At 44.9% G+C, this 112,500-nt stretch overlaps 3 protein-coding genes across 3 annotated transcripts; 1 reads left to right on the top strand and 2 right to left on the bottom strand.

Moving 5' to 3' along the window:
* Positions 1-20,487: 20,487 nt before the first annotated feature.
* Positions 20,488-50,405, bottom strand: LOC311143038 (transmembrane protein 235-like; the record flags this gene model as incomplete). The annotated part of the gene is made up of 4 exons (XM_084178840.1): positions 20,488-20,720; positions 44,160-44,297; positions 46,205-46,285; positions 50,234-50,405. 4 exons carry the CDS (start codon positions 50,403-50,405, stop codon positions 20,488-20,490), a joined length of 624 nt encoding a protein of 207 aa, XP_084034966.1.
* Positions 50,406-55,763: 5,358 nt separating this feature from the next.
* On the bottom strand, positions 55,764-86,932 carry LOC311144213 (fascin-2-like; the record flags this gene model as incomplete). Its single annotated transcript, XM_084180220.1, has 5 exons — positions 55,764-55,966; positions 56,568-56,735; positions 59,959-60,080; positions 62,176-62,332; positions 86,089-86,932. 5 exons carry the CDS (start codon positions 86,930-86,932, stop codon positions 55,764-55,766), a joined length of 1,494 nt encoding a protein of 497 aa, XP_084036346.1.
* Positions 86,933-100,299: 13,367 nt separating this feature from the next.
* LOC311146540 (actin, non-muscle 6.2) lies at positions 100,300-103,594 on the top strand (the record flags this gene model as incomplete). The annotated part of the gene is made up of 5 exons (XM_084183057.1): positions 100,300-100,425; positions 101,555-101,794; positions 102,052-102,490; positions 103,060-103,241; positions 103,451-103,594. The coding sequence occupies 5 exons, from the start codon at positions 100,300-100,302 to the stop codon at positions 103,592-103,594; spliced, it is 1,131 nt and encodes a 376-aa protein (XP_084039183.1).
* Between the last annotated feature and the right edge of the window lie 8,906 nt (positions 103,595-112,500).

The following is a 112,500-nucleotide window of genomic DNA, read 5'->3' on the forward strand; positions in this document are numbered from 1 at the left end:
GTGCAGAGCCTCTGTTTACTGTAACACTTGGCCTGGCTCCGGGTATGAAGCCTCAGTGTAAAGTCTGCCCCACCCCACCATTTCAGCCCCTTTCTGCCTTTACCGGACAGGGGAGAGCTCAGCGCTGGCAGGAACAGCAACAATGACCTCATAGCTGGGCTGAAGGATGGATGGGTGGAGTAGTGATATCCCTCCCAGGATGCATTTCATTTCAAGCTCCTCATTCAAAACATCTTCTCTTCCTCTCTTCCTTGAAGTAATCACTGGTCTGACATGACATAGTTGGTGAATGCAATGCAATGGAAATCTTGCTGACACCAGGTTCATCATGTCAGATCAGCGATAACTTCAAGGAAGAGAGGAAAGAAAGAAACATTTGAAGAGTATTCCAACAGGACCAAAGAGTGACAGAGATGCTCCCTCCCCTCTGCCCTTAGATTGAGAGAGACAGAACGAGAGAGAGAAGAGAGAGACATGGAAAGAGACATGTAGCCAGCTGACTTCCCCTTGTCCCTTCCAACCTCTCTGTGAACAAAACAACAGACGGAGCAAAACAAAAAGCCATTTCAGAGCGACTCCAGAGTGCCTTGAAAGTTCAGAAGGGTCATTGAGACTACAAAGTCAAGTGACGGTAAATACTGGGAAATATAATACCACTTTGGAGTTTAACTGTAAGGACTTCTGGGATCTGGGCATTCATAAATCATCTCAGAGTGTGATCAGTTTTGCCTTTTAGATCATAATGAATAAGATGATATGGACAGGGGGGGACCTGACACTAGATCAGCCCAGCTACTTTGAGACGCTTTATTAATACAGACCCTGAACTTAAGATGAGGACAGAGGACACATCACACTACCACAACACCCTGTGTGATGATCCTAACTTGGCGTCAGGACATCAGCGCATTACACTCAAGTGTAATCACATAGTGGGTTCTGAAGGACATGCCCGACCGTGTGGCATCTGCTACATGGGGGTGACACGACAATTAACACATTCTTAGTCAAAGATAGCAGCAGCGGTTGGATTTGAATGTATCAAAAATTTTCCTGCAGACGTGCCCACACCAAACAGGGGCAGGCTAGCAGTAGCAGTAGTTCCTGGCCTGACTGCAACAACGGAGGGGGAAGCTAGCCAGGAGAGGGGTCAGAGACAGGGGCAGGGAGGGGGGTGAGGGAGATAATGTGACTGTCTATAATGTGGGCACACACTGCTACCAGGCTTTACTGGAAGCACCAAGCCAGCTGTGCCCTCTGGTTTCCCTTCCTTGACACATTCAATGGTATCCTGGTCCCTGATCTGTTCGTGTTGTCTTGACAATGTCAGGCAAAGACAATGACCATAGGAGTTGGCAAGAGAGCACAAACAGATCTGGGACCAGGCTAGGAGTTGGCAAGACAGCACAAACAGATCTGGGACCAGGTTCAGAGGAGGCTCATACAGTAAGGACGGGCAGGGACATGCGGATAGAACTGCCCTTTTATGGACCATCAGGAAGACAAAAGATGTGGTCACTCAGCTCAGACACAGCGGTCTCCTCTGGGATATATATAAAAAACATAACACTTCCTATGAATACCCTCTTCATAATGCATTACAAGCACATTTATTTGATGTATTATGAACAAGGTTTTTATAGGAAGTGTAACCAAAAGCTCAGATGGTATCCTTTGGAAGTTTAGAGATACATAAGATACATCAATTAATAAATCACAATCTTACTCAAATGTGGAGTTCACAGGCATTCACAGTAATGCTGCAGAGATTACACAATTAGGAGCAGTTTAAGAGAAGAAACTGTCTGCTTCCATTGGTTTTAAAAGGTTGATTAACTATGAATACCATTGTAATAACCTAAGTATATAACAGGGTCTATCTATATTCATAAACTGGGTGGTTCGAGCCCTGAATGCTGATTGGCTATACCACGGGTATGACAAAACATTTATTTTGACTGCTCTAATAACATTGGTAACCAGTTTGTAATAGCAATTAGCCACCTCAGGGGTTTGTGGTATATGACCGATATACCACGGCTAAGGGCTGTATCCAGGCAGTTCGTGTTGCGTCGTGCTTAAGAACAGCACTTAGCCGTGGTATACTGGCCATATACCACACCCCCTCGGGCCTTATTGCTTAATTAGAACATAGGTCAAATAATAAGGCCTTCTAATGCAAATATCTCTTACAAAATATTTATTGCATGCTGTAATTTCTGTCTCTGATCTTTATTCCATTCTCATTTAAAATAGAACTGTGAATAAGTATACTACTGTACACAGTCTGTGTGAATGGCCCAGATGATAGTTGATACATGACTTATTGGTGAATGCAGACAGCTGGTTGAGGCCAAAGGAGTGTGAACATAGGAATGAATAAACAGTGTTACCCTGACACCTAGTGGCAATAACATTGCATAGGGCAGAGACAATAAATAATCGTTTGTGAAATTTACATTGAATTTGGTTGACCAGGGTTTCATAAATTGAATTATTTCAACCATTATATCTAAGAAGAGACTATATTTTTCTGAGAAGAAATAGTAACAATCCTACACTACCGATACATGCGTTCAACAGTTACTTTTCTAAATGCCTCTGCTGCAGCCAGCAACTGTACATCGTTAGTGTGACAAACTCTCTCGCTGGCACCAAGTTCATCAGCCATCATCTAGCAATAACCCAAGAAAAAAATATATATATACACTTTGCAGGCTGTGGTGACAGCGAAACATATTAATTCCCCACATTGGTATAATTAACCCTTGACCTCTATTACTCTAGCCATGTGCCCCTCAGGCCAAACATATAGTGTAGGCTCTATAGGTGGGCCTAGAAAACCTGTCACACAGGAACACCTTTTTGTTCTTTTATTAAACAGTAATGAAACAGAGGAGAGATAGGTAAGTGGGAGAGACGGTCAGAAGGGAAGACAGGGATTGATCCCTGGTCTGCAGCGGGGAGCATATTGTTAGAGGAGAGACGGTCAGAAGGGAAGACAGGGATTGAACCCTGGTCTGCAGCGGGGAGCATATTGTTAGAGGAGAGACAGTTTAGAAGGGAAGACAGGGATTGAACCCTGGTCTGCAGTGGCGGGAGCATATTGTTAGAGCAGACCAAGGGCTCTGCACACACAGGAATACCATTGACCTTTCAATAAATAAGTGGATGGAAATTAAATATGTAGCGGCATCAAGTCCTGTTCTACAGCGCTTTCACAACGATGCCATGTTATTACTGCTCCAGTTCTGTATGGAGGCCTGAGGGTGAGAGCGCAAGAGGATTATAGGGGTTAGGGGATGGTTATAGGGGTTAGCTGAGGGTTATAGGGGTTAGGGGAGGGTTATAGGGGATAGGGGAGGGTTATAGGGGTTAGGGGAGTAAAATAACAACAATAGGGAGGCTATATATACAGGGGGGTACCGGTGCAGAGTCAATGTGCGGGGGTACCGGCTAGTTGAGGTAATATGTACATGTGGGTAGAGTTAAAGTGACTATGCATAAATAATTAACAGAGTAGCAGCAGCGTAAAAAGATGGGGTGGGGGTGCAAATAGTCCGGGTAGCCATGATTAGCTGTTCAGGAGTCTTATGGCTTGGGGGTAGAAGCTGTTGAGAAGCCTTTTGGACCTAGACTTGGCACTCCGGTACCGCTTGCTGTGCGGTAGCAGAGAGAACAGTCTATGACTAGGGTGGCTGGAGTCTTTGACAATTTTGAGGGCCTTCCTCTGACACCGCCTGGTATAGAGGTCCTGGATGGCAGGAAGCTTGGCCCCAGTGATGTACTGGGCCATACGCACTACCCTCTGGGGTTAAGGGAGGGTTATAGGGTTTAGGGGAGGGTTATAGGGGTTAGGGGAGGGTTATAGGGGTTAGGGGAGGAGGGTTATAGGGGTTAGGGGAGGGTTATAGGGGTTAGGGGAGGGTTATAGGGGTTAGGGGAGGGTTATAGGGTTTAGGGGAGGGTTATAGGGGTTAGGGGAGGGTTATAGGGGTTAGGGGAGGGTTATAGGGGTTAGGGGAGGGTTATAGGGTTTAGGGGAGGGTTATAGGGGTTAGGGGAGGGTTATAGGGGTTAGGGGAGGGTTATAGGGTTTAGGGGAGGGTTATAGGGGTTAGGGGAGGGTTATAGGGTTTATGGGAGGGTTATAGGGGTTAGGGGAGGGTTATAGGGGTTAGGGGAGGGTTATAGGGGTTAGGGGAGGGTTATAGGGTTTAGGGGAGGGTTATAGGGGTTAGGGGAGGGTTATAGGGTTTAGGGGAGGGTTATAGGGGTTAGGGGAGGGTTATAGGGTTTAGGGGAGGGTTATAGGGGTTAGGGTAGGGTTATAGGGGTTAGGGGAGGGTTATAGGGGTTAGGGGAGGGTTATAGGGGTTAGGGGAGGGTTATAGGGGTTAGGGGAGGGTTATAGGGTTTAGGGGAGGGTTATAGGGGTTAGGGAGGGTTATAGGGTTTAGGGGAGGGTTATAGGGGTTAGGGGAGGGTTATAGGGGTTAGGGGAGGGTTATAGGGTTTAGGGGAGGGTTATAGGGGTTAGGGGAGGGTTATAGGGTTTAGGGGAGGGTTATAGGGGTTAGGGGAGGGTTATAGGGTTTAGGGGAGGGTTATAGGGGTTAGGGGAGGGTTATAGGGGTTAGGGGAGGGTTATAGGGTTTAGGGGAGGGTTATAGGGGTTAGGGGAGGGTTATAGGGTTTAGGGGAGGGTTATAGGGGTTAGGGGAGGGTTATAGGGGTTAGGGGAGGGTTATAGGGGTTAGGGGAGGGTTATAGGGTTTAGGGGAGGGTTATAGGGGTTAGGGGAGGGTTATAGGGGTTAGGGGAGGGTTATAGGGGTTAGGGGAGGGTTATAGGGGTTAGGGGAGGGTTATAGGGGTTAGGGGAGGGTTATAGGGTTTAGGGGAGGGTTATGCTTGCCGTGCGGTAGCAGAGAGAACTGTCTATGACTAGGGTGGCTGGAGTCTTTGACAATTTTGAGGGCCTTCCTCTGACACCTGGTATAGAGGTCCTGGATGGCAGGAAGCTTGGCCCCAGTGATGTACTGGGCCGTACGCACTACCCTCTGTAGTGTCTTGCGGTCGGAGGCCGAGCAGTTGCCATACCAGGCGGTGATGCAACCAGTCAGGATGCTCTCGATGGTGATGTGGACACCAAGGAACTTGAAGCTCTCAACCTGTTCCACTACAGCCCGTCAATAAGAATGGGGGCGTGCTCAGTCCTCTTTTTTTTTCCTGTAGTCCACAATCATCTCCTTTGTCTTGGTCACGTTGAGGGAGAGGTTGTTATCCTGGCACCACAAGGCCAGGTCTCTGACCTCCTCCCTATAGGCTGTCTCATCGTTGTCGGTGATCAGGCCTACCACTGATGTGTCGTCGGTAAATGATGGTGTTGGAGTCGTGCCTGGCCATGCAGTCATGGGTGAACAGGGAGTACAGGAGGGGACTGAGCACGCACCCCTGAGGGGGCCCCCGTGTTGAGGATCAATGTGTTGTTACCTACCCTTACCACCTGGGGGCGGCCCGTCAGGAAGTCCAGGATCCAGTTGCAGAGGGAGGTGTTTAGTCCCAGGATCCTTAGCTTAGTGATGAGCTTTGAGGGAACTATGGTGCATTCTCACGTAGGTGTTCCTCTTGTCCAGGTTGGAAAGGGCAGTGTGGAGTGCAATAGAGATTGCATCATCTGTGGATCTGTTGGGGCGGTATGCAAATTGGAGTGGGTCTAGGGTTTCTGGGATAATGGTGTTGATGTGAGCCATGACCAGCCTTTCAAAGCACTTCATGGCTACAGACGTCAGTGCTACGGGTCGGTAGTCATTTAGGCAGGATATCTTAGTGTCCTTGGGCACGGGGACTATGGTGGTCTGCTTGAAACATGTTGGTATTACAGACTCAGTCAGGGACATGTTGAAAATGTCAGTGAAGACACTTGCCAGTTGGTCAGCACATGCTCGGAGTACACGTCCTGGTAATCCGTCTGGCCCTGCGGCCTTGTGAATGTTGACCTGATTAAAAGTCTTACTCACATTGGCTACGGAGAGCGTGATCACATAGTCATCCGGAACAGCTGGTACTTTCATGCATGCTCAGTGTCTTCTTCCTGGTTAGGGTTATCAATTTAGATTAAACAAGAAAATCCAACCAATCACCAATAAAGCCAACAAACTACTTCCGCTATGATGCAAATATTACATTTGAAAGCCGGATGATAAAACCAGTAATTCCACTGGTTTGACAGATACTCCAGTTATGTAGTCTGTTTATTTTAAAGGGCCACACTATTTCAAGCACATCTCATTGCACATCTGAAGCAAATTTCATCTTGCTGATGAACCGCAAGACAATTTCCGTGAATGGTTCGAGAGAGTGGTGTGTTTAATGCGGTGTATCTGAAGACTTACAGTAAGTTAGTGTGAGTCATTGAGCCTTTATCACAATTACTACAGCTTGTGACAAATATGGCGGAATGCAAATTAGCCTCCAATGGAAATGCCTCCAATCCTGTACAGAGTGTGAGTGTCAGGGAGGCAGAGCTTTAAAAAGGTTGTTTTGTACTCAATCAAAGCTGAACTGTGGTAAACCTAGAAATGATTATTTTTATAATGACAAGGTCTAGAGAACAAAAGGAGACAAAACTAACTCAGTTGAATAATTAATATTTTATGCAGGAAGAATTTTGCTTTTCAATTCATGTTTGCTGCAGTAAGAGTTTCACTGAATTCCAATACTACATGTACTGTACCCTTTCATACTTGTCAACCATAGGAGACTGATACTGTTACAACAAGGTTTACCGCCCTAGAGATGGACAAACATGAAAGAAAGAAAGAAAGAAAGAAAGAAAGAAAGAAAGAAAGAAAGAAAGAAAGAAAGAAAGAAAGAAAGAAAGAAAGAAAGAAAGAAAGAATAAAGTAAGAAAGAAAGAAAGAAAGAAAGAAAGAAAGAAAGAAAGAAAGAAAGAAAGAAAGAAAGAAAGAAAGAAAGAAAGAAAGAAAGAAAGGCACATTATTATGAACCTTGTAAGGCAATGTTGTTTCCCCACAGATAGTAGAATGGCAGATACCTAAGTCAAAACAGCAGCATTCTGTCAAAACCCTGTTGTAAGGGATCGGGGGTTGGCTGGGTCTAGACAGAGTCTGACACTTCCCCGATCTACAGAGAGGGGGAGTCATCAGACTCGATCTGGTTCACCTGAGTTCTGAGCACACCTGTCCGTAATTAGGGTAGGATATATAGGTGTGCTCAGAGGTTCAGTCGGTGCGAGGTATTGTTCCTTTGTGACTTGCTAAGCGTTTTGTTCCGAGAGAGAGAGAGAGTTTGTTGTTTTGATTACCCGTGTATCCGACCTGTGCCTTGTGTTTGACTCCCCGAATTGCTTAATCCTCTGCTTGTCTACCCCAGTGATTACCGTGCTCTGATCCTGTGCCTGTGCCCTCGACTACGACTAAGCCCGCTCCTTTGGTACCTCTGCCTGTCTATGCCTTGCCCGGTTTAGACCACAGCCCGCCCGACCACGATTAAGCTATACCCTTGTCTGTACTCTAATAAAGCATCGCTATTCTGCGATTGGATCTTACCACTCTGTCCGAGTATTCATTATAGAATACCTCGCCATTACCATGGATCCAGCGGAATTACAGAGGCGATGGGAGATACAGGAGAAACGGATGGATGAACTCCTACAGCTACTCCACGCTGGTGCGGCTGAAGGCACCACACCGAGCACGGTCAGTCCTCGTCATGCACCTCCGATTTCTCTACCTACAAGGTACGACGGGGAACCTGGCAAATGTCAGGGGTTTCTACTCCAGATGTCCCTGTATCTGTCATATAATCGTACTATGTTTTCCGATGACCGTAGCAGGGTGGATTTCATGATTTATCTGCTAACGGGAAGAGCACTGGATTGGGCTACTGCGCTTTGGGCAGCTGAGGTCCCCGAGCTGAATGCGGAAGTTCAGTTCAAGAGACTGTTTCAAGAGGTGTTCGACCACCCAGTATCTGGGCGTAGTGTGGGAGACCAACTGTGCGAACTTCAGCAGGGCCGTCGCACAGTAGCCGACTACGCTTTAGAGTTCCGTACTATAGCAGCCGGTAGCGGATGGAGCGAGACTGCTTTGCTCACAGTTTTCCGAAGAGGGCTGCGCAAGGACGTACAGACTGAGTTGGCTTGTCGAGGAGATATCACTGCGCTACATGAGTTTATCAAAATAGCCATTTCTATTGATAATCTTATAGTGCAACACAAGGCATCCACAGTTCGGGAGTCCTCGATCACTGGTCCTATGCAATCGACAGAGCGGAGGAGAGAATCTGAGGAGGAACCTATGCAACTGGGACGGTCACCTCTACAAGGGTCGGTGAGACAACAACGTCGGCAAGACGGACTATGCCTGTATTGTGGTCAGTCGGGTCATGTCGTTCGTCAATGTCCGGTACGACCTAACCATACCCCAGGATATCGCCTCGGAACTGCCAAACCGGTGAGTGAGACTCCCGTTTTGAACATTACATCTAGACAACTGTATGTACCTGTTACCTTATCTGTCGGAGAGAAAGTGCGCAGGTTGGAAGGACTTATTGATTCCGGAGCGGCGGCCAGCTTTCTGGATATGGGTCTTGCTGAGGAGTTGGGAGTTCAACTTATCCCAATTCAACCTCCCCTGCGAGTCAACGCGCTAGACGGTGAGCCCATGGGCACTGGGTTCATTACGCACCGTACCGGGGAGATCAAGTTACAAGTGGGCTCTCTGCACCATGAGAACATAATTCTGTTCGTCATCTCCGCTCCATGGGAGCCGCTAGTCCTCGGCCACCCCTGGCTCGTTACCCATGATCCGGTCATCTCCTGGAAATCTGGCGATATCACGGCTTGGAGTGAGGTATGTAGGGCTGAGTGCCTCATTTTACCTTGCAAAACGTCTACTGTGGAGGATGCGAAGGGTGCGGTGTCTACTGTTGTTCCTACAGAGTACCAGGATTACGCGCCGGTGTTCTCCAAGGAGAGGGCTACCGTGTTACCACCGCATCGGGCCTGGGATTGTGCAATTGATCTGCTATCCGGGGCTACACCTCCTCGCGGACGAATCTACCCTTTGTCACAGCCGGAACGGGAATCAATGAGCAAGTATATTGACGAGGCACTTCAGCAAGGGGCCATTCGCCCATCTACGTCTCCAGCGGCATCCAGTTTTTTCTTTGTTAAGAAAAAGGATGGCGGACTGCGTCCTTGTATAGACTATCGAGGTTTGAACGATATCACCATTAAAAATCGTTACCCCCTTCCTTTGATTCCAGCAGCCCTCGAGCAGGTGGGGCAGGCCTCCATCTACAGTAAACTGGACCTCAGGAGTGCGTACAATCTGGTGCGCATTAGAGAGGGGGATGAATGGAAGACCGCCTTCATCACCCATCGAGGACATTATGAATATTGTGTCATGCCCTATGGACTTACTAACGCGCCCTCGGTGTTCCAGGCGTTCATGAATGACATTTTTAGGGACTTGATTGATCGTTTCGTCATAGTGTACATTGATGACATCCTAATTTACTCTAACTCTCTGAGTGAACATGTGTCCCATGTACGACAGGTTCTGGACCGACTCCGCCAACACTCTCTGTTCGTGAAGGCCGAGAAGAGTGAGTTCCATGTCACGACGATTTCCTTCCTTGGGGCTATACTCACTCCCGACGGGGTAAGACTGGATGAATCCAAGGTACAAGCGGTACGAGACTGGCCTCAACCCCAGACGGTGAAAGAGCTTCAGAGATTCTTGGGGTTTGCCAATTACTATAGACGGTTCGTGCGTAATTTCAGCACCACCGCAGCTCCCCTGTCGGCGATGACCAGCCACAAGGGGCGTGGTCTGAAATGGACGGAGGGGGCAGTGCGGGCTTTTGAGACATTGAAACAACGATTTACCACCGTCCCCATTTTATGTCAGCCGGATCCTACCTTGCCGTTCATCGTGGAGGTGGACGCCTCGGAGGTTGGAGTTGGAGCCGTGCTATCCCAGCGCCAAGGTGAGCCTCCCAAATCACGACCCTGTGCTTTTTTTTCAAAGAAGCTGAATCCGGCCGAGCAGAACTACGACGTGGGAAATCGTGAATTACTGGCGGTGAAGTTAGCGCTGGAGGAGTGGAGACATTGGCTGGAGGGAGCAGCTCATCCGTTCCAAGTGCTCACGGACCACCGCAATCTGGAGTATCTTCACAGTGCTAAACGACTGAACTCCCGACAGGCAAGGTGGTCTTTGTTCTTCAACCGTTTTCAATTCACTGTCTCTTATATTCCCGGGTCCAAGAATTGTAAGGCGGACGCGCTTTCCCGACGGTTCGAGCGCGCGGACAGACCGGTTGAACCAGAACCTATCCTCCACATTAGTTGCCGTGCTGGTCCGGTGAGGTGGGCTATCGATGACACGATTCAGGAGAGCCTACAAGCGGAACCAGCCCCTCCAGAAACCCCGGTGTCGAAGGTGTTTGTACCAGCTCCGCTTCGACCTCAACTGATGGAATGGTGCCACACGTCGCTAGGATCTGGTCATCCCGGAATCACTCGAACTACCCGACTCATCAGTCGAAAATACTGGTGGGATTCCCTCACAGATGACGTCCGAGACTACGTATTATCCTGCCCAGTATGTGCTCAGTCCAAGGCGCCTCGAGCACTACCGGAGGGTAAGCTGATGCCATTGCCAACTCCTCAACGACCCTGGTCGCACATTGCGATGGACTTTGTTACCGACCTACCAGAATCAGAGGGCCATACGGTAATTGTCGTGGTCATCGATCGATTCTCAAAGATGTGTCGGTTAGTACCCATGACCCGTTTACCTAACGCCACTCAGATGGCGGAGACTATATTTAACCAGGTGTTCCGGCAGTTTGGTGTTCCAGAGGATATTGTTTCCGACCGGGGACCCCAGTTCGTATCCCGGGTTTGGAAGGCCTTCTGCGAACGCTTGGGCATCTCGGTGAGCCTCACCTCCGGATATCATCCCCAGGCCAATGGGCAGACAGAACGGCTCAACCAGGAAATTGGGAAGTATCTACGGCAACAATGTTCGAGGCAGCCGCAAGAGTGGAGCCGATTCCTGCCTTGGGTAGAGTATGCTCAGAACTCACTCATTCACACCTCCCTACGTCTAACGCCCTTTCAGTGTGTTCTAGGGTATCAACCACCCCTGTTCCCGTGGGATACCGCACCCGGGATGGTACCGGCGGTGGACGAGTGGTTCCGTCGGAGTGCGCAGGTCTGGGAGACGGCCCATCAACATCTCAGTCAAGCCTCACAGCAGCAAAAGACCTATGCCGACCGACGCCGGAGACCTACTCCCACTTATCAAACCGGGCAACGGGTGTGGCTGTCTACCCGAGACCTGCGGTTCCGACGGAGCTGCAAGAAGCTCCAACCCAGGTACATTGGTCCCTTCAAAGTACAGAGACGTATTAACCCTGTCACCTACCGTCTGTTACTCCCTCGACAATACAGGATAAACCCAACGTTCCACGTCTCCCTGTTGAAACCTGTCCATTATAGCCCGATGTATCCACCAATCGCTCAACAACCTACTACACCACCTTTGGAGGATGAACAGGACACCACCTATACAGTCCACGAGATACTGGAGTCAAGACGGAGACGAGGGGGCATCGAATATCTCGTGGACTGGGAGGGATATGGACCGGAGGAACGGTCCTGGGTTCCTGCTAAGGACATACTAGACCCCGCTCTCAAGGCCACTTTCCACGCTGAACACCCAGATCATCCCGGACCCCGACCCAGAGGAAGACCACCCGGTAGAGGTAGAAGGCCGTCAGGAGCCGGCCCTGGGGAGGGGGATACTGTAAGGGATCGGGGGTTGGCTGGGTCTAGACAGAGTCTGACACTTCCCCGATCTACAGAGAGGGGGAGTCATCAGACTCGATCTGGTTCACCTGAGTTCTGAGCACACCTGTCCGTAATTAGGGTAGGATATATAGGTGTGCTCAGAGGTTCAGTCGGTGCGAGGTATTGTTCCTTTGTGACTTGCTAAGCGTTTTGTTCCGAGAGAGAGAGAGAGTTTGTTGTTTTGATTACCCGTGTATCCGACCTGTGCCTTGTGTTTGACTCCCCGAATTGCTTAATCCTCTGCTTGTCTACCCCAGTGATTACCGTGCTCTGATCCTGTGCCTGTGCCCTCGACTACGACTAAGCCCGCTCCTTTGGTACCTCTGCCTGTCTATGCCTTGCCCGGTTTTGACCACAGCCCGCCCGACCACGATTAAGCTATACCCTTGTCTGTACTCTAATAAAGCATCGCTATTCTGCGATTGGATCTTACCACTCTGTCCGAGTATTCATTATACCTGTGAGTGCCGCCGCCGAAAGAGAGCGATGTCTCCCTGTCAGCCTTGGTATTATTATGCGGCGAGAGAGAGGGATGAAATATTACGCTGGCTCCATTAAAGTTGAATGTGATTTGGACTGCCCTAATCTATAGTTGCAAGGCTGCCAGAGCCCCATTGCCGAGCTCTGGTCATTAATTCACAGCCACCATTCTAGTCAACACCTGACACCTTAAAGCGGCAATCAGCAGTAGAAACAATAACAAAGCGGTATCCCCACCCCTGGTTCGGTAAAAAGCTGAGGGATGGGGCTGGAGAAATGTAACCACTCTCAAATTCATAGACAGCTATGGATACAAGGACTGACCATCCTTGATATAGTATGTGACAATCCAACTTTTTTTATATATATATACACAACCGGTCAAAAGTTTGGACACACCTACTCATTCAAGGGTTTTTCTTTATTTTGACTATTTTCTACATTGAAGAATAATAGTGAAGACATCAAAACTATAAAATAACACATATGGAATCACATAGTAAACAAAAAAGTGTTAAACAAATCAAAATAAATGTTATTTGAGATTCTTCAAATAGCCACCTTTTGCCTTGATGACAGCTTTGCACACTCTTGGCATTCTCTCAACCAACTTCATGAGGTAGTCACCTGGAATGCATTTCAATTAACAGGTGAGCCTTCTTAAAAGTTAAGTTGTGGAATTTCTTTCCTTCTTAATGCATTTGAGCCAATCAGTTGTGTTGTGACAAGGTAGGGTTGGCATACAGAAGATAGCCCTATTTGGTAAAAGACCAAGTCCATATTATGGCAAGAACAGCTCAAATAAGCAAAGAGAAACGACAGTCCATCATTACTTTAAGACATGAAGGTCAGTTAACACGGAAAATGTCAAGAACTTTTAAAGTTTCTTCAAGTCCAGTCACAAAAACCATAAAGCGCTATGATGAAACTGGCTCTCATGAGGACCGCCACAGGAATGGAAGACCCAGAGTTATCTCTGCTGCAGAGGATAAGTTCATTAGAGTTACCAGCCTCAGAAATTGCAGCCCAAATAAATACTTCACAGAGTTCAAGTAACAGACACATCTCAAAATCAACCGTTCAGAGAAGACTGTGTGAATCAGGCCATCATGGTCGAACTGCTGCAAAAAAACCACTACTAAAGGACAACAATAATAAGAAGAGACTTGCTTGGGCCAAGAAACACGAGCAATGGACATTAGACCTGTGGAAATGTGTCCTTTGGTCTGGAGTCCAAATTTGAGATTTTTGGTTCCAACCACTGTGTCTTTGTGAGACACGGTGTGGGTGAACGGATGATCCGCATGCGTATTTCCCACCGTAAATCATGGAGGAGGAGGTGTTATGGTGTGGGGGTGCTTTGCTGGTGACACTCCCTGTGATTTATTTAGAATTCAAGGCACACTTAACCAGCATGGCTACCACAGCATTCTGCAGCGATATGCCATCCCATGTGGTTTGTGCTTAGTGGGACTATCATTTGTTTTTCAACAGGACAATGACCCAACACACCGCCAGGCTGTGTAAGGGCTATTTTACCAAGAAGGAGAGTGATGGAGTGCTGCATCAGATGACCTTGCCTCCACAATCCCCCAACCTCAAACAAATTGAGATGGTTTGGAATGAGTCGGACCGCAGAGTAAAGGAAAAGCAGCCAACAAGTGCTCAGCATATGTGGGAACTCCTTCAAGACTGTTAGAAAAGCATTCCAGGTGAAGCTGGTTGAGAGAATGCCAAGAGTGTGCAAAGCTGTCATCAAGGCAAAGGGTGGCTATTTGAAGAATCTCAAAAATAAAGTATATATTGATTTGTTTTACTTTTTTTTTGGTTACTACATGATTCCATATGTGTTATTTCATAGTTTTGATGTCTTCACTATTATTCTACAATGTAGAAAATAGTCAAGATAAAGAAAACCCTTGAATGAGTAGGTGTTCTAAAACTTTTGACCAGTAGTGTATATATATATTTTTACAAACATTGGAATAAAACAAGCTCATGTTTTGGGTTCTGATGGGGTATGACAGTTGAATTAAGCTCATGAGGCATTTATAAGTTATATTATTCAAGAATCAATGGGTACATATTATTAATTTATATGTCCAAAAATGGATGTAGCAATTGCTGATTTCCCCTTTAACACTAAGAAGACCGCGGGTGCCTGCAGCCAAAGAGCTGAGTGGACATAGAATTGGAGTGCTTCATAAATGGGGTGATTCTGACTCGCTGTGCATGCGCAGTATGTCGCAAGTAACTGTGAATGTTCACACCAGTGCAGTGCAGGCCATTATTGCAGAATCTCTTATGAATTTTTTATGTCCCATGGAGCCCTATTATATCAATGACTTCACATTGGTTTTTCACAGCGATAGCTAGACTTATCCCGTCCTCTGCATATTGAATGGCTTGGAATCACACTTGTGTGTAGGCCATACCTTTGAGTTCAAGTCCTTGGCATCTTGTACCAATACCATTGCTGCAAACAAACAAACAGTGTCCTTCCACTTCCAGGGGGATCATAAGAGCTTAGTTCCTGTTGGAATTGCATGTGATGGCATGCGGTGGCGGTTACTGAAGCGATGCAGGTCCCTCCGGAAGCCCGATGCAGGTCCCTCCTGAAGCCCGATGCAGGTCCCTCCTGAAGCCCTACGAGTCATACACAGGTAGAGCTGATGATGATCACACACTGAGATGTGAAATAATCTGTCAAAGGCTGATCGGTCCAAACAATCCCATTCAGCGATATTACCAAACACAACCGCAGCCGTTCACCCCTGACAGTCCTGCAAAACCCGCTGCCTAGTGACTCACTTGTACCCTTTTCACACTACAGCGCGTGCCGACCCAACCCAAACCGTGCTGGGTCGGTTATTTTCTTTTCACATTGTGTCCTTTTCAGTGTAACCGGTGCTGTACTGCACCGCTGTAGTTCTGCATTGTGTGTGATTGATTAGGAGTATAGACATGGACTTCGGAGATCAGGTTGTTTTAATGAATCAGAATTCTCTCTGCATCCAAAAGAAAAGACAAAACATTTGTAGAGCACAAATATGTTCTGCCAATTGTCACCTCTTTCTACATCATAGACGCACAATACAAAGGACTGGGATCAGTCGAGGAGCTAGCCATCGTTCGTACATACAATACCTTAGCTAGCTGGTAACCACATGTTGAATTCAGAATCTTAATATCATCCTAAAAAGTACAATTACAATTGCATCTTAACAATACCATCCACTTATGAGTAAACTCTAAATATACAACATTATTCATGAACAAAAAACTGTGTGTATGACTTTGTGCTTAAAGGAATCTAACTTTTCTGAAGACAGAAAAAGCGTGCCTACCTCTCCTAGTACATCAAAATGATTTGAGCACCAGTACGCAGGGCAAAACGTAAGTACACACTCCCCTATTCCCCAGGATGCATGCATGCATAATAACAAATCAACATGCTATATTAATATATGAACCTGGTGAAATCACAAAGTACTTTAACAACTGTCACATCAGCACAGTTCCAGCAACTGTGGTGGATGTGTAACCAGACCGCTGAGCGTAGACAAGCCTGGTTTGGCTCAGCTTGGTTTGGCTCAGCATGGTTTGGCTCAGCTTGGTTTGGCTCAGCATGGTTTGGCTCAGCTTGGTTTGGCTCACTATTGTGAAAAAACCTAGGTTCCCTGTTTCTTTATCCATTTCCGGGGGACTTAGATGGTGCATATTCTTGATCTAGCCCAGCACTAACAGCCATCACTAACAGCACTAAGCACTAGCCCTTAATTAGTTCAATCTGATGTGTTAGTGCTCGATTAAACCAAAAATGTGCCCACCATAGGAGTGTCTCCATAGGAATTGCTGGAGAAACATTCCTTTACGTAAGCCACATCAGCTTTCACCAGCACAATGCACACATACTGTTATATTCTTGTAAGGCATTGTATATTGCAAAAAGCTTAATTTGCTCATTTAAGTGAGTGGAACTTGGAACGAATTGGGGTTATAAAAGCTGTGGTTGTGATGTTATAAGGTATTGTCTATTTGCATAATGCTTAATTTGCCCAGTAAGCAGAACCAAAGAAGGCTTAAAGCAGTTGGCTACAATTCAGTCGAAACTTACAGCGTCATTAGTCTGTCTGTCTTTGTGCCAGCCACCTTCCAAGGAAAATAACTTAGGCTTTTTATACTGTAGTAATTGTATATAATTTTGAACATAATTATATGGTCAGATGTATCAAACTTTAGAACCAGTTTGCACTTAATAGTATACAGTATCTGCATTTTATGCGCTATGCTAATCTGCACTGACTTCTCACATCATTGTAAAAGGTTACAAGATTATTCCAATGCAACACTGTGGGTATTATGTCAGTGCAGTTTACAGATGTAAAATGCCGGCTAAAAACTAAGGCCGGGATTCAAACAAACCGCAATGTGCAGACATCACAGTGCACTTTACAATATGCCGCGTTCACATGCTAGTCAGAACTAGGAAACTCGGAAATGTCTGACTTGCTTACTGGTTGAACGCGGCACGTCTATAACTATAACCAGTTAGCAAGTCAGACATTTCCGAGTTTCCTAGTTCCGACTAGCACGTGAACGCGACATAATTTACAATTGAATGGAGCCAATATCTCCACAAGAAACTGCCTTTATTAATAGTCAACTGAGGTGTGCTACCAGCTCTGTGATGTTTGTTTGAATCCCGGCCTTATATAAAAAAAAAAAAAAAAAAAGAATAATTAATTTTGCTGATAGCTTTGTTTGTTTGTTTAGCATTTCCCTCTGTAAATAGCAGGCGCAAACTTGGCAAAGACACAAACCCTATTAGAAAATTGCCCAATTGGCAGATTGTCTGTTCAAAGAAGAATAAGTTGATGCTACAATTAGGTTAACACATGGACACTGAGCAATATTGATACATGACTATTGACGGCATTTATACTGACATGACATTCCAGCAAACAACAACAGAAGCTGAGAGACACCAACATCTTATGTTAATGGTAAACCACTCAGCCAGGTAACATGCGTGCTAATACATTAACGAGGCTATGCCTCTGGGAGTGGTCTTGAGACAAAAAGGGGCCCCCTAAATGAACAGATATATTGTCTAGAAATAGGCTAGCAAAGGTCCCAGTATTGTTTTGTCTTGCCTACTACTTACTAAAACGACATACTGTGTACTACAATACAATACAACTTTATTGTCCATGTTGCAGCGAACAACGCCAATGTATCTCCTGCATATACATTCTCATGACTGCATATATGGTAGGCCTATGAGTCACACTGACTACATATATGGTAGGCCTATAGCTATGTTGGTTTACGAGTCACACTGACTACATAGCTATAGGTGTACCATGTGCTAAACGTTCGATGCAGCCGTACTCCACAACGTGTTTCACTTATCATGTCACTTTGAGTTTATAGTCTCATACATATTGCCATTCCACATGGTGATACGTGAGTAAGGTGTGATTAATTAGTATGAGAAACCGTTTTCAGCCCTAAGAGTCAAGACAATTTAATGTTAGCAAGGGTTGGAGCATCATAGAAACCCAGGCAAGATGACGCTGATGTCATTTTATATAAGTGAGTAGTTCACTTCGGTTCAACTTCAGTTCAACTGTGTGGAATTGGAGTTTGAGTTATGGATACTTTCTCACAGATCCAGAAGTGCGATTCACTGCACAGTGTATCACTCCAGCTCTCCTCTGGGCTAGAAGAATATGACCATTGTTCAGCACAGTCCTCCCTGCCGTGATAGTTATTAGACTGTCTGCTCCCCTTGTAACAATACAGAGAACCTCCAATGTCCAGTGGCATTTAATGATTAACGCTTTATTTAAGCGATAACACTCTTCTTCACTCCTGGACCTGGAACACACTGGAATAAATTAGCTAACATCGGTCTAGCGTTGTAAAAATCCAGTAACTTCACAACAATTCTCTGGTTTTCCAGAAATCCTACTTGGTGGATTCTGGATTTCCTGCTTATTGCCCCCTGATTCCGTCAATGTTCTAACCGGGACTTCTGGAAAACCGGGTAATCTTTGGAAAGTTACAATTAATTTGTGTATTATTTTAATCAGGTGGTGTAATGCTGGGCTGGGACAAAAGCCTGCACAAACAGCTGAACTCTAGAATATTCTAATCTCTTACGGTGTAGTCAGTGGTTTACCTCAGTCAGTCAGACCAATCTAGAATTCATGCCAGTGTAATGCATGGATAAATACCTGATAACAGCTGAGGAAAATCATGAACATAATTCACTGACTTTCTCCTCAGCCCACTCACATATGATACTTTAGCTCTCTCTCTGAAATGGTTTTGCTCCGACTGTCGTTTTTGAACCGACTCCCCTATTGTTTCTCTCTCTCTCTCTCTCTCTCTCTCTCTCTCTCTCTCTCTCTCTCTCTCTCTCTCTCTCTCTCTCTCTCTCTCTCTCTCTCTCTCTCTCTCTCTCTCTCTCTCTCTCTCTCTCTCTCTCTCTCTCTCTCTCTCTCTCTCTCTCTCTCTCTGTACCTCTCGGCTGTACCTCTCGGCTGTACCTCTCAGCTGTACCTCTCAGCTGTACCTCTCAGCTGTTTATGATCACCAGGTCTGCGTCTCTCCTCAGACAGTCCTGTCTGCTCTCATCCCAGGATTTAATCTCAATAGAGATTAAGTATAAACTGGATTCCAAATTCCTCCATCCCTGTTGAGAAGGTTGTTCTGTTGACGAGAACAGAGGAACAAACTGAAAAACACCCACACACTCAAATGTTCAAATGGACACACCTTTTATGACAGTTAAGTAATTTCTCAGGGTTTATAACTCACCTAGCACAGAGAGCTTGTCTGAAGATTATCTCTCTCAACCTACATCTGCTCTCTCTCTTTAGGAAGGTTTTTGTTTCTGGTACATACAGTAGCTGATCTCTCTCTGCAGATATGTTGGATTTATCAACTTTTTTCTTGTCCTTTTTTACTACTGCTATGCAGTTGACCTTTGGCACTATTTGCAGGTGGAAACCCAGGGGAACTTGTGAGTGAGGGCAGCTACTTTATGTGGGACTGAAATAGCCCACTGAAAAAAACACATCTTTCAGACTAATGATCATCATTCTACATTGTGAGGGTGAGGAGTTTAGTATGTTAAGGCAATTTAGAATGTGGTGCAGCATACACAAGAAAACAATTTCATTTGTTAGCCCTCATAGTCAGTATGATTTAATGTTACTGAAGCAAGGTTTGAAAGGAGTTGTAACATAACACAAACACACACAAGACTACCATGATGCAAGCATAAGGCAGGCATCTGTCTACCAGACAATTATTACGTTAAAGCATTTAGAAATTTGGTTAATTTCCTTTTTTTCCCAATTAAATTCTACAACGTCTACTATCATTACGATACACAACTACAGAGACAAGTGCACTGAGAAACCAAAACCAAATTTCCCTACAATAATGTCCTAGTGATTAACTTAGTGTCTTTCTTCATCTCACAACAACTCATTGATTAGCAAAGAGCCACAACATTAATAAATTAGTAGATTGTGACAATGTATGTAATGTGTTGAAAGTAGCTTCTGGGCTGTGAACCCTGAGGAAACCAGAGGAAATAGAGGTGCTAAGTAATCGAAGCCTTATTAACTGCTGTTGCCCTCCAGCCATTGAGGATGCGAAAGCATTTTTCCTTTGTAGCATTCGAATCTAGTGACTGGCTATGTAATATTGCCAGAAAGAGTGTGTTTTTGTGTGTCCGTGTGTATGATTGGAGCCTTGCAAATCCCTTTCAATTAGCAAAATAGACCTGCTGCCCCCAATAATGAGTCCATGTGTCCAGAGAGGGTTGCATTGTGGAGCCAAGTTCGTGTGTCTCTGAGACTGTCCTAATATGGACCAGTAGCTCAGAGGAGAAACCTAGAACATGCAACATCCAAGTCAGTCCTTTGGAGTTGCAATGCACTGGGAAGTTTGATCAGTGGTCACAGTCAGGGGTCGTGTTCATTAGGGCACGCAACAGAAAACATTTAAAAACGTTTGGCAACAGAGAATGAAAATGAGTGATTCTGATTGGACCCTTCCAGTAGTCCCTTCCAGTTTCAGTCCGTTCTCTTTCCCTTTTCAGGCCATGGCGATAATGATGACTCCATGGTCGTGTCCCATGAGGTGGGCCATACGAGCAGCCAGCATCAGCAGCAGGCCCGCGGTCACCTCCAGGCTGAAGGAGAGACAGGCCATACCCAACGACCAGCCATAGGACACATGGATGCTGGCCAGAATCTCAGGTTCCAACAGCTCCCGAGCCTGTTGGCAGTAGCTGACGTAGACGCTCAACCCGGAGAGGGTGAAGAGACCTGGAGGGATACAGACAGAGAGTCATTCAATCCAAGGCACGTTATAGAGCAGCACACTAGACAGCTGACAACGCACTTTTTAAAGTTAATTAAAGTTTTTGCCATTATCCGCAGTATTTACCATGAATGCGATCTTCGCCAACAGCTGTCTAGTGCGTTTCTCTAGAACATGCATGCATTTGATTGAATCCAAGTTACTCAAATACAGTGAGTGATTAAGTATTTCCTTCAGTGTTCTAATTATACATTGACTCTTGGGGGTGCCCGACGTCGATATCTATTTATAATTTATAATTATTATGTTGGACGCATAAAAAAGCATTGGAGAAGATCTGAGGTCCCTCCCCTCGGACCATCTCTTCCAATAGGTTTCAAGAGGTGAGGAGAGAGGATGTGGGGAAAGACGTTTGAGATCCACTCAAGGTATTAGAAAGCACAGCTGTCATGCAACTAAATGTACACGGTTATCTAGTGGGTCTTGACCTCAGAGATGTAATTATCAGTATGCTGACCTTCTGGTCAGTGCATTCAACTAAGGTTGGTAAGAAAACCACATACCACAGTCATAGTTATTGTGACGGACGTCACTGTGCTTGCTTAGCTGAACCACTTCCTCCCTAACCAGCTCACACCAAGACTAGAACACTGGGCCACTGCCTCACAAACACACCTGACCGCTCTCCTTCACGTGATAGCCAGCTACGCTAGCGAATAGCTATGAATTCTGCAGCATGGCTGGAGGCATTTCAAGCTGGGGAGTGAGGTTACAAATCCCCATCTGTTACTACAGTATAAAACCTTTTATAACTATGAGGGCAAAAACAAATTATTCACGACATGAGACCATCTCTCGACCGCTGAGCTAATATCTCAGACATCTCAACACTAAATTCCACAGTATACCCGTTGTCTAGTTGTTTTCCCATAAACAAAAGACAAACAGGCAATGTGACAAGCGCAGGCTTTGTTCGTTGTTCCTCTCGTTTAACCATGGAGACCACCGAGGTCAAGATTACCATCATAGAGATAGCTTCTTCAAGCTTGTTGCCCATGGAAACCCACTACCTCTATCCAAGGAACTCAACCTATTTACCTAATCAGCTTTCAACTATACCCTGTGAGTGATAATACATAATTTATGCATTTAATTACAGTATAATGATCTGATGGAAATGATGTAATCCCAGCTATATGGGCTCTTCTGTGTCCCAAATGGCACCCTATTCCCTATATAACGCAGTACTTTTGACCAGAACCAATAGAGCTCTGGTCAAAAGTAGTGTACTATGTAGGGAATAGGGTGCCATTTGGGATATAGTTTTGGGACACAGTCTGTTTACATCCTCATCATGTTCTTTATCTTTAGATCTTTGAGCTGTAAATGACAACTAGTCCATTGTAAATGCAATACATGAAACAACTCATCCATTGTAAATGCAATACATGAAACAACTAGTCCATTGTAAATGCAATACATGAAACAACTAGTCCATTGTAAATGCAATACATGAAACAACTAGTCCATTGTAAATGCAATACATGAAACAACTAGTTCATTGTAAATGCAATACATGAAACAACTAGTCCATTGTAAATGCAATACATGAAACAACTAGTCCATTGTAAATGCAATACATGAAACAACTAGTCCATTGTAAATGCAATACATGAAACAACTAGTCCATTGTAAATGCAATACATGAAACAACTAGTCCGTTGTAAATGCAATACATGAAACAACTAGTCCATTGTAAATGCAATACATGAAACAACTAGTCCATTGTAAATGCAATACATGAAACAACTAGTCCATTGTAAATGCAATACATGAAACAACTAGTCCATTGTTGTGATGCCTTTAGAACACAGACAAAACATTTTTATTGCATAGTATGTGAAATTAATTCACAAACAGCAATACTGATCGATCATTATTATTTTTTTTATTTTTTTATTGAAATTTATTTATTTATTTTTCTTTATTATTTTAATATCAATTTTTTTTGGGATATATTTTATTTTATTTTAAATTTTGTTAAAAAAAATTATGTAACTCTGTGTTGTTGTTTTTATCGCACTGCTTTGCTTTATCTTGGCCAGGTCGCAGTTGTAAATGAGAACTTGTTCTCAACTGGCTTACCTGGTTAAATAAAGGTGAAATAAACAAATAAAAAATAAAGATCTTTGAACTGTGTGGCATTTACACACGGACAAAGAACAGACATTCAAGGGGTACAAAAAGCTATGATGATTGTCCATTTATAAACATCTGTGCCCCTTATTAGAATAGCCTGGCTTTTTAAATACCCATCTAAATTCCAGACTCGATCTGATTTCACACTCAGCTCATAGCCCTAATTACCAAACCTATGAGCTGAATAATCAAGCAGAGGGAGGTGTTTTCTGAAAATGTCCAACTTTACAACAGATCCTACTCTGAACACGCCACAAGGTGTTAAAGGGGAAATCCGTGTTTGGTACATCCATTATTTTGACTTTTTTCTTTTTCAAAACAATTTTTATTGGGGGGGTTTCACAGTTATAGTGCAAACAGTAGTTTAATTATAATGCACATACAAAATAAATCCAAATATAACATGGGAACATGTTTAAAAAAGAGGTAGGATTTTTGTTTTAATGTATAGACATTGATTCTTGAAGAACTTATACAAGCCTCATATAGCTCTCTTATAGCTCTATGTTCACTCTATCTATTTGTATATAATGTATGTAATAATAATAATAATATGCCATTTAGCAGACGCTTTTATCCAAAGCGACTTACAGTCATGCGTGCATACATTTTTTGTGTATGGGTGGTCCCGGGGATCGAACCCACTACCTTGGCGTTACAAGCGCCGTGCTCTACCAGCTGAGCTACAGAGGACCACAAAACTGTCTGTCTCTAAATGTTATCAATAGCAGCACCATATCACCAAATAAAATTATGAGTGTGTGTAGTTAAATGTGCCTGGCGAATTAAGGTGATTCTGATTCTGAGCTTAGTTCAACTGTCTTACCCCATCAGAACCCAAAATATAAGCTTGTTTTACTCCATTGTTTGTAAACAAAGTAAATGTAAACAAACACTATATAGCCTCAAAACATGGTTCAAACTATAATTGTTATGTCATGGATGGTCAGTCTTTGCATCCATAGCGCTCTCTATGAATTTGAGAGTGGTTACATTTCTCCAGCCCCATCCCTGAGCCGTTTACCAAAACAAGTGACGGGGTAAACACTTTGTTGATTTTCGAATCCTGAGATCCCCTTTAAATACAAGGGGTGGAGACTATACCTAATTTGTAAATATGATGATCATTAATCAATTCAAGCGGCGCCTTTGAGAGTGAATTAGGGCCAATTACACTTACGTTCGGGTGACAAGGTAGCGGTAGACTTGCGTTTGTTACAAACGTGGCCCTTGGAAGAGAGTTACACATTTTAATGTACAACTACCTCTGTACAAAACTAAAAGATGTTACAACATGAAACTTATTGAAGCGTACTTAGTTTTTGAAGCCTCCTTAGATTTAGACATGACACTTCTTAAGATTCTAAACTCTTCAGATTCGGAAAAACATTGGTTCAAAAGACAAACAGGCAATATGACAAGCGCAGGCTTACATCTGCCACGCTGATACTCAACACGGGGGCCCCTCAGGGGTGGGTGCTCAGTCCCCTCCTGTACTCCCTGTTCACCCATGACTGCATGGCCAGGCACGACTCCAACACCATCATTAAGTTTGCCGACGACACAACAGTGTAGGCCTGATCACCGACAATGATGAGACCAGAGGTCAGAGACCTGACTGTGTGGTGCCAGGATAACAACCTCTCCCTCAACGTGATCGAGACAAAGGAGATGATTGTGGACTACAGGAAAAAGAAGAGAACCGAGCACGCCCCCATTCTCATCGACGGGGCTGTAGTGGAACAGGTTGAGAGCTTCAAGTTCCTTGGTGTCCACATCACCAACAAACTATCATGGTCCAAACACACCAAGACAATCGTGAAGAGGGCGTGACAAAGCCTATTCCCCCTCAGGAGACTGAAAAGATTTGGCATGGGTCCTCAGATCCTCAAAAAGTTATACAGCTGCACCATCGAGCGCATCCTGACTGGTTGCATCACCGCCTGGTATGGCAACTGCTCGGCCTCCGACCACAAGGCACTACAGAGGGTAGTGCGTATGGCCCAGTACATCACTGGGGCCAAGCTTCCTGCCATCCAGGACCTCTATACCAGGCGGTGTCAGAGGAATGCCCTAAAAATTGTCAAAGACTCCAGTACCAGAGCGCCAAGTCTAGGTCCAAAAGAATTCTTAACAGCTTCTACCCACAAGCCATAAGACTCCTGAACAGCTAATCAAATGGCTACCCGGACTATTTGCATTGTTGGTACACTCTGTTTATTTTCTATGCATAGTCACTTTAACTCTACCTACATGTACTGTTGAAGTCGGAAGTTTATATACACTTAGGTTGGAGTCATTAAAACTTGTTTTTCAACCACTACACACATTTCTTGTTAACAAACTATAGATTTGGCAAGTCAGATAGGACATCTACTTTGTGTATGACACAAGTAATTATTCCAACAATTGTTTACGGACAGATTATTTAACTTATAATTCACTGTTTCACAATTCCAGTGGGTCAGAAGTTTACATACAGTAAGTTGACTGTGCCTTTAAACAGCTTGGAAAATTCAAGAAAATGATGTCATGGCTTTAGAAGCTTCTGATAGGCTAATTGACATCATTTGAGTCAATTGGAGGTGTACCTGTGGATGTATTTCAAGGCCTACCTTCAAACTCAGTGCCTCTTTGCTTGACATCATGGGAAAATCAAAAGAAATCAGCCAAGAAAAAATATGTAGACCTCCACAAGTCTGGTTCATCGTTGGGAGCAATTTCCAAACGCCTGAAGGTACCACGTTCATCTATACAAACAATAGTACACAAGTATAAACACCATGGGACCACGCAGCCATCATACCGCTCAGGAAGGAGACGTGTTCTGTCTCCTAGAGATGAACGTACTTTGGTGCGAAAAGTGCAAATCAATCCCAGAACAACAGCAAAGGACCTTGTGAAGATGCTGGAGGAAACAGGTACAAAAGTATCTATATCCACAGTAAAACTAGTCCTATATCGACATAACCTGTAAGGCCGCTCAGCAAGGAAGAAGCCACTGCTCCAAAACCGCCATAAAAAAGCCAGACTACGGTTTGCAACTGCACATGGGGACAAAGATTGTACTTTTTGGAGAAATGTCCTCTTGTCTGATGAAAGAAAAATAGAACTGTTTGGCCATAATGACCATCGTTATGTTTGGAGGAAAAGGGGGGTGCTTGCAAGCCGAACAACACCATCCCAACCGTGAAGCACAGCGGTGGCAGCATCATGCTGTGGGGGTGCTTTGCTGCAGGAGGGACTTGTGCACTTCACAAAATAGATGGCATCATGAGGAAGGAAAATTATGTGGATATATTGAAGCAACATCTCAAGACATTAGTCAGGAAGTTAAAGCTTGGTCACAAATGGGTCTTCCAAATGGACAATGACCCCAACATACTCCCAAAGTTGTGGCAAAATGGCTTAAGGACAACAAAGTCACCAAGGAACTTGAAGCTCTCAACCTGTTCCACTACAGCCCCGTCGATGAGAATGGGGGCGTGCTCAGTCCTCTTTTTTTCCTGTAGTCCACAATAATCTCCTTTGTCTTGATCACGTTGAGGGAGAGGTTGTTATCCTGGTACCACAGGGCCAGGTCTCTGACCTCCTCCCTATAGGCTGTCTCATCGCTGTCGGTGATCAGGCCTACCACTGTTGTGTCGTCGGCAAACTTAATGATGGTGTTGGAGTCGTGCCTGGCCATGCAGTCATGGGTGAACAGGGAGTACAGGAGGGGACTGAGCACGCACCCCTGAGGGGCCCCTGTGTTGAGGATCAGCGTGGCAGATGTGTTGTTACCTACCCTTACCACCTGGGGGCGGCCCGTCAGGAAGTCCAGGATCCAGTTGCAGAGGCAGGTGTTTAGAGTGGGTCTAGGGTTTCTGGGATAATGGTGTTGATGTGAGCCATGACCAGCCTTTCAAAGCACTTCATGGCTACAGACGTGAGTGCTACGGGTCGGTAGACATTTAGGCAGGTTATCTTAGTGTCCTTGGGCACAGGGACTATGGTGGTCTGCTTGAAACGGAAAGCGTGATCACATAGTCATCCGGAACAGCTGGTGCTCTCATGCATGCTTCAGTGTTGCTTGCCTCGAAGCGAGCATAGAAGTGATTTAGCTCGTCTGGTAGGCTTGTGTCACTGGGCAGCTCGCAGCTGTGCTTCCCTTTGTAGTCTGTAATCGTTTTCAAGCCCTGCCACATCCGACGAGCGTCAGAGCCGGTGTAGTACGATTCAATCTTAGTCCTGTATAGACTCTTTGCCTGTTTGATGGTTTGTCGGAGGGCATAGCGGGATTTCTTATAAGCGTCCGGGTTAGAGTCCCGCTCCTTGAAAGCGGCAGCTCTAGCCTTTAGCTCAGTGCGGATGTTGCCTGTAATCCATGGCTTCTGGTTGGGGTATGTACGTACGGTCACTGTGGGGACGACGTCATCGATGCACTTATTGATGAAGCCAGTGACTGATGTGGCGTTCTCCTCAATGCTATCTGAAGAATCCCAGAACATATTCCAGTCTGTGCTAGCAAAATTGTCCTGTAGCTTAGCATCTGCATCCTGTTCATCCTCTGTTTTAATATACACAGTAGCTTCTATTGTGGATATCAGAATGGAGACAGTTTGTTTTGGGGTCCAGATCTGACTATAGAACAGATCTAGCTCTAGAACTGACTCTAGAACAGATATGGCTCTAGATCAGTTCTAATGTCCAGTGTCCTCTGTTCTAACATCCACACTAGCTTCCCACTGAGCCAGATTGATTTAGGGTCCGTTGGGAGACTGGCATAATGAGAATTTGAGTAAAGTCAGATGTGAGCACAGGAGTGGGCTCAGGAGGAGTTGGTAGGGCTATTACCACGGTAAACAGGACGGAGATAACTACAGTACGTGGTGCTCATACTGAACAGCCTCTCCCTCTGGAGAACGGGAGGTTGTTGTGTTGGACACCAGGGCCACAAGCAGGAAAACAGATGCTGATTGATGTACACTGAAAAACAAATCCACATGTATACAGTGAGGGAAAAAAGTATTTGATCCCCTGCTGATTTTATACGTTTGCCCACTGACAAAGAAATGATCAGGCTATAATTTTAATGGCAGGTTTATTTGAACAGTGAGAGATAGAATAACAACAAAAAAATCCAGAAAAACGCATGTAAAAAATGTTATAAATTGATTTGCATTTTAATGAGGGAAATAAGTATTTGAACCCTCTACAAAACATGACTTAGTACTTGGTGGCAAAACCCTTGTTAGCAATAACAGAGGTCAGACGTTTCTTGTAGTTGGCCACCAGGTTTCCACACATCTCAGGAGGGATTTTGTCCCACTCCTCTTTGCAGATCTTCTCCAAGTCATTAAGGTTTCGAGCCTGACGTTTGGCAACTCGAACCTTCAGCTCCCTCCACAGATTTTCTATGTGATTAAGGTGTAGAGACTGGCTAGGCCACTCCAGGACCTTAATGTGCTTCTTCTTGAGCCACTCCTTTGTTGCCTTGTCCGTGTGTTTTGGGTCATTGTCATGCTGGAATGCCCATCCACGACCCATTTTCATTGCCCTGGCTGAGGGAAGGAGGTTCTCACCCAAGATTTGACGGTACATGGTCCCGTCCATCATCCCTTTGATGCAGTGAAGTTGTCCTGTCCCCTTAGCAGAAAAACACTCCCAAAGCATAAGGTTTCCACCTCCATGTTTGACGGTGGGGATGGTGTTCTTGGGGTCATAGGCAGCATTCCTCCTCCTCCAAACACGGCGAGTTGAGTTGATGCCAAAGAGCTCGATTTTGGTCTCATCTGACCACAACACTTTCCCCCAGTTCTCCTCTGAATCATTCAGATGTTCATTGGCAAACTTTAGACGGGCCTGTATATGTGCTTTCTTGAGCAGGGGGACCTTGCAGGCACTGCAGGATTTCAGTCCATCACGGCGTAGTGTGTTACCAATTGTTTTCTTGGTGACTATGGTCCCAGCTGCCTTGAGATCATTGACAAGATCCTCCCATGTAGTTCTGGGCTGATTCCTCACCGTTCTCATGATCATTGCAACTCCACGAGGTGAGATCTTGCATGGAGCCCCAGGCCGAGGGAGATTGACAGTTATTTTGTGTTTCTTCCATTTGCGAATAATCGCACCAACTTTCTCACCAATCTGCTTCTACAGGTAACAAACTGAGATTAGGAGCACTCCCTTTAAGAGTGTGCTCCTAATCTCGTTACCTGTATAAAAGACACCTGTCCACAGAAGCAATCAATCAATCAGATTACAAACTCTCCACCATGGCCAAGACCAAAGAGCTCTCCAATGATGTCAGGGACAAGATTGTAGACCTACACAAGGCTGGAATGGGCTACAAGACCATCGCCAAGCAGCTTGGTGCCTTCTATACAGGTAACAAGCTGAGATTAGGAGCACTCCCTTTAAGAGTGTGCTCCTAATCTCAGCTCGTTACCTGTATAAAATACACCTGGGAGCCAGAAATCTTTCTGATTGAGAGGGGGTCAAATACTTATTTCCCTCATTAAAATGCAAATCAATTTATAACATTTTTGACATGCGTTTTCTGGATTTATTTGTTGTTATTCTTTCTCTCACTGTTCAAATAAACCTACCATTAAAATTATAGACTGATCATTTCTTTGTCAGCGGGCAAACGTATAAAATCAGCAGGGGATCAAATACTTTTTTCCCTCACTGTATCCACATCGGCAATCAGTTTTCCCTGCAGGTAGACTCCTGCATGGCCAATAACAATGTAACATGCCTGCAAATGAAGACTAATGTGTAAAATAAAGTGCCTTTGTAGATTCTATTTCAGCTGTGGAATGTTGTTGCTGGTTTCAAAGAGGATTATAAGGAGAGCGGTGTACTATGACTGAACAGCCTCTGTGTTTTATACACTGTCACGTTCATTGTATAAAGGATCGAACCAAGGTGCAGCGTGGTATGCGTACATAGTCGTTTATTTTAATAAACACCGACAAAATAACAAAAATCCAACAGAACGTGAAGTTCAAGAGGCTAAACATCAAACAAGCCAAACAGAAACAAGATCCCACAACTAAGGTAGGCAACATGGCTGCCTAAGTATGATCCCCAATCAGAGACAACGACCGACAGCTGCCTCTGATTGGGAACCACACCCAGCCAACATAGAAATATATAAACTAGATTTCACACCCTGACCAACTCAACTAGAGATCTCAATGTCAGGGCGTGACAGCACCACCCCAAAGGTGCGGACCCCGGCCGCAAAACCCTGACTCATTAGGGGAGGGTCCGGGTGGGCATCTAGCCTCGGTGGCGGCTCCGGCTCCGACTTCGGACGTGACGTAGGCAGTAAACTCCTCTCCCATCCTGCCTCTCCTTTGCATGCCCGGTCCGGTCTGGACCCCGGCGATGCTCCCCCTCTCAGTCCTCCCACAATGCACCAAGCCCTGTCTGGACCCTGGTGTGGGAGCCCTCGACAATGGAGAGGGGCTGACGTCTGGTCCCGGCCCAGCAGTCCTCCCGCGATGCACCAAGTCTTGTCTGGACCCTAGTGTGGGAGCCCTCGACCCTGGAGAGGGGCTGACGTCTGGTCCCGGCCCAGCAGTCCTCCCGTGATGCACCAAGTCCTGTCTGGACCCTGGTGTGGGAGACCCCGACCCTGGAGAGGGGTTGACGTCTGGCTCCGGCTCGGACCCCGGTGGAGCGGATGGCTCTGGCATGGGGGAAGAGTAGACGACCGGACCCGGACTGGGCACCGGTGAAGCGGACTTCCCCGGCTCTGGTAGGGAGCAGATAACCAGAGCTGGACTAGGCACCGGTGGAGCGGACTGCTCTGGCACTGGAGTGAAGCAGCTGACCGGAGCTGGACTTGGCACCAGTGGAGCGGACTTCTCTGTCACTGGAGTGGTGCAGATAACCGTAGCTGGACTAGGCACCGGTGGAGCGGACTGCTCTGGCACTGGAGTGAAGCAGCTGACCGGAGCTGGACTAGGCACCGGTGGAGCGGACTGCTCTGGCACTGGAGCGGAGCAGCTGACCGGAGCTGGACTAGGCTCCGGTGGAGCAGACTGGTCTGGCACAGAAGTGGAGCAGCTGACCGGAGCTGGAGACTCTGGACTGCAGACCGTCGCTGGAGGCTCTGGACTGCAGACCGTCGTCCGGGCCATGGACCATCACTGGAGGCTTCGTGCCATGGATCATCACTGGAGGCTTCGTGCCATAGATCATCACTGGAGGCTTCATGCCATAGATCATCACTGGAGGCTTCGTGCCATGGATCATCACTGGAGGCTTCGGCCCATGGATCATCACTGGAGGCTTCGTGCCATGGATCATCACTGGAGGCTTTGTGCCAGTGCAAGGCGCTGGCACAGGACGCACTGGGCTGTGGACACGCACCACTGGTTTGGTGCGAGGAGCAAGCACGGGCCATACCAGGCTGGGGACACGCACCACTGGTTTGGTGCGAGGCGCAGGTACGGGCCGTACCGGACTGGAGCCACGCACCACAACTAAGGTAGGCAACATGGCTGCCTAAGTATGATCCCCAATCAGAGACAACAACCGACAGCTGCCTTTGATTGGGAACCACACCCGGCCAACATAAAAATATATAAACTAGATTTCACACCCTGACCAACTCAACTAGAGATCTCAATGTCAGGGCGTGACATACACTCAAAAAAAGTAGGGGTTCAACAAGGGTTCTTCTAAGATCCTAAAAGTTCTTCGAAGAACCTTAGGGTTCTTGGCACGGAAAATTGCCCCCAATTTAAGGTAAGGTTTGTCCCTTATATGATCTAAATTGATATTGTTTTATTATGATACCATCTATCTTTTCATATTTGTGCAAATCTTTCTAAAACAGAAAATGGACACAATTCAATGGATATTAATCATCAGAGGTAAGAATTTGTAGGCTATAAGAATATGTTGAAGGCAAGCTGTATTGGGTGCAGATGACTGAACTGCTCACTTTTGTGTCTGTGTCTGCAGATATACAGACGAGGAGGCATACAAAGGTATGTCAATTAGTATTGTTATGTTATGCAGATCACATGTACCATCCTCCTCCCTTACTTCTTCAATGAAAATTTCATCGGCCTCTACATTATGGACAAGGCATGTGTATGAAACCATTATCAAAACAATGTTTTTCATTCAAATTTACCACAACAACCAATGTATGAATACTGTCGTGTGCATGTTTTGTTAAACATCTGTATAATTACTCTTTTTGTGTTTCACAGACTTTACCCTCCCTACAAAAAAGTATTTAGTCAGCCACCAATTGTGCAAGTTCTCCCACTTAAAAAGATTAGAGAGGCCTGTAATTTTCATCATAGGTACACGTCAACTATGACAGACAAAATGAGAAAAAAAAATCCAGAAAATCACATTGTAGGATTTTTAATGAATTTATTTGCAAATTATGGTGGAAAATAAGTATTTGGTCAATAACAAAAGTTTCTCAATACTTTGTTATATACCCTTTGTTGGCAATGACACAGGTCAAACGTTTTCTGTAAGTCTTCACAAGGTTTTCACACACTGTTGCTGGTATTTTGGCCCATTCCTCCATGCAGATCTCATCTAGAGCAGTGATGTTTTGGGGCTGTCGCTGGGCAACACGGACTTTCAACTCCCTCCAAAGATTTTCTATGGGGTTGAGATCTGGAGACTGGCTAGGCCACTCCAGGACCTTGAAATGCTTCTTACGAAGCCACTCCTTCGTTGCCCGGGCGGTGTGTTTGGGATCATTGTCATGCTGAAAGACCTAGCCACGTTTCATCTTCAATGCCCTTGCTGATGGAAGGAGGTTTTCACTCAAAATCTCACGATACATGGCCCCATTCATTCTTTCCTTTACACAGATCAGTCGTCCTGGTCCCTTTGCAGAAAAACAGCCCCAAAGCATGATGTTTCCACCCCCATGCTTCACAGTAGGTATGGTGTTCTTTGGATGCAACTCAGCATTCTTTGTCCTCCAAACACGACGAGTTGAGTTTTTACCAAAAAGTTATATTTTGGTTTCATCTGACCATATGACATTCTCCCAATCCTCTTCTGGATCATCCAAATGCACTCTAGCAAACTTCAGACGGGCCTGGACATGTACTGGCTTAAGCAGGGGGACACGTCTGGCACTGCAGGATTTGAGTCCCTGGCGGTGTAGTGTGTTACTGATGGTAGGCTTGGTTACTTTGGTCCCAGCTCTCTGCAGGTCATTCACTAGGTCCCCCCGTGTGGTTCTGGGATTTTTGCTCACTGTTCTTGTGATCATTTTGACCCCACGGGGTGAGATCTTGCGTGGAGCCCCAGATCGAGGGAGATTATCAGTGGTCTTGTATGTCTTCCATTTCCTAATAATTGCTCCCACAGTTGATTTCTTCAAACCAAGCTGCTTACCTATTGCAGATTCAGTCTTCCCAGCCTGGTGCAGGTCTACAATTTTGTTTCTGGTGTCCTTTGACAGCTCTTTGGTCTTGGCCATAGTGGAGTTTGGAGTGTGACTGTTTGAGGTTGTGGACAGGTGTCTTTTGTACTGATAACATGTTCAAACAGGCGCCATTAATACAGGTAACGAGTGGAGGACAGAGGAGCCTCTTAAAGAATAAGTTACAGGTCTGTGAGAGCCAGAAATCTTGCTTGTTTGTAGGTGACCAAATACTTATTTTCCACCATAATTTGCAAATAAATTCAGTAAAAATCCTACAATGTGATTTTCTGGATTTTGTTTTCTCAATTTGTCTGTCATAGTTGACGTGTACCTATGATGAAAATTACAGGCCTCTCTCATCTTTTTAAGTGGGAGAACTTGCACAATTGGTGGCTGACTAAATACTTTTTTTCCCCACTGTAACAGGAAACCTGTTCGATCACCATGCACTGCAAAATCATTCTGGCTATGGATACGGAGAAAATCAACACATTAACATCAACACGCCAGAAGATATACTGATTGGACTTGGGGCTCTGCTGGGAGTTTACCTCATATTTTGATTTTGTAATTCTGCTTTGCCACTAAAATCCTAATAAACACTGACAACTAAAATATTGTGTTATTGTTATTATTGTTAAGCGTATTATTACTAATAATAGGGGACGGGGGAGTAGTTCAAAAATTAACCCCAAAAGATTTATTCAAAAGGTTCTTTGACGGTCCAATAAAAGGGGTTCTCTGAAGAACCCTTTTAAAGGGTTCTTCGAATAACTTATGGGGGTTCCTCCACAGTTTCAATTTGAAGAACCCCTAAAGGATACTCCAGGAACCTTTTCTTTTTATAGTGTAGTCTTGTAATACAGTACCTACTTCAAATCAAAATTGGGACATATTTACCATACTTAAAATGTATGCAAGCATGACTGTTAGTCGCTTTGGATAAAATCGTCTGCTAAATGGCATACAGTGGCTTGCGAAAAATATTGACCCCCCTTGGCATTTTTCCTATTTTGTTGCCTTACAACCTGGAATTGAAATGGATTTTTGGAGGGTTTGTATAATTTGATTTACACAACATGTCAACCACTTTGAAGATGCAAAATATTTTTTATCGTGAAACAAACAAGAAATAAGACAAAAAACAGAAAACTTGAGCGTGCATAACTATTCACCAGCCCAAAGTCAATACTTTGTGGAGCCACCTTTTGCAGCAATTACAGCTGCAAGTCTCTTGGGTATGTCTCTATAAGCTTGGCACATCTAGCCACTGGGATTTTTGCCCATTCTTCAAGGCAAAACTGCTCCAGCTCCTTCAAGTTGGATGGATTACGCTGGTGAACAGCAATCTTTAAGTCATACCACAGATTCTCAATTGGATTGAGGTCTGGGCTTTGACTAGGCCATTCCAAGACATTTAAATGTTTCCCCTTAAACTACTCAAATGTTGCTTTAGCAGTATGCTTAGGGTCATTGTCCTGCTGGAAGGTGAACCTCCGTCCCAGTCTGAAATCTCTGGAAGACTGAAACAGGTTTCCTTCAAGAATTTCCCTGTATTTAGCGCCATCCATCATTCCTTCAGTTCTAACCAGTTTCCCAGTCCCAGCCGATGAAAAACATCCCCACAGTATGATGCTGCCACCACCATGCTTCACTGTGGGGATGGTGTTCTCAGGGTGATGAGAGGTGTTGGGTTTGCGCCAGACATAGCGTTTTCCTTGATGGCCAAAAAGCTCAATTTTAGTCTCATCTGACCAGAGTACCTTCTTCCATATGTTTGGGGAGTCTCCCACATGCCTTTTGGCGAACACCAAACGTGTTTGCTTATTTTCTTCTTTAAGCAATGGCTTTTTTCTGGCCACTCTTCCGTAAAGCCCAGCTCTGTGGAGTGTACAGCTTAAAGTGGTCCTATGGATAGATACTATAATCTCCGCTGTGGAGCTTTGCAGCTCCTTCAGGGTTATCTTTGGTCTCTTTGGTGGGCGGCCCTCTTTTGGCAGGTTTGTTGTGGTGCCATATTCTTTAAATTTTTTAATAATGGATTTAATGGTGCTCCGTGGGATGTTCAAAGTTTCTGATATTTTTTATAACCCAACCCTTATCTGTACTTCTCCACAACTTTGTCCCTGACCTGTTTGGAGAGCTCCTTGGTCTTCATGGTGCCGCTTGCTTGGCGGTGCCCCTTGCAGACTCTGGGGCCTTTCAGAACAGGTGTATATATACTGAGATCATGTGACAGATCATGTGACACTTAGATTGCACACAGGTGGACTTAAAAAAAAAAAGGTGGACTTTATTTAATTAATTATGTGACTTCTGAAGGTAATTGGTTGCACCAGATCTTATTTAGGGGCTTCATAGAAAAGGGGGTGAATACATATGCACGCACCACTTTTCCGTTATGAATTCTTTAGAATTTTTTTTAACAAGATATTTTTTTCATTCCACTTCACCAATTTGGACTATTTTGTGTATGTCCATTACATGAAATCCAAATAAAAATCCATTTAAATTACAGGTTGTAATGCAACAAAATAGGAAAAATGTCAAGGGGGATAAATACTTTTGCAAGGCACTGTATTGTTATATTACTATATTATATTATTATATTATATTACGACCCTGCCTTTCTCTAGCTTGTCATTACTTCCCACTAGTACTTGATGAACCACTCTAAAGCCAAATGTAGGAATTTTCCTCAAGCTAAATTAAACCTACTTAGTCTATTTCCTTTGCATGGATTCCATTCATTCACATTCTCCACATGGACAGCCTTAAAATAGTCCCAGTGCAGGTGTTACGGATGTCACATTCATAGCGAGTACCACTTCCCCCTGATTCGTTCCAACGGTTTGAGCCACCCAAAAGGTCCCAAATGGATGGCTCTGTCACGCCCTGGCTCTGGGGACGCTTGTATGTTGAGCCAGGGTGTGAGTGTTCTTTATGTTGTTCTAGTTTTGTGTTTCTAGGGTATAGTTCTTGTATTGTGTTTCTATGTTGGCCAGAGTGGTTCTCAATCAGAGGCAACGAGTGTCAGCTGTTGCTGGTTGTCTCTGATTGGGAACCATATTTAAACAGTCTGTTTTTCCAGTGTTTGTGGGATCTTGTTCCTGTTGTAGGTTTGTGTTTTGCACCTTTGGACGTCACGTATCGTTTTTGTTATTTTGTTCGTGTATCAATAATAAAAGCATGTTCGCAAATAACGCTGCGCATTGGTCCTCTGTATACGACGATCGTGACAGAAGATCCCACCAAAACTGGACCAAGCAGCGTGTCCAGGAGCCATCGCCAGGGGAATCGCTAGCGGATCTCCGTGGCAACCTCGACTGGGTCAAGCCTAGTGAAGAGCAGAGAGGGTGGACTTGGGAGCAGTGGAGGAAGAGTCTCGACTGGGTCAAGCCAAGTGAAGAGCAGAGAGGTTGGACTTTGGAGCAGTGGAGGAAGAGTCTGGCGAGAGATAGGGAGGCTTGGTCCACGGGGAGGAGAGACACCCAGAATTTTTTTAGGGGGGGGGCTCACGCCGTGGACGACGGGGCAGCAGGAGGCCGCGATAGAGCGGTCCAATGGGTTGGCAGAGGAGGCCGCCAGGTTAAGGGGGCCACTGGTCACAAAGGGGAAGGAAAGTGTAGAGGCACGGCGAGAGGTACTGGGGTGTGTTACCAGTCCGGTCCGGCCCGTTCCTGATCCCCGCGTAGGGCCAGTGGCGTGTGTCCCCAGTACGGTCTGGCCTGTTCCTGTCCCTTGCACCGAGCCTGTGGTGCGCGTCGCCAGCCCAGTCCGGCCTGTTCCTGCTCCCCGCACCAAGCCTATGGTGCGCGTCGCCAGCCCGGCCCGGCCTGTTCCTGCTCCCCGCACCAAGCCTATAGTGCGCGTCGCCAGCCCGGCCCGGCCTGTTCCTGCTCCCCGCACCAAGCCTATGGTGCGCGTCGCCAGCCCGGCCCGGCCTGTTCCTGCTCCCCGCACCAAGCCTATGGTGCGCGTCGCCGGCCCGGCCTGTTCCTGCTCCCCGCACCAAGCCTATGGTGCGCGTCGCCAGCCCGGCCCGGCCTGTTCCTGCTCCCCGCACCAAGCCTATGGTGCGCGTCGCCAGCCCGGCCCGGCCTGTTCCTGCTCAACGCACCAAGCCTATGGTGCGCGTTGCCAGCCCGGCCCGGCCTGTTCCTGCTCCCCGCACCAAGCCTATGGTGTGCGTCGCCAGCCCGGTCCGGCCTGTTCCTGCACCCCGCACCAAGCCTATGGTGCGCGTCGCCAGCCCGGCCCGGCCTGTTCCTGCTCCCCGCACCAAGTCAGTGGTGCGCGTCGCCAGCCCGGCCCGGTCCATTCCTGCTCTCCGCACCAAGTCAGTGGTGCGCTTCGTCAGCCCGGTCTGGCCCGCTCCTGCTCCCCGCACCAAGCCTATGGTGCACGTCGCCAGCCCGGCTCGGCCTGTTCCTGCTCCCCACACCAAGCCAGTGGTGTGCGTCGTCAGTCCGGCACAGCCCGTGCCTGTTCCACCGGTGCCTGGTCCGGTACCGGTCAGCTGCTCCACGCCGGAGCTAGAGCAATCCGCTCCACCAGTGTTCAGTCCAGCTCCGGCCAGCAGGGCCAGACCGGACCAGGGGTACTGTGGGGGGTTAGAGAGGGAGTGGGGATCATGCCCAGAGCCGGATCCGCCGCCAAGGCGGAGTGCCCACCCGGTCCCTCCCCTGTGGTGTTCTGTTGGCGCGGTCGGAGTCCGCGCCTTTGGGGGGAGGGTACTGTCACGCCCTGGCTCTGGGGACGCTTGTATGTTGAGCCAGGGTGTGAGTGTTCTTTATGTTGTTCTAGTTTTGTGTTTCTAGGGTATAGTTCTTGTATTGTGTTTCTATGTTGGCCAGAGTGGTTCTCAATCAGAGGCAACGAGTGTCAGCTGTTGCTGGTTGTCTCTGATTGGGAACCATATTTAAACAGTCTGTTTTTCCACAGTGTTTGTGGGATCTTGTTCCTGTTGTAGGTTTGTGTTTTGCACCTTTGGACGTCACGTATCGTTTTTGTTATTTTGTTCGTGTATCAATAATAAAAGCATGTTCGCAAATAACGCTGCGCCTTGGTCCTCTGTATACGACGATCGTGACAGGCTCCATCCACAACATTTCAAACTCTCTTACTCAGGCAGTGCCATTAGCTACTATGGTGGTGATTATGCAGGGTTCCTTTTATCTCATCCCCAGTAATATTTAACCAGCATCTTACCTTGATCTAATGGTAGCCTGGGAGAGTTTTTCAAAGGTGTCCTATTAGCTGCCGCACTATTAGCTACCCTGTAATAATGTTCAGGTGTGACCCAAGAGTTACCTAGATACAAAGATTTGTATTACATTTTACAAACCTGTAATTGGAATGGGTGCTGTAGAGGAAATTATCATCTAAATATAAGGAGGATGATTACAACAGTTATTGCTATCACAGAATAAACACATTCGTTTTTAGTTCACATGCTTCATCCACAAATATGATTTTCCACTTGAACCAGGATTAAATTATATTCCTTTAGGTTTGTGGCCATCAGCTAATCTTGTCAATTATGTGATGGATTTTTTGTTTACTGGTTTACTATCACCTGGCTGCTTTCCAGCTGAACTCATGACAAGCTAGCCTAAAGCAATCATTATGGAACCTGCCGGACAAGGATCTGATTGAATAGAGCCCTAAGTCAAGCTATACCTTCTACCAGGTAGAAGTCATAAACATCCAGCCCCTACATGGCATCTATATTAGGACATTGTCAGTTGTCAGACCAAACTCCCTCAGTTGTCAGACCAAACTCCCTCAGTTGTTAGACCAAACTCCCTCAGTTGTTAGAGTAGAGTAGTACTTTATTGATCCCTACTTGGGAAATTGTTTTATCAGTCAGCATCATCAATAGATTTCAAGGACAAGACACATAACAATGACAAACATGATAAAAAAACACACCTTAAGACAGATATGAAGGCACATGGACCTTAATAGCCATAAAATATGGAATCCAATTCAAGGAGTTAGGAAATGCTGTTGTTTATCCTCCTCTGGGGAAACAAGCAACAACCACATTTATAGTAAGAAGACATTGTAAATTAGTTCATCATTAAAAAGCCTCATGGCTGTGGGTAAGAAGGACCGTCTAAACCTCTCTGTGGAGCTTCTGGGCAGGATGAACCTGAAGCTGCTCCTGTGCTGCATTACCCTGCTGTAGAGTGGGTGTGTGGCATTGTCCATGATCATGTGTCTTAGCTTGCAGACTTTTTATGAACCTGCTAGACCAAACTATCTCAGTGGTCCGAATATGGATGCTGTAGATCGAATAAGCCCTTCTAATTTAGCTTATTGATATCATTGAATTAAACAGGATTTAAAAAACATGCCTTGGCAAGGTATGGTGTCATGCATTGGATTTTGGATTGACAACAGTCAGCATCGTTATATATGTGACACCAATGTAGGCCTATCTAATATTGTATTCTAGGTTCAAATCAATTGGTGTCGTACACAGTCTAGCAGATGTTATAGCGGTTGCAATGAAATGCTTGTGTTACGAGCTCCTAACAGAGCAGCAAAAACGTCTAACAATTACACAAATAATAATAACAAACTGGAAACAAGAAATCAGGTATGTCAGGACTAATCCAGTTAACAACCCAAATAACACTGTATCAGTAATATATATGTAATCTATACGTATCTACACCGGATGGATTTACACAAGATATCCTAAGAATGATATGTACAGCAGTAGATATATTACAGTGAGCTACAGTATGTCAAGAATCCAGTATATAAATAAACAGTGTAGCAGTACATGGGACAGCAGCCTTGGCAGTGTGTGTCTGTGAGTGTGTGTGTATGTGCGTGTGTTTGTGAGTATTGGCGTATGCGTGTGAGTGAGTGTATATGTGAGTACAGGAGTCTGTGTGTCTATGAGGTGTGTGTGTGTGGGTGTGTGTGTGTGTGTGTGTGTGTGTGTGAGAGAGAGAGCGAGAGCTTGTGTGTTTGTTTTGTGTGAGTGAGTCTATCTTTGTCTCAAGTACAAGGTGTGCACATCCAGTACAAAGACAGAACAGATGGATCTCTGTAATGTCTACAATATTGGACGAGTAGGAGAAAAATACTGGAAAAGATAGTGCTTTTTGTTTTCATCACAACATTCATTTCAACCAGCCTGCTGCCTGAAGACCAGAGAGAAAAACAAGTAGCACTCTGAAGGCCTAGTTCAAACAGGCTCAGACTAAGTAATACCACAGGTAAATAACTGTGTGGAAAACAGCCCAGCAGTACTCTGAAGGCCTAGTTCAAACAGGCCCAGACAGTATGATTCCATCCGTATAAAACCATAACATCCAGCCCCATATGCATTGTTTTATGGCATCCATATTAGGGCATTGTCAGACCAAACTCCCTCAATTGTCTGAGAAAACTCCCTCAGTTGTCCAATTATGGATGCAGAATAGAACATAAGCCCTAATGTAGCTTTTATTTATTTTTTCTAATTTAGCTGGTTGATATCATTGAAGCAATGATACCACAGGGAAACAAATATCGAAAAAGAGAGTGCTTTCTGTTTTCATGAAACCAGACATAAAAACAAGGCTGCTTATCAAATGTGTGGAAAACAGCCAAGTAGACTCTGATATGCTGGTTCAATCAGGCCAAAACAGCCAAGTAGACTCTGATATCCTGGTTCAATCAGGCCAAAACATCCAAGTAGACTCTGATATCCTGCTTCAATCAGACCAAAACATCCAAGTAGACTCTGATATCCTGGTTAAATCAGGCCAAAACATCCAAGTAGACTCTGATATCATGGTTCAATCAGGCCAAAACATCCAAGTAGACTCTGATATCCTGCTTCAATCAGACCAAAACATCCAAGTAGACTCTGATATCCTGGTTCAATCAGGCCAAAACAGCCAAGTAGACTCTGATATCCTGGTTCAATCAGGCCAAAACATCCAAGTAGACTCTGATATCCTGGTTCAATCAGGCCAAAACATCCAAGTAGACTCTGATATCCTGGTTCTATCAGGCCAAGCCAGTCTGATTCCTTGCCATTACCACTGGGTAGTTTTCCCCCACTACCGTGATGAGCAATCACTCCAACCTCTGATCAATGCTCCATCAAATATTGAAATGGTGCTGTTTAGCACTCCTCCTGATCAGAACCAAGACAATGTAGCTATATACCAGCAAGGATATCAGCTGTGTAACACAATAAGATTTGATCAGAATGTGGATTCAGAAAGAGCATGATCTGTTGCAGTGTTTGTGGGAGGAAAGGCGTGTTTTGTTCAATAAGATACATCTGTTCTTGACAGCTGCCACAGTTGGCTCTATGTGAGTGTTTCTCATAAAAAGTTGACAATTGCAAATTAACTCTCATCTTCATAGAAGTCTAGAAGTCTAGGCTGCTCTCTCTCTCTCTCTCTCTCTCTCTCTCTCTCTCTCTCTCTCTCTCTCTCTCTCTCTCTCTCTCTCACTCTCTCTCTCTCTTTCTCTCTGTACATTTGTAAATATATATATATATATATATATATTATATATATACAGTATAAACATATTGTTTTAATAATTAGCATAATGTTGATCTTAATTATCTTAACCCGCAATGATGTTTAAAGACTGCAAAGCTGGCAGTCAGTTGGTTGGTTGTGTTGAGTTTGAAATGCCAGGGTCTGAGGTTGAAGAGAAGTCAAAAAGCCAAGACAGTGTAGATGGCAGAGGCTTGTAGTAGGACTGTACCATCCTACTCTGTACTACTGATGAGTGGTGGGCTTTCTGGCGCCAACAGCTGCCGGGGAATCACCCAAGTAGGTAGAACTTATAGTGGAGGAGTAGCTACAAAGTCAAGTGGTTACACTATAAGTAAGTTACATGTAATGTAAAAAAACTACTACTATAATAATGTAGAAATACATAATGCTATGTTTATGTGCATTCTTGGCTGAAGATTAATCAAACCTGCATTGGGAGTAGCAGGATAATTAACATGGCTCCTTCTTTCCTTAACAAAAAATGGTAATGAAGTAAAAACTAAATAATATAATAGCCTACTTATAATGGTTAATATACAGTATGTGTGCCTCACAGAAAGTGATATATTCATGTTTTTATTTTATTTCACTGTGGGGGTGATTTGAAATGTGTGTGTATTTTGCTTCTTCATCACAGCACTTCACTCAGTCTCAGCTGGTTCTCATATCTTCTTCTGTTTGGAGGTGCTGAGTGCTGTCATCAGAAGCTATTCACAAGGAAAGCTTTTTACTTGTCAAGTTGGCAACACATAAGGTGTTCCTATCTCCATTAGGTAGACCTAGAGCAGTTATTATTTATGGGTCAAAATGTAAGGGTTAGACATTACGAGACATGATGCTCTCATTATGCCATATTTATTCTGCTGCTGCAAGAAAAGAAAAAAAAACAGATGAATGAAATATGTCTTCTTTGTGTGAGACTGCAAACAGACATGAACACATGCTACCCCAGCGAAGGTATGTATCTTTCCAGCAGGGCTGTTATTGACGACTTGTCAATCTAATTGGAAACATGTCTGGTCTTTTTAATTCCGCTAGAGCAAGGCTGTTCAACTCTGGTCCTGGAGGGCCAAAACACCCCTGGTTTTTATCCTCTCCTTCTAATCAGGGACTGATTCAGACCTGGGACACCAGGTGAGTACAATTAATAACTACCAGGTAGAAACAAACAACAGAAGTGTTTTGGCCCTCCAGGACCGGAGTTGAACAGCCCTGTCCTAGAGGCTGGAAGCAGCACAGTGTCTTGCTGCAGTGCCCCTGGGGCAAGGTAGGGGTTCAGTTCCTTGCTGTATCGTCCCTGGGGCAGGGTACGGGTTCAGTATCTTGCTGCAGTGCCCCTGGGGCAGGTTAGGGGTTCAGTGTCTTGCTGCAGTGCCCCTGGGGCAGGTTAGGGGTTCAGTGTCTTGCTGCAGCACCCCTGGGGTGCTGGTTCTGTGCCAAGGTGCATTGAAGTTCTTCTGGGAGCTTGTGGTGGCCCGACACCCTATTAAGACACTTCATGTTGGTGTTTGTGATAAAACTTAAAGAGCCACTGAACACACCGATTGGCACATATTGCTCATTAGAAAAATGAGATTTCAGTTTCCTGACCGATTTCACATTTGGTTAATTATGTTTGTCCCTCATGACAAACTGTAGACGTGGAAGCCTATTTCACTTCCTCAAAGTCACAAGAATGAATCTAAGATAACTCAAGAAATCTGTAATAAATGTTGACGTTTTGGCCGAGGATGTTTTAGTTGCACAATTGTACATCTAACTAAGGTGTTTGGTGCATTATTTCTCAAGTAAACGCAGTGTGACGCACAGATGTTACAAACTCTGTTGTAGACGAAACTGACTTTATGACCAAAATTATTTTATTTACACTTTGTAGTCAATTTTGACACTAGAATAACTGTTTCTGACTCATATTGATGCCTCAAAAGGATTCGTTGCTTTTTAAAAGCAGTCGCTCTTTAATCCACAGTCGTTTTTTGTTTTCTTTCAAAAGGTTCACCTTTGATCGAGTCTGCCTTGAGTGCCAGGTTGGCAAAGTTGGCACTTTTGGGACTATTCTATTGTTTCCATTGTGCTGGGAAAGCTCAACCAAACACAAATACTATTTTAACCCAGCTCTGAAAACCAGGGTTGTGTTCATTAAGGCACGCAACAGATTTTTTTAAAAATCGTAATAAAAAAACTAAAAAGAGTGTTTCTCATTGGACAAGTCCAGGTAGTACCTCCCTATCTCAGTCCGTTCTCTTCCGTTTAGTGCCTAATGAACACGACCCAGGCCTGAACACCAGTGGATGCTCCAGAAAGTAACTTACTGCAGAAGAGGAAGTAGGATGCAGAGCCGGCCAGCAGGCTGGGATTCCTGGCCAGAGAGCTGACCAGACCACAGATCCCTCCCAACACGACCAGCAACAGACTGAGAGGCAGCAGGATGACTATCACCTTGTGGGAGTCTGCAGGAAGACCCAGAATGCAAAGCATGCAGGGTTACTGTGATCTGGAAAAATACATATCACTGTACATTGTCCTCTCACCAACACATGTCCACACAGTGTGTGTCTGTTTGTGTGTGTGAACAGTTGATGTTGAGATGTGTCTGTTACTTGAACTCTGTGAAGCATTTATTTGGGCTGCAATTTCTGAGGCTGGTAATGAACGTATCCTCTGCAGCAGAGGTAACTCTGGGTCTTCCATTCTTGTGGCAGTCCTCATAAGAGCCAGTTTCATCATAGCGCTTGATGATTTTTGCGAAACTTTCAAAGTTCTTGACATATTCATGTCTTAAAGTAATGATGTACTGTCATTTCTGGCTACTTTGAAGAATCTCAAATATAAAACATATTTTGATTTGTTTAACACTTTTTTTGTTACTACATGATTCCATATGTGTTATTTCATAGTTTTGATGTCTTCACTATTATTCTACAATGTAGAAAATAGTAAAAAATAAAGAAAAACCCTGGAATGTGTAGGTGTGTCCAAACTTTTGACTGGTACTGTATATACACACTCACACACACACACACACATATCTGACAGCCTTCTCACCTTTCTGCACTCACACACTCACACACACACACGTTTGACAATGATATAAATATATCCAAAATATCCATTAAAAAAGAAAAACTTTGTTTCTCAGCTTGGTCTGTTTCACCACCATCTTCCTGAAATGCTACTTGTCCTTAAGTCAAGTGTCCACTACAGGCAGATAAAAGCTCAACTACATGTTTTGTAATGAACCTTTTCATTGTATGGGGTCTATATTGTACTGTCCAAGTGGAGTCCAAAGATGCTGATTCACTTTGTAAACAGTGAGCCCATCGTACAGACTCAACAACCTGTAATGTTGTGAGTGGGTGTGACAGAGCTTGAACTAACTACAGTCTGTGTCCATTTGGGATGGGATTCGTTTTACTGGGGAGGTCGGGTAATGTAATTATGTGCACGAGCACAAAACACCACATCTGTAATTGTAGTCCCGTAAGAATCTGCCATGTCAGTAATTTTTACATGGCAGGAGAGTAACAATTCCAGCCAGAATAACCTACAGTTTTTTGGCGAACTCCAAGGTCCTCTGATAATACTAGTCCCGTGCGAATTGACATCCCTGTTATTTTAGAGAAATTAGTTTGACAGGTGTTGCTCGCGGTTTGAGCAAGAAAACAACAACTGATTCGATAAATTGAACTAAGTGCTGCGCATAAACTATATATGAATGGCCTACATGTATCACCTTTCACAGTGAATGCATTTGTTTATACGTTGTGTGCGTATTAATTGAATATTGCCAAATGCATCAGTAAAAATATTGCACCTAATTAATGCAATCATTGCTGTTAATAGATTGCAAAGCAGCATACAACTAAATTACCTAAACGTTTGGAAATGATAAGTTAACTTTCTCATCCATAGGCTTAAAATGCATCTCAAGTGCAATTGCACTGTTTAGCTCACATCTGAAGGCTGAGGGGCATTTAGGATGTACTGCTAAAATATTCTAATGATTATGATCACACTTCCTCAATACAAATATTATGACGACACTATACCAAAGATGGTTTGTTATGGTTTAGAAACTTGGAAACCAAGCTCGAGTTATCAGTGTGGCCCTATCACCTGGACATCTTCACGCTTAGAATTAAAACCTCCAGCCTTCCGTCATAAATGTCAATTTATTGAGAAAAAAAAAGTATGAATAAAAACTAATCCAGTCCGAATCGTCCTCTGGAATAACGGACATTCTGGAGTAATAATCACATAACCAACGTTCTCTAGTAATACTAGTCCAGTGCGAATAGGGCTAAAGTCTTCCAAGAAGCAGCCGTCGGAGGCTACATAGCAGAGGCCACATACTCACTGATAAGGTGCTTCTCTATCTCAGTTTTGTTGGAGGTATCCACAAAGAAGGACTGGATTGGCCAAGAGGTGGCATTTTTCCCTGTAAAGAAGAGCAAACACAAGATATGCGTTGACCTTTCAGACCGGTAGACTATACCTAAAATGTCATGCATGCATGACTGTAAGTCGCTTTGGATAAAAGCTTCTGCTAAATGGCAGGTATTGCATATTATATTAGACCTCTCCAGTGGCGGCTCCTGAAAAAATTCTCAGGAGGGGCAATTTTTCTGATGATTTAGGTGACCTACACACATTTAAAAAAAAGATATGTCCAGCAACAACATGAAGACAGGGGCAGCATATAAGTCAATACCAGAAGCATTTATTGACTGATCTCAAAAGTGTTGGCTTACCAGGGTTGGTGGAGCCCTCAGTTTCATCTTTGCCTCGCAAAGCTAACTCAAACACTCCGCAAAACTTCACACACTGGATTAGCCGGCTGAGGATGTGGCGGTTCTTGCTAATGTCGTAGTAAATATATTTGTTATAGTGAATATGGAATATGATATGTTGAGTAAAATGTTGTGCTAAGATCTATTTAGGTCAGGAGCTGGTTATAAGTTCTGTTCCTATCCAATAACAATGGACAAAAGGGTCCTATCTTGTCAGCCTTGTCAGCAGGTGGCCAAGGACAACACCCACGCCATAGGCCTCTCAGTTCTTCCAACTCACGAGTTCTTGCTCTGAGGACACACACACACACAAACACACACACACACACACATCATCACTGTTAAACACACACACACACACACACACATCATCACTGTTAAACACACACACACACACACACAAAAATCCCCTCTCTTAGGCTGAACATTTGAAGACAGAGAACCCGACTCAGAGCCAATGCAACAGTGACAGTAGCCTGGAGGTGACCTCGCCCAACTCATCAGGACCAATCAGAAGATCAGAACTACTAGATTGAACCTACTTCATTTATTGCATAAAATGTCTGCACACAATGTTTCGGGGCTCTCTTCAGATAATAATAATAATAATAATAATATGCCATTTAGCAGACGCTTTTATCCAAAGCGACTTACAGTCATGCGTGCATACATTTTTGTGTATGGGTGGTCCCGGGGATCGAACCCACTACCTTGGCGTTACAAGCACCATGCTCTACCAGCTGAGCTACAGAAAGTGGATACTCATGGATGCGCATTGCAATTGTAAAATGTCAACACAATTGGAGACACCACGTCATTTTTGGAGACATGTTATTGACAGTAAACTATTGTAGATGCGACTGCTAACTAAATAAAACATTTTAGCTGGCTAGCTAATCATCTTAGCTAAATGTGGGGCAAACAATTCAGTTATTTACCGTTAATTTGAGGGATTGGGGTGAAAGAAATCGAGTTACATAGTGATACTTTACGATATACTGTATTGACAATATCGCAATATTTTAGCGCTAGTTGGCTGTACCTGCACCAAAACACCATTATTGTTCCTTCATAGCTTGTTCTCAATCTTTTCACATTGGGAGCCAATTAGTTTTCAGCACTTTTATTTCCATGACTGATCAAAACTCGTTCTCATGGCTTTCTGATCCCTCTGCAACAGACATATGGTGCGCAATAAAATCACAGTATCGAATCGCAATACGTATAGAATCATGAGACTCGCAATGCTGATGCATATATCTTATCGTGAGGTTCCTGGCAATTCCCAGGCCAAGTTCATTTGCCACAACAAATCTCTTCGCTAGCAAACGCGATGTCTTCTCCAAAACGACAATGTGTCTCCAGCAATGTTTACTTTTTTGACGTTCTATGGCATCTCCACTTTCCAAGCATATATGACCACATGTAATATTTTGGTAAGTGATGCAAATAGTGAACTATGTAGGGCCAGGATGTAAAATATATGTAGCTGCAGCAATTTCTCTTATCTGATATGGTAAGTAATGGGGCTTAATTTATAGCTCCCTAAGAGTTTGACGAACGGGTCCGTGAACGCGATTCCAGATATATTTACCTCTGAATAAACTGCCTTTATTACACCATATCCACATCCAGTAAACTTGTGATTATCAACACTAACCTCATCGTTGTGGCGGCGGACAGCTAGCCTGTATCCCTCGTCATCCAGTTGAGTGGCAATGTCTTTTTTCGTTCGTACCAATTTTTGGAAAATCCTCGGGTGTAGGACTTTCCGCCTTTAGTAGAAACCTGTTGAATTATTAAATTTGGTCTGGGAGGTCCTAATTGTTTCGTTGCCAATTTATCTTAATTTGTTCGCCGACAAAAAGGAACTTCTTTCAAAGACACAATCGAGTTGGACTGAAGCCTAGCCATTTTGATAGTAGTAGTGAATTGATTGAGGCTGCTACCTGGTCTTTTCTTAGTTACGTTCATTCGTGGTTACGTTATGTATGACGAAAGCGCGTAAGTGCAAGCCCACAGACACCCATAGAGAATGTATTGAAAGCTTTGAAATGTGAAAAAAATAGATTTTACATGACAGGCTATGAGAGACTTCTGGGCGATTTTCAACCTGACTGAAATCGCCCAAAAAACGGGCGGGGCCATTTGAAGCACGACTTTAGCCTGATTTGACATTTAGTGGCTGTCAGATCAGACGTGAACACTGATAACTGCTGTTGCCGTGATATAATTTTTTATAAATTTATAAAAAAAAAAATAAAATAAAAAAAATTAATTTTTTTTTTATAATTGATTAGAAAAAAAATCCCTTCCTTTTCCCGTTTGGCAGTGCGTCGCCCATATCGCCCTATTGAACAAGCCGTCCCTGGACCTCTCAGACTGGTAGACATGCAAGACAATGTTAAAATACCAGTCAAAAGGTAGGCTTATGACACATACCTATGGCTGTGTAAGGCCTATCTAGTTGCTAATGTCCGGTTACTAAGTGTGTGCCTAACATCGATAGCTGCTTCACTGCTGAGCTCTCAGACAAAAATCTTTACAGGGCATGAATCAACAAATCTATAGCAATGATTGATACTGTTGACACACTGTGTACTGCAGTAGTGTGCTGTAGCACTTGACTTGATACACTATCAGACACTGCAGGTGCCCCCTGCGTAATATGTCACTCCCCTATGGCTCCGTCCCAAACGGCACCTTATTTCCTATGTAGTGCACTACTTTTGACCAGAGATCTATGCAAATAGCGTGTGATTTGGGACACAACTTACTGTCTGCAACAGGAAATATGCTCTATGTTGACAGAGATGCTGTTTAAAAAACAAGGGGAAAGAAACAAGTGTGCTATGTTGATGTGGGAAAAAAATGCTTCTAAAGTGCATCTGTTTATTGTAATGTGTTGTGCATGCAAATTAGTCTCGGTGGGTGAGATTAGCTGATTTACAACAGAGATGCCTATAGACCAGGATTCGGTCCATTCTGAAAGGGGCAGCAATTTGAAGGTAAAACTAAAATCAGTTTTTGTAGTTTAATTTAAATAAATGTAATCTAAAATAAAGTAAGGAAAGCTAAATTAAATTTGGAATGAGAGAGAAAAAACCTACATTAACAAATATTTCCCATGGGGCAAAAACTGGTTGAATCAACGTTGTTTCAACATCATTTCAACCAAAAAAATGAAATGTGATGAGGTTGAATCAACATGGAAAAGTGATTGGATTTGCAAAATGTCATCAAGTTATGGGAATTTCGTATTTTCTTTCACCCAACTTTTAACCTAAATGACATTTTTGGTTGATGTCACGTTGAATTCACGTTAGTTGACAACTCAACCAAATATACATTAAAACTAGACGTTGAACTGACGTCTGTGCCCAGTGGGTCGTAGTAGCAGGCTGACATGGGTGGTGCAACAGGTTTAAATTAGGCATATGTATTCCAAGTTATTAGACAAGCTACCAGAAATCACAGCGCAATGTATCGTGAACCGCTATATCAAAGTGTGCGCGCACTAGGCTACGGCATTTGATTTGGGGTACGTAAAAAAAAAACATGAATGTGGTATACGATTGTTAATTAGGTGGACATACCTTCACGGATCCTCCAGAGACCGGAATGCGAACTCAGGTCCTCCAAGTCCGACAGGTTCGCTCTGTTCACATCGATGATGTACCAATAGTCGCTCCCAATTGCCACTGCAAGAAAGCTGAAGCTGAGTAAACCTGAAAAGCCAGCAGTGATAACAACCATTCCGTACTTCATTGTTGTCTAAACTTCGTTAAAAACAAATCCGTGAGCAATTCAAATTAACTTCATGGTCACAAAGAAATCCGTATCACACAACGGTCTGGACCCGCACCCGAGATGGAGAAATGCGCAAAGCTCTCCAACATGGTCTTTATTCTACTCCCGGCAGTCTCGTGCTGACTTGTCAAATTATCCTCGGCCACATCTGGTCAGGAGGGTTCTGTTTTGATCATTTCAAATATAATGGAACGAATAATAAAAGAGAACTGCGCTTTGAAATAGTAAATAACGGGAGAGACGGAGTAGCCGACCAATGCATTATTAGCTACTACTGAGAGGGTCCGTTGCTTATGTAACCCACTCCTCATTCCTGGGTTAGTACAGCAATGCTAGGCTCGTAGGAGCAGTGAGAGTAAACATTAGGCCCTATAAATAAAATGAGCAGGACACCAAGAATACATTTAATAGAAAATAGCCGGATTTAGTAGCAATATGAAGATAAAACACAATAGAGAAATACTTTACTTTTAGTAACTTTTCTAGCTTTAAACTCGAAATGAAAACTTTCTGTCTGATGCTGATGAGGACTCAAAAGGCACTCTATTTTCTCTCTGTCTCGAGCTGGTTGAACAGAAGGTTCTCATCTGAGAGCTGTCAATCAGAGGGCGGAACTGTCAATGGGAAAACCAATAGAATAAAGGAGTGTGCAGTGTTGATAAAACTATTGGCTCAAATGAAATATACTAAACTATTAGCTTAGTACTCAATTTAAGCAATGGGTTACACCTAGCCGAGAGGGTACTTGTAGCATTGGCTATGACGCTGCTGCCCAGTCCTACTCAATTCTCTTATAACGTGTTTGATGCGCAGTAGCACTGCTAATATGCTAATATATGTTGTATTTCATTAGCGAGCCTATTTTGGAACAGCTGATCCAGTACACGAAACACTTAATGGATGACGACCTACATTTCGGAACTTTTAATAATATTGTGACAATTTCTGAAAATGGCCAGTCAATGGCCAGTCAAGAAATCAGTCAGGATACCTGGAATGGAGGAATTTTGTAATAGTAGTAGGCTAATTCTATAGCAAGCTGGGTCCACAATTATTGAATTGGATTACATTGTATTCAGCACCCTCTCATGTCCTCATGTCCCCAATTGACATGGAGTGATCCCTGGGTTCCATGAGGCTCTTGCAAAAGCCTATGCTCTAGATTGGGGAGCTAACAACACATTTCTTAGTCAGGCTACCACCCAGATTTGGGGTTTTAGGCTGGGTTTCTCTATAAGCACTTTGTGACATCTGCTGATGTAAAAAGGGCTTTATAAATACATTTGATTGATAGATACTAAAATACTACATAAAGAATAAGAAGGTCAATAGGATGTTTCTCTCACCATTTTTAATTAACTTGCAGCATCAAAATGTGTTACACTTAATGTTCAGAGAAGCGTGGTCAAAACCCTAATCTGCAGAAACATTCTGTTTAATGGAGATTGTAGAGATCAGGGCCATGATCACAAAATAATTACATGGTGTGTGACTCTCAAAGAAAAAAATCAACCAAACAGCCATACAAGTTTTGTTTTAAATAACTAAATAAGAGTAGCAAGTCTGGTAACAATTTAAATAAAGCCTGCAGATATAATGCTTTATAACATGTTATAAACATGAATGAGCGTTATAACAAGGCTTATAATTATGTTTTGGAAGGTATTCAGTCAGCATTTATTATGAGATGATTGTAAGGGGATCATATGTGCCTATGGCAAGACTTACAATGTTTTATACCCACAGGCTTTAAAGTCAAGTGTTACTGCAAGTCCCTGTTGATTTCAATCGGTCAACAGATAATGGATGAAGCAACTTCAACAGCTCCTGCAGTGTAGATGTAGAAGTACAGCCTTGTTTGATGAACAAGTACACGCTTAGAAAAAAGGGTTCCAAAAGGGTTCTTCAGCTGTCCCAATAGGATAACCCTTTTTCGTTCCAGGTAGAACCTCCTTTGGTTCCAGGTAAAACTATTTTGGGTTCCATGTAGATCCCTCTGTGTAAAGGAATCTACGTGGAACAAAAGGGTTCTACCTGGAACCAAAAAGGGTTCTTCAAAGGGTTCTCCTATGGCAGGGGAATTCAAACCTTAACCAACGAGGTCCGAAGCCTGCTGGTTTTCTGTTCTACCTGGTAATTAATTGCACCCACCTGGTGTCCCAGGTGTAAATCAGTCCCTGATTAGAGGGCAACAATGAAAAAACGCAGTGGAACTGGCTTCACGTCGAGGTCCAGAGTTGAGTATGTGTGTCCTATGGGAACAGCCGAAGAACCATTTTAGGTTCTAGATAGCACCTTTTTCTCTAAGAGTGTACAGCCAATTCAAACTACATTAACAATCAACTGGTGCAGAGCCATGTCAAGTGATAACACTCGACACAAAATGAACTGGGGTTCAATCCCCATCTACCTTTTCTACTGTGCCTTCCATCCTCATCTAGATCCCCCTGTAAATCAAATCTGTCTAAGAAGAAAGAAGTAAGCCTTCTCTGAACCAGAATGGCCCATAGAGCAGCAGCCTATTACCTGTTTCTGTAGGTTGATGCAGCTGGATGTACAACCCTCTGGACAGGATGCTCGTCTGTCACAGGGCCTTACCCACAATCCATCTCCTTAATGCTGAGTATCAAATCGAACCCCCAACCTTCCAATCTTAGGACGGACACTAACCACAAAGTCTCTGAGTTGTTAGATCTGTCTAAAGTGTTTGGGGTGAGTTGATTGCAGGACAGAGGCTCAAGGAGAGGGTATGGCTAAAACAGAGAGAGGTGGGATAAAACTAGAGGGCATCCATAGAGATGGATAGAGGGCACACTTGCCACAAAGCCTGTTTAGCATGGCCAGCGCCACTGTTTAGCATGGCCAGCGCCACTGAAGGTTTTAACAATCTTTAAGTAGTCAAATGGGTGGGACTTCCTATGGGTTAAGGGAGATCACAGAATTCACACAGAATTCCATCCAGGTCAGCAAACCTTGGCTTTATTCCTGTTTAGACTATACACACTGCAGTAGAGCAGGTGGTGGTATGCACCTTTTCACTTTGTTTACGTACCGCCGATAAACTCGTAGAAGAAGAAATTGACCACTTTAAAAGGGAGATAACCCTAAATGGCACTGTCCATGCTGTCACCGATGCGAAAACAGCAAACGGGGGTGGGCCCTCTTTCCAACTCAATGGGTGCACCATGGAAGATTTTTTAAAGCCCCATGGTAGGGCATCAGAGCAGCACTTGATAGTGTTGTGTGTGTTTGAGTTTCACAACCTTGCAGTCAGACTGGACAGAATCACTGATCTAAATAACATCCTAAATAACTACAATTCTGTGCTTCGCCATTGGCCAAACGGATTCCCTGAAACCGTGGGTTTTATCGTCTTGTGACTGCAGACTTGTAGACTGACATGATAAAGTACAACCCATACAGTCCCCCACACAGAGTCAGAAAGGGTTAGAACAGAGGTATTCAACTCTTACCCTACAAGGTCCGGAGCCTGCTGGTTTTCTGTTCTACCTGATAATTAATTGCACACACCTGGTGTCCCAGGTCTAAATCTGTCCCTGATTAGAGGCGAACAATGAAAGAAATGAAGTGGAGCTGGCTTCGAGGTCCAGAGTTGAGTTTGAAGGGATTAGAACATTTCAAATCACCCTTGTAGTATGCACCCCTCTCAAACTGTTTTGGTCTCTTGCTTTTCCCTCATGTTGATATCTTACAACTTTCTAGTACTGTGATACTAGTGAATGGTCCCACATAGTGGACAACTGATGTTTTCCTGTCTTTGTTATAATTAATTCAAATGTGCTATATAATCTGTAGCAGGACCAGACATTGGCCCTGTTCGACTACTCTTTAAATACATCCTCCAAGTAATCACTGATCTGACATGCAAGGTTGCTTACATCAGTCATGTCAAATCAGTGATTACTTCAAGGAAGGGAAGAAGGATCGTATTGCATCGTGAGTCCTGTGTAGCTCAGTTGGTAGAGCATGGCGCTTGCAACGACAGGGTTGTGGGTTCGATTCCCACGGGGGAGCCAGTATGAGAAAAATAAATAAAATAAATGTATGCACTCACTAACTGTAAGTCGCTCTGGATAAATGACTAAAATGTAAAAAAAATTAAATTAAAACAGGGCCATTCGGGCTACTCTGGGCTACACACACAGGGCCATTTGGGCTACTCTGGGCTACACACACAGGGCCATTCGGGCTACTCTGGGCTACACACACAGGGCCATTCGGGCTACTCTGGGCTACACACACAGGGCCATTTGGGCTACTCTGGGCTACACACACAGGGCCATTTGGGCTACTCTGGGCTACACACACAGAGCCATTTGGGCTACACACACAGGGCCATTTGGGCTACTCTGGGCTACACACACAGGGCCATTTGGGCTACTCTGGGCTACACACACAGAGCCATGTGGGCTACACACACAGGGCCATTTGGGCTACTCTGGGCTACACACACAGGGCCATTTGGGCTACTCTGGGCTACACACACAGAGCCATGTGGGCTACACACACAGGGCCATTTGGGCTACTCTGGGCTACACACACAGGGCCATTTGGGCTACTCTGGGCTACACACACAGAGCCATTTGGGCTACACAGCTGATTTCTTGTCCTCTTTGGAAGCAGTGAGTATGTTCGGGAGCAGTGTTGGGCAATCATTGTACTGATAACACTGTTGTTGAAGACAACAGTAAACATCACAACAAGAAATATTAACGTGAAAAGCTGCCTTTATTCAGGCATCCAGATAATAATTTAAGTACCGGTATACAGCATGTAATGCCTTTTTGTATAGGCTGTGTGAGTGACCAAAATTAGCAGATTTGATTAAGTATTCTCTGTTGTTGATGTTGGCAATGTCACTTGAAAAAAACAACAACATTTAGATAACATATGCTTTTTTTGGAAAACAAATAAAATAAAATAAAATAAACACAAATAAATAACTTTCTACACATTTTCACTTTTTACCAATACAAAACAAAAAAGTGGGAGTGGCCTCCCCTATGCAGCTAACGTAGAAAGGAGAGTAGTGAAAATGTTCCACAGTCAGTCTGTGTACTGTATCTTTGTTGGTTGAGCTGTGAACCCAGGTGGGAACCAGGTCCCCCCTCTCTCCTTCACTCTCCATACTGCCCCTCTCTCCTTCACTCTCCATACTGCCCCTCTCTCCTTCACTCTCCATACTGCCCCTCTCTCCTTCACTGTCCATACTGCCCCTCTCTCCTTCCCCCTCCATACTGCCCCTCTCTCTTTCTCCCTCCACGTACTTCAGGGGTCATCGGAGGTCGCGCCAGGTTAGTACTCCCATAGACAGGAGGGGTCCACGGTTGCAGAGTCACCCTTCAGCGCGCCGCTGTCCCCACGCAGGTACTTGCCGTTCTTGCCCTTGATTCCCACTCGCCCGTGCTCCAGGAACTCCAGGAAGAAGTCCTCAGGCTTGTCTCCGTCTGAGCACACCAGGCCGCTGCTGGAGACGTACCAGAACTTTCCACCCACGCCTGAGTGGAGATGGACAACGTTATTGTTAGTTAGAGATGAAGAGTCACATACTTAATTTGGTGTACGTTGCAGTAATACTGATAGGACTATGACACCTTTTTCTCTAAGACAGCAGGACACAATAATACTGATAGGACTATGACACCTTTTACTCTAAGACAGCAGGACACAATAATACTGATAGGACTATGACACCTTTTAATCTAAGACAGCAGGACACAATAATACTGATAGGACTATGACACCTTTTACTCTAAAACAGCAGGACACAATAATACTGATAGGACTATGACACCTTTTAATCTAAGACAGCAGGACACAATAATACTGATAGGACTATGACACCTTTTAATCTAAGACAGCAGGACACAATAATACTGATAGGACTATGACACCTTTTAATCTAAGACAGCAGGACACAATAATACTGATAGGACTATGACACCTTTTACTCTAAGACAGCAGGACACATGCAGATAGAACATTTACACATACGTGGGACATGAAAACATACACACACATGCAAACATGCGTACATGCATCCATGCAAGCACACACACACATCCACCCTCCACCCGCACACACACGGCACACACTGACTTTGTATGTGGTAGGCGCCATCGCTGAAGAGCAGTGAGAAGATGTCATAGACAGATCGGTTGGCATCCAGCGTGTTGGAGCTCTTGTGATGACACACAAAACCGTTCTCCCCTCGCAGGATCAACATGGGCCGATTAATGAGCTTCATCAGGAAGAGCTCATCATCACCTGCAACACAACAACAGGAAGATAGAATAACAATAATGACAATAATAACAATAATAATAACAATAATGACAATAATAACAATAATAATAACAATAATGACAATAATAACAATAATGACAATAATAATAACAATAATGACAATAATAATAACAATAATAATAACAATAATGACAATAATAACAATAATAATAACAATAATAATAATTTGGTGGGTGCTTATATCTGTCCTATTTCCCACATCTACAAGTGTGTATTAATACGCATGTGTGAATTGGAACCCTCTGGGCACAGACGTTCAACATCTATTTTTGATTTACATTTGGTTGACTAATGTGAATTCAACGTGAAATCAACAAAAAATGTCACCATGACATTGAATTTAAGTTGGGTGAAAAAATGACAAACTTCCTTTAGGTTGATGACTTTTTGCAAATCCAATCATTTTTCCACGCTGATTCAACGTCCTCACCTTGAATATGTTTGTTGAAATGACATGGAAACAATGTTGATTCAATCAGTTTTTGCCCAGTGGGAAATGTTTTTTTTGCATATCCCAACTCCCCCTGAGAGTGGGGTCACAGCCAGGTTAGGCTTTAATAACATGTTCTTTGAAAAGGACTGGCCATAGGGTGGTAGAGCCATAGGGCAGTAGGGACGTAGGGTGGTAGAGCCATAAGGCAGTAGGGCCATAGGGTGGCAGGGCGGTAGGGCCATAGGGACGTAGGGACGTAGGGCAGTAGGGCGGTAGGGCGGTAGGGTCATAGGGATGTAGGGCGGTAGGGCGGTAGGGCGGTAGGGTGGTAGGGCGGTAGGGACGTAGAGCCGTAGGGACGTAGGGCCGTAGGGACGTAGGGCCGTAGGGACGTAGGGACGTAGGGCCATAGGGACGTAGGGACGTAGGGACGTAGGGACGTAGGGCGGTAGGGCCGTAGGGCCGTAGGGCGGTAGGGCGGTAGGGCCGTAGGGCCGTAGAGACGTAGGGACATAGGGCCATAGGGTGGTAGGCGGTAGGGCCGTAGGGACGTAGGGATGTAGGGCAGTAGGGCCATAGGGCCGTAGGGCCGTAGGGCGGTAGGGCCGTAGGGCGGTAGGGCCATAGGGACGTAGGGACGTAGGGCCATAGGGTGGTAGGGCCATAGGGACGTAGGGACGTAGGGCCATAGGGTGGTAGGGCCATAGGGATGTAGGGATGTAGGGACGTAGGGCCATAGGGTGGTAGAGCCATAGGACGTAAGGACATAGGGACGTAGGGCCATAGGGCGGTAGGGCGGTAGGGCCATAGGGACGTATAGCGGTAGGGCCATAGGGACGTAGGGACGTAGGGCCATAGGGTGGTAGGACCATAGGGATGTAGGGTCCTCTGTAGCTCAATTGGTAGAGCATGGCGCTTGTAACACCAGGGTAGTGGGTTCGATCCCCGGGACCACCCATACGTAAAAATGTATGCACACATGACTGTAAGTCGCTTTGGATAAAAGCGTCTGCTAAATGGCATATTATTATTTTATTATTACGTAGGGCCATAGGGATGTAGGGACGTAGGGATGTAGGGACGTAGGGACATAGGGTGGTAGAGCCATAGGACGTAAGGACATAGGGACGTAGGGCGGTAGGGCGGTAGGGCGGTAGGGACGTAGGGACGTAGGGCGGTAGGGCCATAGGGATGTAGGGATGTAGGGACGTAGGGACGTAGGGACGTAGGGATGTAGGGCCGTAGGGCGGTAGGGCCGTAGGGCGGTAGGGCGGTAGGGCGGTAGGGCCATAGGGACGTAGGGACGTAGGGTTGTAGGTTGGTAGGGCGGTAGGGCGGTAGGGCAGTAGGGCGGTAGGGCGGTAGGGCCGTAGGGACGTAGAGACGTAGGGACGTAGGGACGTAGGGCCATAGGGTGGTAGGCGGTAGGGCCGTAGGGACGTAGGGATGTAGGGCAGTAGGGCCATAGGGCGGTAGGGCCGTAGGGCGGTAGGGCCATAGGGACGTAGGGCGGTAGGGCCGTAGGGCGGTAGGGCCATAGGGACGTAGGGACGTAGGGCCATAGGGTGGTAGGGCCATAGGGATGTAGGGATGTAGGGACGTAGGGCCATAGGGTGGTAGAGCCATAGGACGTAAGGACATAGGGACGTAGGGCCATAGGGCGGTAGGGCGGTAGGGCCATAGGGACGTATAGCGGTAGGGCCATAGGGACGTAGGGACGTAGGGACGTAGGGCCATAGGGTGGTAGGGCCATAAGGACGTAGGGACGTAGGGCCGTAGGGTGGTAGGGTGGTAGAGACGTAGGGCAGTAGGGTCGTAGGGCAGTAGGGACGTAGGGCAGTAGGGCCGTAGGGACGTAGGGCAGTAGGGCAGTAGGGACGTAGGGCAGTAGGGACATAGGGCAGTAGGGCAGTAGGGATGTAGGGCAGTAGGGACGTAGGGCAGTAGGGCAGTAGGGCAGTAGGGTCGTAGGGCAGTAGGGCAGTAGGGATGTAGGGCAGTAGGGATGTAGGGCAGTAGGGCAGTAGGGACGTAGGGCAGTAGGGACATAGGGCAGTAGGGCAGTAGGGACGTAGGGCAGTAGGGCAGTAGGGCAGTAGGGTGTAGGGCAGTAGGGCAGTAGGGCAGTAGGGCCGTAGGGCAGTAGGGACGTAGGGCAGTAGGGAAGTAGGGACATAGGGCAGTAGGGCAGTAGGGACGTAGGGCAGTATGGCAGTAGGGCAGTAGGGCATTAGGGACGTAGGGCAGTAGGGCAGCAGGGCAGCAGGGCAGTAGGGCAGTAGGGACGTAGGGCAGTAGGGACGTAGGGCAGTAGGGACGTAGGGCAGTATGGACATAGGGCAGTAAGGACATAGGGCAGTTTGGACAAATGCCAGAAGGGCCACTGGATTTTAGCCCAGTGGATCTGTCAGAATTCTATTTTTAAGCTAGTAATGGGGCCCGAGAGGAAAAATGGGCCAGTGTGGGAACATTGAGGGGAGAGAAATGGGCCAGTGTGGGAAATGCCCGGGCCGATTTCTGGTCCCAGTTCATCCCTGTCCTTTGATCACCACTGATCTTCTATTCTTCCTCTTTTTCATCCTCTGATCAGGTGCCAATTCTCTTTACACATGACATGTGCTCATTCATCCCTCAGTTGTGGTGAGCACATTCCACGTGACACGTTGTAGCGGTACTGTTAGAGAGGGTAAAGATAACGTGATCTCTATGCTAAATGAATCACATCAGAGATTTGGATCTCGAAGCACTTACCTACGGAATCGCTGACGGCCGAAAGCTGCCCGTTCTTTTTGGTGCACACGTACTTCCCATTGCTTGCCTTCAGTGCTACACTGCGGCCGAGCCATTCAATATGAAACATTGTGTTGGCCTCCCTGTGGTTGTCCGGATGGGGGAGGAAAGAAAACAATGAAAATATAGCTTATTTTTAAAAAGTTGAATTTCTTGGAAGGTTGTTTAAAAAATATCTAGTTTTATTGTTTAAACCAAAGTGTTTCGATGAATGCCCTCATAAGCGACATTATGTAAAACTGCTCATTTACAGTTGAAGTCGGAAGTTTACATACACCTTAGCCAAATACATTTAAAGTCCGTTTTTCACAATTCCTGACATTTAATCCTAGTAAAAGTTCCCTGTCTTAGGTCAGTTAGGATCACCACTTTATTTTAAGAATGTGAAATGTCAGAATAATAGTAGAGAGAATTATTTATTTCAGCTTTTATATCTTTCATCACATTCCCAGTGGGTCATAAGTTTACATACACTTAATTAGTATTTTGTAGCATTGCCTTTCAATTGTTTAACTTGGGTCAAACGTTTCGGATTGCAGTCCACAAGCTTCCCACAATAAGTTGGGTGAATTTTGGCCCATTCCTCCTGACAGAGCTGGTGTAACTGAGTCAGGTTTGTAGGCCTCCTTGCTCACAAACACTTTTTCAGTTCTGCCCACAAATGTTCTATAGGATTGAGGTCAGGGCTTTGTGATGGCCTCTCCAATACCTTGACTTTGTTGTCCTTAAGCCATTTTGCCACAACTTTGGAAGTATGCTTGGGGTCATTGTCCATTTGGAAGACCCATTTGCGACCAAGCTTTAACTTCCTGACTGATGTCTTGAGATGTTGCTTCAATATATTCACATAATTTTCCTTCCTCATGATGCCATCTATTTTGTGAAGTGCACAAGTCCCTCCTGCAGCAAAGCACCCCCACAGCATGATGCTGCCACCTCTGTGCTTCACGGTTGGGATGGTGTTCTTCGGCTTGCAAGCCACCCCATTTTTCCTCCAAACATAACGATGGTCATTATGGCCTAACAGTTCTATTTTTGTTTCATCAGACCAGAGGACATTTCTCCAAAAAGTACGATCTTTGTCCCCATGTGCAGTTGCAAACCATAGTCTGCCTTTTTTATGGCGGTTTTGGAGCAGTGGCTTGCTGAGTTGCCTTTCAGGTTATGTCGATATAGGACTCGTTTTACTGTGGATATAGATACTTTTGTACCTGTTTCCTCCAGCATCTTCACAAGGTCCTTAGCTGTTGTTCTGGGATTGATTTGCACTTTTCGCACCAAAGTATGTTCATCTCTAGGAGACAGAATGCATCTCCTTCCTGAGCGGGATGACGGCTGCGTGGTCCCATGGTGTTTATACTTGCTTACTATTGTTTGTACAGATGAACGTGGTACCTTCAGGCGTTTGGAAATTGCTCCAAAGGATGAACCAGACTTGTGGAGGTCTACAATTTTTTTTCTGAGGTCTTGGCTGATTTCTTTAGATTTTCCCATGATGTCAAGCAAATAGGCACTGAGTTTGAAGGTAGGCCTTGAAATACATCCACAGGTACACCTCCAATTGACTCAAATGATGTCAATTAGCCTATCAGAAGCTTCTAAAGACATGACATCATTTTCTGGAATTTTCCAAGCTGTTAAAAGGCACAGTCAACTTAATGTATGTAAACTTCTGACCCACTGGAATTGTGATACAGTGAATTATAAGTGAAATAATCTGTCTGTAAACAATTGTTGGAAAAATGACTTGTGTCATGCACAAAGTAGATGTCCTAACCGACTTGCCAAAACTATAGTTTGTTAACAAGAAATGTGTGGAGTGATTGAAAAACGAGTTTTAATGACTCCAACTTAAGTGTAACTTAATTCAACTGTATATCCTCAGGTCGTAGATCTGTTTTAGTAGAGGGGTTTCCCTATCCATTCTTCAGGCACCCTAAACTGTGGCACATACTTGTTCTATTCCAGAACAATCACACTATGATTAAATTCATGTGGTTATTATTTGACGAGTTGAATCATGTGTGCTAGTTCTGGTAACACAACATCTGAATGTCCAACAGATAATGTTAGCATGTTAGCAAGAATGTCAAAAATAATGAATTGGGAAACCGTCTGTAGCCAACTCTGTGGTGTGCATTCTCATGACAAACTAGTGAGTGTAAAATAGATACATACACCTCCGTGGCTGTGGACTGGATCCCTCCGTGGGAGACCAGTGTCCAGTAGTTACCACCGTTGGTCCTAAACATGCACTTCTTGCTCTCCTTATCAATCTCCATCTGGAAGGTCTCCATGTCTGTCTCCACATCCTGGTTGGCTGAGATGCTCACACCTATAATGATACAACACAACAAACTTTATTGATCCGTTATACAGAGACAACAACAAAACTCTATTGATCTGTTATACAGAGACAACAACAACATTTTATTGATCCATTATACAGAGACAACAACAAAACTGTATTTATCCATTATACAGAGACAACAACAAAACTTTATTTATCCTTTATACAGAGACAACAACAAAACTTGATCGATCCATTATACAGAGACAACAACAAAGCTTTATTGATCCATTGACAGTTGAGATAATAATGACATGGCTCGGAGTCGAAGGGCGTTACAATGACGATGATTACAAGGTCTTATCACGAGCCATTTACACTCAAAGGTGATTTGCAGGAGAACCATGGACACAGCAGTGATGTGACAGCTCATTACAGAACTGTCTGTCTCTCGTCTCTTCTCCTCTAGTGTTACTGTTATGTGGGCAGCTTGTCTCTCCCTTTTCTGTTTCCCTTCCTCCTTGTTTTGTCCCCTCTTTGTCTGTTGTATCTGTATGTGTGTTTGTCCCCTTTATGTGGGTGTGTCTGGAGTGGATCAGGGGGCGTGCTCAGGATCTGCCTCTCCTGTGCAGCTGCGGGTTGTTTCCAGTGATTCCTGCCTACGCAGCTGCATCCTATTCTCTCATCAACCTGCACTACTAATTCCTGGGCATGGCTCTCCACCGGCGCCAGATCGTTGTTCTTACTAGAGCGGTAACTTGGCTCACCAGTAAAGTTATATTATCTTAGTCTTCAGCCTGGCTTTTTACTCTCCTTAACCTGTCGTTTGTTTTGTCTTCAGTTCAGACATACCTCCCTGCCTGCCTGCCTGCCTGCCTCAACCTCTCCTTCCTCCGGAGCCGACTAGCCCACTCTGTTCCTTTTCTTCAGTTGTTTTTTGGACTAAGACAAATTGAACTTTTATTAAAAGAATTTTTGTTTCCTCCACTCCCTTAGTCGTGTTTGTTTCTCTGAGTGCTGGGTTGAACCATAGCGTAACAGTTACACAGCTCAGGGACTCACAGCACAAAACCTGGTCAGGCCGACAGTGATATTCTTATATCCCTGGCCTTGTCTGAATGGGCTGTGTGGCGTGGACAGTGGTGTAAAGTACTTAAGTAAAAATACTTTCAAGTACTACTTAAGTAGTTTTTTGGGGTATCTGTACTTTACTTTACTATTTATATTCTTGAGACCTTTTACTTTTACTTCACTACATTCCTAAAGAAAATATGATACTTTCTACTCCATACATTTTCCCTGACAACCCAAAGTACTCATTACAATTTGAATACTTAGCAGGACTGGAAAATTGTGAAATTCAAGCACTTATCAAGATAACACGTGGTCATCCCTACTGCCTTGGTCTGGCGGACTCACTAAACACAAATGCATCTTTTGTAAATCATGTCTGAGTGTTGGAGTGTGTCCCTGGCTATCCGTACATTTTAAAAACAAGAAAATGGTGCCATCTCCTTTGCTTAATATAACTAATTTGAAATGATTTATACTTTTACTTCTACTTTTGATACTTAAGTATATTTTAGCAATTACATGTACTTTTGATACTTAAGTATATTTAAAAACAAATACTTTTAGACTTTTACTCAAGTACTATTTTACTGGGTGACTTTCACTTTTACTTGAGTAATTTTCTATTAAGGTATCTATACTTTCACTCAAGTATGACAATTGGGTACTTTTCCCACCACTGGCCATGGATGTGTGGTTAAGGTTAGGTACGCTGGATCATTTACATTCACATTTACATCATTTAGCAGACGCTCTTATCCAGAGCGATTTACAAATTGGTGCATTCAACTTATGATAGCAAGTGGGACAACCACTTTTTTTCTTCTTTTTTTTTTATGGGGGGGGGTGGGGGAGGGCGGGGTAGAAGGATTGCTTTATACTATTCCAGGTATTCCTTAAAAAGGTAGGGTTTCAAGTGTCTCCGGAAGGTGGTCAGTGACTCCGCTGTCCTGGCGTCGTGGGGGAGCTTGTTCCACCATTGGGGTGCCAGAGCAGCAAATAGCTTTGACTGGGCTGAGCGGAAACTGTGCTTCTGTAGAGGTAGGGGAGCTAGCAGGCCAGAGGTGGATTAACGTAGTGCCCTCGTTTGGGTGTAGGGTCTCATCAGAGCCTGAAGGTAAGGAGGTGCCGTTCCCCTCACAGCTCCGTAGGCAAGCACCATGGTCTTGTAGTAGATGCGAGCCTCAACTGGAAGCCAGTGGAGTGTGCGGAGGAGCGGGGTGACATGAGAGAACTTGGGAAGGTCGAACACCAGACGGGCTGCGGCGTTCTGGATAAGTTGTAGGGGTTTAATGGCACAGGCAGGGAGCCCAGCCAACAGCGAGTTGCAGTAATCCAGACGGGAGATGACAAGTGCCTGGATTAGGACCTGTGCAGCTTTCTGTGTAAGGTAGGGTCGTACTCTGCGAAAGTTGTAGAGCATGAACCTGCAGGATCGGGTCACCGCTTTGATGTTAGCAGAGAACGACAGGGTGATGTCCAGGGTCACGCCAAGGCTCTTTGCACTCTGGGAGGAGGACACAATGGAGTTGTCAACCGTGATGGCGAGATCATGGAGCGGGCAGTCCTTCCCAGGGAGGAAGAGCAGCTCAGTCTTGCCGAGGTTCAGCTTGAGGTGGTGATCGGACATCCACACTAATATGTCTGCCAGACATGTAGAGATGCGATTCGCCACCTGGTTATCAGAAGGGGGAAAGGAGAAAATTAATTGTGTGTCGTCTGCGTAGCAATGATAGGAGAGACCATGTGAGGATGTGACAGAGCCAAGTGACTTGGTGTATAGAGAGAATAGGAAAGGGCCTAGAACTGAGCCCTGGGGGACACCAGTGGTGAGAGCACGTGGTGCGGAGACAGATTCTCGCCACGCCACCTGGTAGGAGCGACCTGTCAGGTAGGACGCAATCCAAGAGTGAGCAGCGCCGGAGATGCCCAACTCGGATAGGGTGGAGAGGAGGATCTGATGGTTCACAGTATCAAAGGCAACGGATAGGTCTAGAAGGATAAGAGCAGAGGAGAGAGAGTTAGCTTTAGCAGTGCGGAGAGCCTCCGTGACACAGAGAAGAGCAGTCTCAGTTGAATGACCAGTCTTGAAACCTGACTGGTTTGGATCAAGAAGGTCATTCTGAGAGAGATAGCAGGAGAGTTGGCTAGAGACGGCACGCTCAAGAGTTTTGGAGAGAAAAGAAAGAAGGGATACTGGTCTGTAGTTGTTGACATTGGAGGGATCGAGTGTAGGTTTTTTGAGGAGGGGTGCAACTCTTGCTCTCTTGAAGACGGAAGGGACATGGCCAGCGGTCAAGGATGAGTTGATGAGCGAGGTGAGGTAAGGGAGAAGGTCTCCGGAAATGGTCTGGAGAAGAGAGGAGGGGATAAGGTCAAGCGGGCAGGTTGTTGGGTGCCCGGCCATCACAAGTCGCAAGATTTCATCTGGAGAGAGAGGGGAGAAAGAAGTCAAAGCATAGGGTAGGGCAGTGTGAGCAGGACCAGCGGTGTCATTTGACTTAATAAATGAGGATCGGATGTCGTCAACCTTCTTTTCAAAATGGTTGACGAAGTCATCCACAGAGAGGGAGGAGGGAGGGGGAGGAGGAGGAGGATTCAGCAGGGAGGAGAAGGTGGCAAAGAGCTTCCTAGGGTTAGAGGCAGAGGCTTGACATTTAGAGTGGTAGAAAGTGGCTTTAGCAGCGGAAACAGAGGAAGAGAATGTAGAGAGGAGGGAGTGAAAAGATGACAGGTCCGCAGGGAGTTTTCCTCAATTTCCGCTCGGCTGCCCGGAGCCCTCTTCTGTGAGCTCGCAATGAGTCGTCAAGCCACGGAGCAGGAGGGGAGGACCGAGCCGGCCGGGAGGATAGGGGACATAGAGAGTCAAAAGATGCAGAAAGGGAGGAGAGGAGGGTTGAGGAGGCAGAATCAGGAGATCGGAGGGAGAAGGATTTAGCAAAGGAGAGATGATAGGATGGAAGAGGAGAGAGTAGCGGGAGAGAGAGAGCGAAGGTTGCGTCGGCACATTACCATCTGAGTAGGGGCAGAGTGAGTAGTGTTGGAGGAGAGCGAGAGAGAAAAGGATACAAAGTAGTGGTCGGAGACTTGGAGGGGAGTTGCAGTGAGATTAGTAGAAGAACAGCATCTAGTAAAGATGAGGTCAAGCGTTGTGAGTAGGGGGGGACGGTGAGAGGTTGAGGTCAAAAGAGGAAAGGAGTGGAAAGAAGGAGGCAGAGAGAAATGAGTCAAAGGCAGACGTAGGGAGGTTAAAGTCACCCAGAACTGTGAGGGGTGAGCCATCCTCAGGAAAGGAACTTATCAAGGTGTCAAGCTTATTGATGAACTCTCCAAGGGAACCTGGAGGGCGATAAATGACAAGGATGTTAAGCTTGAATGGGCTAGTGACTGTGACAGCATGGAATTCAAATGAGGAGATAGACAGATGGGTCAGGGGAAAAAGAGAGAATGTCCACTTTGGAGAGATGAGGATTCCTGTGCCACCGCCGCGCTGACCAGATGCTCTCGGGGTATGCGAGAGCACATGGTTAGACGAGGAAAGAGCAGTAGGAGTAGCAGTGTTTTCTGTGTTAATCCATGTTTCCGTCAGCGCCAAGAAGTCGAAGGACTGGAGGGTAGCATAGGCTGAGATGAACTCTGCCTTGTTGGCCGCAGAATGGCAGTTCCAGAGGCTCCCAGAGACCTGGAACTCCACGTGGGTCGTGCGCGCAGGGACCACCAGATTAGAGTGGCAACAGCCACGTGGTGTGAAGCGTTTGTATGGCCTGTGCAGAGAGGAGAGAACAGGGATAGACAGACACATAGTTGACAGGCTACAGAGAAAGGCTACAATAATAATATCTTGTAGGCTGTAGGCTGAAGCTTTAGACATCATATTCATTTGGCATGCTGAGTTCTTCCTCGTAGAGCTTCTCGACCTAGATAGGATATAAAGGATATTTGGTTGGTGCGTATAACCAATAAACAGTTCAGCACAAAACTGGGTAGGTTCACACACAAAGTAAACAGATTTATGTTCCTTTTCATTTTGTGATTTTAAGGTATTTTTTATCTCTGTATCATCCAACCCCAAATATGAGCTCCTTCCAAGCATCCACATTTCCTCCCTTGATACAAGCCCACATCTTTTTATCACTTCCACTCATAAATGCACTCTGCTCCTTTTTAGTGCAGGACTGTCAGGACAGAACATTGCCAATGTCTCATGTTAAACAGTATAATAGTCCTGGTCTTCTCGGTGTGTAAATCTGCACGTATACCCTCATGTTGTGAGCAGGGGGGATATTATGCAAACACCGCTACTGCAGGACTGTGAGTTCATAAAGCACACATTGTACCTAAATTATGAGGACATAAACACATTGCACCAACAATCTGAATGTGCTATATTACTGGGGCATTACCGCTGCAACCTTGTCTCAGAACAAAATGTATTATATTTGGACAAAATCTGTGCCGCTCCATTTAGTGGGGAGAACAAGTATTTGATACACTGCCAATTTTGCAGGTTTTCCTACTTACAAAGCATGTAGAGGTCTGTAATTTTTATCATAGGTACACTTCAACTGTGAGAGATGGAATTCTTACTGGTTGGTAGGTGATCAAATACTTATGACATGCAATCAAATGCAAATTAATTACTTAAAAATCATACAATGTGATTTTCTGGATTTTTGTTTTAGATTCCGTCTCTCACAGTTGAAGTGTACCTATGATAAAAATTACAGACCTCTACATGCTTTGTAAGTAGGAAAACCTGCAAAATCGGCAGTGTATCAAATACTTCTTCTCCCCACTGTATATGTTACTTTACGTTAAGTTACATTACATTGGCCTACCAATGTAATAGCGGTCATACAATATAATGTATAATACAAATTGTATGACGTATAGTATCCTACGTCTTGATCGCACCAGTTTGCTTTGACCCGTTTAGTATGATATATTACCTTCAACTGCTGTAGTATCATATGCTACGTTAAGTTAGGGGTTAAGGTTAGGGTTAGGAGTTGGGTTATAGTGTGAAGGTTAGGGTTATATAACATGCTAAGTACTTACAAAGTAGCTTAAAAGTAGTAAGTAGTTGCAAAGTTCCTAATTAGCTAAAATGCTAAAATTGTCTGTGATGAGATTCAAACATGCAACCTTTGGGTTGCTAGATGTTCGCGTTATACGCCCACCCATCCACCCCAACCAATCACCCTCCTTTAGTTTTTGCATTAAGTAACCTACTGTCATACCAAACGTAACATATCATACTAATATGAGTGTCCCGGATTTACATAGGCCAATGTAATGTAACCTAACGTAAAGCAACATACAGTGAGGGAAAAAAGTATTTGATCCCCTGCTGATTTTGTACGTTTGCCCACTGACAAAGACATGATCAGTCTATAATTTTAATGGTTGGTTTATTTGAACAGTGAGAGACAGAATAACAACAAAATAATCCAGAAAAACGCATGTCAAAAATGTTATAAATTGATTTGCATTTTAATGAGGGAAATTAGCATTTGACCCCTCTGCAAAACATGACTTAGTACTTGGTGGCAAAACCCTTTTTGGCAATCACAGAGGTCAGACGTTTCTTGTAGTTGGCCACCAGGTTTGCACACATCTCAGGAGGGATTTTGTTCCACTCCTCTTTGCAGATCTTCTCCAAGTCATTAAGGTTTCGAAGCTGACGTTTGGCAACTCGAACCTTCAGCTCCCTCCACAGATTTTCTATGTGATTAAGGTGTGGAGACTGGCTAGGCCACTCCAGGACCTTAATGTGCTTCTTCTTGAGCCACTCCTTTGTGTTTTGGGTCATTGTCATGCTGGAATGCCCATCCACGACCCATTTTCAATGCCCTGGCTGAGGGAAGGAGGTTCTCACCCAAGATTTGACGGTACATGGCCCCGTCCATCATCCCTTTGATGCGGTGAAGTTGTCCTGTTCCCTTAGCAGAAAAACACCCCCAAAGCATAATGTTTCCACCTCCATGTTTGACGTGGGGATGGTGTTCTTGGGGTCATAGGCAGCATTCCTCCTCCTCCAAACACGACGAGTTGAGTTGATGCCAAAGAGCATGATTTTGGTCTCATCTGACCACAACACTTTCACCCAGTTCTCCTCTGAATCATTCAGATGTTCATTGGCAAACTTCAGACGGACATGTATATGTGCTTTCTTGAGCAGGGGGACCTCGCGGGCGCTGCAGGATTTCAGTCCTTCACGGCGTAGTGTGTTACCAATTGTTTTCTTGGTGACTATGGTCCCAGCTGCCTTGAGATCATTGACAAGATCCTCCCGTGTAGTTCTGGGCTGATTCCTCACCATTCTCATGATCATTGCAACTCCACGAGGTGAGATCTTGCATGGAGCCCCAGGCCGAGGGAGATTGACAGTTATTTTTTGTTTCTTCCATTTGCGAATAATCGCACCAACTGTTGTCACCTTCTCACCAAGCTGCTTGGCGATGGTCTTGTAGCCCATTCCAGCCTTGTGTAGGTCTACAATCTTGTCCCTGACATCCTTGGAGAGCTCTTTGGTCTTGGCCATGGTGGAGAGTTTGGAATCTGATTGATTGATTGCTTCTGTGGACAGGTGTCTTTTATACAGGTAACAAGCTGAGATTAGGAGCACTCCCTTTAAGAGTGTGCTCCTAATCTCAGCTCGTTACCTGTATAAAAGACACCTGGGAGCCAGAAATCTTTCTGATTGAGAGGGGGTCAAATACTTATTTCCCTCATTAAAATGCAAATCAATTTATAACATTTTTGACATGCGTTTTTCTGGATTTTTTTATTTATTATTCTGTCTCTCACTGTTCAAATAAACCTACCATTTAAAATGATAGACTGATCATTTCTTTGTCAGTGGGCAAACGTACAAAATCAGCAGGGGATCAAATACTTTTTTCCCTCACTGTATCATACTAAATGGAGTGGCACAGATTTTTGTCAAATAGAGGGCATTCAGAAAGTATTCAGACCCCTTGACTTCTTCCAGATTTTGTTACGTTACAGCCTTATTCCAACATTTATTACATTGTGTTTTTCTCTCATCAATCTATACACAATACCCCATAATGACAAAGCAAAAACAGGTTTTTAGAATTTTTGCAAATCTATAAAAAATAAACAACTTAAATATCACATTTACATACAGTACCAGTCAGATGTTTGGACACACCTACTCTTTCCAGGGTTTTTATTTATTTTTACTATTTTCTACATTGTAGAATAATAGTGAAGACATCAAAACTATGTATTAACACGTACTGAATCACGTAGTAACCAAATTTTAGATTTTAGATTCTTCAAATAGCCACCCTTTGCCTTGATGACAGCTTTGAACACTCTTGGCATTCTCTCAACCAGCTTCATGAGGTAGTCACCTGGAATGCATTTCAATTAACAAGTGTGCCTTCTTAAAAGTTAATTTGTTGAATTTCTTTCCTTCTTAATGCGTTAGAGACAATCAGTTGTGTTGTGACAAGGTAAGGGGGGGTATACAGAAGTTTCCCTATTTGGTAAAAGAACAAGTCCATATTATGGCAAGAACAGCTCAAATAAGCAAAGAGAAACGGCAGTCCATCATTACTTTAAGACATGAAGGCCAGTCAATATGGAACATTTCAAGAACTTTGAAAGTTTCTTCAAGTGCAGTCGTAAAAACCATCAAGCGCTATCATGAAACTGGCTCTCATGAGGACAGCCACAGGAATGGAAGACCCAGAGTTACCTCTGCTGCAGAGGATAAGTTCATTAGAGTTAACAGCCTCAGAAATTGTAGCCCAAATAAATGCTTCACAGGGTTCTAGTAATAGACACATCCCAACTGTTCAGAGGGGATTGTGTGAATCAGGCCTTCATGGTCGAATTGCTGCAAAGATAAAACTACTAAAGGACACCAATAAGAAGAAGAGACCTGCTTGGGCCAAGAAACACGAGCAATGGACATTAGACCGGTGGAAATTTGTCCTTTGGTCTGGAGTCCAAATTGAAGATTTTTGGTTCCAACTAATGTGTCTTTGTGAGACGTGGTGTGGGTGAACGGATGATCTCCACATGTGTATTTCCCACCGTAAAGCATGGAGGAGGAGGTGTTATGGTGTGGGGGTGCTTAGCTGGTGACACTGTCTGTGATTTATTTAGAATTCAAGGCACACTTAACCAGCGTGGCTACCACAGCATTCTACAGCGATACGCCATCCCATGTGGTTTGTGTTTAGTGGGACTATCATTTGTTTTTCAACAGGACAATGACCCAATACACCTCCAGGCTACGTAAGGGCTATTTTACCAAGAAGGAGAGTGATGGATTGCTGCATCAGATGACCTGGCCTCCACAATCCCCCTACCTCAACCCAATTGAGATGGTTTGGGATGAGTCGGACCGCAGAGTTAAGGAAAAGCAGCCAACAAGTGCTCAGCATATGTGGGAACTCCTTCAAGACTGTTGGAAAAGCATTCCAGGTGAAGCTGGTTGAGAGAATGCCAAGAGTGTTCAAAGCTGTCATCAAGGCAAAGGGTGGCTATTTGAAGAATCTCAAATCTCAAATATACTTTGATATGTTTAACACTTTTTTGTTAACTACATGATTCCATATGTGTTATTTCACAGTTTTGATGTCTTCACTATTATTCTACAATGTAACAAAATAGTAAAAAGAAAGAAAAACCCTTGAATGAGTAGGTGTGTCCAAACCTTTGACTGGTAGTGTAAGTATTCAGACCCTTTTTTGAAGCACCTTTGGCAGTGATTACAGCCTCAAGTCTTCTTGGGTATGACGCTACAAGCTTGGAACACTTGTATTTGGGGAGTTTCTCCCATTCCTTTCTGCAGATTATCTCAAGCTCTGTCAGGTTGGATGGGGAGCGTCGATGCACAGCTATTTTCAGGTCTCTCCAGAGATGTTCGAATGGGTTCAAGTCCGGGCTCCGGCTGGGCCACTCAAGGACATTCAGAGACTTGTCCCGAAGCCACTCTTGCGTTGTCTTGGCTGTGTGCTTAGGTCGTTGTCCTGTTGGAAGGTGAACCTTCACCCCAGTCTGACATCCTGAGCGCTCTGGAGCAGGTTTTCATCAAGAATCTCTCTCTACCTTGCTCCATTAATCTTTCCCTCGACCCTGACTAGTCTCCCAGTCCCTGCTGCTGAAAAACATCCCCACAGCATGATGCTGCCACCACCATGCTTCACTGTAGGGAATGTGCAAGGTTTCCTCCAGATGTAACGCTTGGTATTCAGGCCAAAGAGCTCAATCTTGGTTTCATCAGACCAGAGAATCTTGTTTCTCATGGTCTGAGTCCTTTAGGTGCCTCCAAGGGGGCTGTCATGTGCCTTTTACTGAGGAGTGGCTTCCGTCTGGCCACTCTACCATAAAGGCCTGATTGGTGGAGTGCTGCAGAAATGATTGTCCTTCTGGAAGGTTCTCCCATCTCCACAGAGGAACTCTGGAGCTCTGTCAGAGTGACCATTGGTTTCTTGGTCACCTCCCTGACCAAGGCCCTTCTCCCCCGATTGTTCAGTTTGGCCAGGTGGCCATCTCTAGGAAGAGTCTTGGTGGTTCCAAACTTCTTCCATTTAAGAATGATTGAGGCCACTGTGTTCTTTGGGACCTTCAATGCTGCAGACATTTTTTGGTACCCTTCCCCAGATCTGTGCCTCGACACAATCCTGTCTCGGAGCTCTACGGACAATTCCTTCGTCCTCATGGCTTGGTTTTTGCTCTGACATGCACTGTCAACAGTGGGACCTTATATAGACAGGTGTGTGCCTTTCCAAATCATGTCCAATCAAATGAATTTACCACAGGTGGACTCCAATCAAGTTGTAGAAACATCTCAAGGATGATCAATGGAAACAGGATGCACCTGAGCTCAATTTTGAGTCTCATAGCAAAGGGTCTGAATAATTATGTAAATAATGTATTTCTGAAATTTGCTAAAATTTCTAAAAAACTGTTTTCACTTGCCATTATGGGGTATTTATTTTTTTAAATATTGTTAATTTTTTTATTTCACCTTTATTTAACCAGGTAAGCCAGTTGAGAACAAGTTCTCATTTACAACTGCGACCTGGCCAAGATAAAGCAAAGCAGTGCAATAAAAAATGAGGATTTTTATTTATTTAATCCATTTCAGAATAAGGTTTTAACGTAACAAAATGTTGAAAAAGTCAAGGGGTCTGAATACTTTCCGAATGCACTGTATAATACGTTTTGCTCTGAGACCAGGATGGGCCACTATGGAGTTCAGCCATATAGTGTGTTATTGGTTTTGGGTTCAGCTGTATAGTGTGTTATTGGTTTTGGGTTCAGCTGTATAGTGTGTTATTTGTTTTGGGTTCAGCTGTATAGTGTGTTATTGGCTTTGGGTTCAGCTGTATAGTGTGTTATTGGTTTTGGTGCATGAAAAGGGGCAGGAGTTTTTCCTGACTACGTGACCTGACCAGGAAAACTCTGGGTCCTAGGTATAGCCTAAAACTCTGGGCCATAGGTATAGCCTAAAACTCTGGGTCCTAGGTATAGCCTAAAACTCTGGGTCCTAGGTACAGCCTAAAACTCTGGGTCCTAGGTATAGCCTAAAACTCTGGGTCCTAGGTATAGCCTAAAACTCTGGGTCCTAGGTATAGCCTAAAACTCTGGGTCCTAGGTATAGCCTAAAACTCTGGGTCCTAGGTATAGCCTAAAACTCTGGGTCCTAGGTATAGCCTAAAACTCTGGGTCCTAGGTATAGCCTAAAACTCTGGGTCCTAGGTATAGCCTAAAACTCTGGGTCCTAGGTATAGCCTAAAACTCTGGGTCCTAGGTATAGCCTAAAACTCTGGGTCCTAGGTATAGTCTAAAACTCTGGGCCATGGGTATAGCCTAAAACTCTGGGTCCTAGGTATAGCCTAAAACTCTGGGTCCTAGGTATAGCCTAAAACTCTGGATCCTAGGTATAGCCTAAAACTAAGACCAGGAGTTATCTTCTAATCAGGTAATGTGGACAGGAAAAACGCCTGGCCTCTAAACACAGCATGCATGTCCCACTGATTTGGGATCTCCCTGAGGTTTGAAAGTCATGCAAACCAAAGAGGAAGTCCCCGGAGGTGAGAGGACCAGGGTGGTGTTCATTAAAACTGACTGAACCATTGCATTGCATGCTCGAATGAACACGACCCTGGGAGAGGTGGTGTGAGAGTCGACCTTGACACCGCCCCGCCCTAATGAACACGACCCTGGGTGAGGTGGTGTAAGAGTCGACCTTCGCACCGCCTTGCCCCGAGGTATCCCGCTGCTCGGATGAGCCTGTCATTTGCATGTTCTGTCTTATCCTGCCAGTTTATCTCGCACAGCAGATTACACGTGTCCCGAGGAGATCCCAAGTTGTGACACTTACATTGTGATAAAAAATGATTAAATAAATACGTCTGGTAGTCTTGTGACAGACGAACCAGCGCACATGTGGGATTAGGTTCTGGGTGCCAAGATGACATGTTGGGTAACATATGTAGGCCTAAGTACAGTGCCTTCAGAAAGTATTCACACCCTCAATTTATTCCACATTTTGCTATGTTACAGCCTGAATTCGAAATGGATTAAACATTTTCTCACCCATCTACACACAATACCCCATAATGACTAAGTGAAAACATGTTTTTAGACATTTTTGCAAGTTTATTGAAAATGAAATACAGAAATATCTAATTTACGTAAGTATTCACACCCCTGAGTCAATTATTTGTAGAAGCATCTTTGGCAGCGATTACAGCTGTGAGGCTTTCTGGGTAAGTCTCTAAGTGCTTTCCACACCTGGATTGTGCAACATTTGCCCATTAATCTTTTCTAAATTCTTCAACCTCTGTCAAATTGGTTGTTGATCATTGCTAGACAACCATTTTCAGGTCTTGCCATAGATTTTTAAGTAGATTTATGTCAAAACTGTAACTCGGCCACTCAGGAACATTCACTGTCTACTTGGTAAGCAACTCCAGTGTAGATTTGGCCTTGTGTTTTATGGTATTGTCCTGCTGAAAGGTGAATTCATCTCCCAGTGTGTGGTTGAAAGCAGACTAAACCAGCTTTTCCTCTAGGATTTTGCCTGTGCTTAGCTCCATTCTGTTTGTTTTTATCCTGAAAAACTCCCCAGTCCTTAATGATTACAATCATACCCATAACATGATGCAGCCACCACCATGCTTGAAAATAGGAGAGTGATACTCTGTAATGTGTTGTATTGGATTTGCCCCAAATACAACACTTTTGTATTCAGGACAAAAAGTTAATTGCTTTGCCATATTTGTTGGGCAGTATTACTTTAGTGCCTTGTTGCAAACAGGATGCATGTTTTGGAATGTTTTTATTCTGTACAGGCTTCCTTCTTTTTTACTCTGTCAATAAGGTTAACTAATGTGGAGTAACTACAATGTTGATGATCCATCATCAGTTTTCTCCTATCACAGCCATTAAACTCTGTAACTGTTTTAACGTCACCATTGGCCTCATTGTGAAATTCCTGAGCGGTTCCCTTCCTCTCTGGCAGAAGTACAGATCAGGGTTGGGTTATAAAAAATATCCGAAACTTTGAACATCCCACGGAACACCATAAAAAAATTCTTAAAAAATGGAAAGAATATGGCACCACAACAAACCTGCCAAGAGAGGGCCGCACACCAAAACTCACGGACCAGGCAAGGACTTTAAGCCGTACACTCCACAGAGCTGGGCTTTACGGAAGAGTGGCCAGAAAAAAGCCATTGCTTAAAGAAAAAAATAAGCAAACACATTTGGTGTTCGCCAAAAGGCATGTCGGAGACTCCCCAAACATATGGAAGAAGGTACTCTGGTCAGATGAGACTAAAATTGAGCTTTTTGGCCATCAAGGAAAATGCTATGTCTGGTGCAACCTCTAATCACCCCGATAACACCATCCCCACAGTGAAGCATGGTGGTGGCAGCATCATGCTGTGGGGATGTTTTTAATCAGCAGGGACTGGGAAACTGGTCAGAATTGAAGCAATGATGGATGGCGCTAAATACAGGGAAATTCTTGAGGGAATTTCAGAGATTTGAGACTGGGACGCAGGTTCACCTTCCAGCAGGACAATGACCCTAAGCATACTGCTAAAGCAACACTTGAGTGGTTTAAGGGGAAACATTGAAATGTCTTGGAATGGCCTAGTCAAATCCCAGACCTCAATCCAAGTGAGAATCTGTGGTATGACTTAAAGATTGCTGTACACCAGCGGAACCCATCCAACTTGAAGGAGCTGGAGCAGTTTTGCCTTGAAGAATGGGCAAAAATCCCAGTGGCTAGATGTGCCAAGCTTATGGAGACATACCCAAGAGACTTGCAGCTGTAATTGCTGCAAAAGGTGGCTCCACAAAGTTTTGACTTTGGGCGGGTGAATAGTTATGCACGCTCAAGTTCTGTTTTCTTGTCTTATTTCTTGTTTGTTTCACCAAAAAAAATATTTTGCATCTTCAAAGTGGTAGGCATGTTGTGTAAATCAAATGATACAAACAATCCATTTTAATTCCAGGTTGTAAGGCAACAAAATAGGAAAAATGCCAAGGGGGGTGAATACTTTCGCAAGCCACTGTATATTATCCGTCTGGCAGCAACATTATGTACAAAGTAAGTTACAAACAATGCGAAAAAACACAAAATAACACAGTTGGTTAGGAGCCAGTAAAACGGCAGCCATCCCCTCCGGCGCCATTGAGTGGCCAGATGGAAGGCGAGGCAGTCAGTTGAGAAACTAAGGCTATTTAGTCTGCTAATAAGAATGCAGTGATTGACAGAGTCAAAAGCCTTGGCCAGGTCGATGAAGACGGCTGCACAGTACTGTCTTTTATCAATCGCGGTTATTATATTGTTTAGGACCTTGAGCGTGGCTGAGGTGCACCCATGACCAGCTCGGAAACCAGACTGCATAGCGGAGAAGGTACGGTGGGATTCGAAGTGGTCGGTGGCCTTCAAATACTTTCGAAAGGCAGGGTAGGATGGATAAAGGTCTGTAACAGTTTGGATCTAGAGTGTCACCCCCTTTGAAGAGGGGGATGACCGCGGCAGCTTTCCAATCTCTGGGGAAATCAGACAATACGAAAGAGAGGTTGAACAGGCTAGTAATAGGGGTTGCGACAATTCAGATTGTCTAGCCCAGCTGATTTGTAGGGGTCCAGATTTTGCAGCTCATTCAGGACATCAGCTATCTGAATTTGGGTGAAGGAGAAGCGGGGGGGGCATGGGCAAGTTGCAGCGGAGGGTGCAGAGCTGGTGGCCGGGATAGGGGTAGCCAGGTGGAAAGCATGGCCAGCCGTAGCAAAATGCTTATTGAAATTCTCGATTATCGTAGATTTATCGGTGGTGACAGTGTTTCCTAGCCTCAGTGCAGTGGGTAGTTGGGAGGAAGTGCTTTTATTCTCCATGGACTTTACAGTGTCCCAAAACATTTTGGAGTTAGTGCTACAGGATGCAAATTTCTGTTTGAAAAAGCTAGCCTTTGCTTTCCTAACTGATTGTGTATATTGGTTCCTGACTTACCTGAAAAGTTGCATATCGCGGGGGCTGTTCGATGCTAATGCAGTACGCCACAGGATGTTTTTGTGCTGGTCAAGGGCAGTCAAGTCTGGGGTGAACCAGGGGCTATATCTGTTCTTAGTTCTGCATTTTTTGAATGGGGCATGCTTATTTAAGATGGAGAGGAAAGCACTTTTGAAGAACATCCAGGCATCCTCTACTGACGGAATGAGGTCAATATCCATCCAGGATACCCGGGCCAGGTCAATTAGAAAGGCCTGCTCGCTAAAGTGTTTTAGGGAGCGTTTGACAGTGATGAGGGGTGGTCGTTTGACCACAGACCCATTACGGACGCAGGCAATGAGGCAGTGATCGCTGAGATCCTGGTTGAAGACAGCGGAGGTGTATTTAGCGGGTCAATTAGTCAGGATGATATCTATGAGGGTGCCCATGTTTACGGATTTAGGGTTGTAACTGGTAGGTTTCTTGATAATTTGTGTGAGATTGAGGGCATCTAGTTTGGATTGTAGGACGGCCGGGGTGTTAAGCATATCCCAGTTTAGGTCACCAAGCAGTACGAACTCTGAGGATAGATAGGGGGCAAGCAATTCACATATGGTGTCCAGGGCACAACTGGGGGCTGAGGGGGGTCTGTAGCAAGCGGCAACAGTGAGAGACTTATTTCTGGAAAGGTGGATTTTTAGAAGTAGAAGCTCAAACTGTTTGGGCACAGACCTGGATAGTATGATAGAGCTCTGCAGGCTATCTCTACAGTAGATTTCAACTCCGCCCCCTTTGGCAGTTCTATCTAGACAGAAAATGTTGTAGTTCGGGGTGGAAATGTCTGAATTTTTGGTGGCCTTCCTAAGCCAGGATTCAGACACTGCTAGAACATCAGGGTTGGCAGAGAATAACTCAAACTTGGGGAGGAGGCATCTGATGTTAACATGCAAGAAACCAAGGTTTTTACGGTTACAGAAGTCAACAAATGATAGCGCCTGGGGAGTAGGAGTGATACTGGGGACTACAGGGCATCGGTTAACCTCTACATCACCAGATGAACAGAGGAGGAATAGAATAAGTATATGGCTAAAGGCTTTAAGAACTGGTTTTCTAGTGCGTTGGGTACAGAGAATAAATGGGGCAGATTTCCGTGCGTTGTAGAATAGATTCAGGGCATTATGTACAGACATGGATATGGAAGCATATGAGTACAGTGGAGGTGCACCTAAGCATTGGGTAACGATGAAAGAGATAGCATCACTGGAGGTACCGATTGATCCGGTCTCTACGTGTAATAGGTAACCCTTGGCTAGCACTCCACAACCCCACCTTGTCATGGCCGCAGAGGGTTCTCACAGGGTGGTCGCGAGAGTGTCAGGGTAGGTGTCTAGGTGTTTCCGTTGGTGTAACCACGGTGGAAAGTCCAGACAGTACCTCCACCGTGCGCATTCCCCCTGAATACCTCGATCTGGCGCAAGCGTTCTCTAAAACGCAGGCGACTAAGTTACCACCTCATAGGGCGGGGGATTGCGCGATAAACCTCCGGGTAGACGCTGTACCTCCCAGGAGTCATATATACCCTGTCACAGGCTGAAACGGTGGCTATGGAGACATATGTCACCGAGTCCCTGCGCCAGGGGTTTATACGTCCCTCCACTTCCCCCGCCTCCTCAAGTTTCTTCTTTGTGAAGAAGGACAGAGGTCTGCACCCGTGCATTGATTATCGACCACTGAACAGGGAGACGATAAGATTTAGTTATCCTCTCCCCCTCATTCCTTCAGTGATTGAATCAATGCATGGGGTGCGCTTCAACACCAAATTAGATCTCAGGAGTGCATACAACCTGGTACGTATCCAAGAAGGAGATGAGTGGAAGACAGCATTCAGCACAACCACGGGGCATTATGAATACCTGGTGATGCCCTATGGTTTGATGAATGCTCCCTCAGTTTTCCAGTCCTTTGTGAACGAGGTGTTTCGGGACATGCTTGGTCGCGGTGTAGTGGTCTACATCGATGTCATCCTGGTGTATTCCGCTACGCGCGCCGAGCATGTGTCCCTGGTTCGCAAGGGGCTGGCCCGACTGTTGGAAAATTACCTTTATGCTAAGGCCGAGAAGTGTATGTTTTTCCAGCAGTCCGTCTCCTTCCTTGGATACCGCATTTCCACCTCAGGTGTGGGGATGGAGGGAGATCGCATTTCAGCCGTGCGTAATTGGTCAACTCCAACCACGGTTAAGGAGGTGCTGCGCTTCCTTGGCTTTGCCAACTACTATCTGAGGTTTATCCGGGGCTTTGGCAAGGTCGCAGCTCCCATTACCTCCCTGTTGAAGGGTGGGCTGTCCCGGCTCCGCTGGTCTGCTGAGGCTGACCTGGCCTTCAGAAAACTGCGGCGCTGTCACCTCAGCCCCAGTACTGGCCCACCCCGATTCATCACTACCGTTCGTAGTGGAGGTGGATGCTTCCGAGGTTGGGATAGGAGCTGTCCTGTCTCAACGCTCGGGTACGCCACACAGCGTTGGTGATCGGGAGTTGTTGGCTGTTGTCCGAGCCTTGACCGTGTGGAGGCATTGGCTTGAGGGGGTGAAACACCCTTTCCTCGTCTGGACGGACCACCGTAACCTGGATTACATCCGGGCAGCGAGGAGGCTGAATCCTCGCCAGGCCAGGTGGGCCCAATTCTTCACCGGGTTTGATTTCACTCTATCATACATCCCGGGTACGAAGAACGTGAAGGCAGACGCACTGTCCTGGCTGTATGACACAAAGGAGAGGCCCAGCGACAACACCCCTATACTGCCGGCCTCCTGCATTGTGGCGCCGGTAGTATGGGCGATGGACGCGGATATAGAGCAGGCATTACACACGGATCCCTCTCCACCTCAGATGGGCTACAGTACGTGCCTGCTCTTATCCGTGATCGTCTGATCTACTGGGCACACATGTCACCCTCCTCTGGTCACCCAGGTATTGGCCGTACAGTGCGCTGCCTGACCGGAAAATACTGGTGGCCTACCTTGGCTAAGGACATGAGGGTGTATGTCTCCTCCTGCTCAGTGTGCACCCAGAGTAAGGCACCTAGGCACCTCCCAGCTGGTAAGTTACAACCTTTACCAGTTCCACGACGACCATGGTCTCACCTAAGTGTTGATTTTCTAACTGATCTTCCCCTCTCCCAAGGTAACACCACCATCCTGGTCGTTTTTCTAAAGCCTGCCGCCTCCTTCCTCTGCCCGGTCTCCCCACAGCTCTGCAAACTGCAGAGGCCCTGTTTACACACGTCTTCCGGCACTACGGGGTGCCAGAGGATATAGTGTATGACCGAGGTCCCCAGTTCACGTCCAAGGTCTGGAAGGCATTCATGGAACGTCTGGGGGTCTCGGTCAGCCTGACCTCTGGGTTCCACCCCGAGAGTAATGTGCAGGTGGAACGGGTAAATCAGGACGTGGGTAGGTTCCTGCGGTCCTACTGCCAGGACCGGCCGAGGGAGTGGTCGGTGTTCTTGCCATGGGGAGAATATGCCCAGAACTCTCTCCGCCACTCCTCCACTCCTCCACTGACCTAACGCCTTTCCAGTGTGTTCTAGGTTAACAACCGGTTCTGGCACCGTGGCACCAGAGCCAGACCGAGGGTCCTGCGGTGGATGACTGGTTTCGGCGCACGAAGGAGACATGGGATGCTTCCCACGTTCACCTCCAACACGCCGTGCGTCGTCAGAAGGCCAGCGCTGACCGCCATCGCCGTGAGGCCCCTGTCTTTGTACCGGGGGATCGGGTCTGGCTCTCGACCCGGAATCTGCCCCTCCGCCTGCCCTGCTGGAAGCTGAGCCCGTGGTTTGTGGGGCCGTTCAAAGTCCTGAGGAGAGTCAATGAGGTCACTTATAGGTTATTACTTCCCCCTGATTACCGTATTAACCCCTCGTTTCATGTGTCTCTCCTCAGGCCGGTGGTAGCTGGTCCGCTCCAGGAGTCTGAGGTGCGGTAGGTCCCTCCACCTACTCTGGACATCGAGGGGGCCCCGGCGTACTCTGTCCGTTCCATCCTGGATTCAAGGCGTCGGGTGGGGGGCCTTCAGTACCTCGTGGAGTGGGAGGGGTACGGTCCGGAGGAACAGTGCTGGGTCCCGGTGAGGGATATCCTCGATCCCTCCATGTTACAGGATTTCCACTGTCGCCATCCGGCTCGCCCTGCTCCGCGTCCTCCTGGCCGTCCCCGAGGCCGGGGTTGGCGCGCTGCTGGAGCCGAGCGTCGGGGGGGGTGGGGGGGGGGGGCTGCCTCCCCTCCGAGGCTGCCTCCCCTCCTTGTTCGGGCAGGTTTCGGCGTTTGGCGACACCGGCTTACTAGCTACTGCCGATCCATTTATCATCACTCCATTTGTCTTGTCTTCAATCACACACACCTGGCCCTTATCCCTCATTAGTAATTGTATAAGTGTTCCCTCTGCTTCCTTGTCTGTGTGGGTGATTGTTTATTGTGGAGGTTAGTGAAGCTCGGTGGAGCTCGTGTATTTTGTATCGACGGGAGTATTTCCCGTGTGCCTTGTATTTTCCAGTGCGCCTGTTTTGTGCCCTGGAGTGTGTTTGACGCATTTCTGCGTAAACCTGTATTTTGCGGATTAAAGCCTGTTATTCTGTGATTTACCCTCCTGCGCCTGACTCCTTCAACACCACCTCATCACAACGGTGAAGAATGGTGCTGGCAGCATCATGCTGTGGGGATGTTTTTCAGTGGCAGGGACCGGAAGACTAGTCAGGATCGAGAGAAAGATGAACGAAGCAAAGTACAGAGAGATCCTTGATGAAAACCTGCTCCAGAGGACCTCAGACTGGGGTGAAGATTCACCTTCCAACAGGACAACGACCCTAAGCACACAGCCAAGACAACGCAGGAGTGGCTTCGGGACAAGTCTCTGAATGTCCTTGAGTGGCCCAACCAGAGCCCGGACTTGAACCCGATCGAACATCTCTGGAGAGACCTGAAAATAGCTGTGCAGCGACGCTCCCCATCCAACCTGACTGAGCTTGAGAGGATCTGCAGAGAAGAATGGGAGAAACTCACCAAATACAGGTGTGCCAAGCTTGTAGCGTCATACCCAAGAAGAATCGAGGCTGTAATCGCTGCCAAAGGTGCTTCAACAAAGTAATGAGTAAAGGGTCTGAATACTTACGTAAATGTGATATCAGTTTTTTATTTTTTATACATTTGCAAATATTTATAATAATCAGTTTTTGCTTTGTCATTATGGGGTATTGTGTGTAGATTGATGAGGGGGAAAAACGATTTAATCAATTTTTGAATAAGGCTGTTACGTAACATTATGTGGAAAAAGACAAGGGGTATGAATGCTTTCAGAATGTACTGTATATAGCAGATTGTGTCTGCTGGAGTTCAAATTAGATACCACAGAAATATCCCTCAACCTTTCTCTTAAGCCTGTTACCACCCTAATCCCATACACACACCCCTCCACCCATCCTGTTCATTCGCGTGCTGTAATTCCCTCGGTGGTGCAATGCAAATCTGCACCACAGGGCCCACTAAGCAGCTTTGTGGTGCCTGCCTCATTCCTAAAACAAATGTTGAGGGAAAGGAGACACCAGCGGTGTATTTATTAGTGCACACTGTAGCAAAACGAAAATGAGAGTTTCTTAGTGGACAAGTTCAGGTTAGTCCCTCACAGTCTCGTCCAGTTTGCTTCCGTCTGTTTCCTAGTGAATACACACCAGGCAGAAACACTCCGCTTCAGAGGGACCAAGCACGACATTATGGGTTGGTTTGCCATGTTGGAATTTTGAAAAGCCCCTTGTTAAAAACTTTTACCAAAGGAAGAGTAGAATGAACTGGGGATAATATTGAGTGATAATATTTTGCGATCAAATATACTATTTCATGCCCTCATTATTTTCATGAAACACTGGTCAATATTTGAGCCAGTAGCCTACATACATTATTTTTTATATCTATTCCATATTTGTTTTGTAGATCTGTAAAATCATCCTGAACTCGTACAATTTTAAATCAAATTGACCTCTGTTGCATTTTGACCAAATCGTAAGAACATAGCATACCAGGGGAGGAAGGGGAGAACGCATCTCCCTAGTAAATTTGGGAGAAATGTAAATGAATAAAACATATTTAAAAATCCTCTTTGTATGTGTAGGTTATGACATTGTGATTGTAGCTGTGGTACCCTAACTGTATGACACCTTACAGGTCTTTGTTTGGAACTTCATCCAAACATGTGACCAGAAACAGCCAAAGCCCCTTCACTCTATTTCTAACCTGTCCTCCATGTCTGCTGGCCTGTCTCTAGGTATGTCACTGTCAGCAGAGACGATCTCTCCACCTTCAGAGGAAAGCCTCTGCCGAGAGCTAATGATGGGTGTCGGGTAACTGATCCGTCTGACCATTTCTTATATTTTAACTGCTCTATCACTGCCTGTCCAGACTAATAGATGACTTCCTCTTCCTGCCACAATCAAAGAACCTCACCCCCCATTACAATTACAACCACTCACTCTCCTCACTCTCACTCCACAGATAAAGCGTCAGGTAGTTTCAGATTGACAATAGAATGGCTGCGATCCTGAAATGCCCATTGATGGTAATTAGGTGACAGCACCAGCGGGACCCCTCTGCCTCCCTGGAGTCATCGGCCTGCGCTCTCCCTAATCTCTTCTATGGGACACAGTGGAAATGACAAAGCCCATTACCATGACGACCCGGATGACACGCGTAATGGTGCTCAATGGCTGACTGACCATATGCACCGTGCAGAGCGAAGAGACAGGGGAGACAAGCATGGCTGCCCTTCAGTTGTACCGTACGTGACAAGTGTCGCATGCCTTCACGCTGTTCTTTCGGAAAATTTCCAGGAGAGAGTTTCGGATAATCTTTTTGGATCCCCTAATTGATGACTATATTTCTGATTCTCGTTGAGTAGAGAACCTTCCCCTATGTGGGCTAACATTCCCAGTGGGCTGCTACACTGGATGCTGACTGTATTTTGAGATATGACTCAATGCTCACTCAATTGAGTGAATGGTTTCTGAAATTGACATAAATATGACATAACTGAGCCTACCTGTGATTATAATTCAATATACTGCCTGCTGTTGACAGGTAAACACACAGGCTACACTAAGGGAGAAGAGCAGTGGAGGTTGCTGAGGGGAGGACGGCTCATAATAATGGCTGGAATGGAGTTAATGGAATGGTATCAAACGTGGTTTCCGTGTGGTTGATACCATTCCATTGACTCTATTCCAGCCATTACTATGAGCCGTCCTCTCCTCAGCCGCCTCCACTGGAGTAGAGCAGCACACAAGACCATGTCATCATCCTGCCGTGCCAAGACACATTCCTAGTAACATTTGTTGAATGGCAAAGTTTTCTGATTCTAATTGTTGAGATGCTAAGGAGTGTAACTAAAGACAATGTGAGCTTCAGCACTGAGCTTCAGCACTGCGCTAACTAATGGTGATTCTATTTGATCGCCATTTGCTTGTCTGTGATAGAACCAACCAACCTCTTAAGGGAAATTATGCAAACATGAACATTTTCCTACTTTGAATTTCTTGACGTCTACTATAACGCATGAAGTGTGGATTTGCAGGTCAATTACACTGGAGGTTGGTCGTGCTGAGCACAGTCCAGCAATAAATCAATTTGTACTCTACTCTTCTCAGAATAGTGTATTTAATGTAATGCCAGGTTTTTAGCAATTAAAAGTGTCGACCCAAAAAAATGAAATCCTTTCAAAAGCAATTCTAAAGCTCCCTGAGAATGTGAGTTGTTTTTCTCCCAACGGGTTCACAGCAGGCCTACTACATTATTTTCTCCATCCCTTTCTTTTCTCAAAATAGAGCATGCAGAACCTCCCTGGTGAGTCAATGTTCAGACCACATGGGAAATAGAAATCCGTGTAGAGTTTTGGTTTGCTCAGTTCTGGGTGGATTCCAAGGAACATATAGCAGGTCAATTTGATAGCAATCTCCTGGAACCCCTACAGTGACCCTACATGGGGTTCAGCTAACTTTATTCTTTTCAATTCTTCTGCAGCTAGATGTGCACCTTCAGCGAGGATATTGAATGTATCACCCAAGACATTTCCTACTCAAAATATTGTCCAAACATCAAATTAGCTCCCATTTTTCATCTCAGTAGAGACTATACAAAAACACTTAAATAATGTACATTATAGCAATAAATAGATACATTGGCTGGATAATTACCTTGCTTGACAGAGACAAATCTTTTGTTGGCTGCCTGGAAAATTACTTGTGGGTGGCTCTCCTCTAGATCGAACAGCTCGTCCTTGCCAGGCTTGGAGCACCTGCCTGAGCGCAATGTGCCAGTCGGGCCCATGGGTGTCAGGTACTTCCCATCGCAGTCCTTGAAGGCCAGCTTGCCCGACTTGAGCTCCAGGGTGAAGCTGGTGGTGGGGGTGTTCTCTTTGACCAGCTTCCCGTCATTGCTGAGGAAGCGGCTGTCGCACGTCTTCAGGAAGTACTTTCCTTCCAGGTAGACCAGGGTGACTAGGGAGTCCGAGCCCCAGGGGATGTTGCTGTCCACCGAGATCTCTCCTTCCCGGGCGAACAGGTGGGCATAGCGTTTACGCGCCACGCTGAGCAGGCTGGCTTGCGGGTGGAGGGCCAGGTGGACGGCCCACAGCTCGGGCTCCCCGATGGTCTGAGCAAAGCAGGACAGGTAGTCAGCCGAGCCTCCGAAGAAGCGCAGGTATGGCTCCGACTGCAGCGCCCAGCGGCCGTCCGACTGGGCCACGATCAGGAAGCGGCAGCCGGGCGAGTCAGGCTGCTCTGCCCCACAGCTCACCTTGCCATCCTTGTCAGAGGCCAGGTAGCGGCCCAGGTGGCTGCGAAGGAACACTACCTGGGTGTCCTGGTCCTCCTGCTCCAGAGTCCAGATCTGCTTCTTCTTCATGCTGGAGGCCGAGGCGTTCACCTTGAAGCCGAAGGCCTCGGCTGTTAGGTAACGGCTCTCGTGGTTGATGAGGCCAAACTGCAGCTTCAAGGCTTTGTTAATTCCGTTCGTGGGCATCATCGATCCGTCGTCCATACACACACACACGCAGAGGTCTCGAGTGGAAAGCTTTAGGGTGAACGAGGGGGAGGGTAAAGGGGGACGTGTGCCCCTTTCTCTTCTCTCCAGGCGCAAATTTCCCTTGCTTTAACAACCTCCCTCAATCTGAATGCTTGACTTCCCTCTCTCTCTCTCTCTCTCTCTCTCTCTCTCTCTCTCTCTCTCTCTCTCTCTCTCTCTCTCTCTCCCCCAGAGGGTTTGCACAGGCGCTTGCTCTCTGTTACCTAATCAGCCGGGATTAAAATCAGCAGGACACAGCACCCCAATCCAACAAGCCTCTGACGTCACATACCAGTGCACTAAACCCACATCTCCCTCTCACATTTTCTCTTACCTTCATTCTCTTCTTATCTCCTCCTACAAATACACTTTATCTCACACTCTCGCTATCACTCACACTGACATTCTCATTTCTCAGCCTTAAGTCTCTTCAGGCTGGCTCTCCATCACATAGTTAGGCCCGTATATACTGGCAAACCCATCCAGTATGGGGATTACCCCAGCACTGATCTCCTGGTGAGCCACAGCCTAATTGGAAAACGTCCAGTCGAGTAAAGATGCTCTTCGTCTCCCTCTCTCTCTCTTCAGATTGTCATCTCTTTCCTTTCCCCTGCTCAAACAGTTTTTTAAAATCTCTGATGGATTGGGTTTTACAGGGACAATATATTGCTCAATAGTCACCATTTGAATCGCCAGATTTCCCTAATTCAAATAAGCTTGCGTAAACACAATGTTAACACGAGGGGATTTGAATAGGTCCACAAAGCCCTCTTTCACTTCTTTCCTTTCTCCCCTTTCTTTAGATGAACTGGGAGAGCGTGCCTTGAGTCTTAAACTAGGCGTTGAGTTTACTTGATTGATCAACTTGAATGTACAGTACCAGTTCCCTACGTTGTCAGGTTCAAGAGTGTGAATCATTTATTGACCAAAGCAGAACGTTGTTTGACCAAATCATTAATAATAATAATATGCCATTTAGCAGACGCTTTTATCCAAAGCGACTTACAGTCATGCGTGCATACATTTTTGTATATGGGTGGTCCCGGGGATCGAACCCACTACCTTGGTGTTACATGCGCCGTGCTCTACCAGCTGAGCTACAGAGGACCACAACATTGTTTGGTCTAACACCCATAAACTACTCCAGGATATTCACGAGAACAAGATTTAAAGTCATAAACTGAGAGAACTGGGCTGACCGAAGAATGCCATTTGGAAAACATTAAACAAGTTTAGCTGCCATTAGTGTATTTAACACTAGGAACCATTCAGCACTTTCACTTTAATTACAATTTACTATGACTGATATATTGATCTCTTTTCCATCAAACAGTCACTTGATAATATCTAAATATCCCTTCTTTAGTTTAACACTGGCTAATAACCCCAGACCACTGTCCCCTGACAGTCTGCTGCTAACCCCAGACCACTCTCCCCTGACAGTCTGCTGCTAACCCCAGACCACTCTCCCCTGACAGTCTGCTGCCCGACCTGTGAACTTCTCCAGGACACACGCTACAATCATGACCTGTGACCTTCTCCAGGGCACACGTTATGATGGCCCTACCTAAGAGCATTACCAATCTCATTTACTAAGGTTTCTGGTGCCATAAGGAGTGTCTTATGCAAAGAAGTCATGGAAACACAAAACACTGCGTCTGTCTGTGCACAAGGCTGTGTGAGAGCTCAATCTATTGCCTCAGAGTTTAGTAGCGTTACGCACAATTTGTTTTGCATTAGTTCTGCATATACGGTCATACAAAATACTGAGATATATTGTGCAATTTTGGGGGGGAACATTATATTATTATATAAATACAATTGCTCAGAGAAAGAGATTTAGTTTAACAAGTAATATATTTTTTTTAAAGATAGGGGTCAAAATTATTGGCACCTTTCGATACCTCACCTTGCGAGGATAATAGCACTGAGCCTTTTTCTAAAATGTTTTATGAGTTGGAGAACACATTGGGAGGAATCTTAGACCATTCCCCCATGCAGATCCTTTACTTCCTCTGTCTGCGCTTCTGGACTGCCCTCTACATTTAATGCCACAGGTTTTCAATGGGGTTCAAGTCCGGAGACTGAGACGGCCATTGCAAAATGTTGATTGTGTGAGCAATAAACAATTTCTTTGTGGATTTTAATGCGTGCATGGGGTTATTGTCTTGCTGGAAGATCCACTTGCGGCCAAGTTTCCGCCTCCTGGAAGAAGAAACCAGGGTCCTACCTGGAACCAAACGGGTTCTACCTGAAACCAAAAAGGATTCTTCAAAGGGTTCTCCTATGGGGACAGCCGAAGAACCCTTTTAGGTAGCACCTTTTTTTCTAAGAGTGTAGCACTCTCAGACCACCATACAAAGGTTAAATCTAACTCTCTCAGATGTAATCTAAAGTGAAAGCTACTAATTAACCAATGATGATTAGAGGCTAAAACTGGTCCACCCGAACAGACCCCATGCAGTTTTAGCCTCGAGTCATCATTGGTTAATTAATCAGATCGAAATGTATAGTGTAGAACATTTGATTGTCTGTCATGTAGAATAGGGAATCATGCTAGCTCTATTAATTGAATGTCTATCTACAACATTCTAAATGGTTCAACTCACTGAATACAACCTGGTTGTTTTTTCACACAGTAAAGTGCTCATCTCATAACATTAATCTCCAATAAGGATCAAAGTAGTATTTTAATTGGACACAACATGTAAATCTTTGTCACGCCCTGACGTATGGAACTCTTGTATGTTGAGTGAGGGTGTGGAAATCTATGTGATGCATTCTATGTTTGTGATCTAGGTCTTGTGTTTCTATGTTTGGCCGGGTGTGATTCCCAATCAGAGACAGCTGTCGCTCGTTGTCTCTGATTGGGGATCATACTTAAGTAGCCTGTTTGCCTACTATGTTTGTGGGATCTTGTTCCGTGTATAGCCTTGGACCTCACGTTACGTTGGTTTGTTTTGTGTTTATTATTTAACAAACATGTTCGCATACCACGCTGCACCTTGGTCTGACCCGTCTCTCAACGATCGTGACAATCTTGTTCAGTTGTTGCGCTGACATTGAATTCTCAATGGGCTTGCTTGTTGTATTTTCTGTAACATAGTTTGTATTTTTTGTTGATAGTATGACCACCAGTAGAGCATTTACAGCTGGAAAATCCAGACTATCCAAATAAAGTGTGACCGCATATTTTGTAGATTGTATAGTGCATGGGTTACCCAAAGTCAAGAACATGCCGGACCAGACGCAGCCTAAAGTCATGACTGCAGTTTGTTTTCTCCTATCACTGTCTATCTCTGTGTAGTGGTAATATGCGTTACTCATTTTCCTTGGCACTGCTTCTCTCTAGGAGGGTTTAAACCAGCCATGCATGGCGTGATAATCTAATTGGATTTAATCTATTAGTCATTCATTCAAACACAAATGGCCAATAGAGGGCGATGTGGGAGCTGCTTGAATGCATTCAGGAGCGCTTACTGGACCAGAGGCCTCAATTACAACATTCTTAAAACCCATTGGATGAGAAGGTCAGAGGTCCCACCCCCCTGACCTTATCATCCAACAGGTTTTGAGAAGGGGGCAAGGAGAAAGACTGCGAGGAATCAAGGAAATGCAATTGAGATTCTCCCATGGTCTTAATTTTTATAAATGTCTTTCCTGGTATGTTCACTTCTTAACATATGAGGTTTGTATGACTACACCTACGAATAAACGTCAGTAAGTGGGTTCACATTGTAATGCCAATCAAACCAAATCACACATTTTCACATCAAGTCTAAGCATTATAAATCTCACCTTTACAGTGGACTTTGACTTATTGTATGTAAAGTATACAAAGTTGTGAGTAACAACCTTTTTTACAAAGTTGTGAGTAACAACCTTTTTTAAATGAAACCCCTGGCTTATTCTGCAAAACAAACAAGCCCTATTTTAACAACAAGTAGGTATAGATAAGGTATAGGTATTGCCCAATAGCTGTAACTCTTGTGCAACGTGTCAGGACCGTACACAACCTATTGACCTATGACCTTTCTGTCAAGCAGGAATGACAGCCATGATCACTGGTTTGTTGTGGAATATCTCATAATGACCCGTTGCTGTAACGGTTGTAGCATTGTTTAGCACAGGCCTCCAGTCATTGAAAAAACATATATATATATATATATATATATATATATATATATATATATATATATATATACATGTACATATACATATATATATATATATACATGTACATATACATATATATATATACACATATATATATATATATATATATATATATATATATATATATATCCATATATATATATATATATATATATATATATATATATATATATATATCTTACTGTACTAGCAGTGTCAATTTTCAAAAGCTATAAATGACTGGAGGCCTGTGCTAAACAATGCCATTACATTTTAACCATTAACACGTAAGCTAACAATAGCTGAAACCCACTAGCCTAGAGTTAGCTAGCACTTAGCAAAGCTACATTTGGTTAGTATACAGCTAACGCACTGTTATACTTTTTATTTTTTTTACAAATATCGTCATTAATTTATAACATTTTTGACATGCGTTTTTCTGGATTTTTTTTGTTTGTTATTCTGTCTCTCACTGTTCAAATATACCTACCATTAAAATTATAGACTGATCATTTCTTTGTCAGTGGGCAAACATACAAAATCAGCAGGGGATCAAATACTTTTTTCCCTCACTGTATGACACAGATCTATAGATCTCTTTTTTCTGACTGACTGTGAAAGTGTCTCCAGCAAGACCATTGGAGTACGTACACAGACATGAATCATCTTTACTACTAAACAGGTTCTTCTGTCACAAAAAGCTTTCCAGAATGTGAAAAATACACCTTGAATAAAGAGTTTCAGCTTCTTCCCCTTAGGTTAAAGGTTAAAGGTTATGTGTTAAATGCACCAGAATAAATATACTGTGTTTCTACTACACAGCTCCTGTGGGCTATGTAAGCCTACGTTTTATATGTTCTAATTAAGCATTAAGGCCTGAGGAGGTGTGGTATATGGCCAATATACTGTACCACGGCTAAGGGCTGTTCTTATGCACGACGCAATGCGGGAGTGCCTGGACACAGCCCTTAGCAGTGGTATATTGGCCATACAGTATATCACAAACCCCAGAGGTGCCTTATTGCTATTATCAACTGGTTATCAATGTAATTAGAGCAGTAAAAATACATGTTTTGTCATACCCGTGGTATACAGTCTGATATACCACGGCTGTCAGCCAATCAGTATTCAGGGCTCGAACCACCCAGTTTGATAATTAACATAAGGAAATGGTTTCAGATATCAGTGATCCATCGATTTGCTCATTAGCAATTAACCATAAAGCATTCTTTCGTCTGAGCATAGCAAGCAGGAATGGCATGTTCACATATTTTGTTAAGGGATTATAATGAGGAACATCAAGCAGAGGTAATTGTGCAGAAGATACATTTATGCTGCAAAAAGTTTGATTTCAATTATTGATTTTTAAATGTATCTGATGATTTATGCATATGTACTTTGGATGGTGCCCTCATTGATTGTGTCCCTGCGTATATATATCTGGGAATCTGGATTGACGAAAAGCAAAAAGCATGTTGATGAGTTAGTTAAGAAATTAAGAATTAAAATATGCTTCTTCTATAGGAACAGGTCATGTCTTTCGTTAAATAGCAGAAAACAAATAATTCATTCCAGTTATTACATATGGCGATATCGTTTATATGAATGCAGCTGCCACTGTTTTGAAGCCATCAGATGCAGTTTATCATAGCGCATTGCGCTGTATTACGGGCAATAGGTTCAGTACACATCATTGCATTTTGTATCAGAAAATAAGCTGGCTATCCTTGAAGTCTCGTAGATCAATGCATTGCACTCTTTTTGACTCTTGCATAAACTTCTGCCATACTGTACCTTACCTCATTGTTAACCTTCAGACGTATAAGTTACCAGATCCGGAGTTGTCTAGAAAGCCCTCTTGCATAAACTTCCGCCACACTGTACCTTACCTCATTGTTAACCTTCAGACGTACAGTGCATTCGGAAAGTATTCAGACCCCTTGACTTTTTCCACACTTTGTTACGTTACAGCCTTATTCTAAAATGGATTTAAAAAATAAAAAATCCTCATCGATCTACAGACAACACCCCATAATGACAAAGCAAAAACAGGTTTTTAGATATTTTTGCAAATGTATAAAAAAATAAAAAAATAAAAAAACCTTATTTACATAAGTATTCAGACCCTTTGCTATGAGACTCAAAATTGAGCTCAGGTGCATCCTGTTTCCATTGATCATCCTTGAGAAGTATCTACAACTTGATTGGAGTCCACCTGTGGTAAATTCAATTGATTGGACATGATTTGGAAAGGCACACAACTGTCTATATAAGGTCCCACAGTTGACAGTGCATGTCAGAGCAAAAACCAAGCCATGAGGTCGAAGGAATTGTCCGTACAGCTCCGAGACAGGATTGTGTCAAGGCAAAGATCTGGGGAAGGGTAACAAAAAATGTCTGCTGCATTGAACGTCCCCAAGAACACAGTGGCCCCCATCATTCATAAAATGGAAGAATTTTGGAACCACCAAGATTCTTCCTAGAGCTCGCCGCTTGGCCAAACTGAGCAATCGTGGGAGAAGGGTCTTGGTAAGGGAGGTGACCAAGAACCCGATGGTCACTCTGACAGAGCTCCAGAGTTCCTCTGTGAAGATGGGAGAACCTTCCAGAAGGACAACCATCTCAGCAGCACTCCACCAATCAGGCCTTTATGGTGGAGTGGCCAGACGGAAGCCACTCCTCAGTAAAAGGCACATGACAGCCCGCTTGGAGATTGCCAAAAGGCACCTAAAGACTCTCAGACCATGAGAAACAAGATTCTCTGGTCTGATGAAACCAAGATTGAACTATTTGGCCTGAATGCCAAGCGTCACGTCTGGAGGAAACCTGGCACCATCCCTACGGTGAAGCATGGTGGTGGCAGTATTATGCTGTGGGGATGTTTGTTTAAAAATAAAAATAAAATAAAAAATGTATGCACTCACTAAGTGAGTCGCTCTGGATAAGAGCGTCTGCTAAATGACTAAAATGTAAATGTTATGTTTTTCAGGGGCAGGGACTGGGAGACTAGTCAGGATCGAGGGAAAGATAAACGGAGCAAAGTACTTGATGAAATCCTGCTCCAGAGCGCTCAGGACCTCAGACTGGGGCAAAGGTTCACCTTCCAACAGGACAACGACCCTAAGCACACAGCCAAGACAACGCAGGAGGGGCTTCGAGACAAGTCTCTGAATGTCCTTGAGTGGCCCAACCAGAGCCCGGACTTGAACCCGATCTAACATTTCTGGAGAGACCTGAAAATAGCTGTGCAGCGACGCTCCCCATCCAACCTGACAGAGCTTGAGAGGATCTGCAGAGAAGAATGGGAGAAACTTCCCAAATACAGGTGTGCCAAGCTTGTAGCATCATACCCAAGAAGACTTGAGGCTGTAATCGCTGCCAAAGGTGCTTCAACAAAGTACATAGTAAAGGGTCTGAATACTTATGTAAATGTCATATTTCCGTGTTTTTTTTTCTTCATTTTTTGCAAAAATGTCTGAAAACCAGATTTTTCTTTATAATAACATAATAATATAATATGCCATTTAGAATAAGGCTGTAATGTAACAAAAAGTCAAGCGGCCTGAATACTTTCCGAATGCACTGTATAAGTTACCAGACCCGGAGTCAGGGATGGTTAACACTGGAGATCCCTTCAATCTCCATGGAGTTAAGTAAATCTGCTTTTAGTTTTTTTGCGCCTCTCATGTGGAATGACCTCCAAAAGTCCTTATTAAAGTTGGTGAAGTTGGTGCCTCTAGGGCAATTCAGGTGGATGTTAGAGGGCCTTCTTACTGTAGAATGTGTTCGTTTCATATGATTGTGTTTTGCTTTTCGTGTTTTGTGTTTGGTTTTCATGTATTGTGTAGTTGATGTGTATATAGATATGTATAGCGTAATTGTTGTTTATTGATGTGTTCATGCAGGGCTCATCTCCGAAAGTGACTGTGGTCTCAGCATGACTTAAATAAAGGTTAAATCAAATTTAATACAATTTCACTGGTAAAATACAGTTTATTTGTAGGCCTATAGAGAAGTACATTTGTACGAGTTTAGAATTCTAAGCAGGTTGAGCAGTTTACTACCCCTGTTAGCAGTGGCGTGTATTCATGGTTGCCAAGGGAAACCAGGTTTCCCCACAACATTTACCAAGAAAAAAAGAAAAAAACATAAAATAATTAATTTTTTGTCTCACTGTGTTTCATAATTTTCCTTCAATTCGCAAGAGGCTGAATGTATCTCACCGGAGAAAGCATCCGAGCAAGCGAAACAGCGCCCCTCTGTCTCTGTATGTGTAGCCCATCTATCCGATGCTGTCTGGTCAAAAAGAGTATGACATTGTTGCCACCCATAGCTTTGAATGCAAGGGAAGCCAGCAAGCATTTGGCCTCCCTTGATAAAAAAAAGTATTATATAATAGCCAATCAGCAATGACCTATACTGGGTGAGCTCAACTGTTAATGATCCTGGCACACCAAATAAAAGGGAAGCCAGATTGGATTTGGCTTCACACCAATCACATCACATCAAAGCAAAACGTCATTGACAGAAAAACCCTGAATTGTTGCATCTCGTTGTGTTGGTGTCCTCTGGTGGCTAGCTAGCTAGCTAAAATTGTCCCTTTCCTAAATTAGCCATGGATGGAGATAGGGATTTGGACTTGTGGTTTTACTTCATTCTCCATACTGGCCAATGATTATAACGGAAATGCTGATCCAACCATAAATTCATACATTGTGCCCTGGCCTGAGAGGATGGAAGTTCAATATGTAGCTAGATGTAGTAGGCTAATGTTAAGTAGCTGGCTCATCGTTGCCCATGAAAGGAAGTCAGGCCAGCGAAAAAGCATTTTAGCCATGTTGCCTAGGACAACCAAAAATTAAAGCGTGTACTGTACTGTATGACAGAGTCATAGACCGTTTCGTCAACATGAAAGACAGGAGGATGGCATTGGCGTTTCTCAACAAGTAGGGTGAGTCAACATGTTTTTTTTTTCTACTTGCAAGAACACACACACAGAAATCAGAACCATGGACAGCCAGGTCATATTTAGCTTACATTGATTGGACTTAATAGTTTTTGGTATCTTTTAGTTGTCACTGTATTAGACTAAGCAGAGGTGATTTGATGATGTTGAAATGTTGAAGTTTAAATATTGCTGAACTCAAATCAAATCAAATCAAATCAAATTTTATTGGTCACATGCGCCGAATACAACAGGTGCAGACATTGCAGTGAAATGCTTACTTACAGCCCTTAACCAACAGTGCATTTATTTTAAACAAAAAAAGTAAGAATAAAACAACAACAACAAAAAAGTGTTGAGAAAAAAAGAGCAGAAGTAAAATAAAGTGACAGTAGGGAGGCTATATATACAGTAAAATAAAGTGACAGTAGGGAGGCTATATATACAGGGGGGTAACGTTGCAGAGTCAATGTGCGGGGGCACCGGCTAGTTGAGGTAGTTGAGGTAATATGTACATGTGGGTAGAGTTAAAGTGACTATGCATAAATACTTAACAGAGTAGCAGCAGCGTAAAAAGGATGGGGTGGGGGGGCAGTGCAAATAGTCCGGGTAGCCATGATTAGCTGTTCAGGAGTCTTATGGCTTGGGGGTAGAAGCTGTTGAGAAGTCTTTTGGACCTAGACTTGGCACTCCGGTACCGCTTGCCGTGCGGTAGCAGAGAGAACAGTCTATGACTAGGGTGGCTGGAGTCTTTGACAATTTTGAGGGCCTTCCTCTGACACCGCCTGGTATAGAGGTCCTGGATGGCAGGGAGCTTTGCCCCAGTGATGTACTGGGCCGTACGCACTACCCTCTGTAGTGCCTTGCGGTCAGAGGCCAAGCAGTTGCCATACCAGGCGGTGATGCAACCAGTCAGGATGCTCTCGATGGTGCAGCTGTAGAATTTTTTGAGGATCTGAGGACCCATGCCAAATCTTTTTAGTCTCCTGAGGGGGAATAGGCTTTGTCGTGCCCTCTTCACGACTGTCTTGGTGTGTTTGGACCATGATAGTTCGTTGGTGATGTGGACACCAAGGAACTTGAAGCTCTCAACCTGATCCACTACAGCCCCGTCGATGAGAATGGGGGCGTGCTCAGTCCTCTTTTTTTTCCTGTAGTCCACAATCATCTCCTTTGTCTTGGTCACGTTGAGGGAGAGGTGGTTGTCCTGGCACCACACGGCCAGATCTCTGACCTCCTCCCTATAGGCTGTCTCATCGTTGTCGGTGATCAGGCCTACCACTGTTGTGTCGTCGGCAAACTTAATGATGGTGTTGGAGTCGTGCCTGGCCATGCAGTCATGGGTGAACAGAGAGTACAGGAGGGGACTGAGCACGCACCCCTGAGGGGCCCCCGTGTTGAGGATCAGTGTGGCAGATGTGTTGTTACCTACCCTTACCACCTGGGGGCGGCCCGTCAGGAAGTCCAGGATCCAGTTGCAGAGGGAGGTGTTTAGTCCCAGGATCCTTAGCTTAGTGATGAGCTTAGAGGGCACTATGGTGTTGAATGCTGAGCTGTAGTCAATGAATAGCATTCTCACGTAGGTGTTCCTCTTGTCCAGGTGGGAAAGGGCAGTGTGGAGTGCGATAGAGATTGCATCATCTGTGGATCTGTTGGGGCGGTATGCAAATTGGAGTGGGTCTAGGGTTTCTGGGATTATGCTGTTGATGTGAGCCATGACCAGTCTTTCAAAGCACTTCATGGCTACAGACGTCAGTGCTACGGGTCGGTAGTCATTTAGGCAGGTTATCTTAGAGTTCTTGGGCACGGGGACTATGGTGGTCTGCTTGAAACATGTTGGTATTACAGACTCAGTCAGGGACATGTTGAAAATGTCAGTGAAGACACTTGCCAGTTGGTCAGCACATGCTCGGAGTACACGTCCTGGTAATCCGTCTGGCCCTGCGGCCTTGTGAATGTTGACCTGCTTAAAAGTCTTACTCACATCGGCTACGGAGAGCGTGATCACATAGTCGTCCGGAACAGCTGGTGCTCTCATGCATGCTTCAGTGTTGCTTGCCTCGAAGCGAGCATAGAAGTGGTTTAGCTCGTCTGGTAGGCTTGTGTCACTGGGCAGCTCGCGGCTGTGCTTCCCTTTGTAGTCTGTAATAGTTTTCAAGCCCTGCCACATCCGACGAGCGTCAGAGCCAGTGTAGTATGATTCAATCTTAGACCTGTATTGACTCTTTGCCTGTTTGATGGTTCGTCGGAGGTCATAGCGGGATTTCTTATAAGCGTCCGGGTTAGAGTCCCGTTCCTTGAAAGCGGCAGCTCTACCCTTTAGCTCAGTGCGGATGTTTCCTGTAATCCATGGCTTCTGGTTGGGGTATGTACGTACGGTCACTGTGGGGACGACATCATCGATGCACTTATTGATGAAGCCAGTGACTGATGTGGTGTACTCCTCAATGCTGTCTGAAGAATCCCGGAACTAGTGGAGGCAGCTTCTGTTTTATTTGCAACTTGCAGTAACTCTCCATGGTTCTAAATCAATAGTTGTTTTGTAGTCCAAAAATGTCGGAAACATTAACTTGCTTGACCATGATGTAGGTCATGTAACTGTTTGTTACACGAAATATGCTTTGTGGACTTTACCAGGCAGATGTTGCTCTCCGGTTTTGTGATGAAACAAAGGTGTGATTGAATTTAATCTGCCACTGTGTCTTCTTATTGTCTCGGCCTTAGGCCTATATATCATGGTGGCAAGGCATATGAACTAACAGGTTATAGAGCAATCATCACAACACATAGGTCATAATATGGCTTTTCTTCTGGCTTAGCTTCCCCAGTGATTTTACTCATGCACCACTACTACCTGTTAGCCAATTATAGCCCTACAGACAAGTACAGGCCTCTCACACCTTAACGTTTTTTTTAGACAAGAATTCCCTCTTAGCCCTCTGTTATGTTTGGTATTTTGACCAATCAGATCCGAACAGGGCTTCATGTGTATACTACGCGCTTTGAGTTTGCACTTTTGGGAGTATCCCAATGATTCCATTGTAAAGTACTGAATGATGAAGCACAGGTCACGTATTTGACATGGGTTAATATGTATTTGATCAATGTCTACAGACTATGAAGGGTAGCATAGCATACCTATGCAACGCTCTGGTCCAGGGCGCGCAGATCTAATGCAATGCATTATGAACATTATGAAGACATGTTCATACATTACGAGGGGATCGCGCACATAGAGGTATTATATCTGGTCGCGCACTATAGGCTACTTTTGTCTCACTGCAAAATGAGCGCACCAGTCCTCTTTTCCCATTTTATTTTCCACAATGTTTATGGTGCGTCCTCTCTCTGCTAACACATTCCACAACGTCTATTACATTTCCAAATTCTACTGAATTTAAATTACCCAAAACCTGTAGGCTAACCCAATGTACCTGTTCCCTTCCAGTAAATCCAGTCTCTTTAATGTCGTCTACCCTGTGAATGACATTACGATGGTCGGTCACTCCACCGTAAAACACGTTCCAATCCAATCCGGTGTCTTTTTCTGAAAACTATGCCCATATTTGGTGTGAGCAGGTGAACGCGAAGGCGGAGGATGATGCACGGTTGTGGAGAAAAGGAGGTAGCCTCCTGCTGAAACGTGGATGCCGCGCACACCTTGCTGAAAACATAATTATTGCCGGATTCTTGAAGAGAAAACATCCTAACTGACAGGTAAGCAAACGCCATTCTTCCAACGTTTGGGAAAGCCAATCTGAAATGGTGACGCCTTTTTAGTCGAGTTTTATCATTAAATGTGTTACTATTCTAGCAATGGTTAAAATCACTTGATTTGAAAAATGCTTTGCTTGGATTTGTCTGTGAATACGCGGTTGAGTTGTTGGAATCAGAGCAATATATTGAGAGAGAATTAATGACTGGTTGGAATTATTTTTGCTTTGTTCCAAATTATCATATTTGGTTCAATTCTACTGTTTTACAGGGTCTGTTAGTAGACTAGTGCTCTTAAACAGTTACTACTGTGGTTAAACATTTTAACTAATGAATTGTTTCGAATTCAAGTTGGCAATGGTCCTATGTATACACTTACTAATGACGACTTCCTAATTTGTAAAATATAAATAATACTGTAGTTGGTGGTATGTATTGAAGGTATAACCTACACCAGGCAATTTTAATATGTATGGCTTTGTTCCTGCTTTTTAGGCCTTGATTCACTAATCCTCAATTGTTTTGCAGAATGGCCGAAGACGATATTGCTGCATTGGTGGTCGACAATGGTTCAGGCATGTGCAAGGCTGGTTTCGCAGGGGATGACGCTCCGCGTGCTGTCTTCCCCTCCATTGTTGGAAGACCCAGACATCAGGTTGGAACCATACTGGTCTCTTGGATATCTCTGATTCACTTGATATAGGCTATATAGTGTGTATATACGAAAGTATGTGGACACTCCTTCAAATTAGTAGATTCTGCTATTTCAGCCACACCGGTTGCTGACTGGTGTATAAAATCCATAGACTAACATTGGCAGTAGAATGGCCTTACTGAAGAGCTCAGTGACTTTCAACGTGGCACCGTCATAGGATGTCACCTTAACAACAAGATAGTTGGTCAAATTTCTGCGCTGCTAGAGCTGCCCCGGTCAACTGTAAGTGCTGTTATTGTGAAGTGGAAACGTCTAGGCGCAACAACGACTCAGCCGCGAAGCGGTAGGCCACACAAGCTCACAGAATGGGACTGCAGAGTGCTGTCCTCGGTTGCAACACTCACTACCGAGTTCCAAACTGCATCTGGAAGCAACGTCCGCACAATAACTGTTTGTCGGGAGCTTCATGAAATGGGTTTCCATGGCCGAGCAGCCGCACACAAGCCTAAGATCCTTATACTCAATACCATGCGTTGGCTGGAGTGGTGTAAAGCTAGCCGCCATTGGACTCTGGGGCAGTGGAAACGCGTTCTCTGGAGTGATGAATCATGCTTCACCATCTTGCAATCCGACGGCTGAATCTAGGTTTGGTGGATGCCAGGAGAACGCTACCTGCCCGACTGCATAGTGCCAACTATAAAGTTTGGAGGAATAATTGTCTGGGGCTGTTTTTCATGGTTCGGGCTAGGCCCCTTAGTTCCAGTGAAGGGAAATCTTAACGCTACAGCATACAATGACATTCTAGACAATTCTGCGCTTCCATCTTTGTGGCAACAGTTTGGGGAAGGCCCTTCCCTGTTTCAGCATGACAATGCCCCGGTGCACAAAGCGAGGTCCACCCAGAAATTGCCTCATTAAAAAAGAAAGTGACCTCTCCCCAAACCCATTAACAAAAGCATAATTGTTGGTAGCCTAAAACTAAAGATTGTGGTTTCATGAGGTGATGTGTATGTGAAAGATGCAGGCAACTCTCAAGCCAACATTTCATGGAAACAACTTCTATAGTGTATCGTAACTTGAGTTTATGCGTAGTGCAGGGACAAAGTGTAACGGTAGTGTCTTTCCCCAGGGTGTGATGGTGGGCATGGGACAGAAGGACAGCTACGTGGGAGATGAGGCCCAGAGCAAGCGAGGCATCCTGACTCTGAAGTACCCCATCGAGCACGGCATTGTTACCAACTGGGATGACATGGAGAAGATCTGGCATCACACCTTCTACAATGAGCTGCGTGTGGCCCCCGAAGAGCATCCCGTCCTGCTCACGGAGGCCCCCCTCAACCCCAAAGCCAACAGGGAGAAGATGACCCAGGTAATGGGGGGTGGAGCAGGACGGGATGCTCTAAAACACTGTGGCAGTAGTAAATAAACCCAGCCATTTTATTTACTGCATAATGTGAAAACTCCTCATCCACTACCAGAATGTAGCGCAGTAGATATCAGGGTTACTCTGTTCACCTTGCCTGAGGGTAGGTATCGATTAGTGGTGGGCCTCATATTCCTAGCAGTACTTGTAGGTGTTAAAAAACGTTTTGTAGTCCTAATTCCCACCTTCTCTTATTCTACCAGATCATGTTTGAGACCTTCAACAGCCCTGCCATGTATGTAGGTATCCAGGCTGTGCTATCTTTGTACGCATCTGGCCGCACCACAGGAATTGTGATGGATTCCGGGGATGGCGTCAGCCACACGGTGCCCATCTACGAGGGCTACGCTCTTCCCCATGCAATTCTACGTCTGGACCTGGCCGGACGCGACCTCACGGACTACCTCATGAAGATCCTGACTGAGCGTGGCTACAGCTTCACCACCACGGCCGAGAGGGAGATTGTGCGCGACATCAAGGAGAAGCTGTCCTACGTGGCACTGGACTTCGAGCAGGAGATGCAGACCTGTGCCTCCAGTTCCACTCTGGAGAAGAGCTACGAGCTACCTGATGGACAGGTCATCACTATCGGCAACGAGCGCTTCCGGTGCCCTGAGACCATGTTCCAGCCGTCCTTCATTGGTGAGATGTTTTTCTTTGTATTAAAGAGGAATTTTAGCTAAACATTTTCTTGTTAAAAGCCATTTGTCTATGGTTGGTGACTATAGTAATTCTGGTCCTGAACTCCACATGGTGGTGAAAATGTGATAGTTTGGGGCTTTGTCATAAATGTTTCTATCCACTACTAAAACGGAGGCTCTGAAAATGGTGATGTTTCTCTTGGTAGAGGTGACATTCAAGACGCACCCTCTTTTTTTTTTTTTTTTTGTCTTTAAAAAAAATATTTTTGTATATATTGATATGAATATTCATAAGCACTAAACACCCAACTTTTTGAAAATCAGCGGACATAGGCTGCATTCAGCCACTGGAGTCGCTCTTTAGCGCATGTACAAGTGCTCGTCTAGACAATGTTACGCCGCTTAGTGACAGTCATTCACCACTACACGAGCCATGTTCACAATGTTCCTATGGGGCTTTCCGTGAGAAGCATGACAGTTGAGTGTTCACTGTCCTCATAAGACCCATACTCGTAGGCCTATTCATTTCTGTTCCTAGGGCTGCCATCGACATGTACATTTCTTTTGTAGGAATGGAAAGCGCTGGAGTGCACGAGACCACCTACAACTCCATCATGAAGTGTGATGTGGACATCAGGAAAGACCTGTACGCCAACACTGTCCTCTCTGGTGGAACCACCATGTTCCCTGGCATCGCCGATAGAATGCAGAAGGAGATCAGCGCCTTGGCACCCCCTACTATGAAGATTAAGGTGGGCATTCATGTGCGATTCTGTGAATTTCAGCCCATGAGCATTGTGGCATCTTTCAACTAGCCCTATCCCCGCAGTCTCTTTTTGGCTTCCAAAATACTTGCATAACAAGCTATCAGAAATCACATGAATGTATTCTGCACTAAAACAACTTTAGATGACCTCCCTGTTTTGTGCCTAATAAATATATTTAAATCTGTCGTCTCCAGATCATCGCCCCTCCAGAGCGTAAATACTCTGTATGGATCGGCGGCTCCATCCTGGCCTCTCTCTCCACCTTCCAGCAGATGTGGATCTCCAAGCAGGAATACGACGAGTCCGGCCCTTCCATCGTCCACCGCAAATGTTTCTAAAGCCTTGACTCTTAACCTCAGTGTTACACTCCTTTCAGGGAATCTGTTTGTCCAGAAGCAAGCACCTTGCCCCTATCCCCTAAGCATTTGTGTGGATCTAAAATGATCAGATGCTAATTCCACCTATCCTAATCGGAGCATGGTGGAGCTACAGCCATATTGTTTCAGTTCTACATAGTGTCCTGGGGGGGTGGTGACAGGGTGGTTTCTGGGTAGGTACAGTGTTTGGGTTGTCATTCTGCCTTGTTTTGTATTTGTTACTGTAAGTCTTGCAGTACCATGTAACGGCTGCTCCTGGGCCATTGAATAAATGTTCACAATAACGTGATACTCTGTAGTCTATTTATTTGCAACGTTAAGGCTTTTCATATGTTCAAAATGCATTTGTCACTTTTTGTTTTGATTTACTGATAATTTCAGGTAAAGATGCAATTATAAACATTAATTGGGAACAAAGTGGTTTGAGATACTGGCTGGTACTATTGCCTCCTCTTTCTCCTGGAAAGTGAAACGTTTGCATGTTTCTTGTCATGGCAGGCCTGCAGATCAGATGCCTTTATGTATTTGTCATTGACCAGCATACTTGGAACGCACCACAGGTTATGATTTTAGAAATCAAATGGGTGAATCAAACTTTTCTCATTGTTATATTTTCTTGGTGAGTCTGGCTTCAGATCTTTGGTATGTGCTGACCAGGAATGACATTCTTTCATATCAATAGATAAAGGCAAGGGGAAGAAGCTACTTCTATAATGTACACTGATGGCCCACTGTCTTTGACAGGAGTACATGCTAATGAACGGAAGTAGCTGTTCTAATCACATCACAGTGACGGAATGAACATGAGGACCGCTAATTGTTTTATATCAGGGGGTCTTGTCATGAAAAGCTTTGCAGGCTTTTGTTCTACACCAGTACTAAAACACCTGATTCAAGTAATTAAATCTGACTGAAGCAGATGTGTTGGTACCAACCAGAGATCACTAGAGGGCGCTCTTGACCCAATGCCAAAACGGGCTTAGGTAGGGCTTGTCAACTGGCTGGGACTTCATATGGCAGGAACATTTCAATCTGGAACTCGAAGCCAGTTCCACTGACTTTTAATGTAGACTTGGGACACCAGGTGGGTGCAATTTAATGATCCTATAGAACCGCTCTATGGTTAGTGCTGGAAGTAATGCCTGCACAGCCTCCATGACCAGAGTTGAAGATCCCTGATTTACATGCGCATACTATGTTCACTAGATGGCAGTGCTGCCTTCACATTCTGTCATGACCTACCCTGGTAGGGAAGAAGGCCCTGCCTTCACATTCTGTCACATGACCTACACTGGTAGTGAAGCTGGTGCTGCCTTCACATTCTGTCACATGACCTACACTGGTAGTGAAACTGGTACTGCCTTCACATTCTGTCACATGACCTACACTGGTAGTGAAGCTGGTGCTGCCTTCACATTCTGTCACATGACCTACACTGGTAGTGAAGCTGGTGCTGCCTTCACATTCTGTCACATGACCTACACTGGTAGTGAAAATGGTGCTGATTTCACATTCTGTCACATGACCTACACTGGTAGTGAAGATGGTGCTGACTGAGCATGGGAGAACCTCAGTGGTTTAATCTAAACCCTTAGGGATCTTAGTCTATGTTAAGTTTGTTTGGTGGCTGCATGTACCTACAACTGATACTGTATAGCCCTCATATTCATATCTGGACTGGAAGCCAGTTCCACTGCTTTATTTTTCATTGTTCCCCTCTAGTCAGGGACTGATTTAGACCTAGGATACCAGGTGGGTGCCATTAATGATCAGGTAGAACAGATAACCAGCAGTACTCCGGACTTCCAGGGTATGATTTGAATATCCCTGCTGTATAGAATCATAGGTTAAATCGGGTGTCAAACTCATTCCACGGAGGGTCGATTGTCTGTAGGTTTTTGGTTTTTCCTTTCAATTAAGACCTTGACAACCAGGTGAGGGGAGTTCCTTACTAATTAGTGACCTTAATTCATCAATCAAGTACAAGGGTGGAGTGAAAACCCGTAGATACTCAGCCTTCCGTGGAATGAGTTTGACACGTGTGTTAAATCAATTTGGTTCACAATACAGTCTTTTGAAATGGGCGGGAATAGCATGAACAACCAATCCATAGACAGTTTTACACCCAACTAGCTGTTTATTGTTTTGCATCCTTTAGAGGGAAATCCATGTAGCTTTGGCCCCTTGTGGGGTATGAGATCATTGAGACAATTTGGTGAGTTCATTGATCAATAACTGCATTTTCTCTGAAAATGAGGTAAAGGATGAGTGAGTTATCTATTGGATTTTACATTTGGATAACAGCTACAACTATGTTCTGATGTCATTGAATATTTAATTTTAACTGTTATTTCATCCCCAAACAATGATAGAATCATCCATAAATATCATCCATCCATTAATAAAACAAAGCAATGGACGAACGGCATATCTGCTCTCAAACGCATTACTCCTCCCCTGGTCTGATCTGGCCTGGCCTGGTCTGGTCTGGTCTGGCCTGGCCTGGTCTGGTCTGGAGGGGCAGCAGGAGGAGGAGGAGAAGTATAGAAGCTCTGGCTCCATCTAGGAATATTCTGGATGACCAGTCCCTCAGTCATAATTCCATGTACACTATGCCTACTGTCTAAAATGCATTTAAAGGGAATTCAGTATAATAATAACCCCTGGTATGTCAACCAACACAGAGATCAACTCAAGTCATGTGTGTGTAATTTGGGGCAGACCACAGCCATTTTGCACTCCTACCTTGATGATCAATTATGATATATAGTAACTTTGCTGTCTGTCGAGTTTGCAGGTATAAAAAGTACTTGTTCCTGCTGTCTGATCCTAGATCAGTGTCTGAAAGGAGCGTTAAGCTGGAGCTTGGGAATGACCTGTTTGTCTTATGCTTGGGAATGACCTGTTTGGCCCCCTGAGTACCACACTGTGTGAGTGCATCCATGTGTGTGTGTGTTTTTGAGCATGTATGCATGTATATATGTGAGTGTGTGTGCATGCACGTGTATGTGTGTGTAGGCTAAGTGTGTGTGTGTGTGTGTGTGTGTGTGTGTGTGGGGGGGGGGGGGGGGGGGGGGGGGTACTATAAAGTTGAATTGTTGACGTCTGGAAGTCTCTAATGCACCATCAGGTGGGTGAGCCAGAGTGCTGGCAGATGAAGGTCTTAATGAGCTGATGAGGACATCAGGCTTTCTTCTCTCTTCATCCCTCTCTCCTGCTGGGTCACCCAACCACTTTGTTTAGAAGCCTGTGTGTATTACCAGTTTAGACTTATATTCATTCATTTTCTTGATCTCTCTCTCTCTCAATTCTCTCTCAATTCAATTCTCTCCATCTCTCAATTCAATTCTCTCTCTCAATTATCTCTCTCTCTCTCTCTCTCTCTCACTCTCTCTCTCTCTCTCTCTCTCTCTCATATGTAAAGTGAAATAGCTAGAATGATGAAAGGCTACTGTACATGACATCTTCAAGTGACCCAGAATATTTATAGGGAGAATCTCAATTGCATTTCCTCACGTCTTCTCTCCTCCCCCCTATGCAAAAACCATTGGATTAGAAGGTCAGAGGGGAGGGACCTCTGACCTTATCATCCAATGCTCTGACCTTCTCATCCAATGGGTTTTCAGAAGGAGGCGTGGAGATTCTCCCCTAGATGGACCCAGAGCTTCCATGCCTCCTCTCCTCTTCCATCTGTAAGCTTGTAGTTCCTCCACCTGCTCCCCCTCTAAACCATGCAGGACCAGAGGAGGAGAAATGTGTTGAAATGTGCTGTTACTTAGGCCAGGATTCAATCTGGACTGTGGAAGATCCGTGTTGTAGTGCGCTTGACATTTAAAGGTAATTTCTGATTGAGCCAACATCTTCAGCATTTACCTTGAATGTGATCTCCACGACCGCGGTAACATTGCTTTTAAATGGTGCATGGCCGAAAAAAGGGGCGATGGGATTAAAAGGGCAGCCTTGGCTGGGATTCTCCCTCCTCAACATGTCTGTGTTCTGTGACCCTATTAATCCAGGTGTTCATTCATTTACAGGATGGCCCTCCCACAAGCCTGTTAAAGGCTCACTGTACAACCCAGCCCAGCCTAGACCCACTCACCCACCCACCCACTCATGCTCTCTACCTGTTATAATAGGGGTTACCTGGTGAGTGCTGTGCAGGCAGTCATTTAAATGAGCCTCAGTAAACGTCCGCTCTTTTAATGCCAAGTTGTAACAGCACATTGTTTTGCGAGCTGTCATGTGTTTTTAGCGTGAGCCAACTTGTTAAACACTTTTATTTTCTCTCTCTAAAGCACAGGTGGCTGGTGGCACCTTAATTTGGGAGTACGGGCTCATAGTAATGGCTGGAACGGAATCAATGGAATGGTATCGAACACATCAAACACGTTTTCATGCATTTGATATCATTCCATTTACTCCCATTCCAGCCATTATTATGAGCCGTCCTCCCCTCAGCAGCCTCCTGTGGTGTAAAGACAAAAGCGGTCATGCAAACAGAGCAGGTTATTTTACTTACTTTCAGGTTCAAACGATTAATTCTGACATATCGCACAATACAACATACTCATAGTTTGTTGTTGTAAAAACCTCTCGGCTCTAAATCACTGGTTGTACATGATTGTGGGAGCCCTGTGTAGATAGAGACATACCTGGGTTCAAATAGTATTTGTTTTCTTCCAAATACTTCAGCTGCCCTTGACTGAGCTTTCCTGGCAAACCGGGGTCAATGGAGTAGTCCCGAAAGTGCAAACTGTCCATCTGGCACTCCAGACAGGCTCAATTGAACGCTCACAGTATTTGAAAGAAAACCAATACTATACGCACCCAGGTCTGGATAGAATGGTGGTCTTAGGGCCAGCCCAGGCAGGCCTTCTGGGGACAGCAGCAGCCCTGTTATTGTCCTCCTCTCTGTTCACAGGCTCAGACAGACAGGAAAGGTAATCTGTGGCATCAGCAGCTCCCTCCGCTCTCACAGAAGCCTGTCTCTTTCATGTAAGGAAAATGACCACATGAATTACACTGGCAGGTGTGTTGGCAGATGTGTGTGTGTTTGTGTGTGTGTGTGTGTATGTGTGTGTGTGCGTGCGTGCGTGTCTGTGTGTCATGTGTGTGTGTTTGCCCAGATGCACATATTCATGCTTTTGTGTGTGGACTGTACCTACATCTTGCTCCTCCCCTGTATTCACAGAGGTTTACGTACGATAGCTGCCATGCTACAGGGGCCGGACATACCTCGCTCCCACTGCATTTCTCCTCCATGGCTTTAACTGCATTTCCACAACCAGACACTGTGAAATGTAATAAATACTCTGTGGTCCTGTGATACAGCGTATTACTCCTCCCATGCTGATTCAAAGGCTGGTGCTGGCTCTCCTGTAGGGAGTTCACAGAGGCTGGTGCTGGTTCTCCTGTAGGGAGGTCACAGAGGCTGGTGCTGGTTCTCCTGTAGGGAGGTCACAGAGGCTGGTGCTGGTTCTCCTGTAGGGAGGTCATAGAGGCTGGTTACTACTGTTACTACTGCCATCTGAATGATGTTACTACTGCCACCTGAATGATGTTACTGCTGCCATCTGAAGGATGTTACTACTGCCATCTGAATGATGTTACTACTGCCATCTGAATGATGTTACTACTGCCATCTGAATGATGTTACTGCTGCCATCTGAATGATGTTACTACTGCCATCTGAATGATGTTACTACTGCCATCTGAACCAAATCTGAGCTAGTCTTTAATATGGGGGCTGTCTAGGGGACCATCCCAGGTCCCCTAGACAACCCCTATGGTGAGCTCTAGGTGCCGTCTGTCTGTCTGTCTGTCTGTCTGTCTGTCTGTGTAGAAGTAGATAGAAGTGTTCCTTGTTTCCCACACACACATTGAGCCTAACTTCTCTGACAAACTGATCTCAATGTGTTTACAGAAAATAAGTAGATTTAACAATCAGGCCCTTCTGTAGTTCTCTTCTAGTGATTTTCCCACTCTTGTCTTTTAGGTTGTTTACAGAAGGAAGTGCTTGGCATTCTCTCATCTGGCATCGAGAGACGACGACTTGGCTTGGGTTTGTTAGCAGAGCATCAGTCCCAGTGCCCGTTTCACTCTAATTCATGCACTACTGAGATCCATTCTTCCCCCAATAAAATACATTTAGTTGATTGTTCAGTCTGTTTTTGATTACATCCTGGTTGGCAAACAGAACAGGACAACAGTCCAGCGGCCATCGCCCGAGGATTGGAGAATGGGGCCGATGCTACATTTCTAGGCAAGATTTCAAGCCAGTACAGTAACTGTCTGGGTTTTCACTCAGTTGAACAATTATCATTGCTTTCTTCTGTTGTTTGCCCAGCTGTATTGCAGGGTGCAGCGGGAAAGAGGATATTGATGTCTTTGAGGTGCAAACAGCATGTGACACTTGACCTCAAAGAGGGAGGTGGCATGGTGTGAATAGTGCAGAATCTCCTGCATAACTACTCCAATTGGTCGGTGCTGAAGTGCTAAGCCTATTGGGAGCCTTTGTGCTGTATAAGGCTTGTGTTCCCCTGAGCATGCCCCACCTGTCAACTTGTTTTAAGAAATGCAAGTGTTCTGTTTGTGTGCGTGTGTGTGTTTAAGAACTTACAGAGGCAGTGTGATAGTAGTGTTGGATGTTAGTGGGAGCTGAAAGTGCAGTATGTCTGAGAGTATTGTTATAGGAAGGGGGAGGGGCAGGTGGGCAGTATGTCTGAGAGTATTGTTATAGGAAGGGGGAGGGGCAGGTGGGCAGTATGTCTGAGAGTATTGTTCTTGGAAGGGGGAGGGGCAGGTGGGCAGTATGTCTGAGGGTATTGTTCTAGGAAGAGGAGGGGCAGGTGGGTAGTATGTCTGAGAGTATTGCTCTTAAGGGGGAGGGGCAGGTGGGCAGTATGTCTGAGAGTATTGTTATAGGAAGGGGGAGGGGCAGGTGGGTAGACTCAGAACCCTCAATAGGACTTTCACTTCTCCACTTACAGTAGTGATCCAAGAAAAGAGTGTGTGTGTGTGCGCATGCGTGTGTGCATATATGTGCGTGTGTGTGCTTACGTGCATGCACATTCACGTGTGTGTTTTCGTGTGTGTGTGTTTTCCAAGGGGGCCACCTGATCATATAACATTATCCCCCTGAACATCAAAGGCTTAAGAGCCGTCTGCCTCCTGTAGACATTAAGCCCCTACGAGGGGCAGTAAATCAGCACTGCGTCTGTAACAGCTGCTCTGATCACCTATTACAACTTCCATAATGTGTGTGTGGACAGAGTGCTGCCTTGTAAGCCGATACCACTGGACAGACCACTGATAAAGGCCATCTTAAACCCAGTACTCTGGCTCTGTGGTTTGGATACCAAAGGAAGTAGGAATCCGGGGGTAGGGAGGAGGGGAGAAGTGGGGATGGAGAGGGGCTGTCATTATGGACAACTGCCCCAGGGCTTGAGTGCACACTTTCTATAAGAATAAGACAGAAATTAAGCTGTGGGTGTATTTATAAACTATAAGCCACTAGACTTGCTGAGCCAAAGTCTTATCCCCCAGGTGGTTGGTGTGTTTAAATCTTAATGTATTCAACGTCGTGGTGGTGGACTTCCTAGGCAAATGCCTGCAAGATCTTCAACCAGGAAGACTGAGATATCAGTTTCTCTCACATATGACTGACTGTGTTACTCTGGGATAGGGAAAGAGAAGAGAATATGTTGGCCAAAATGTTGGTCATTCTCTACCACAAACACTGCAGATAATAATTGGACTCTCCCTGAATTTACATGAATTGATCCTGGATGTGAATGGTCAAAAGGAGCATTGACAAATCAAAGAGAAAGTTAAGAAAACACTGGCCTCAACCGCTCTTCATTGCTAGGGTTTTGTGTCCTAGGTGATCTTGACCACAGCCGTGTTTCTGCCATTGATCTGATCAGGCCAGAGGAGCATAAACAGTATTAAAATCAATAACGGTCATGAGTTGACAGGCGCAGTCAGACCAGAGAAAATAGTCCCCACTCAGGAGGGTCTCCATGGAGACCAAACAGGACATGAAGTGAATTCTCTGTGTTGCTCTGACAGCTGAATTGGACAATTTAAGTTAAATTTTTTCTTTCTCTCTCTCTGTATTTCTCTCTCTAAACCCTTCTCCCCTTCTCTATTTATCACCTCTGTCTCTCTGTCCCGCTCTACTCCTCCGCCTTGGGTGGTAGGGATGGAATAGAAATCCCTCCTATAACCTTTTTTTCTACACTCAAACTACAATCCCCTAGACTGTACAATCACATACATTGCAAATGGCTAGCTAGTTAGCTGGGCGCGCTAGTAGAGTTTCAATCAGTGACGTCACTCGCTCTGAGACCTTGAAGTAGTTGTTTCCCTTGCACTGTAAGGATCGTGGCTTTTGTGGAGCGATAGGTAACGATACTTTGTGGGTGAATTTTGTTGATGTGTTCAGAGGGTCCCTGGTTCGAGCCCAGGTTGGGGCGAGGAGAGGGATGGAATCAACACTGTTACATGGGCATTGTTCGCCCTTTACTTATTGCACCAGGTGCATTTTGTGCTTTGAGATTGCGTCGTCGAGTTTCACCATCACTATAACCCTTTGGATTTGTTTGAAGGAAATGAAAGATGTCTCCAAAATGTCTGATCAAAGGAGTGCTTTGTGGCCCAGGGGCTTTTACTGTGATGAGATGTAAGGGTGTCAGTCATAGTGTATGACTCAGTGTTTTCTGAGCAGATAGTATATTTTTTAAATGCTGAATATAAACGGAGAGCCACACAATGGAGGACACACACACACAGTGGAGGACGTGTTTAGGGGCCTTGGCAGCCAGCACTGGAGGCTTGGCAGCTGGGCAGACTCTTTTATACCCAAG

The sequence above is a fragment of the Coregonus lavaretus genome (genome assembly GCF_964263955.1).
Source record: "Coregonus lavaretus genome assembly, chromosome: 2".
Lineage (NCBI taxonomy): Eukaryota > Metazoa > Chordata > Actinopteri > Salmoniformes > Salmonidae > Coregonus > Coregonus lavaretus.